This window comes from Metopolophium dirhodum, chromosome 1, assembly GCF_019925205.1.
Source record: "Metopolophium dirhodum isolate CAU chromosome 1, ASM1992520v1, whole genome shotgun sequence".
Taxonomy (NCBI): domain Eukaryota; kingdom Metazoa; phylum Arthropoda; class Insecta; order Hemiptera; family Aphididae; genus Metopolophium; species Metopolophium dirhodum.
In genome coordinates, this window is record NC_083560.1 from 129,321,215 (window position 1) to 129,444,444 (window position 123,230).

The 123,230-nt window shown below is 29.0% G+C and overlaps 6 protein-coding genes and 1 pseudogene across 10 annotated transcripts; 3 read left to right on the forward strand and 4 right to left on the reverse strand.

Moving 5' to 3' along the window:
* Window positions 1-5,692: 5,692 nt before the first annotated feature.
* On the reverse strand, window positions 5,693-7,552 carry LOC132953719 (uncharacterized; annotated as a pseudogene).
* Window positions 7,553-18,949: 11,397 nt separating this feature from the next.
* On the reverse strand, window positions 18,950-19,996 carry LOC132953721 (uncharacterized protein K02A2.6-like). Its single transcript, XM_061026082.1, has one exon. It carries the CDS (start codon window positions 19,994-19,996, stop codon window positions 18,950-18,952), a length of 1,047 nt encoding a protein of 348 aa, XP_060882065.1.
* An 889-nt stretch (window positions 19,997-20,885) lies between these two features.
* Window positions 20,886-22,907, reverse strand: LOC132953722 (uncharacterized). Its single transcript, XM_061026083.1, has 2 exons — window positions 21,740-22,907; window positions 20,886-21,586 (listed from the first exon to the last, which is right to left on the reverse strand). The coding sequence occupies exons 1-2, from the start codon at window positions 22,905-22,907 to the stop codon at window positions 20,886-20,888; spliced, it is 1,869 nt and encodes a 622-aa protein (XP_060882066.1).
* A 32,361-nt stretch (window positions 22,908-55,268) lies between these two features.
* Window positions 55,269-62,730, forward strand: LOC132935872 (protein Mo25). Of its 2 annotated transcripts, none has more exons than XM_061002509.1 (9): window positions 55,269-55,283; window positions 55,699-55,843; window positions 57,306-57,411; window positions 57,895-58,062; window positions 58,128-58,246; window positions 60,138-60,306; window positions 60,390-60,554; window positions 61,498-61,602; window positions 61,663-62,730. In XM_061002509.1, exons 2-9 carry the CDS (start codon window positions 55,833-55,835, stop codon window positions 61,846-61,848), a joined length of 1,029 nt encoding a protein of 342 aa, XP_060858492.1. In that variant the 5' UTR covers window positions 55,269-55,283; window positions 55,699-55,832; the 3' UTR covers window positions 61,849-62,730. The 2 variants fall into 2 exon arrangements, with proteins under 2 accessions (XP_060858492.1, XP_060858491.1); XM_061002508.1 differs by lacking the exon at window positions 55,269-55,283 and adding an exon at window positions 55,310-55,625.
* Window positions 62,731-65,763: 3,033 nt separating this feature from the next.
* On the forward strand, window positions 65,764-79,885 carry LOC132934503 (protein catecholamines up-like). 3 transcript variants are annotated; one of them, XM_061000813.1, is made up of 5 exons: window positions 65,764-65,779; window positions 70,062-70,776; window positions 74,422-74,630; window positions 75,352-75,427; window positions 78,459-79,885. In XM_061000813.1, exons 2-5 carry the CDS (start codon window positions 70,131-70,133, stop codon window positions 78,632-78,634), a joined length of 1,107 nt encoding a protein of 368 aa, XP_060856796.1. In that variant the 5' UTR covers window positions 65,764-65,779; window positions 70,062-70,130; the 3' UTR covers window positions 78,635-79,885. The 3 variants fall into 3 exon arrangements, with proteins under 3 accessions (XP_060856796.1, XP_060856795.1, XP_060856794.1); XM_061000812.1 differs by lacking the exon at window positions 65,764-65,779 and adding an exon at window positions 65,823-65,982; XM_061000811.1 differs by lacking the exon at window positions 65,764-65,779 and having other exon boundaries at window positions 69,817-70,776.
* Window positions 79,886-87,295: 7,410 nt separating this feature from the next.
* Window positions 87,296-105,198, forward strand: LOC132935488 (suppressor of tumorigenicity 7 protein homolog). Of its 2 annotated transcripts, none has more exons than XM_061002058.1 (11): window positions 87,296-87,683; window positions 92,727-92,809; window positions 93,888-94,002; window positions 97,338-97,508; window positions 97,589-97,822; window positions 98,534-98,631; window positions 102,588-102,778; window positions 103,618-103,738; window positions 104,140-104,383; window positions 104,457-104,596; window positions 104,697-105,198. In XM_061002058.1, exons 1-11 carry the CDS (start codon window positions 87,563-87,565, stop codon window positions 104,790-104,792), a joined length of 1,614 nt encoding a protein of 537 aa, XP_060858041.1. In that variant the 5' UTR covers window positions 87,296-87,562; the 3' UTR covers window positions 104,793-105,198. The 2 variants fall into 2 exon arrangements, with proteins under 2 accessions (XP_060858041.1, XP_060858042.1); XM_061002059.1 differs by having other exon boundaries at window positions 103,636-103,738.
* Window positions 105,199-106,372: 1,174 nt separating this feature from the next.
* LOC132936080 (cuticlin-4) lies at window positions 106,373-112,949 on the reverse strand. The gene is made up of 9 exons (XM_061002759.1): window positions 112,606-112,949; window positions 111,232-111,270; window positions 110,686-110,740; window positions 110,184-110,395; window positions 109,967-110,106; window positions 108,611-108,841; window positions 108,287-108,449; window positions 108,075-108,230; window positions 106,373-107,350 (listed from the first exon to the last, which is right to left on the reverse strand). The coding sequence occupies exons 2-9, from the start codon at window positions 111,259-111,261 to the stop codon at window positions 107,147-107,149; spliced, it is 1,191 nt and encodes a 396-aa protein (XP_060858742.1). The 5' UTR covers window positions 111,262-111,270; window positions 112,606-112,949; the 3' UTR covers window positions 106,373-107,146.
* Window positions 112,950-123,230: the final 10,281 nt, after the last annotated feature.

Consider the following 123,230-nt stretch of genomic DNA (forward strand, 5'->3'; position numbering starts at 1 on the left):
AAAATAATAAACCACGATAATCTCTAGCTAATTAGGTAATTATTGTTATTTACTAGAAAATAACGTTATTTGATGTTTAACATAATTTACTGTAACATAGTAACATATACATACATTGCATATGGAATAAATTCATCCCAATTTGCTAAATCTTTGTCGACATAATATCGCAAATAATTCCCTAATGTTGAATGGCTTTGCTCTTATGCTCCATTACTCTGTGGTCTATATGGTGTTGTGTTGAACTTGGAAATTTTTAATAGTTTACATACTTCTGAAAAAATATTACTTAAAAACTCTGTACCGTGATCAGATACTATTGATTCTGGAATTCCATGTATACGAACAAATGAGTTTACAAAACTATGCGCTACAGTATTAGCTTCATGGCATATCATAGGTGTCGCAATGCTAAATTTTGTTAAATCATCTTGCATTGTAAGTACATATTTATTACCTTTGTGTGTAGTAGGAAGTGGTCCTACTATGTCCATAAATATTTTTTGGAATGGTTATCTGCCGTGGAAGTGATAACCATCTGTTACTTTGTGTGCTTATTTGAAGTTTTATTCTTTTGACATGATTGACATTTTTGTACATAATCTGCTACTGCTCTTGACATTCCAGGCCAATTATACAGTTTTTTTTAATTTTTTTCATAGTATTTGAAATCCTTCTGTGTCCTGCCAAAGGATTCTCATGCATTTCTTTTATTATAATTCTTTTTTCCTGATCCGTAAGTTCCTTTGGTGTATATATTTTGATTTTTATACTAGTGCCTCTATACAAATATCTTATCATTATTTTTACTCTTGCCCAATTGAACTGAAAAATTTGATCGCCTGTTTTTGATACTGCTAAATCTGTAATTTGATTGTCTAAACAAAATGTTTTTAAATTCTGTAGACAATTATGCACATTTTCGTAAGTAATCTGACTTTTCTCTTTCTCTGATAAAATCATATATATTATGTAACGGTTTCCTTCTTTGTAATATACTAATTCTGTAACTTTTTTATTCTGATTACTTTCTAGATTCCCGAATCGTCGTCAAAATTCCAGTGCCAATCCTTCTTTTAACGTCAATTCCAGTGATACATAATATACGAGATGTGAATGTTCGTCTTCAAAAATATTACCAGCTACTTCTACAATATTCACGTTTTGGACTATGTTTGTCTTAATATAATCCATATACTCATAATATTTTTTACTGTCTACTACTTGTTCCCCTTCTATTTGCATAATTTGTGGTATTCTACTGAGAGCGTCAGCATTAGTATTTAATAAACCGGGTTTATAAATAATTTCGTACTCATATTCCTCCATTGCTAGTCTCCAATGCATCAGTCTTGATCCCGGATTCTTGTGATTAACCAACCATCTGAGAGGCTGATGATCCGTCACTATATAAAATTTCCTTCCTAGTAGATACGGTCTTAATTGTTATAAACTCCATACAATAGCTAATAACTCTTTTTCATAATTTTGTTCAGCCTTATTCAGTACCCTTGATGAATATACAATCGGTAAATCTTCCCCTATTGTACCTTGCGAAAGAACTGATCCAATTGCAACATTACTCGCATCACATGTTACATTAAATGGTTTATCGAAATCTGGGTAACTAAGAATAGGTTCACTTACTAACGCCTTTTGTAATGTTACAAATGCCTGTTGACACAGATCTGTCCAATCATATAGTGTATCATTTTTTAATAATGAGATTAATAGTTTTTCGATTGTACCATAATTTCTTATAAATCTACGGTAATATCCTGATAGTCCTAAAAAACTTTTTAACTGTTTTTGGTTTTTTGGTTCTGGAAAATTTTTTACACTCAAAATTTTAGATGGATCTGGTTTCAAACCTTGTTCAGTGATAATATGACCTAAATATATAACTTCGTGACGCAAAAATTCACATTTCATAGGTTGTACTTTCAAATTATAATCTCTGAACCTTTGGAAAATTTCCTTTAACTTTTCACTATGATCTTTTAAATCATGAGCATATACAATTACAACATCTATATATACAAACGCTTTTACTTCATTTATTCCTAATAACACTGTGTTCATTAATCTTTGGAAAGTACTCGGCGCTCCATTCAATCCGAAAGGCATTTTAAGGAGCTCATAATGTCCTTTGAAAATGATGTCTTAGCTCTATCATCTGCATGTACCGACACCTGGTGGTATCCGCTCGCTAAATCCAAGGTTGTATAGTATTTAGAGTTTCCTAATTGATCTAAAATATCATTTATATTAGGAATTGGAAACACATCTCCGATTGTGATATTATTAATTTCCTGAAATACACACAGATACGAAATTTTTGTTTCCCTGAACAATCCACCTTCTTTGGTATTACTATTAACGGGGCGTTCCAAGGTGAAGAACTTTTTGTAATGATTCCATCCTTTTCCATTTGATCTATCTGTGTTGATATCTCTTTTTTATGATTCTGTGGTAACCTATATGGTTTAATATAAATCGGTTGAATATCGGGTGTTGTTCTAATTCGATGCTGTATTGCTGATGTTCCATCTAATCTGTCACCTTCTAATAAAAAAAACATCGGAAAATTCAATAAATACATTTTTTAATGATTGGTATTCCTCCTTGTTGAAATGTTGCAATCTTAACGACTTCTCCAATAATTATACCTGATTTTCATTTTCTGGACCTTCTGTAAATCTAGTACATACTTGTATTTTTGCCTCTTCAAATTTTTCGTATAACAAATTATCCAAATCTACTGGCTGTAACTCAATAGAATTTTCATTTCGATTGACAATTTTCGTTAATACTTGTTGATTCCTTACTGTAGTTACTACATTACCACATTGAACTCGATTTTGCAATACTTGTGAATAAATAATCACTGTATCATTTTCTTTTATTCGTTTGTCTGTAATTTTTACTGAAATGATCATTTCCGATCTCGGCGGTACTATTGAAATATCCAAACTATCTATACGCGGACTGTCTTGATTTACTACTGTAAACTTGTCTTCCGTAAGTGTCGATGTTATCTCATTTTTTGCATAGTCAATTGCTATCTTATTATCTTCTAAAAATTCTTTGCCTAATATTCCATCATGAGGTATTGGAAAATTATTACTAACCACTTGAAACTTTACTTGTCTTTTTTCTTCCCCAAAATTTACCATTATATTTACTGACCCAATTATGTTCACAAAATATTCATTAATCCCATTCAATCGATATAAAATTCTTTCGTTAACTTTTACATTGTCTTTTAATGAAAGGGCGACCGAGGTGATGGAGGGCACCTTCCTTTTCCGCACGGAAACAAACTACCCGAGTGGGGGTACCATACCACCTGCGACAAACCAGTGGGCTTGAGCTAGGGGCGCCAGCTCGCGGCGGGCGAAGCATACGCGGACCTCTGCGGTTGCGCTGGCGCTTCTAGCACGAACCTGACTGAGAGCACACGGGCCCGACCAACTCGTGTGTGAATACGTGCAAGATGGAAGTCCGGCTGGGGGACACCCACCGACAAGCACTGAAACCCGAGAATTCGGTACGGACACAGCACCCGGCAAAAGAAAACCGTACCACTCAAAAAAGGTCGCACCGCGGCAGCGTAAGAACTGTTCCGGTGCCGATGCTAGTGGGAAAAGAGTCGTTGTGAGTACTCTGGATAATGGATCCTTCAATCTCATTCCGCGGGTCAATGAGGAGAGCCCCACTGAAAATCCGACAATTGCTAACGCCCGAACGGTATCAGTGCCCATCGAGCTTTGTGGCGTGCGTCCGGCCGTCGCGCGCGGGTTCCTCGCGTGCTCGCACTCGCCGGCCGCGCGCCCGCGACTTATGTGGATGGCCACGCGGAGACTGTGGGAGTAGCGCCTTAGTAGAAGGGGAGCTATTTGACTGGGTCGAATCCAGCGCTCGCTGACGCGGTTATACGAAACCCACCGATCTATCTCGAACGAGAGCAGCCGGCGGGGGACCTGACGAAACCCGTCGGAGGGATGTGACCGCGTCGTAAAAAGGCGTGAAGGAGCCGCCCTCGCGACATATGGCTAAAGGTGTAAAAACCCCCGAGGGAATGGTCTTATACTCCACGTCACACAGTGGTTATCAATGTCTTTTAACGATAATAACTTTACTATATTTACTTCACTGCCTGTATCAAGTAGAAATTTTGATTTCTGATTAATACATTCCGTAGCTTGACATATAACGTGATCTTTAAATAATTGAGCTATTAATTTTAATGTTCTAGAAATGTTACGGCTGTTGCTTTGATTTCCTGGGCCAATCGTTCGCCGTTCTGACGGCCTAACCGTTCGACCCTGTTTCGTTTCCCGAAGTTAATGGTTCTGCCATTGAACTTGAATTCGCCTAACTAGCTCTTTTCTCATTGTTATATTTTAATTTTCTGCACACACCAATTTCATGACCTGGTTTCTTACAATATTTACAAAAAATTGTTTTGTTATTTTATCCACTATTACTTTCTGCAGTTTGCCGATAAATATTTGCTGACACATTGTTTGGTTTTGGATATTGGCCAGTATTTGTGACCCAGTTTTTTTGATTCTCTTGAGACTGTTTTATAAATTGATGATTTGATCTTGACCTACATACCTTGGCCATGTGACCTACTTTGCCACAGTTGAAACACGTAATCCTTGCTGCTTCTTGTTTCGGCATTTTTGATTGTGTTTTCTTATCTGATTTGTATGACGTTTCCTCCTGTTGAGCCACAGCAAATGCTTCTTCAATTGTACTCAGATGACTTGCCTTTACTAACATTTTTATGGATTGTCTTAGTCCTTCAATAAAAATACTCAATGTTTGCATTTTTAAAATTCCCTCAATGACTTCTGCCACGGTTTTTTTTTATCTTTGGTTTGCACATTTAACGTTAAATTAAATAATTTTTCTAACCGATTGTAAAACGTACTAATTTCCTCATCATATTTCTGACGAGTTGTGGTTAATTCCAATAACAAATGTGTAGAAGTATGTTGTGGTTCAAAACAATTTTTTAATGTTGTTTTCAATTCTTCCCACGTATCTATCTTTTTAAATCGAATAACCTGAGCTGCTTTTGCTGTTAAATTTGCTAATATAGCTCCTAACATCTTGGGTTTTATGTCTTCACTAATGCACGAAAAAGCTAATTCTGACGACTTTAAAAATTATGTAAGCCTTCAGAGTGTTACAAGTCGGTTGACCGTAGCCTCGTACTTGTGGAGTTTGTATATAGATTTAGTAAATAAAGTAACAAACACACGTTCAAATATTCAATTAATAAAGTTTGTTGCGTTCTGAACATGCACAGTCAATGGCACTATCTCCATTCTCCACTGACTATCTTACAATCTTAACGTTCCTTATATCTAAACTTCTGTAGGACAATCCCTCCTATATAAAAAGTGCTTACTCGCAGTTTCGGGATTGTACCTGTTTACACTAATATACAATAATCATTTCATTTCATAATTCTAAATGTTTTATAAATACTACATTTCTAATTTGTTTACTAACTGCTACATCCTTACTTACTTCCTATGTTTAATAATACCAAATCATAACACTCCCCTTGTTGAATGAAAGCTCATGTCCTCATGAGTCAATTTTCTTATTACATTCTTTTTTCCTCATAAAAATAAATATTTTATACATTCATAAATCATTATATAATTACATCTTAAATCTTCTTAATTTCTACGCATTGTATGTCGTCTACTGATTTTGTATTGACCAATGCTTTTATATAACTCATTGACACTTTATTTTGTTTGTACAGTTTAAAACTTATCTTACTTATTACAATTATTAACACTAATATACCTATACCTATTCCTACTGTTACGTATGTTATATTAGATACAGTTACATATTCTATACTATCATCTATTTGTGACTGTAATAATAAATCTAATTGTTTTGCGTTATTTGCTAATGAATGAAAATCGGGATAATATGAATTATTTATTTTTGGAAAATCATCCTGTATCCTATTAGTTTGATATTGTTTCATATTAGCCGTTATGTTCTCTCTCGGAATGAAATCATACGATGTTTTCGTTACTATTGATCTGGTGGGGGTTAGCTCATACTCTTTTGTTATCGCACGACACGGATACGTGAGAGAGATTGTACCTGTGTTTTTCAAGGTTTGCCACACTGGCTCCCCATTTGCACAATCAATGTTGATTGTCATTGGTTTTTGTGTTGTGTACAACCAAACATTCTCGTTATCTAATTTGTGTACTACTAATTTTTGAATACGTGTAATCTTTATTTCACATGCTTTTGGAATCGTATCTTTATCCTGACTACTAAATAATTTCGCTTCACAATTGTCCGTTTCTTGAATATAGTGCGTCTGAGTGTTCCAACAAATATAATATTCTTGCATATGTATGCATTTGCTTAACTCTATGTCATCTATGTATATTGAATACACATTATCCTCTGACATGGCCAAGTATTTATTCGTTGGTTGAATTAACGCATATACTGACTTTTTCTGTTTTATAGGCAATGGTATTGACTTGTATAGGCGGTATTCCCTTGTATCGACTATCGGAATGGCTATTATGAATATCAATGTATCTGCTACTCTAATTACTTGTAAGTTACTCATTTTCATTAACTTATGTACATTCTGTATTGTGACTTGTTCAGCGAAGTTCTCTCTCGAATCTAATTGTATTCTCACTTGTTGTAACTCTGCTAAAAAATCTGTCGCCGAAATAATGCTAGAATGCATATGACCTACTTGTGCTGTATTTACTATTGCTACTAGATTGTGAGTTTGGAATGAATGTTGTGTTAACAAAACATTTAATTCCTCAGTTTGTTCATTCATTATTTGTCTAACTTCCATTTCATTAATCAATTTACCTACTTGGTTTGCTTTACTTTCCAACTTGTTTATATAACTTATTATCGCTGTTTCAGTTTGTTGTATCTTCACCATTGCTCGGTCTACATCATGTACTGTTGACTGTACTATTCGCGTTTGCTGTCGCATATCGTGAATAACCCTAATTTGTTTTTCGCTTATTTCACTTATTTTCTTATCAAAAAATTAATAATCTTCGTCCGAACATATTCCAAATAATGTTTTTGATAATCTACCAATTCCGTTTATCAATCCTCTTCTATAGCGTTCGTTTCTACTAACGGCATAGTTTATCTGTTGTCGCGTTTTCTCTATATCATGGATATATGATGTTGTTGTTGTATTAAATTGCTCGCATAAATACGACCAAATTACAAAGTGTTCTATTGGAACTATTTCTGTGTTTTTTGCAATTTTTAAACAATGTTTTACTGTTTCCTTTTGAAATTTCTTAATTCGTTCAAAATTACCATCATACGTGGTTAAATTCACATAGACTGATAATTTCCACTTTGAATTTGTTGTTTTTATTTTTGTCAAATGATTAAAAAAAATTCCTGATGGTGATTCAATTTCCTTTATTCGATAATTTTCTGTTAAATTTGTTGCCATGATAGGTTGTATGATTAATATCCTGTAATAATAAGATATCATTGGTTTACTACTTATTTTAATTTTATTGATTACATAGTTTTAATAGATTTCTATGTACTTTAACTAATTTTTTTCCTCTAATGATTGTTACATTTTCATTATTATTTATTTCTGCTATTACATACGGACCTAACCATTTTTGTGCTAATTTATTTTTTTGTTGTTTTTCCATAAGCCATACTTTGTCATTTATTTTTAACCTAAGTGGATTAACCTTATTATCATATCGACCTTTTGTATTTTCTTTTGTATTCACTATACGTTGTTTTGCAATTTCATAAGACTGTTGAAATTTTTGCTTAATCTCATAATTATAATCTTCATAATTGTATCTTGGTTCAGGTGTTTTCTTTAACGATGTAGGTATTTTCCCTGGAAATCCATACAGTAGTTCATACGGTTGGAATTTTGTTGTTTCATGCTCTGTTGTATTATATACATACATTGCATATGGAATAAATTCATCCCAATTCGCTAAATCTTTGTCGACATAATGTCGCAAATAATTCCCTAATGTTGAATGACTTCTCTCTAATGCTCCATTACTTTGTGGTCTATACGGTGTTGTGTTGAATTTAGAATTTTTTAATAGCTTACATACTTCTGAAAAAATTTTACTTAAAAACTCTGTTCCCTGATCAGATACTATTGATTCTGGAATTCCATGTATACAAACAAATGAGTTCACAAAACTATGCGCTACAGTATTAGCTTCATGGCATACCATAGGTGTCGCAATACTAAATTTTGTGAAATCATCTTGCATTGTAAGTACATATTTGTTTCCTTTGTGTGTAACAGGAAGTGGTCCTACTATGTCCATAAATACTTTTTGGAATGGTTTGTCTGCCGTGGAAGTGATAACCATCGGTTGCTTTGTATGCTTATTCGAAGTTTTATTCTTTTGACATGATTGACATTTTTGTACATAATCTGTTACTTCTCTTGCCATTCTTGGCCAATTATACTGTTTTTTAATCTTTTTTATAGTATTTGAAATCCCTCTGTGTCCTGCCAAAGGACTCTCGTGCATTTCCTTTATAATAATTCTTTTTTCCTGATCCGTAAGTTCATTCGGTGTAAATATTTTGATTTTTATACTAGTGCCTTTAAACAAATATCTTATCATTATTCTTACTGTTGCCAATCGAGCTGAAAAATTTGATCACCTGTTTTTGATACTGCTAAATCTGCAATTTGATTGTTTACACAAAATGTTTTTAAATTCTGTAGACAATTATACATATTTTCGTAAGTAATTGGACTTTTTCCTTTCTCCGATAAAATCATATATATTATATAACGGTTACTTTTTTTTAAATATACTAAATCTGTAACTTTTTTATTTTGATTACTTTCCAGATTCCCGAATCGTCTTCGGAATTCCAGTGCCAATCCTTCCTTTAACGTCAATTCCCGTGATACATAATGTACGAGATGCGAATGTTCGTCTTCAAAAATATCACCTGCTATTTCTATAATATTTAAGTTTTGGACTATATTTGTCTTAATATACTCCATATATTCATTATATGTTGTACTGCTTACTACTTGTTCCCCTTCTATTTGCATAATTTGTGGTATTCTACTGAGAGCGTCAGCATTAGTATTTAATAAACCTGGTTTATAAATAATTTCGTACTCGTATTCCTCCATTGCTAATCTCTAATGCATTAACCTTGATCCTGGATTCTTGTGATTAACCAACCATCTGAGAGGCTGATGATCTGTCAATATATAGAATTTTCTTCCCAGTAAATATGGTCTTAATTGTTTTAAGCTCCATACGATAGCTAACAACTCCTTTTCTGTCGTACCATAATTTTGCTCTGCTTTATTCAGTACCCTTGATGAGTATACGATTGGTAAATCTTCCCCTATTTTACCTTGTGAAAGAACTGATCCAATTGCAAAGTTACTTGCATCGCATGTTACATTAAATGGTTTATCGAAATCTGGATAACTAAGAATAGGTTCACTCACCAATGCATATTTTAATGTTATAAATGCCTGTTGACAAAGATCTGTCCAATCATATAGTGTATCGCTTTTCAACAATGTGGTTAACGGTTTTGCGATCTTACCATAATTTTTTATAAATCTACGGTAATATCCTGACAGACCTAAAAAACTTTTCAATTGTTTTTGGTTTTTTGGTTCTGGAAAATTCTTTACACTCAGAATTTTTGATGGATCTGGTTTCAATCCCTGTTCTGTGATAATATGACCTAAATATATAACTTCGTGACGCAAAAATTCACATTTCATAGGTTGTACTTTTAAATTATAATCTCTGAACCTTTGGAAAATTTCTTTTAACTTTTCACTATGATCTCTTAAATCATGAGCATATACAATAACATCGTCTATATATACAAACGCTTTTACTCCATTTATTCCTAATAACACTGTGTTCATTAATCTTTGGAAAGTACTCGGCGCTCCATTCAATCCGAAAGGCATTTTAAGGAGCTCATAATGTCCTTTATCTGTCGAAAATTATGTCTTAGCTCTATCATCTGCATGTACCGACACCTGATGGTATCCGCTCGCTAAATCCAAGGTCGTATAGTATCTAGAATTGCCTAGTTGATCCAAAATATCATTTATATTAGGAATTGGAAACACATCTCCGATCGTAACATTATTTAATTTCCTGAAATCTACACAAATACGAAATTTTTGCTTCCCTGAACAGTCAACCTTCTTTGGTATCACTATTAACGGGGCGTTCCAAGGTGAAGTACTCTTTGTAATGATTCCATCTTTTTCCATTAGATCTACCTGCGTTGATATCTCTTTTTTGTGATTCTGTGGTAACCTATATGGTTTAATATAAATTGGTTGAATATCAGGTGTTGTTCTAATTCTATGTTGTATTGCTGATGTCCCGTCCAACCTGTCACCTTCTAATAAAAAAACATCTGAATACTGATTAAATATATCTTTTAATGATTGGTACTCCTCCTTATTGAGATGCTGCAATCTTAACGACTGCTCCAATAACTGAAACCGATTTTCATTATTCCGACTTCCTATAGTTTTAGCACACACTTGTATGTTCGCTTCTTCAAATTTTTCATATAATAAATTATTCAAATCTACTGGCTGTAACTTAATAGAATTTTCATTTTGATTGACAATTTTTGTTAACACCTGCCGATTTTTCACTTTAGTAATTACATTACCAAATTGAACTCGATTTTGCAATACTTGTGAATATATAATCACTGTATCATTTTCCTTTATTTGATTATCTGTAATTTTTACTGGAATGATCATTTCCGATCTCGGTGGTACTACTGCAATGTCTAAATTATCTACGTGCGGAATGTCTTGATTTACCACTGTAAAATTGTCTTCAGTAAGTGTTGACGTTATCTCATTTTTTGAATAATCAATTGCTATCTTGTTATCCTCTAAAAACTCCTTACCTAAAATCCCATCATGAGGTATTGGAAAATTATTATTAACAACTTGAAACCTTACTTGTCTTTTTTCTTCTCCAAAATTTATCATTATATTTACTGACCCAATTGTGTTCACAAAATATTCATTAATCCCTTTTAATCGATATAAAATTCTTTCGTTAACTTTTACGTCATCTTTTAATGACAATAATTTTACTATATTTACTTCGCTCCATGTGTCAAGTAAAAATCTTGATTCCTGATTAACGAATTCCGTAGCCTGACATATAATGTGATCTTTAAAAAGTTGAGCCTTTAATTTAAATGCTCTTGAAATGTTACGGCTGTTGCTTTGATTTCCTGGACCGATCGTTCGCCGTTCTGATTCGACCCTGTCTCGTTTCCCGAAGTTGGTGGTTCTGACATTGAACTTGAATTTGCCTGACTAGCTCTTTTCTCATTGTTGTATTTTAATTTCCTGCATACTCCAATTTCATGACCTAGTTTCTTACAATATTTACAAACAATTGTCTTGTCATTAATCGCACTATTACTTTCTGCAGTTTGCCGATGAATATTTGCTGACCAATTGTTTGGTTTTGAATTTTGCCCAGTATTCGTAACCCCGTTCTTTTGATTCTCTTGTGGCTGTTTTATAAATTGATAATTTGATCTTGACCTACATACCTTGGCCATGTGACCTACTTTGCCACAGTTGAAACATGTAATTTTCGCTGTATTTTGCTTCGGCATTTTTGATTGTGTTTCCTTATCTGATTTGTATGACGTTTCCTCCTGTTGAGCCACCGCAAATGCTTCCTCTATTGTACTCGGACGACTTGCCTTTACTAACATTTTTATAGGTTGTCTTAGTCCTTCAATGAAAATACTTAATGTTTGAGTTTTTAAAATTCCCTCTATGACTTCTGCCACTGCTGCAGTTTTATCTTTGGTTTGAACATTCAACGTCAAATGAAATAGCTTTTCTAACCGGCTATAAAATGTACTAATTTCTTCATTATATTTCTGACGAGTTGTGGTCAATTCTAACATCAAATGTGTGGAAGTATGTTGTGGTTCAAAACAATTTTTTAACTGTGTTTTCAATTCTTCCCATGAATTAATTTTTTTAAATCGGACAACCTGAGCTGCTTTTGCTGTTAAATTTGCAACTATTGCCCCTAATATTATGGGTTTTAACTCCTCACTAATGCATGAAAAAGCAAATTCTGATGACTTTATGAAATTATGTAAGCCTTCAGAGTCTTGTTTGTCAAACTTTGGTAATATTCGAAATGCTGCCTCTAAAGAAGTAATTACACTCATATTTACTAATTCAGTACTTGATTGACTCAAATTTGGTACAAAACTGTATGATTCAGTACTACTATCAAAAGAAATATCTTCCTTAACAATGTTTGAACTTAATTCTGCTGGTACTCCTAACCGTCTACGCTGTATTGGCAAATGTAATGTGTTTCTACCGGTGTCAGGATTTTGAAGTCCTAATAAAGTACTCTGATTCTGCACTGTATTTTCTACTTGGTTACTAACGCTATCCCTACCTAATGTCGTTTGACTTGCCCTACTATCATCTGAATCAAATGACCTATCTGGGACAAATGTTTTGTCTTTACTATCGCTCTGTGTTACGCTACTAGTACTACCACTATCGTCGCTCATTAATTAAATATAAATAGAAAAATATAGATATGCTTACAATACAATATATAAAAATAACAAACTTACAATACCAATAAATTTAACATTATCGAAGTTGTTTCTCTGTTGCCTTGAAAAAGTTGAATGCTGAATTTGTTTGGAATGCTCTGTAATTGACTGGAATGCTTTGTAGTAGACTGGAATGCTCTGTAGTTGACTGGAATGCCTTGTAGTCGAATGAAAATGCTCTGTAGTTGAATGAAATGCTCTGTACTTGAGTGGAATGATCCGTAGTTGACTGGAATTATGCACCTTGACTGGTTCAATAACAATTTAACTCACCCTGATTGAATGAACGCGCCTCGTTTGAATTAATGGTTCTTTTGATCCGCTGCCACCAATGTTACAAGTCGGTTGACCGTAGCCTCGTACTTGTGGAGTTTGTATATAGATTTAGTAAATAAAGTAACAAACACACGTTCAAATATTCAATTAATAAAGTTTATTGCGTTCTGAACATGCACAGTCAATGGCACTATCTCCATTCTCCACTGACTGTCTTACAATCTTAACGTTCCTTATATCTAAACTTCTGTAGGACAATCCTTCCTATATAAAAAGTGCTTACTCGCAGTTTCGGGATTGTACCTGTTTACACTAATTTACAATAATCATTTCATTTCATAATTCTAAATGTTTTATAAATACTACATTTCTAATTTGTTTACTAACTGCTACATCCTTACTTACTTCCTATGTTTAATAATACCAAATCATAACAAGAGTCTTGTTTGTCAAATGTTGGTAAAATTCGAAATGCCGCTTCTAAAGTAGTTATTACACTCATATCTACTGATTCCGTACTTGGTTGCTCCAAATTCGGTACAAAACTGTATAATTGAGTACTACTATCAAAAGAAATATCTTCCTTAACGATGTTTGAACGTAATGCTGCTGGTAACCCTAACTGTCTACGTTGTATTGGCAAATATAATGTATTCCTACCAGTATCAGGATTTTGTAGTCCTAACAAAGTACTCTGATTTTGAACTGAATTTTCTAGTTCGTTACTAACGTTACTGCTACTAGATGTCGCTTGTCTTACCCTACTATAGTCCGAATCAAATGACCTATCTGGGATAAAAGTTTCGTCTTTACTACCGTCCCGTGTTGCGTTACTATTACTACCACTTTCGTCACTCATCAATTAAATATACACAGAAAAATATGGATAGAAAATTATAGATATGCTTAAAATATATATAAAAACAAACTTACAATACCAATAAGTTTAACATTATTGAAGTTGTCCCTCTAACCGTTGAATGCTGAATTTGTTAAGTTAATTTTTATATTTTTTCGCTGTTATTGTTTCCAACAATGTTGTCCTAGAAATGTTATCGTTAGAATTTTTTTGCTGGCACAGAGGGACAGAACCACTCTCTCTTGCCTTAATTGTTTTTTTGATTATTATGAAAATATGTTTTATTCAAATTACGTGTATCATTATCAGGCACCTGACCGATAGCGTGCTGATTCATCACATTATTTACGTCTACATTATTTTGACTGATACCATTTGTAGCATGCGATGGATTTTGATAATTTTGGCCTACGTTTTGTTCGTTAAAATTTGCACCTTGATTACTATTATACACATTATTTTTATAATATTGCTAACTTTTTTGGTTAGGCATATTATTATACCTATCATTCCACTTTGGTTGTGTATAGCAATTATTACTATTAAAATGTTTTGGAGGGTTATATGTATTTTTTCGATGGAAGTGTTTATTAGGATTTATATATTGATTCGGTCTAATTTCATTATTTGTGTTGTAATTATTATTTGGATAAAAAGTATTGTTTGGGTGATAATTTTGATTATTAACATAATTGTTTGGAATAAATGAATCATTTGCATTATACATTTGATTACTAAAATTGTTGTTTGGATTAAATGAATTATTTGAATTCTGTTTTTGATTACTATAACCGTTATTGTTATTATTGCATGGGTCGTAATTGCACATATTATTATTGAATGTATTGTTTGGATTATTTTGAAGATTGAGATATGGACTAGGACTATTTAAATGCATATTATTATTAAATTTCTTTTTCTGGTTAAAATTGCTTTTACCATTGTTAATATTATTTAATTTAGATTTTAAAAATTCATTTTCTTTCTTAAGAGTGTCAATATCTACAGAACTTATATTTTGAAAATCTGTGTGCATCAATTTCGAATTTTCTATTTTCTTTAAATTAATTTCCAAGTTGTCACAAGTGTCATTATTCATAATAGTTACGGTGTTATAATATTCTGGTGTTAGTGCCTCTAATATTATATCAATTTTCTCGGTCTCAGGAATGGTGCAATTTGTTTGACTAATTAAGTATAAAATATCTGCTAAGAACTCCGATATTGTTTCTGTCGATTTTAATTTTTTATTTCGTAATTTGTTTCTTAACATACAATTCCTAGCCGGCGATGCAAATTTTTCCTTAAAAATTTGTTCTATTTCATCAAAAGTCGGATTTAAGTTATTAATTGTTAATGTCTTGTATATTTTATAAGCGGAATTTTTTTAATATAATGGCAAGTAAGTTAATTTTATTTGCGGAGACCACCCATTAGCAGTAGCTACCACGTTAAAGTACTCGAAAAATTATAAAACGCATTCATCGCCCGAACCGTTGAAAATATTAGGAACAAATTGTTGAGGTCTTGCCATTTTATTTTTCGTATTTAATTTAATTATATTATCAATTTTTGAACTCGCGTCCAATTTATTATTTTGATTTACCTCTACAGATTCAAATTTTAAATTATTCGGTTGCTCAGTATTTTTAATTGGTGAAAGTGATTGGTCTATGTCTATTAAGATATTTTCTAACTGTTGGGCCACGTCTTTAGGTCCAACCGTATCGGTACCTTTATTTTCTAATTCTACCTGTGAGTCTGGTTCGCTAATATTTTTTTCACAATGATTTTTCTGGCTATTATTGAAATATAATGATAACTTATTTTCAGTAAAGGTAAGATCTGCAGTACTATCGTTATAATTATCTTTATCTTCGGTATCAAGAAGTCCAACTCTAAAAGTTTTTATTGCTGATTTCGCGAGATCCCTTAATTGTACAAGGGTTGACGATTCTTCACAATGTATGTTACAAAATTTTAAAAAACCGACTACTTCAGATTTACTACCACGATTCTGTTGTCTGAGATATTATGAATTCAATTTTTTTTTCTACTGGTGTTAGTGCATTAAATTCATCTTTACTTAAACATTCGACTTTGTATAATGTGCAAAGCGTAAATTTTTTAACTAACTTAGCCGATAAAGGTATCTTTTCAAATTTCGAATTTTCAAAAAAATCTCCTAAATTATTCTCATCGATTTGTCGTAACATGCCGATCAATCCTGTTGCATTTATTTCTGGACTTTTTAATGCTGATTTTGTAAGGTTCTTTAATTCGCTAATTGCTAATGAAATGTCACTATGTATATTACAAAAATCTAAGAAACCCACTATTTCTGGTTTATTTAATACATTTATCCACGCTACTGTTCGCTGGAAAATTATAAACTCAAATTTCTTTTGTGCTGGTAATTGATTAAAATCTTCTTTTTTAAAAGTCTCAACTACGTATAGAGTGCACAGTGTAAATGTTTGAACAATTTTTGCTGACAGAGGTATCTTTCCTAACCTGGAATTTGAAAAATAGTTACCTAAATCGACTTCTTCGATTTGCCGTAATAGATTTATTAGATTAATTTCGTTTATTTCGGAATTAAAATATTCATTGATATAATATATTTGTGCTATCCACTTTTGTTATTTGGTTATTTACGTTACGTTTTATGTAAAATTTGTTGTCCATTAAATATTTTTATTTATCGAAACATTGCTTATGTTCACTTACAATAAAATAATTCTCCTGTCCTACTCTTTAGATAACTACGCTCTTTTACCATTATGCTCTTCAAATTACTCTATATATGATTCTTAATATACATTTTTAGTATACCTATTAGCCACGTTACTTTTTTATTTAGTTATACTCTTATTCTATATCTAAAAAAATTCAATTCCTTAATTTTTATTTTTACTACATAATTTCTATAACCCCTACATGTAATTTACTCTTATTCTTAAAACCTAAAACCTCGTAAATCTCGTTAAAAAAATTCAAACGATTTTGTTCTTATATGTAATTTATCTAATCAAGTTATTCTTTTATTTCCTTTACGGCTATACTGTTATATCTAATACTTAAAATCTCGTAAAATAATTTTAATTAAAATTAAAATTGTTAGGTGCCTATACATAAATTTTCTCTGATAACATAACCCCTATATGTAATTTACTCCAATTCTTAAAACTTAATATCTCGTAAATCTCGTAAAGTAATTTTAATTAAAATTAAAATTATTAGGTGCCTATAGATATATTTTCTATTCTCGTACCTCATTCAATTCTTTAACTCTTATTCTTAAAATTTAATGTATCTCATTATGTATATCATAAATCTTAAATATAATGAAAAAAAACTTCAATTATTCTTAACCCAACTACACTTTAATTTTATTATTTTCCTACGCTTCAATTAACTAAACTTAACAACTAATAACAAAATAAAAATCTAAACTAATCGTAAATATCTGTAACTTCAACTACTTAAGAGCTTCGGCGCCTCCACCAATATGTAACGTGGTTGGGGATGACCCGTGAAATATAAGATATTCAGGGAAGAAATTAGTTCTTTTGAATATATTTTTACCGTAGCTCGGGAGCACGAAAGGTATTAGGATCTTAATATTACAAATAAATAACGATTGATCTAGATTATTATTATTACCAACGAATTTATTATTACTTACGATCTATACGAACAAAGTTACCAAAAATGTAGGATTTTACGGAGTTCTGGTGCGCGTGATGCAATTGCGGAGTACTGCATTTTTCTTACATAGCGATATTGGCCGGAGCCTTACAATCATAAAATTTATAAGTGGCACCTAATCCGGAGAAGCTTAATATATTTTAGTCAGCGCATAATATGCCTATTGTGCATATTATGATGCTTATAAAATAAACGTAATGATGTAACATATGTTACAATATTGGTTGTAATAAACCTGGTTTCTTTCCTATTGGTGTTTTTAAAAATTGACATGATATGCGGGAATTAATACATTTTTTAGTGTCCTTGATCATTGTTTCCCAATAATATGTTTGTTTTAATTTTGCAATCGTATTCGTTATACCAAAATGTCCACTAAAAATAGATTCATGGTATGATTTTAGTACAGTATTGACTAACTTTTTCGGAATAACTATCAGGTTAATTAATGTGTTTCTATCCCATTGTTTGTAAAAAATATGTTGTTTCTTTCACAATATCTCCGTGACTTCCTAATAAATTTTCTTTCACCTATCCCTTTAAGTGCCCTTAAAATATTTGAACAGAATTCAACTTTTGCTTGTTGTATTTCTAAAACCTCTATATTTATATCTTCATTTGTTTTTTTTTCCTCTATTTCAGTTAAATTTACAGGAAACCTAGATAGACTGTCTGCTGCTAGATTTGCTGAACCTGCTTTATGTTTTATTATAAAATCATATTCAATCAACTTAAATATACTCTTAGTTATTCTAGAAGAGGGATTTTTCATTGTTTTAAAATATTGCAAACTCGAGTGATCACTATACACTATAAACTCCCTTCCTAACAGATATTCTCTAAAATAATTTATTACAAAAATTACTGCAGCCATTTATAATTCTGTGGTTGAATATTTTTTCCCCTCCTTTCAGTTTCCTTGATGTGTAACCTATTGGATGTTTTTCACATTTTCGTTCTCTTGTTCTAATATTCCTCTTAGTCCTTCCAATGAAGCATCCGTTGTAATATAAATTGCTCTACCTTCCTTAAAATGTGCTAATACTGGGGCTGTACTTGTTGCATGTTTTAAAAATTCAAAAGCTACTTCTTGTTCCTTTTCCCATTTAAATCCGATATCCTTTTTTGTAATTTCCATCAGTGGGTTTGCTATTTTTGAAAATTTGTTTATGTATTTCCTATAATTTGGACTATGATTATTATTATTACTATAAACGTTTAGTATACAATATAAATTATAAATGCTGAATATGCAACATCTCTTTCCTTTAAAAAAAATTTAAAAAAAAATATAATGTATTTTGTATAGTGCTTAATTACTATGTTAGTAGTTTTTTTTTTTTTTTTTATATACGAGTATTTATTATTTATGATAATTGATATAATTAATAATTAATTATTGCAATTATTGCACTATGCATAATCACTTGGAGAGTATCGCTGAGGCGGTTTTTTAGATCTGATTGGTCTGGGTGTTTTATTTACTGTTACGGGATCGGCCGGATCGGGATTTTGATTTTCACCTACTGTTTCAGTATTTTTAGAATTTTCATTTGTTTGTCTAGCCGGTGTAAGTGAAATAGAATTATTTGAATGTGTTGACGATTTATCAATGAGTAGTTGATCATTATGTCTTTTCCATATAGTCCCGTCATCAAGTTCTACTTCATGCGTGTTGTAACTAATGGATTTGATAATTTTACCCTTTTGCCATTTATTGTTAATATTCCTATAATCTCTAGCTAATATATTATCACCTATATTAAAAGATACTGCCCTATTACCGCCATTGTTTATTTGTGATATTTGTCGCTCAATAACTACTTCGCTTGTATTCGGCATTAACGCGTCAAATTGTAAGCGTGTTGATCGACCTAACATTAGCTGAGCTGGCGTTTCTCGTGTTGTTGAATGAGGTGTATTACGGTACATCAAGAGAAATTTATTTAATTGGGATTGTGCAGTCGAGCATTTTTTAAAGAAATTTTTTACTGTTTTGACTGCCGATTCAGCACAGCCGTTCGATTCTGGGTGAAATGGTGCACCTGTCATATGCCTAATACCTAGATTTTTGCAATATGCTTGAAATTCAAAACCTGTGAAACATTTTGCGCCGTCTGATGTAATTGTTTTTGGAATGCCAAATCGTGCTATAGTTTCTGAACATTTTTGAATGACAATTTCTGCTGTCATGGAATTTACTTGAAATATTTCTAACCATTTTGTGGTTGCGTCAACTATGACAAAAAAATATTTATTTTGAAATGGTCCGAGAAAATCGCAATGCACTCTAGTCCACGGTTTTTCTGGCCACTTCCAAGGAGATATAATAGATTTTGGTGGATTTTGCCTAACGTTAAGACAATTGTCGCAATTTTGCGTAATGTTTTCGATTTCCTTATCCATTCCTGGCCACCAAAAATATGATCTCGCTAAACTTTTCATACTAGAAGAACCCATGTGGCATGAATGAAGTTCGCTTAGTATATTATTTCGAAATTTAGCTGGTATAATAACACGGTAACCCCATAATAGGCATCCTTGTTCCATTGAGATTTGAGTTATTCGTGAATTATAAGATTTAAGTTCTAATTTGTTGGAAAAATCACTGTTCCATTCTCCTGTTTTGACTGCGTTTAATACCTTGGCGAGAATTCTGTCTCTGCATGTTTCAATTTTTATTTTAGACCAGTCTAGAGTGAAAGGTTAGGTTATTCGTGGATGAAATTAAGACTAATACATTCTTCGTTTTGATTATCGATTTTCGATTTTGAAATTTTAATTCGTGATAAAAAATCGGCAGTATTATTTTCAGATTTTACATATTTTATTTCGAAATCAAACGATGATAGGACATAAGCCCATCGTTGTAAACGATTAGAAGCGTAGATTGGGATACCTTTTTTATCGCCAAAAATGCATATTAACGGTTTGTGGTCAGTTTCTAATAGGAAATGCCTACCGTATAAATAGTCGTACAATTTTGTAACGCCCTAAATAATTGCCAAAGCTTCTTTTTCAATTTGTGGAAATTTATACTCTGACTCAGACAGAACTCTTGATGCATAGGCTATAGGTTTTTCTGTACGATCTGGGTATACATGCGAAATTACTGCACCTAAAGCATAAGATGACGCGTCTACTACGAGTTCTATCGGAAAATTATGATCATAATGTGCTAATACGGGTTTCGAAATTAAAATTTGTTTAACTCTATTAAATGCTTTGTCACATTCTGGTGTCCAATTCCATTCACTTCCGTTGCGTAAAAGCATGTACAATGGTTTTAAAATATTTGCAGCGTTTGGTATAAATTTTATAAAATATGTAACTAAACCTAAAAATGATTTTAGCAATGTTTTATTTTCTGGGACAGTTGCACTTGCATAACATCTGTGTGTTTTGTTAGTGTGTGTAAACCATTTTCATCTAACCTGTGACCCAAATATTCAATTGATTTTTGCATAAATTTGCACTTATTCAACTTTACTCTTAAACCTGTATTTGACAATACATTTAGTAATTTTTCTAGACGGGCATTGTGCTCTGTGATAGTAGATCCTGCAACAATTATATCATCTTGGAATATACCTATGCCCTCAAGACCTGCTGCGCAAGTTTCCATAGCTTTTTGGAACTCCCCTGCCGATGATTTTATACCGAAAGGGTTACGGGTGTAGCTAAATAAACCTTTGTGTGTATTAATAGTGGTATATTTGCGATCAGATTCTTTAATAACCATTTGTTGGTATGCGTCTTTTAAATCTATTTTTGAAAAATATTTTGAACCACTAATATTTGCATACAAATGTTCTATTTTTGGAAGGGGATATTCGGTCCCTTCTAATACCGGATTTATTGTTATTTTAAAATCACCACAAATTCGAACTGTGCCGTCCGGTTTTAATATTGGTACTATTGGAGTTGCCCATTCACTATGGTCGACGGGAAATAAAATGTTACCTTTAACTAAACGCTCTATTTCGGTTTCAACTTTGCCTTTTAATGCTAAAAGAATAGACCTAGGTTTGTAAAATTTTGGTACCGCCCCTGCTTTGATATTTAATGAAATTTCGTATTTGTTAAAAATACCTACTTCATCTTTAAAAACATTGTTATAATTACTTATAATACTATCGACAGTTACGTCATTATCAATATTAAATAACGTAGAACATTTTATATTTTTTATATCATTTCGACCTATTAGTGGTGGACCACCATTGTCGATTACATAAAGACACATAGTAAATTTTTTGTTTTGGTACTCCGAATCGACAAATATTTTTCCCATCGGTTTAATGTCATTGCCGACGTAATCAGATAGTGAAATGTCGTTTTTTTTTAATTCGATGTGACTAAACAGTTGACGATATAATCTTTTTGAAATTACGCTGTGTTGTGAACCGGTGTCAATTTCGAAGTTAACATTGTTATTTTCTACGATTAAATTTACCATAAACGGTTTCACCGCGGTATTTTGAAAATGTTGATCGATTATAGAAAAAAAAGTATTAGAAAGATCATGATTAACTGTTTCGTCATCATCGTCGTTATTAGATAAAAATTTATTTTGTGTTTTATTATATTTCGTTTCTTTCTTACCCTTTTTACATACGGTAGACAAATGACCCTTTTCACCGCAATTGTTGCATTGGTAGTCCTTGTATCTGCAATCTTTTTGAAGATGGTTGGAACGGCCACAAATCCCGCATTTGGTTTTCTGTTCCTTGGGTGCGTTAAAACCCTGCTTGGCTTGAAAGTGTCCATTATTTTTCTTCTGGTACTTCAAATCTGCGCATTCTTCTTTTTTCCAACCATTTTTGTCATTCATTGCTGCTTCTTTGGCTGTTGCAATTTCCATTAAATACGTTACTCCAACTTTTGAAGCATCTCCTTCTAACAGACGATCTTGGATTGGTCCTGAACTCATACCCACAACGAATATGTCTCGGATGACCGTTATTAGTTCCGACGAAAAACCACATTTTGAAGCAAGGTTCTTAACACGTGCACCCCATTGGCACACCGATTCGTCCTGTCTTTGTTTAGCCTGATAAAACTTATACCTTGCCGCAAAGTAGGACTTTATTGGTTTGAAATACTTGTTTAAACTTTTCATAAGAGTATCATACTCAACATCGTTAGGCGTGTTAGGAACACATAAACTAAAAAGCACTTTATGAATTTCCTCACTGACCGATGACAGTAATATTGCTCTTTTTTGAATGTTGTTTTCGATTGAATTGGCCAAAAAAAAATTTGTTAATTTTGACTCGAAAATTGTAATATCCATACCTGTTTCAAATGTTCCTGGTGACCCAATAACTTGGTTTAAGTTCATTATAGGCTCAGTCTTTGTAGATGTCATTTTGTATTAGTATGAATACACTTAACACTTGAAACTTCTAAAGCAATAATGATTACGATTAAACTATTGTTATCTTCGTTGCCAATTTGTTGTGTATCATTAATAAGAATAATAACACAAACGTAAATTATAGTCTTTTATTGTCAAACATATAAATCGTAATGACGTACATTAAAATTGTCTACTTGCTAATGACCGATGGACAATCCCCACCGATCGTAATATGATACTTATGATTATTATTATTACTATAAACGTTTAGTATACAATATAAATTATAAATGCTGAATATGCAATATATTTCATAAGGTAAGTATTTGAATATTATCTTGCTTGTTTTCGTTTTGTCGAATTTGATTTGTAATTTTTATTCTTGTATCTATATTTCTGCTTTTCAAATTTCTGTTTGGACTGTGTCTTTTTCATGTCTTTGTATGTGTCGTGTATGCACTTTTCAGTGATACACCTCTACCGACACTTGAGTAACCAAAAGACCATAAATTAACCGGTTACAGTTTGGCTCTCTAGACGTCGATATCGCTACCTTACTGTTTGGCCTTTCAATCCTCAACGACCATAAATTAACCGGTTTCAGATCGGATTGAAAGGATACAATTAACGTAGGACTACCTTCACCGTTTGCACTTTAAATCGTCAACGACCATAAATTAACCGGTTTCAGATCAGATTTAAAGCGTACGTAGAATCGTGTGGCTACTCAAATAAAACATATAATTTTCGGGTCGGAAACACTTTTATTAAAATATAAAACAAACATAAATAATTCAATAATTATTTAAAATACTTAGTCTATACCACGACTGCCGAATTACTCGTACAATAGTAGTACCCACGTCCTCGCCGTAATACCAGCGACAACGGGACTCCCTGTGCCTTCGCGTACGGCGGTGTTATATAGTATATAATTATTGCTGCCTCAGCACATCTTGCTTCATTGGCCTGACCTATGTCAACAATTTATAATAAAATGTTCCCACCTATGTTATGTGTGCATTATAGTGACGACTGTTTACAATATACGACAGTCCCCGTTGTTTTTTTAAAAAAATGCCCTCATTTTTAAGACTATATAAGTATAAATTATTTTAAAGATTCTTACATGCTATATATTTTATACAATTCTAAAATTCCCTTTTATCCCCCTTTTTTTTTTTTTTTTTTTACAATAGGTGTGATTATAATTAAGCTTAAAGTGAAAAAAAAAATATAAATGATATGAGGTGACTTAAACCTAAACATTGTGTATTTATATAATATAATCTATACTTAATATTATGTTTTTTTTGTTATTTTACGTAGTTATATGAACGGAAAGGAAGTAGGATTATCTAAGAACAATTGATTTTTATTAGGAGTCTGTTTGGAATTGAGTTTGGATAAACGTTACAATTTTTTCAAACCCATCCCTGATTTTTTCGTTTATTATTTGATTCTTTTTTGCTGCTTCTGCTTCTTTTTTTTGTTTTCTGCGATGTTTATTTATGTTAAATGGTTTTTCATTATTTTTAATTTTGTGTAAGTTAAATTCCACCTTTTTAATTGATTTCTTTAGATTTTTTATTGTTTTTATTTGGTCGTCTGCCATCTGAAACGAGTGTCATGGTATTAGTCTTTGATTATATTGAGTATCTATTTTTGTGATGAAATAATTGTAGCACATCCTTGCATATGAATATTTTGACCTTAAGAGTGCATGTTTATAATTTCTATCTGGTTTGTTGTATAATTGTAAGGAAATGGAAATAATGATTGGGAAAAGGAAAAATATAAATATAAAATAATATAAATACAAGTTGGGTATCTGTTGATTGTAGGTGTTGTTGGTTTTTCTTTGTTTTTTTTTTTTTTTGGTGTGTGTTTGTTAGCGATGCGTTTTTCCATCTTTATGTGTTAGTATTACTTTTTTTTTTTTACATATTGTGTGTTAGTAATCTTACTACTTAATAGTTTGAAAGTAGTGTTTTATTTTCACCTATTAGTTATTTAAAGCCTGGCTGGGATTGGTGGGGGATTAAACAATAATTCTATTTTAATTAAGATTGGGAATATCTTATAACAAATAAACCCGACAATTATTGTAAGTATTGTAAGCCATGAAAAATAAATGATGTCTCCCCAAAAATCGTCTATGAATGACTGTGGTATTTTCTTTAAAATTATGTCATTAAAATATTTTTCAGGGTTTTTAATTTGCTTGGTAATGTGAAAATTTGGTATTTCAGATTTCCAATTTGTATTTAATATCTCAGTTATATTGGTAAAATACATTTCTTCTTTTTTTTCTTCATTGTCGATTTTTAGCGATTTTATGTTAGTCCAAGATATTGGTAAGATCCTTTTCATTTTGAATATGTTAAAATTGTTTGTTTCACAGGGGTACATTTTTGGGATAATAGTTTTTGTGTTATGCTTAAGTTCGTAATTACACGGGAGGTATATTTTTATAAGACCCGGGTGAGATTATAATTAATTTTTAATGTCTCCGTTCGTATCTTATTGTTTTTATTGTTGTATATTTTTAATAATAACGTGGGTTGCGGGTTTGTTATCGCGAATATATTTATCCCAATTTGCTTAATAATTATTGTATCATCTTTGCGTTGTTTCACACATTGGAAATAGCAATATTCATTAATTACATTTAGTGGTCCATTTTTGAATATAGATTCTACACATCTTGGGGAAAGTGTAATATCAGAAGAAAATCTAGGTATATAACACAAGTCTGTAACCGGTGGGTCGCAGTGTTGTAGCCCTACGGCCTACACCTGTTATCACTCTGTGATCATTGTTATTGGAGTTAATAGCGATATATGTTTTTTCGGAAAAAATTAAGCAAATAGATTCCTCAAATTTGAAATGAATTGGTATATATTGAAAAAGTTTCCATTTTGCCATATTTCCTGGATTGGAATTTTTATTTTAATTAAAATTTGATTTTTTGAAAATTGGCACTCTGTAATTGGCAAGTTGTAGTAAGCGGGTATGTTTTTAATAGGAATTACCAGTTCATAACTGTCTTTTAATAATACTTCACATAATTTGATTAAGTCATTTTGCAGTATATTTGGTTTTATTATTCTAGTTGGGATTTTATGTAGTTTACAGTGTAAATGATTGCTCGACTCTTTTTCATAATTAGTGAATTTTGACATTATAGTTATTAAGCTAAATATGATTTCCTGAACGCCCTGTATTGAATTTTGTTGGTTATTTTTTCCTTGCATATCTTTATCTTTTTCTTCTTTAACAAATTCCATAAATGAATTTTTTAAGGTTTCTAAATTGTTATTATTGTTTTTTGTATATTTATTTATTTCTGAGGTTATATTTATTAAGTCCCGGTGATCGGAAACAAAGGCATCTTTGAATCTTTTTATTTGTGTATTTAATAGTTGTCAGTGGCCACGTTACAACAAAAATGGTATAAATTGCCTAATAATTGTATTCCCCTTTTTGATCGTTTATTATCATTATTGAATTCTTTTATTAATCTATCTGACATGTCGAATGAGTTTTCTTCTATATTTTCATTTACATTTTTTAATAAGCTTAGTATTTGTTGAGTTATTTTACAGTAATTTGAATTTTTGTTTAAACAGTATTTTCCTATTTGCCAGACATCGTTATTTGTTTCTTCATCGTTTTTAATTTCTTGGGTGTATATTAAAGGTATGCTTTTGTCGTACATAACTGCTTCCTGTACTTCGTCGAAAAATGCACCTGATGACACTGTTATATCCATAACCTCCTCTGTCATCACATACGCCAATATTAGTGTTAAGAGAAATAGCTGAAACATGGTCATCTAAAACAGCATAAGGTTGTCGTGAAATCATTGTTAATTATTCTTATTATTATGATATTTTTATTCGATGCGTATATATTTTTTATATTAATTTTTCTTCGGACTATAACTTATTTGAGCAATATCAGCAATATTAGTTTTATTATTATTATTATATTATTTTTTATTTTTATTTCTATCTTTATTTTTTTTATATTTTAATGTATGTGTGAATATAACTAAAAATCACATAATATATTACGATGTTTAGACAAAATTATGATACTTATAATAATGTTACATTAAAATCGAGATTAAAATATATTAATTAGGTTTTATAGTCATCATAGTATAACTGTATACTTGTATAGTACTTAGGTATTTACTTATCTTATTCTAGTTGACATTTTATGTAATAATAGGTTGCTACCAGGGCCTTCTTTTTTATATTTGTCTATATGATTAATTTGGCCTTTCATGATAAGGTTTTATTCTATTCACATGAAAAGTGTCTATGGTTTTTTTTTCTTTTAAAATTAAATCTACTTTGTAGTTTACGTCAGATATTTTTTCAATAATAGTAAAAGGGCCTCTATATTTATATGCTAGTTTCTTTGTTTTATTCTTTTCGTTGAAATCAAATTTTATCAAGACTTTTTGTCCTGGTTCGAAATTAATATTTTTGTGACTCATGTCATAATGTTTTTTCTGAACAGCTTGTTCTTTTTCGACAATTTTGGGAATAGTATCTCTAATGTTTTGAAGCTGATTTAATGCTTTAGAAAAGTCAAACAATTCATCGTCTATAGTTAATTTGTTATCTATAGGCTGACTTGCTTCCATACCGTGGAGTAAATAAAATGGGCTTACTTTTAATCTCGAACTTGGGCTTGTATTATAAGCAAAAACGATCATTTTGTAATATAATGACCAGTCTTTTTGATTTTCGTTAACGTAATGTGATAAACTATTACAGATAATTTTGTTCATACGTTCGGTCATACCTTGGGTCTGTGGGTGATACGAGCTAGAGAAAATTTGCGTAATACCTAATTTTTTACACGCATAACCTACCTCCTTATTTTTGAAATGTGTGCCCCTATCGCTACAAAAATATTTAGGTACTCCGTAAGATGTTATTAAGTCCATTAGGAAATTTATTGTTGCTGCTCCGTCTGCATTTGTAACCGCCTTTGCGAAAGCCATTTTTGTGGCATTACAGGTAGCTACAATGAGGTATTTTTTCCCTCTAGAAGTGGGTAATGGTCCTAAATAATCAAATGTTAGTCTCTGCTGTGGCTTTCCAGATAGTAAGGGTATTGGTTGTAGCAAACCGTGGCCTTTGCCTGTTGGATTTTTAATCATTTGACAAGAAATGCATGTTTTTATAAAATTTGTTGTATCTTTTATTATGGTGGGCCAATAATATTTTTGTTTTAGTTTTGCTAGTGTTTTAGTGATACCGAAATGTGCTGATAGCACTGATTCGTAGGTTTTAATATCACATTAATTAATGTTTTTGGTACTACCAACAAATGTTTTATTCCGTTAGGCGACCAATCTTTAAAAAATAAAATATCATTTTTGATTAAAAACTGTCTCGACTTTCTTTTAAGTTTGGAGTTATTATTTCCGTTTATTGCAGAAATTATATCTATGCAAAATTCATCTTTTGATTGATTTTCTTTGAGTTTTTCCAAATTTAATGAATCAAAATTTGGGTCCTCTTTATTATTTACTTCTAAAATATCTTTAACTAGCAATGTGTTTACTGGGTAACGAGACAAACAATCAGCCGCTTGATTGCAGAGGCCAGGGCGGTGTTTTATTTCTATATCAGATTCTAAAAGTTTAAAGATAAATTTTGTTATGCGTGATGAAGGATTCTTCATTGTTTGGTAATATTGTAGACTTGAATGGTCGCTAAATACGATTACTTTTCTCCCTAATAGGTATTCCTTAAAATAGTTTACCGAGAACACAACTGCTGACATTTCCCGTTGTTGTCGCTTTGTTCTAGTATTCCTGATAGCCCTTCTAACGACGCATCTGTAGTTACGAAAACGGGATATCCGTCCTCAAAATGTGCGAGTACTGGTGCAGTGATAATAGCGTTTTTTAATGTATTAAAGGCGTTATCTTGAGATTGGTCCCAATGAAATTTATGGGCTGTTTTTGTCAGGTCAGTTAAGGGGCTAGCGATCTTTCCAAAATTTTTGATATATTTTCTATAGTAGCTTGTGAGTCCTACAAATGCTCGTACGTCTATTACTTTTCTGGGTATGGGGAAATTTGTTATCGCCCTAATATTTTTATCTAGTGGTTTTATTCCTTTATTGGATACTTTATGTCCTAGTAATTCTATTTCGGTGCCTAATATTGTGCATTTGTTCGTTTTTAATTTTAATCCTGCTTCGTCCAGTCTAATAAATATTTCCTCTAGTCTGCTCAGTGCTTCTTCGAAGTTATTACCGAAACAGCATATGTCATCCAGATAAGAAAAAAATAGTTCTATATAAAAAATCACTGAATAAGTTGTTAATGACTCTTTGAAAAATAGGGCCCGAGTTTTTAAAACCTTGTGGGATTCGTTTGAAATTGTATAGGCCAAAATCCGTGATAAAGGCTGTCTTATCTTGGTTCTCTTTTTTTAACTGGAATTTGAAAGTAACCTTGGCAAAAGTCGATAGAAGTATAATATTTTGCACCCTCTAAGCTTCTAAAAAGGTCTTGTGATCTAGGTATAGGGTGCTTGTCACTAATTGTTTCATTATTTAGTTTCCTATAATCTACTAAAAATCTGTATTCGCCTTTCTCCTTTTTGGGAATTAAAAATACTGGTGCTGCGTAATTGCTTCTACTAGATTCGATAATATTAGCTTCAATCATTTGATTTATTAGTGTTTTCAATTTTTCCCTTTGATTTGGGGGGGTTCTGTACGGAGGTTGAAATATAGGTTTGTCGGATTTTAATTTTATTTCACATGGTTCTACATTCACACATCCAATATTTAACGGATCTGAGGTGAATAAATGCTTAAATTTGTTTATTAGTGTTTGTGTTTTTATACGTTGCTCACAGCTAAGCTCGTTAGATATCTTTATTATTGTACCCTGTTTATCCGTTATTTCTGACATTTTTGTTACTATTGTCTTTTTATTGTTAATAATTTTACTGTCTGAATTAATATTTTTTATTTCGTATTTATCGTGTTCAATCGTATTTAATTCAATGGCAGTTGCTATGACCATGTTTCTTGGTATATTACTATAGGTATTAGAGAAATTGTATATTACGACTTCGTCATCACTATTTAATAATGTTGTTTCTAGAGTTATTTTTTTATTATTTCGTAATCGCTCAGTTGGTTTTATTATATATTGTATTTGCTTGTCTTGCATCTTTGTGGACACCTTTAATTTTGACCTAGTCTTAGGAGCTATGGTAATATTTTCGTTAGATATAATTGTTTTAAGTGTTTTTTTTATGTTTGAACAAGGTTCGTGATCAAGAGTTTATATTATATGTTCTATTATAATTATACCAAACTATATCCATAAGTATAGTGTCGCCGTTTAACTTTAAATATTTTTCTTCGAAATTTATAATTAAATTATTTTTAATGTGGAAATCATTTCCTAAAAGTATCTTACAGCTTAGCCCATTGATTACGAATGCGTCTACCAAATATGTTACGTTATTTATTTTAATTTTTAAATCGATTTTTCCTAATTGTTCAAGTTCAGAATTATCTGCCCCTGTAATTTTAATTTTTTCTTTTGATTTTATTTTATTTTTATTGTTTATTAGTGAGTAGTCTATACAAGAAAGATTTGATCCGGTATCTATGATTGCGTTTCTTTCGATATTGTCAAATCTTATTTTTATCGATAGAACTCTTTGTCTGCGTTCCATATCTGAATGTTGATTATAAATATTACCATTATTATTATTATTATGAATTGTAGTTGCAGTTATATTTTTATGCTGACTTAACGATTTCTCCGAATTATTGACTAAGGTCAGTTCATCGTCTTGTATACGTCTGTTACGGTATTGTCTAACGTAGTTTCCACATCTTTCGCAAAACATAATATCTCCGCCCTCGCACCAAAACGCTTCATTTTCATTATCCTTAGGTATGTCTAAATCATTCTGTGACGTAGGTAAAATTTCGCAATCTTGACAATATTGGGAGTACCAAACTGTAGTTTTGTCAGTTGGTTTGTTGTTATTCATATTATAATCGGTATTATTATTTAGTATTGGGTTTTGTTGTGAAATTTTTAGACGGTCAACACATTCATCTAGAAAATGATCTATGTGTTTTTCGACTGTGTGAAAATCTGGGAAAACTGTATTAATTGTTAAATTATTGAATCGACGTGGATGGTCGTTCTTTGTTACGATTCCTGGTGTCCAATGGACATTTTTATGAAATATTCCGATATTTTTCCTATTTGGTTTAAAATAGACTTTAAATGAACCGGCGATGTGTGTTATTTCTATTTTTAATTTGTCATCAATTTCACTATTAAAATTTTTACCTAACGTAATGTTTGTAATTTCTGAGTCATTATTTTTTAAGTCTATGCTTTGTTTATCTTTTCCTTTTTGTGGTGGTAAGCATATTATAATATTAATTAGAGAATTTTGAAAAATGAACTTTATCATGGTCGAAATAACGTCCCAATTCTTTTTATCTAAACCAGCGCAAATTTTGGGTAGAGCTAATATTTTTATTTTATTGTTTATGCAAAATTCCTTAGTACTTAATAACGTATTAAAAATGTTGGAATAAGTAGGTTCCTCGTAAAATTTGTTTTTTGTAATTAGATACAAAATCCATTGTTTTTTGTTTTTTAGATATGCTACTTCGGTGGTTTTTTTTTCTTGGTCAATTAACTTGTTTACATTGTTGAATTTATTTTTGAATTGTAACGTGATTCCTTTTGACATTGTTAGGCATTTACTAACGCAGTGGCCAATTGCAACATTATCCGGTAATAAAAAAATATTTGCTGCAATTTCAGTGTAATCGCATGAGAACTTTATTCTGTCATTATTGCAAAATAAAAATTTTTGAAATTCATTTAATTTATTTGAATAATTAAGCGTAACCATATTTTCTATTATTTCCTCGTTGTTATAATTTATTTCTATAATAGGTGGTTTTTTTTTATAAGTTGATTCGTACCAATTTTTTACAAAGCTTATATAATTATGTTTTTTACATTCCTTGTTTTTATTAAACTCAGTTATGCCAGTTTTGTAGTTAATATTATTTTGTCCCCGAGTTAGGTATTCCGAATTGTTTCTTTCTAACTCGGTACTTAATCGTTTTTTGGATTTGTACATTGATCTGCATAGTGTCCCCTTTCATTACATTTGTAACAAGTGACTCTATCAAATTCTTTCTCGTAACGGTATCCATTATAACGTTCTGGCGTTCTTTCTCGACTATTTTCTCTGTTACATTGTTTTTTGGACTCATTTTTTCTACCCTCGTCATCGTAGTCACCCCTCCTTGATCTATCGCTGGCTCCTTTCTGTTCATACCTCGTATGATCACTATTATAATATCTAGATCTGCTGTTATCTCTACTTCTATTAGAATTTCTGTCATATTTTATTTCCCTTTCATTGTAATTCCTATTCCTGGAGTAAGATCTGTCTCTGTTCTGAACTCTACTGAATCTGTCATTTTGTCTATTATGATTTCGGTCGTAACTATTATCTCTAGAGTAATTATGTTTATTAGGTTTTTCGTAGTTTCAGTCAGTGCTTCGTTCTCTGTTTTCATAATTCGATTTATTCGGATACGGGCTATTGTTCCTATAACAGTTTGATTCCTTTTCGTAATTTCGGTTTATCTCCTCTCTATTTTGTGAGTTATCTCTAAAGCCTCTATAAGTATTTCTGTCATTCCTATTTTCTCTGTTATATGAATTATCTTTAAAATTTACTTTTTTTATAGAATTGCTCAATTGATCGATTTTTGCACTTAGTTCTTCGACTCGGTCCCTCGAATATTTGCCTACTTGCATTATTTGTTTATTTAAAATATCTGTGTATTCATTAAAACCTGGTTGGCCTCTAGAATTTATTCTGAATTGCATGAGTTCGTATTTTTTTAAATTTGTTTTAATTTGAAATAAACTACTATTATCGTGAAGAGAAATAGCGTTTAAAATTGGTTCTTTTAGTCCTTTTAAAATATAAGTGCATATGTCTTCTTCTTTCATGTTTCTTTCCACTTGCCTACATAAGTTTTCGATATCAGTTACAAAGCTCATAATTGATTCAGTATCGTCCTGTTTTCTATTTTCTAGTTTGGTTTTTAATAAGATAGAATAACCGATCGGTTGGAATTCATTTAAAAATTCATTTTTTAATTCTACCCAATTCCAATGTGTTTTAATATTTTCCAAATTTTCTAAAAATGTACCTGCAGTATCTTTTAAAAATATGGATAAAAATTTTACTTTGTCATTGTCATCCCAATTGTTTATTAATCCCGCCTTTTCATACTGTTTAAAAAAATGTTTTATGTTTTCTTGACCGGAAAAATATTCGGGTTTGATTATCATTTTTTCCATTTTAGTTTTTGAGCTTATATTTGCTATAGGTGATTTCTCAGGAGTGCTTTGTGGTATAAATCTCGAGTTACTAAAAAAGGTAGTATTTAAGTTTGACTCTATTTTATTTGGACTATAGATTTCTTCGTATATGGGTTCTTTTTGGGTTGTCTCGTTAGGGTCTAGGTTTATTAGATAACTATAATTTTTGTCAGAGGTTTGCTCTAAAATATTTTGATATAATGTATTACTAGTGTCTAAAATTTTGTCTGCCTGGGTTATTAATTTATTTGCGTTATTTCCTAAATCGTTAGTTATATTTTTAAGGTCGTTAGTAATTGATCTATTTTTTGTGCTATTATTTGTTTCTGGACTTGAATCGCTTAAGTTACTTTGTATAAGTAAATCGTTAATGTCAATTTTATCTTTTATTGAATTTTTTTGAATTTCGGGTTTTTGTGGTTCGCTTAAGGTTTCTTCAATGTCATCTAATGCTATGATCTCTTTGTAATATTTTGATAACCTAGCTCTTAGATTATCTACGGTTCCTACGCTTTTTAATTGTTTAGATTTGCATAGATCAATAAGTTCTGATTTTTTATGTGAATAAATATCTGTTAATTTAGTAATTTTTGAACCTAAGGCAATAAGATCATTGTCGTTCATATCACATTAAGATTTAATTGAATTTATGAGTCTAAAGAAATTTATTTTTAATGAAAAAGGTTGATTTGTATTGATATATTTATACTTAGCACTAACTACTTAATTTTTGAATAATTTAAGAATTAAAGTTAAAATATATATTTTTTTGAAATAAACTAAATACGATTTTGAAAGACAAAAGAAAATTAAACTAGTAAAAACTATTTAAATTATTAAAAAAACTAAACTATAATCCTAATAATAATACGTAAGTATATCACTTAATTTAAAATATTTTTAAGGTTATTTAATATCGAATAAAAATTTTGAAAAAGAAAGATTGAAGAGAAAAAAAAATTTGACTAAAAAATCCTATTTAGATAGTTTCTTTAAAGAACCTAATCTCCTTGTTTAAAATTAAAAAAAATTTTTTTGTTATTAAAATTGAATAAAATTTTGAAAAACTTTGAACTAAAATTCTATTTGAATTATTTAAAAAAATCTAATCTATAATCCTATTAATATGTAAGTATATTACCAAACGTTGCTCACCTTGGCGTATATGCGTGGACGCACGGTTAGCAAAATTGTACTCACGCGGCACAAGAATGCTGTATGTCGGTTGGACAAAAAAAATCGAGCGCGTATGTGTTTTACTCACACGCAAAAACTAAACTCGCTTCGGGTTTTACCGAAACGTTCACAATTGTTGTACTTCACTTGTACAAAAACTTCAAAAAAATTAAAACGTGCCAAGGTTGAGGTACCAGGGCAGACGCACAAAAAATCAAAAAAAAATGTCTCCGGCCGTGGATAAGAACCGCGTTGGGCGCCACTGTCGTGTATGCACTTTTCAATGATACACCTCTACCGACACTTGAGTAACCAAAAGACCATAAATTAACCGGTTACAGTTTGGCTCTCTAGACGTCGATATCGCTACCTTACTGTTTGGCCTTTCAATACTCAACGACCATAAATTAACCGGTTTCAGATCGGATTGAAAGGATACAATTAACGTAGGACTACCTTCACCGTTTGCACTTTAAATCGTCAACGACCATAAATTAACCGGTTTCAGATCAGATTTAAAGCGTACGTAGAATCGTGTGGCTACTCAAATAAAACATATAATTTTCGGGTCGGAAACACTTTTATTAAAATATAAAACAAACATAAATAATTCAATAATTATTTAAAATACTTAGTCTATACCACGACTGCCGAATTACTCGTACAATAGTAGTACCCACGTCCTCGCCGTAATACCAGCGACAACGGGACTCCCTGTGCCTTCGCGTACGGCGGTGTTATATAGTAATATAATTATTGCTGCCTCAGCACATCTTGCTTCATTGGCCTGACCTATGTCAACAATTTATAATAAAATGTTCCCACCTATGTTATGTGTGCATTATAGTGACGACTGTTTACAATATACGACATATGGAACAATTTTATTTGCTATTGTTTCTATAATTTTTTGTTTAATACTTATTGTCTACTTTAAAAATATTATATTCGCCCTTTGTCTCAGAAGATTGTTGCTACTCGTTGACTCGTGAGTTTTTGATTATGCTGAAAATACATTCTATTCTTTTGTTTTTTACTTTTGTAACATGTTTTTAATATTTTATTATTTTTTCTTAAATGTAATTAGTTATATTATAATATTACAATTGTTTAGTTAGTATAAAAACTGCTAATGTCTTGCTATTGATTTTACTAATCTGGTGCTAAATTACATATTTGTTCCTAAAAGGGTATTACCTACATTTTATAAAATTCGGGAGAAATATTAAAGGTAGAAATATTAAATATTTAAGGTAGTTAAATTAAATTTGTTCGTTGATTTAAAATCATTATATAATGCATATATATAAACAATATATTATGTAACGATAACGTGGGTGACAGCCGGCTTGAGAAGTTGACTTAAAGTGGTAGTGTGTACAGTGGATTGGCCCTTCGGCCATCGGTGGCCCATGGCGGTGTCCTCATCATATAGTCGTACACAACAACCGAAAAGAAAATTCAGTGTCGTGAAAACGAATAAAAGATGATACTAAACATGAAGTTGGTGAGGTTGCGTGAAAAATTTTCGTCGTGGACAGTGTTGCAATTTGCAGGTCCGGGACGTAATGGAGAATGATGGTTGATGATGAATCCGTAGAAATCGAATGAAAGAACGTTGGCAGCCGAAGCGGTCTGCTGGTCTCCGACGGTGGCTTGTTGAGTGGTAGGTAAAAGGTATTACATGTTATAAAATCTTGAGGAAAGTTAAATTTGTACAGTTATATTAAATCTTGTGTTTTTTTAAAGTAATATTCAGAAAAATTATTCAAGGGACTTGATAAAATTTATAAGATTTTCGAAACCTTCCCGGATTTCTTTAATTAATTACGGTGGTTGAAATGTCGATTTGTCTGTTTTAAATTAAATTTCACACGGTTCTACTTGTGCGCATCCTAAGTCTAAAGGGTCTGAGGTGAATAAACGCTTGAATTTGTTTATTGGTGTTTGTGTCTTTATACGTTGTTCATAGCTAAGTTCGTTAGGTATTTGTATTATTGTACCTTGTTTATCCGTTACTTCTGTTATTTTTGTTACTATTATTTTTTCTTTATTAATAATTTTATTGATTTTTTATTTATCGCGTTTAATCGTATTTAATTCAGGGGCAATTGCTATAACCATGTTTCTTGGTATATTACTATAGGTATTGGAAAAATTGTATAATATGACTTTGTCATCACTATTTAATAATGTTGTTTCTAGAGTTATATTTTATTATTTTGTAGGCGCTCAGTTGGTTTTATTATATATTGTATTTGCTTGTCTTGCATTTTTGTGGACACTGTTATGAACGCCACCGTATATGCCCGTGATGTTCTGTTATTTTTTATATTGTGTCCTTGGTTGTATCCAAAGACGACAATTTGTTGAAACCGTTCTCTGTGTAGCGGGTGATAATCAAATGTTGATAGTTTATTATTAAAAAGAATACACGATTTGATTTAAATAAGAATACTTTACTTTATTAACTTTAACCATGTAATTTATATATTAGAAACACACTACTTAACTCGAATGAGTCGGGTTCTAGACTGAATTGCCGACAGGACCGATACAATAGTCTTGTCGTGCAAAAGCAAAATATCTAAGATAAGACGCCTACACACAGGTGTTATTATACTCTGATAAACAAGCGTCACTATAGTCTATATAATATATAGTGGTGGGCATATAACACCCCCCGGGTTAGACAGAAGATCATTATCCTACTTCTAAACAATTATTTTGGGTAATGATTTTCCTTTTCTTGTTTTAAGTTCTACTTGATTTTGTTCATTTTTTTCCGTCGAACTCGGTTGATTTACATTGATATTTTTAATTTTCTTAAAATTAAATATTTTTCTTATTGTGATAATTGACAGTATAATTATTAGTAAGCAACATAGTGTTATTAAACCAATTACATAATAATTTATATAAATTGAAGATTGCTTATAATCTAAATTATCTTTTGGGATAGTGACTTCACTATCATCTTTATACTTTGAAAATACCATTTCTGGTGATACAAATTCTTTTATTGTGTTAGCATCGTGTATATATTTAGTTAAATTTATAGTTGGTATGAAGTCTGATTTTAATTCTGAATAAATTGTTCTAAACGGAATCATGCGATAACCTCCTGAAATTGCGGAATATTGTTCGCTTAGTGATAATATTCCTGATCCAGTTAATACTTCTGTAATTGAATCTTTATTGGAACACGTTACAACTAAATTTTGCTTTGTTACCGTGAAAATCCACGAATTTGATGACATAAGCTTATGAAAAATCCCATGTTTAAATGAAGTGTATTTTATTTTACAAAAATCTGCTAATTCTGTTATATCTGAATAAGAAATTAAATTTATTTCACATTCGTTTGATGTCACTACTCTTTTGGCTAAAAGGTTTTTACAAATTTTAAAACGGTTTGTATCAGTACACAAACTAACATCGTTTTTGCTTAAGTTAATAAAATATTCCTGATCAATAGTTATGGCTATAAACTTAAACCTAGGTTGTATAAACATAAATCTCTTATTTTCTATATAATATACTGGGTTTGGTAGAACATTATATAGTTTATAAATGTTACTTAATACTAAAGGAATCGTATTGATGAATATAATTAAATCATTACTTTTAACGATTGTAGTTTGTATTATTCTATACAGTTCAGACATACCAGATACATCTAATTTTACAGGAATGTTTAAGTCAGGTGAAAGATTTAATTTAATTAATTTCATTTCATCTAATAATTGATTTGATGATATTACTAAAGGGTGTAATTTCCCATACATAGCAAATATTTTACCCATAAATTCTGTACCACAATCTGTTAAGATTGACTCCGGTATTCCATGTTGGCATACAAAACCTTCAACGAACGCCTTCGATACCGAATTTGCATCGTGAGATACTAACGGATATGCAGCCGAAAACTTCGTCAAATCGTCTTGTAGTGTCAATATATAATTATTTCTTTTTTTAGACGTGGTAATTGGTCCAACAATATCTAGGAATATACGTTCAAAGGGTTTGGAAGATGTAGTTGTTATAACCATAGGTTGTTTGACGGTTTTATTAAGAGTTTTATTTCGCTGGCATGATTGACATGACGATATAAAATTTTGTACATCTTTTTTCAATCCTTTCCATGTATGTTGTTGTTTTATTCTTTTGATTGTTCTGGAAATTCCTTGATGGCCTCCTAGTGGTGAATTGTGAAATTCTTCGATAATCTTATATTTATCTTCTTCTGTATATGTGTTATCAATGAACACTAGTACTTTGGTTTCAGAGCCTTTAAAATGGAATCGAATCATTGTGCGTATTTCAGACCAATCTAATTGATCTATTCCACAAGCTATAAAAATAGCTTTTGGTAATGCAAGTTTTTTTATTTTATTTGTATCGCAGAAAGTTCGCAAATTTTTTAAAGTTAAAAACATTTTTTTATTAGAAGGCTTCTGCCAATGTTTTTCTTTTGTAATTAGGTAAAGAATAGTTCTTCTATTTACTTGTAAAGAAGCTATTTCTGTTACCTGTTTATTTTGATTTTTTAGCTGTTTAATTTGACCATATTTTCTTCTGAATTCGAGACCTATCCCTTTTTTCATACAAAAATCTTGAGAAACACAATGTCCTAATGCATATTCGTCTGCAGCATCGAATAAATTCCCCGCTGTTTCAGTAACATTATTGTTTATAATGATACGCTGGGATATTTCTTCAAGAAATGTATGATATTCGTTAGTCGATTGAGGCGTAATTGCCGTAGTAGTAGAAACTGCTATTCTGCTAAGTGCGTCAGCATTTGTGTTCTGGACTCCTGGTTTATAAATGAATGAATAGTCGTATTCTTCTAGCAGAAGTCGCCACCTCGTAAGACGAGCTCCAGGATCTTTAACTCCAAACATCCATGATAGAGGTTTGTGGTCCGTTATAATGTTAAATTTTCGACCGTAGATGTTTGACCGGACGAAATTGTTTAACCGACCAAATTATTGCCAACAGTTCCTTTTCAGTAGTATTGTAATTTATTTCAGCTTTATTTAATGTGCGTGATCCATAGGAAATTGGCAAGTCTGACCCAATGTTTCCTTGCGATAATATTCCTCCTATTGCACAATTACTGGCACAATATCTGTTGTAATATTGAAAGGTCGAGAAAAGTCAGGAAATTGAAGTATTGGTTCCTTGGTCAATATGGTTCTGAATGTTTGAAATGCGTCTTCACAAGCATCCGTCCAAATAAATTGTTGATCCTTCTTTAGTAAAGATGTTCATGGTTTTGATATTTTACTGAAATCTTTGATGAATTTTCGATAATAACCTATTAATCCAAGAAATGATTTTAGCTCTTTAGCATTAGTTGGAGTGCAATAATTAGCTACACACGATATTTTTTTTTGGATCTGGTTTTATGCCTTCATCAGTTATCAAGTGACCAAGATAACTTACTTCTTTACTTAAGAATTGGCATTTCAGTGGTTGAAGTTGCAAATTATATTTACGAAATCTTTTAAATACATCTCGTAAGTTATTTTCGTGATCTTTAATAGTTGTTCCAATAACGATTAAATCATCCAGGTAAACAAAAGATTTCACACCGTTGAGACCAATAAGTACTTGATTCATAAGTCTTTGAAAAGTTTCCGAAGCTCCTTTTAGTCCAAAACACATCCTGTTGAACTCAAAATGGCTCTTTTCGGTGCTAAAACCGGTTTTTTGTCTGTCTTCCGATCGCATTGGAATTTGATGGTAACCACTCGCCATGTCCAAACATGAGAAATACTTTGCATTTCCCAATTGATCCAAGATTGTATTGACGTCTGGCATTGGAAAAGCATCTCCCACAGTAAGGTTGTATAATTTACGGAAATCAACTACAACCCTGTATTTTTGTTCACCTGAGTCATCGATCTTCTTTGGCACTACTAACAATGGAGCATTCCATGGGCTATCACTGGGCCCAATTATTCCATCTTTTTCCAATTTTTCAATTTGGTTATCTATTTCCTCTTTCTGCGCATATGGAAGTCTATAAGGTCGTTGATAGATGGGTTGTGTTGTTCCTGGTGTTCTTATTTCATGATATACAGCGTCTGTACATGTAATTTTATCTCCTTCGAGAAAAAATATATCAGAAAATTCACTGCATAACTCTTCAATAGATACTTTTTCTTCAAGATTCATATGATCTGTTTTTAGAAAGTTCTTTAGAAGTTGAATCCTATTTTGTTCATTTTTTGTTACTTTATTAGTATTTACAAAATGTTTTATCGATTCTTCATTTATTATTTCGTGTGGTAACTCTGTTAGTTTTGGTATAGGTACCACAATTTGAGTTTCTGTTGGGTTAATTATACTTATGAGAATCTGATGATTTTATACTTGATTTAATATTTCCCCATATTATATCACTATTTATATTTTGAGCGTAAACTAGTATGCTCTGATGTTCTTGAATTTGTAGATCTGACACATCTACTGGAATAATTGTTTCACATCTAGCTGGAATAGTTGTGACGTCATCTAATGTTGATGTAATTTCCCCTTTTCCTACGTCAATGACAATTTGATTCTCCGTTAAAAATGGTTTCCCCAAAATACCATCGCCTATAATTGGAAAATTTGTCGGAACTACATGAAATTCACTTTCGGAAGATTGATTTCCATTTATGACTGTCAACATTGTAAATCCCATGGTCTTAACTGTTTGATCATTTATCCCCTGTAACATGAATATTTTTGTGTCTGATACTTGAACATCATCGTGAAGCGCATCTAGTTTTATTAAATTAAGATCAGCCCCTGTGTCTACAAGTAGCTTTACGATCTTTTTTGTACATTGTGGAATTTTATAGAAAGCATGATTATCAATTAATTTGGTTCTGAATGACAAGGTTCTTGCAGGTTTAAGGCTATTGTTTTTAATGTTTTGACCGATTGGTTGCCCGAGCCACTCGGTCTTGGCCCAGTTCCCGAAAACTGTCCATTGGATTTATTTGTTTTTTTCTTTTTGTAACATACATCTTCGGAGTGCTCCGGTTTATTACAATAAGTACATGTTATCTTTTTTACATCTTTATTATTTGGATTTGAATGTAATTTTGATTGAACATTTTGTTGGCCAGTATCTTGACCGCGATTTCCATATCTACATTGATTTGTAAAATGATTATTACGATTGCAAACTTCGCAATATTTTTGATTGTTATTTCTGCCTTGGTTTCTTCCTTTAAGTATTCGTTAAGTCTCTTTTGATGATTGATAAATTTTTTGCTCTTCAAGACTTGCCTTCACCGCATCTTCTAGTGTTTCAAAGTTTCTTGATTTAATCACTGTTCTTAAATGAGGTAATAATCCTTCTACGTATGTCGTTAAAGTAATTTCTTTTATATATGTACGTATTGCTGTGGCATCTGTGGTTGATTTTCCCTTTGTGCTCACATTACATAATTCATTGAGTAGATTTTCAACCTTTGTAAAGTAGTCATGAACTGACTCTCCTTGAGACTGTCTTGTTGATGTAAGTTCAAGTTGTAGATACCCTGGTGTACGTTTAGCACAAAAATTTGATTCGAGTAAATGTTTAAGTCCTGCCCAATCTTCTACATCGCGATGTTGAGTTATCGCAAAAGCTTTTTTACTTAATTTTGTACGAATAGCTTGTAACTAAACTGGCTTTATGTTGTTATCGACATTAGACATTACAAAATCACATGCGCTAAGATAAGGATAGATATCGGCTGAATCTTCACCATTGAAAAAAGGAACCAATTTAATGGCTGTTTCTAAAGAAAGAACTGTATTGTTCATTTTGGAAATGGTACACGAATTATCCACCCCCAAAAATTTTAAACCTAGTATTCGGTATTTCTATTTAATTGTTTTGGTGTGTTATATTCACTTATTTGATCCGAAGGTACTGAAGTTGAAATATTACCCTTAGTATTAGAGAATAATGATTCTACACTTCTAGATTTCCTATGGTATCTTTTATTTTGGTGTGTTCGTGACCTAGTATTTGGGCCAGTATATTTTAAATTATCGTCAAAGTTATTTGGTATAGGAGTATTATAATCTTTATTTACTGTAGATGTATCTGGGCTCCTATCACTGCTACTACTATTACTACTTGATTGAGTAGACATACATTAAAAGTGTTAGTTTGTTATTATAATGTATAATAACAACAAAACAAAACGACAATAATAATAATAAAAAAAAATTACAATTATGTTAGTAGGTCAAAATAAAATACAGTAATTTTATTCTATTATTCAAGTTAGTGATAGTAATATTATTATTATATAAAAATATTTATGTTTTATATATTTTTATATCTTTGTTATTACTCCGAACTGCATAATGAATAATGATTGACTTCTTTGACAGACTATCTGGATCCCTTGTTGAACTCGTCGCGTCTCACGGTGTCGTTCCCGCGTAGTTTTCAAGTTATTTCGTTTGAAGTTCTACGCTCCGAAACCGGTATGCGCGGAGACCACACTGGTGGGTTTTGTTTAATTTGAACGATTAATTAATTTCTGTTTACTAATTAATCGATGTAGACGAGATGTAGTGTAGCTTATCCTATAAATATGCGTATTGGTATTGACAATATGCGTTGATTGTGTATTTATAATGACCGATAAAATATTATGGTGATCACGTTTTTTACGTAGGTGGTATAAAACAAGTAGCACCTCTTACGGTGTATTTGTAGATGCGTGTGACGTAAATATCGGGAACTATAGAATAGTTTCCTCACCAATATTTATGTAAAAGCGCCTCCATGTAAATAATAATTCACTCGTGTTCACTTTTTTTTTTTTACAATAATTATTTGAATATATCACTCACTAGACAGAATTTCTTTCAAAAGAAATGAAAAGAAAAACGGCTACCGCTGCCACCAATGTTATGAACGCCACCGTATAAGCCCGTGATGTTCTGTTATTTTTTATATTGTGTCCTTGGTTGTATCCAAAGACGACAATTTGTTGAAACCGTTCTCTGTGTAGCGGGTGATAATCAAATGTTGATAGTTTATTATTAAAAAGAATACACGATTTGATTTAAATAAGAATACTTTACTTTATTAATTTTAACCATGTAATTTATATATTAGAAGCACACTACTTAACTCGAATGAGTCGGGTTCTAGACTGAATTGCCGACAGGACCGATACAATAGTCTTGTCGTGCAAAAGCAAAATATCTTAGATAAGACGCCTACATACAGGCGTTAATATACTCTGATAAACAAGCGTCATTATAGTCTACATAATATATAGTGGTGGGCATATAACACACCTTTAATTTTGACCTAGTCTTAGGAGCTATGGTAATATTTTCGTTAGATATAATTTTAATTTTATTTTTATTAATGTTGGTTGCACTTGTGATGCTTTCAGTTGTATAAATGTTTAAGTTGTGATTTATATTATGTTCGTACCATATCTCGTCCATTTTTAAAGAATTATTATCGATTTGTATGTTTTTATTTTTAAAATCGACTATTAGGTTGTATCTAATATTAAAATCGTTTCCTAATAGTAATTTACAATTTAGTCCTTCAACGACGTATACTTTGATTTGATATTGGCGTGTGTTGATTGTAATTATTAATTCTGTTGTTCCTATTTGTATCAGTTCGTTGTTGCCAGCGCCTGTTATAGTTATTTGTTCTTTGGGTTTAGTGACTTGTTTATTTTTTATTAGGGAATAATCTATACATAATATATTTGAGCCTGTGTCTATAATTGCATTTTGTTCGTTGCCGTCTAATTTTATTTTTATGGATAACACTCTTTGTTTTCGTTCAGTATCTGAATCTACGCTTATATTTTGATTGTTGATTTTCATTTCATTTTTGTGTTGAATTAGCTGGTTTTTGGTTTCTGTGGCTTTCTCGTCTTCTTGTATAGTCCGGTTCCGATAATCCCTTATGTAGTTTCCGCATATTTTGCAAAACATAACGTTTCCCCCCTCGCTCCAATACTGTTCTTTGTCATCGTGGTCGTCTAATACGTCCTTGGATGTGGACAAATATTCGCAGTCTTGACAAAATGTTGAGTACCATATTGTGGATTTGTCTGTTTTAAAATTATTGTCGGTTTTATTTTTCTCTATAGGGTTTTGTTGGGATAATTTTAAGCGATCGAAACATTCGTGTAAGAAATGGTCTACATTTTCTTCTATAGTATTAAAGTCGGGAAAAACTGTGTTTATTGTTATGTTATTGAATTGACGAGGGTTTTATGTTTCTGTTATGATTCCTGGTGTCCAATGGCAATTTTTATTGAATATCCCTATGTTTTTCCTATTTAATTTCCAGTAAATTATGGCGTTTGTATATTCGGAATTTTCGTGTATTAAATATAAGTTGAAATTGAATTGGTCACAGATAAACGCTAGATCGTCATCTTTAAGATAGTAGCCAGATTTGCAATTAGGAATGCCGAGCATATTTAATAATTCTACTGTCTTTCTATATATACCATGTTGTTTAGGGCATATTCGTAATGCGTGGGCACCACAGTCACCGTCTCCGGGTACGTTTTCCGTTTTTACGAATGAACCCACGATTTGTGAGATTTCATTCTTTAATTTATCGTTAATTGTGTTATTGAAATTTTTTCCTAACGTGATTATATTACTAGTTTGTGAACCATTGTTTTTAAAATATTTATTTTGTTTTTCATCGTCATTGCTTGGTAGTAGGCATATTAAAATTTTTATTTGCGTGTCTTGAAAAATAAACTTAACCATAGTAGAAATAACGTTCCAATTCTTTTTATCTCGTCCAGTGCAAATATTTTGGGTAATGCTAAAGTAGTAATATTATTCTCAATACAAAATTTCCTAGTGTTAGCTAGTGTTCTAAAAATGTTAGTGTACGCTGGTTTGTCGTAATATTCATTTTTTGTTATTAGATATAGAACCCATTGTCTTCCGTTTTTCAAATAAGCAATTTCGGTTTTTTTTTTAATATTTACCGTCTGTTCACCGTAATCTTATAGGAAGTCGGTTCTATCGTTATTGCTGAGTAAGAATTTTTGAAATTCGTTTAGTGGGTTCAAACTACTTATTGTTACGATGTTTTCTATAGCTTTTTCATCATCGTCGTTTACTTCATTAGTTATTAGTTTATTTGAATTTTTTGATTTGTACCAATTTTCTACAAAATGAATATAATTATTTTTTTCAATTTTTTTATCTCTGTTAAATTTAGAGGTGTCGATTTTTAAATTAATATTATTTGTTCCCCGAGGTAGATATTCCGATTTTTCTCTTAACTCGGGTGCTATTCGTTTTTTGAAAAATTGCAATCGTTTGCATAATGTCCTTTTTCATTGCATTTGTAGCATATTATGTTTTCTCTTCCATTAAATTTTTCCGGTGTTGAGTATCTTTCTCTGCTGTTGTCCCGACTGTGCCGTTTTCTATTTGCGTCATCTCCACGATTTCTGTTGTTATATCTATTTCTGCTTGTATCTCTGGACCTGTCGTAGGAGTTTTTCCTATCCCTTGAATAAGACCTATCTCTATTATTGCTCATTTCTCTGCTGTTATCTCTGTATTTATGGTTATTATATCTATCTTTACTACTTTCTCTGAACTTATAGTCGTTGTACCTATCGGGATAAGGACTTTTTTCCCTATAATTGTTCCTGCCTTTGTAATCTGATTTGTGTGGATGTAAACTTTTGTCTCTGTTGCGTGATCTATCTTTAAAATTTACTGTCTAGTCGTATTTTTTTAAATTGTTCATTTCGGTACATAGTTGAACAATTTTGTTTTTGTAATAACTGTCTATTCCTTCTAATTTTGTATTTAAACGTTTAATTTCTTGGTTGCTGTCTTTTGCTTCGGTATTTAATTGCATTACTTGTTTGTTCAAAATGTCTGTGTATTCGCTAAGTCCTGAGCTTTTTGAATTAATTCTAAATTGCATAAGTTCATATTTTTTTAAATTTTCTTTTAACTTTTTTAAGTTACTGTTGTCGTGAAGTGAAATTGCGTGTAATATAGGTTCTCTTATACCTTTTATAATGTAAACACAAATATCTTCCTCTTTCATATCCTTGTCTACTTGACTACATAAATATTCTATTTCCGTAACAAAACTAGAAATTGACTCTAAGTCGTTTTGTTTCCAAATTTTCTAATTTGTCTTTCAGTATTATAGAGTATCCTATTGGTTGAACTCACTTTTTAGATTTTCCCATGACCAGTTTCTTCCTTTGTTTTCCAAGTTTTGTAAAAATTTTTTGGCAGTATCTTTCAGAAATATTGATAAGAATTTCATTTTTTCATTGTCGTCCCAATTGTTTATTTGTGCTGCTTTTTCGTACTGTCTAAGAAATGTTTTGATGTCTCCTTGTCCAGAAAAACTATCTGGTTTAATTATCATTTTTTTCCATTTTGTGTTTTGGATTTTTATTTTTTAAATTATTTTGTTTTTCAGGTGTGTTTTCTATTACAAATTGTGAGTTACTAAAGAAGGTGGTATTTAAGTTCGATTCAGTTTTAATTGGACTTTCGATATCTTCGTATATGTGTTCTTTTTTTGTTGGTTCGTTAGGATTTAAGTTTATTAAATTATTATAATTATTGTCAGAGGTTTGCTCTAAATTATTTTGATATAAAGTATTACTAGTGTCTAAAATTGTATCTGCCTGAGTTATTAATTTATTTGCGTTAATTTCTAAATCGTTAGTTATATTTTTAATGTCGTTAGTAATTGATTTATTTTTTGTACTATTACTTGTTTCCGGACTTGAATCACTTAAGTTACTTTGTATGAGTAAATCTTTAATGTCGATTTTATCTTTTATTGAATTTTCTTGAACTTCGTGTTTTTGTAATTCGCTTAAGGTTTCTTCAATGTCGTCTAATTCTGTGATCCCTTTATAATATTTTGATAATCTAGCCCTTAAATTATCTACGGTTCCTACGCTTTTTAATTGTTTAGATTTGCATAGTTCAATAAGTTCTGATTTTTTATGTGAATAAATATCTGTTAATTTAGTAATTTTCGAACCTAAGGCTATAAGCTCTTCGTCATTCATATCATATTAAAATTTAATTGAATTAAAGAAAAAAATTGTAATGAAAGAAGTTGATTTTTATTAATATATTTATACTTAACAATAGCTACTTAATTTTTGAATAATTTAAGAATTAAAATTAAAATATATTTTTTTTTTTTAAATAAACTAAATACAATTTTGAAGGGCGAACGAAAATTAAACTAATTAAAAATTATTTAAATTATTAAAAAACTAATCTACAACCCTAATATTAATATTTAAGTATATTACAAAACGTTGCTCACCTTGGCGTATATGTGTAGACGCACGGTTAGCAAAATTGTACTCACGCGGCACAAACGTTGTCTTGTCAGTAAGACAAAAATCGAACGCGTATTTGTTAGTTAATCGGTATACACGCACACAATTGCGTTCTGCGTTTCTACTGTACCCAAAACTCTTATAACTGTTATTTTAACTTGTAAAGCACTAACAATTTGCTCCCGGTTACACTACCAGAAATGTACAATTAGTCGCACTTCACTTGTACAAAAAAAAAACAAAAAATTATATATTGGTGTACTCACGAGGTACAAGCGTTGCTTTTTCCGTAAGAAAAATTTATCGAACGCGTATGTGTTACGCACTCGGTATACACACGCACAAAATTGCGTTCTGGGTTACTACTGCACCCCAAAACACACACAAAAAGTATATTTTACTTTAACAGGTAAAAACACTAAACTTGCTACGGGTTTTACTACCCAAAACGTACACAATTGTCGTACTTCACTTGTACAAAAAAATTGGTGTGCCAAGGGAATTTTTCCCAGACCACACGTAAAAACTGTTGTACTTCTCGTACATAAACACTTCGAAAAATTAAACGTGCCAAGGTTGAGGTACCAGGGCACATGCACAAAAAAAAATGTCTCCGCCCGTGAATAAGAACGCCGTTGGGCGCCACTCTGTGGTATCACCCGTATTAGACAATACGTGGTAAACCAACTATCGCCTTACCCTCGTATTCTCTAGTTAATGACACTCTCTAAAGTTAATTAGAATGGCACTGTTAACTCGTTGAGGTACGATGGTATGCGCTTGTCAATTCTTAGTTCGTTCCTATCTAGTTGAAATGACTCAAAGATTACATATACCTTGGCAGTTGGCACTATTCAGTTTAATAAAACTTCATCGACACATAGTACGTATATCCCGGCGCTGTTCCTATAAAAGGTAAGAACGTAAGAATGACTAAAATAATGTTTAACTCGGGTTTTCAGGTCGGAAACACTTTTATTGTATTAAAACAAACATAAATAAAACACTTAGCAAATTCAGATCGCCTAGCCCGTACTACGATCGGCGTTTCACACGCACGTCGTAGCTACGTCCTCGCCGAATCACTCAGCGACAACGGGGGATCGTGCCTGCGAGTACGGCGGTGTTATATAGAAAATATTATTGTCGCCTCAGCACATTATTGCTTCGCTGGCCTGACCTATGTCAATAATTTACAATTTAAAATATTCCCACCTATATTACATATATATTAAATAATATTATTTTGACGACTGTCTGCAATATACGACAAAACACTATTAATTAATACACTATAAATTCGTAGAATGATAATGATATTGTCATTATTTTAATAATTATTGAGAACTTTTCGAGAATGTAAACAGAATACGTTTCCTGATATGAAAAAAAAAATGTTTATTTCGTATTTCTATTTACTCTAAACTAATTATAATAATATTAATAGGTACAAAATCAGGGGGCCCCAATTACCATAATCAAGCAGGGGCCCCGTCCGCAATTGCAGACTAGCGTTCCAGGCCAGTCCTACTCTGCTATTATGACGTATTATTACTACATTGTCTTAAGTAAAAAAATACCAAGTATTGTTATTGTTTCCGTTTACTTTGATGATTTCTGCAATTTCCACATATACATATTTCATACATATACATACATCATACTCGTGATAGGTTTTTCAGTTACTGGTGGTGAAGTGACGGGAGGGTATTTACCTTAAAAATTAAACAGTTTTATTAAAATCGAAAACATCTCTTGACAGTTGATTTGTTATCATTATGTTGTGTTCCCTTTTCGGTTATGTCCGTTGTGGGTTTGTAGGTTCGTCTTCGATGTGGAAACAACTATATTATTTTTAGATTGATTCCCGGAGGATCTTATTAGGTAATAAATAAATAGTCTTTGATTCACTTAACTAAATACTTTTATTGAATACGAATTCATAATGAGTCCCGTGTGTAATATAAAATACGACTGCCGGCGACGCTCATTCGGTATTTCGTTATTGTGTCGACAGACATTTCCAAAAAGTGCTTATTGTGTTTATTGTGCTAATTACTAAGAAATTATAAACAGGGGTTCGTAACAATTATGTACTACCAGCTTGGGTAGGTCTCTGACTTTAAATATAGCTATAACTTATTTGCATCACGGTACTTACTTCTGACACAATAAACCCTGTCCGCTGTTGCAATCTCTGTAACATAAACCGTTTATTTAACCATAATATTGTCTTTTTAAGAGGACGTGATACCCGCATGTGTTGTCTCCGTCTTACAAGGCGGCAGACGCTTCGGACGATTAAATGACAGAACGAGAAGTCTAGGATGACTGGCTTGGCCGGTTCGAGAAGACACCGAAGTAAACACATAATCAAACAATTATGTAAATGGACGGTACGGGGCATACCTCGGCCGTCCTATGTGGCTACGCCAATGTAAACTATATGTAAGGCATCACGGAGCTTGTAGTATGCGTATACACACCAGCCTAGCAGAGGAAGGCATGCTACGGCCCATGCGAGCTGGAACCATATGCTGTGTGAATATAAATAAACTGCATTGGCTGCATGGGAGCCAAGTAATGTGATAAACGTGCGGCTCCTGTGTAGTGGCTCAAACACTCAAAAAAAAACAGTGCATAACATAGCAAATTTTACACTCAGCAGAACACCTGCGACTCCGTTAATTTAAAAATTAGAATGAATTGACCTCTTATAAAATTTAAAGGTAAGATTATTATCTATGCAAACTCGCGGGCTTTTTATTATATTTTAATTTTCAGGTGAGTTATGAGTACTTCAAGATGTACAAACAATTTACAGTTTTGAAATAATCATAACTCGCTTTAAAATTAAAATATAATAAAAAAAACCACGAGGTTGTCTGGACAATAATCTTACCTTTAGACTTTATTAGAGGTCAATTCACTCTAATTTTTAAACTAGCGGAGCTACACGTGTTCTGCCGAGTGTAGAATTTGCTATGTTACGCACTTGTTAGACGGAGACAACACATTTCACGTCCTTTTAATAGCTGTCTATATACAAATATGATATCATTGATTATAAATAGTGTAAAATTGTTGTGACAATCAAATAATATTGTATTATATTTATACGGGCGTATGCGTATGACTAGGTATTTACTGATTGTAACTGAATTATTATATTTTGGATAAGTAGGTATTGTAACCGTGCACGGGTGCACAGTCTGACACAATTTGAATCAGTGTTTTTCTTTATAATGTCTGATGTCACAAGTGGTGTAGCCAGTATATATTTATTTTATTTCTCTGGTCTAACAATATTCTTTTTTGTTTTATATTTGATTATTTAATTTGGGTAATAGGTCTTGTAACGTAAACTAATACGTAAAATATTTGTATATATATATATTTTTTTTAAGATCAAATAATTGAAGATTTATTATAATTTTCTGTAATATTTTCATTTAAAACTTATTAAAAGACTGTGAATAAAAATTACACAACATTATACTATTCCTAATACAAAAATATTGTAAAGGAAGTTCTCGAGTACCAACAAATATAAATATTGTTTGCGGTCACTTGCATTTTCAATGTATAAAAATAATGTTAGTATTATAAGTTGGAATACAGCCGTAAAACTAAATGATACTAAATTACAGGTTTCCATTAACTAGGTGAGAATATATAATTATTTTATAATAATTAGTATGAATCATAAAACTCTATTATATTATATACATTCAATTTTCATAGTTGTTTTTTGAAAAATAAATTACATTTTAAATAAAATATCACTAGGTATTACATTTTATGTATCTTAAATAATTACAATACCGTTATATTATTTTCTGTAAAAAATTATTTAAATTTTGTCTTTATCACTACTGTCAGCATCTCTTGTAGTACAAGTAAAGCGCTTTGACGTCATCGGACGTACAAAAATATTGTAAAGGAAGTTCTCAAGTACCAAAAAACATCAACATTGTTTTCAGTCCTCTGCGTTTTCGACGTATAAAAATATTACCCTGTTATTAATATAGATATTTTTGAAATATTTGCTATAGTTACTGCAATACTTTTTATTCAAGTTTACCCTATTGGCTATTGGTATTATAATATTTGTGTTAAGAATATTTATATGAAAACATTTTTTTTTAGGATCTGAATGTGAACAGTCCATTGGTTCTATCCGTGATGAAAAAGCTATATATGACCGAGAGAATTGTCTGATATGTGTTTTTAATTTACTTCATTTGCTTAATTTACATATGCCTAGTTATTCTCTAATTTATATGCCGCCATGGAATATGTACTAATCTTATCGGCAACTCAGGTTAATTGTGAACGAGTAACTTGCAAATTAAAAATTACCAAAAATCTTCTACGCGCTTCATTATATAATGACCGATAAGATGCTTTTAGATTCTGAGTGGAACGATAAATGTATTAATTTTACAATGATGTGTGTTTTTTTATAATTTTTATTTTTTTTTGTATTTGTCATCACCTTTTAGGACAGTAAAAGTGCTTGGATTTTTTTCAACAGTATCTTTTCTGATAGGAAAGTGAATCTAGTTGGTACTTTGGGGGGTCAAAAGTAAATTATTATTTTTATTATTTTTCCAGTAGTTTTCAAAAACGCCGTGAAAAACAAAAGAAAAATTAAGGAAAAATGGGAATTTTTACGCTAAATCGATTTTGGTTTTTGGTTTAACTCTAAAACAAATGACCGTAAATACATGAAATTTTGTCTGAATTTTTATATTAGCATTTTCTATACACCATAACATTTTCCAAATATCTTGACTCTTTTTGAGCTATTTACGGACATTTTCAGTTTCCATTTTTTTCAGCTTTTTTCTATATATATATCAATTCAATTTTATTTGTTAGTTAAAAAAAGCTTGAAAATTTAATATAAGACTCCTAGTTTATTGTTTCAAAGGCAAATAAAAATATTTAAAATCCATATTCACAACTTTTCTTTATAAGCATTTAAAGTTCAAATAATGACAAAATACGTAAAAATGACGAAAATTTGCAAATTATTTTGAGTTAGAAATTCATGAAAAATTTTCTTTTTAAATCTAAGATTTGAGAATGTAATAAAAGATTCCTCAAAAGTTTGTCCACATTTACCAAAAAAAAAATGTCTACAAGAAAGTCAAATTAAATTTTTATGAGCGTTTGAAATTTATATTTTTACAACATTTGATATTCACTCGATTTCTCATGTAACGATTTTTTTATTTTGTTGTAATTAAAAAACGAATGACTGTAGATACTGGGAAATTTCACTGAATATTTATATTAGCATTTTCTATACACGATAAAATTTTGGAAATAATAATACTTTTTTTGGGCTGTTTACGGACATTGTCCGTTTTTAATTTTTTTTGTTTTTTTTTCTATAAATATCAATAAAACTTTATTTGTTGGGTAAAAAAGCTTGAAAATTTAATACAAGGATCCTACTATATTGTTACAATGACAATTGAAAAATATTAAAAATCCTTAGTCCCAGTTTTTTTTTATAAGCATTTAATGTTTAGATCTTGACAAAATACGGAAAAACCACGAAAATTAGCAAATTATTTTGAGTTAAGAATTCATAAATATATTTTTTTTTAAATCTAAGATTGGAAAATGTAATACAAGATTATTCATATGTTTATCTCTACCTTTATCAAAAAAAAATGTCTACAAGCAAATCTAATTAAATTTTTATAAGCGTTTGAAGTTCATATTTTTACAAGATTAGATATTCACACGAATTCTCATGTAGCGGTTTTGTTATTTTATTGTCATTCAAAAACGAATAACTGTAGATACATGAACAATTTACTGAATGATTATATTTTAATTTTGTATTCTCCATTAAATTTTGAAAATATTTTGACACTTTTTGAGTTGTTTACTGACATTGTCAGTTTTCAATTTTTTTAGTTTTTTTTTCTATAAATATCAATAAAATTTTATTTGTTGGGTAAAAAAAGAGTGAAAATTTAATGCGGCTCCTGATATGTTGTTACAATAGCAGTTGAAATATATTAAAAATTCATAGGCACAGTTTTTTTATAAGCATTTAAAGTTCAAATGTTGACAAAATGTATAAAATTTAAAATTTAATAATTATTATGTAGTTAAAAATGTATAAAATGTTTAACTTTTATAGCTAAGGATTGAATATTCAAAACAAGGTTCCACGTAAATAATTAAATGTATAAATTACTTTATTCACTTTAATATCATCAAATATACTTTGTAATATCATAGGCTGACTGACCGTTTTCGTTCAGAATCGTTTTTCTTATACAATGATATTATATCATTGAATTCAAATTTAACACCATCCATTACAGTGACCCACTTGTAACCTACTGTACAGGCGTACAGCAGAGCAACATCCACTTATCCATCTTTTTTATTAATGTCTGTAGAAAAAGATATATTGAATGATTTGAAGGTTAAAGATATTTTGGACATTATTAAAAACTCATGTTATCATACTCTATCTAAATTATTATTATCGTACACATAATTACATAAGTCATAAATATATAATTTATAAAATTTAATTAGTACTGCGCTACAGTGCTATTTAGTTTAACTGATTTCTACCTTTATGTATTGATACATTTTCTTTGTAATCAACATAAAAAAGTTCCTAAATCTTAATTCTTAAACTACTATACTATTGAGAAAAATATAATTTTTTGTTAGTTGAAGTTGGGCCGATAAATGTAGAAAAATGGGCCGTTTGCTTACAGAGAATAGTGGGCCAAAACCCTTCTCGTCCGGTCCTGGTGGTAGTCGTGATAATAGCTGTAGTCTCGCCATAGAGTAATAATATGAGTCTCACATAACAGGAAAGTACCAATAAAAAATTCCGAATTAAAAAAGCCCGTAACTGTAAATCTTGTAAAACATTCTTCGCTCGCCGCTCGGCATCTTATAATTGGGTATTATTCGTTTGGTCCATGGTTAATCTCTTTTTTATGGTTTGGTCAGTTAGGTGAGTGTGGTGCGGAGGGATTGTAATTAGTTTTTAGTGATAAGTAATAACTAATAAATATTACCTAACTAATGAGTTAATAAGTGACAAATGCACGTCTCGTTCATCATAATATTATTATTTTCTTGACCCCTCCCCATTCTCTCAAACACGATAATAACAATTTGATAGTAATAATAATAATAATAATAATAATAATAATTAATATCGTATTTAATTTTACTAATGATAACAACTCGACGGCCGCAGCACTACTGCTACAGCTGCAGGCTGCGTGCTGTACTGCTGTGTGCACTGATTACTGAACACGCGCACGCACGCTCACATTTTACCACACGCATTTTTCATACACACGCGCAGGCACGTCGCGCGCCTCGACGAAAATATTTGGCATGTGTAAGCCGATAGCGGTACGTATCTCGAGATTAACCAATATAATAATAATAATAATAATAATAATAATATTGTACTGTACAATAGTGTGAGTGTCTACTACGGTTAATCATAATAATAAATAATAATAATATTTCATATGCACACGTAGTATTATAATAATATTGTACACATTTGAATGTTATCGCCGTCGACCGTCGACTGCAGGACGTGATTAGTAAACACAACAACAGATTACGGAAGGACGCTCGCTCTCTCTCCTAATAATACACCTACATAATAATAATATTGGCGATAGTATTGTTTTACAGTTCGGTTAAGTGCATTAAAAACATCATCTACGGTATCGTTTACGGATGGTGCGATATTGCCTACGGTCCTCTTCGACAAGCTGATTGCAATAATAATATTATATTGTTGTTGTTGTTCAAGTTGTGTCATCCGTACCGCCGTAACGTACACTCGCGAGCTTCATCCAACGGACTCGACGACCGTCGGAAACGCACGTCGTCGTTATTCCATTCAAGGCTTCACCAAACGCATACCACCTGTATACCGCACGTCTTATGTTAGCCGGGTGAGTGTAATGTACTTAGATCGGGTAGGCCACCGTTCCCAAACAGCCAGTAGGTATCTAGTTGTAAACAAAGATGACAAGTCTGCAGTGGCATGACCACACATTTCTCATCAATCTGTTGCCGTCCCAGTGATGAGTACCAATGTGCTTTATATTTTTTGCCCGTACCTACCTAGATTGATAATTTTATGTGTAAACAATGTAGTCCTAACCACAGTCAAGGATCTATAACATCTTCGACTACTGTTGTGTGACCAGCGGTCCTTTCATTAGTGATTACAACTTTAAAAATATCATGTCTGATATCCTCTATTATCTCAACTTAATATGTTGTATACCTACTTACTTACTGTGGCATTTTGTGTCATTGCGTACAATATACCAAGGTACAACATTTTAGAATTAACCTCAACAATAGCAAAATAACTAGTTCAAGTTTAAATTATGTTATCATCTATAGTGCGTTATTTATTACATATTTCCAGCTACTACCTTAGTTATCATAATAGTAAGTAACGCCCTTTGTCTATTATAGGTCCTAATTGATTACCTTAATGCTAAAATCTAAGAGCTAATTATTTTACAACAATATACTAAATCAGAAATGGTTGATGTTTATAAACAAATATTCTTTATTGTGAAGTTATCAATGCAAATAATAATGAAAATAGCTTGTTTTGGAACCTTACTCATTTGCATATTCATAAAATTTACTTATTCATTTTTTGGTTCTTAGTAAATTATTTCTTTGTAATAAGTTTTTTGTTAAGCAACTTAACTTGTAGTAATTTTTCTGTTTATAAGTAAATTTGGATCTCTTCCAACTGATAAACATACCCTCTATTTACTATAATATAACTATTAAAAAGCTTTTTATTTATTATAAATTTAAAATAAATAAATTTTGTACGCTTTTATAATTCACCATTTTAAAGTGATAAATATTATACAATACTGTCATTTATTATTATTACAATATTTTATTAAATACAATTAACCTATCATTCCTTGTTTTACATTAATAATTGTATTATTTTTTGAATGTAGGTACCTAACAAAACCAAAACCATTATCAATGAGTCCATTACTTTTAATGATTATTTTTTACTATTAATACTTTTAAATTAATAATATTTACATAGAGATAACAGGTACCTAATATTATAATAATATGTTTCACAAAAAGATAACATCAATAATGTTTAAAACTCTTATCTTAATTATACATCATTTTGTTTTTGCTGTAATGCTATATTATGATAATATACCTTTACATGTTGTATGCATTGTTTTTTAGAGACTATGGTCTTATTTATTAGCATGGTTCCTAATGCGATAAAAATATTTAGTGTGGTCCATTTATTTATTATAATTTATTATTTCCATCAAATGCGTATAAATAATAATAGTGTTATAATATTTAGTTAATTTTCATTAATATGAATCGTATTATTTATTTTAGAAACATGCCGTTATTTGGAAAATCACAGAAAAACCCAGTGGAGGTAGTAAAACAAATAAAAGAAGCTGTAGTTGCATTAGAAAAAGGAGATAAAAAGTTAGAAAAAGTAAGTATATTTTTAAATTGTAATTTAACTAATTAATTTTTTTTTTTATTCAGTCAACATTTCTAACAAATTTTCTTTTCTATCATATTCTTATGTGCTTTTAATTAATGTTATGCATTTAATTTGTTGGTTTCATACTTACTTTATACTTGATTTGATTATTCATTTATTTTTATTATGTGCAGTAGTGTCTCATAAAATAAAGCATGTATGGTTCATCATATTTCTTTATTGTAATTTATATTATGTTTCAAGTAACACCCGATACGTTTAATTGAACATTATCAAATAGCTAAATATTAACATAGAGATCAAAGTGTCGATCAATTTGTGTAAATTAAATATTAATAAGAAATAATTTAGTTTACTGTTATGTTTTCTCAGTATAATTTTATTTAATGTTATTGAACTATTAATAAATATACATTTTTTTATTAGGTACATGATTATATTACTTTTTTGTTAATAATTATGCTATTTCAGGCACAGGAAGATGTTAGCAAGAACCTTTTAGTCATAAAAAATTTATTATATGGAACTGCAGATACTGAGCCCTTGTCTGATATTGTTGTTGCTCAGTTAGCACAAGAAATGTACAACAACAATTTATTGCTAATGTTGGTACAAAATTTGACAAAAATAGACTTTGAAGTATGTAATTCAAACAGAATTTAATTCAAATATATTTGTTTACATTATATTATTTAACATTACAGGGCAAAAAGGACGTTGCTCAAGTTTTTAACAATGTTCTTCGTCGGCAATTGGGTAGCCGATCACCTACTGTTGAACATATATGTGCAAAATCGGAAATTCTGTTTACTCTTATTGCCGGGTAAGTTAGTATTTGTTGATATTAGATGTATTTATTGCTAAAACGTAATTCAAATGCATATCTTGAGATCTATCATACCAATGTGCATAGATTTTAAGTACACAGTCAAGTCTTGATAACTTGAACGTTGAAAGGGTTAAAAATTAATTCAACTTGTGTTTCTCGAATTAATATAACCTATAAACACTTGAAGGGCAAGAAAATACTGAGTGATTGAGGTTTGAGTTATTGTGACTCGACTGTATTATATAAAATGAAATTAATATTATTATGTGTAATTAATGTTAAAATTGATTTGCTAAATTGTTTATTCTATTGTTATTTTTTGGATATCTCAGCTAAAATTAAACAAATTATACTATAATGTGCTTGTTTTAATTTTAAAATATTTTTTTCTCCGTTAAAATTAAAATTTTTCTGAAGTCTTTATTTTAGAAGTTCTTTAAGTAGATACATTTATTTTTAATATTAATTTAATGTTACTTTGATATTTTTAAATGTAAATATAACTAGTTCATTGTACATCATATTAAACTGTAAAAAAAATTTAAATCACAATTATGAATTGGATCCAATTTTTTAGCGTAAGCAGGTTAAACCTGAGATGAACATGATGTTGAAAATAAAAAGACTTTAAATTGAATATATTCGTCGCTTAGCACAGAACCTAAAACACAGTTTATATCTAATACAAGTAAACCAATTTAATTAACTACTATAAAAGGGTAGGTTTTTTTTTTCTATTATCATAATTCATAATTTAACTGTAAATATTGAACTTTATATCAACACCATTATCCAATATTATTTTGAAATATAAATGTTAAGAAAATGTAAACGCAATATTTGTTTTCTCTCTTTGATCCATGAGCAATATAGATAAAATGCTTTGACTTAAAATAATTTTTATGATTTTTGAGTGATATTAGAGTATAATCGTGTATAATAACAATTATAAAGGACAATATTATTTTTGAGGATTTGACCTATCGGATTTATATTTTATTATTATTTGACTTTCAAAATAATTATTTAAATGGTTTTGAGACAATATTTAGGCAAATTAATAATATGTCTTATATATTATTCTCTATACATTTTGTAATGAGTGATTTTACTCAAGGATTATTCAAAGACATAAAAAAAAATGATTCTGCGTAAATGTGTTTTATCAATGTTGCCCGTGGATTAGAGAGAGAAAACAAACATTGCGCTGATATCTCTTAAAGTTTCAAGCAAATAAGATAAAGTAAAAAAGTTACCCACAAATAATATTATTTTCAATTGAATGTCTTTCACCCTTATTTACAATACACATATTATATAACCTATATTAATTAATTCAATAAGCAGATGTAAAAGGTGTAACATTGTATGCAATATTTGAGTAAGAAATAAATAGCCCTATACTGAAAATACTGGTTATGACAGCTTGAGTTTTTCTTATAATAGATTATAATTTAAATATTTTACTATTTTTAGTTATTTAAATGATCTTTACACCAAGTATGGTATGGTCATCTGAAAGTTCCTCCAAATATTATGTTTATACATTTATCTATGGAAATAATTAATTATTTCCTGGTTTGTTGGCTGGTTGCAATCACTAAACATTTATTGTATCAATATTGAGCTAATGGACGGACTCCTTAAACATAATTTAGTGACCAGTAATTGTTAAATTGTATTGAACAATTAAATTAGTTAATTTTTCATGCAACATAATTTAATACAAGAGTACCTACAACCAATATTTAAAATAAATGTTTTGCTTGGATTTAAAAATTTTAATATATTTATATTTATTAGGAGTAAATAATTATGATTTCTATTTTAAGACATTAAAGCCTACTAATAATAATTGTATGAATAATAGAAATATCACTTAAAGGTATGAACATCAAGAAATAGCTCTTAATTGTGGAACAATGTTACGTGAATGTGCTAGATATGAAGCATTAGCAAAAATAATGCTGTACTCAAAAGAATTTTTCAATTTTTTTCGTTATGTAGAAGTTTCAACTTTTGATATTGCTTCAGATGCATTTTCCACATTTAAGGTTGTATACTAATTTATTAAGAGCATTCACCACATTTTTTTTTATACTTTATTTACTGTTGTTGTTGTTAATTTTTGTAACAGGAATTGCTGACTAGACACAAACCACTCTGTGCTGAATTCCTTGAAATCAACTATGATAAAGTGTTTACACATTATCAACAACTACTGAACTCTGAAAATTATGTAACTCGTCGTCAAAGTCTCAAATTACTTGGTGAACTGTTGTTAGATCGTCATAATTTTACGGTACTTATTTAATAATATAAAGTAAGAGTAGTAAGCCACGAGTAAGATATATAATTTGTATAAAAATTACAAACTAAGATAGTATGAACTGGAGACTGTGGATTAAAATATTGTTTGTTTGTAGATCCCTTGTTAAATCAATAAACCTAATAGTTGTGAATTTAAATATACATTTAATATAACCAGGGCTCGGATTTGATAGCATATTTTGCTCATTATTAAAGACAAAGATAAAAATAGCAGAGTGAGCTATACGTTTTCTTATACATCAGGGATTCCAAATATGAAATTTTGTATTGCTATTTGTCACATATTTGATGTGTTTTAGATTTTTAGTGGTATTTTGCAAGTTTTGATGCTATTTTTAGCTAAAGTTTTTATAATTTATTAATATTTTGTTTTGTATTTTTGTAAATCTCGTTTATATTGAATGAAAAATATTAGAAACAATTTTCTATTTATGTGAATCCATTAGAAAATTTCCGACATTAATTTTATATTATTAGCTGTTATCACTCCTTATTAGTTGTATTTATATATTTTTGTCCAGTTATTATTTAATAAATATAAATCGTTAAAATTTTTAAAAAAAACTATTCTTTGCTATTTTTTATGTTTTTATGGTATATTATAGCACTTATTTTAAGATTTTTAGCTCATATTATAGCGCATATTCCATTTCTTTTTTTAATATAACTTTGTATAATAATTTATATTTATTTTTGCCCCTTGACATCAAAAAGGTTTCCGACCCTGATATAAACTATTTTATTTTTTGACATAAATATGTCTACCTTAAATTTATAAGTTGCTTTTTTGTTAGACTTCTTGTTATAGTGACATAATTTGTTCCTGCTATAGTGACATTATTTATTACTCTTATGAACACTTTCCAAATGAGGGACAATAATTGTACATAGTTGTTTTTTATCATTTGTTATAGGTAATGACTCGTTACATATCAAATCCTGACAATTTGAAATTGATGATGAATATGTTAAAAGAAAAATCTAGAAATATCCAATTTGAAGCTTTTCATGTTTTTAAGGTATAATTTTTAATTTGTAAATATTTACAAGATAATATTATAATTTTTTTTTTTCTTTAGGTATTTGTTGCTAATCCCAATAAACCTAAGCCTATTCTTGACATTTTGCTTCGTAACCAAGACAAGCTAGTTGAATTCTTGACAAGATTTCATACTGAACGATCTGAAGATGAACAGTTCAATGATGAAAAGGCGTATCTGATCAAACAAATTAAAGAGCTCAAACCCACTACAAGTGATCAATGATTTAGGGTGTATGCAACTCGAAACTATGACTATTCGGGTTGTTGATAATTATTTTACTTGTCATCAATTTATTTTAAGTTAGATTATATTTAGGGGTAATAACACATTTATATAATTTGGTTTTCGAAGGGGCATTTCAAATTTTTACGCGTAACAAATATACTTTATTTATTTATTTATTTTTTTTAAAAATGCCTCTATGTTAAAGAAATTTAATTATACTTGTTTGCATGATAGGAATTATAACATCTGAATGTGGAATGTAGGTGCAATCTTATTGTATTCATTTGTTAAGTTGTATAATTTCTATTAGTAAACACACATACATACTATGTAAAATATACATATATGTGTGTATGAGTATAATTTTGTCAAGTGTTTATATGGATAATCAATGTAATCATTAAGAAGAAAAATAAGTTTTTATATTAGAGTACTGTTGTATTAAACATTTCAAAATGGTTTATACATTGTATTCGTTAAAAAAAAATCCTTATATTTTAATTATAAACAATCTGTTTATAATTAAATATTTAACTAATTATATTTATATACTGTATGAAAGGACTTTTTAGAAATATTAATGTTTGTTACCTATGCATTCAAAAAAAGTACATAAAACGAGGTTCACTATTAAATTTTATTTTTTAAACTAAAATCTATTCAGGAATTTTATACAACAAATTCTTTAAATGTTTGTCTTTATAATATTGTTGGTTTATTAATTAATATTGCTACAAATGTATCATGAAAGCATAAATGTTTTTCAAAATATTTTTGGTAATAATAATTATGTGGTATTTTTGTATTGCAATAGTCAGTTTAGTGGAAATTATAATAATTAGATTATAAAGTCTTTTATACATCAATAAAATAAATAGTTCAAAATATGATAGAATCTTATTATTCCTAAAATTGTTGGTCACAAAATGGTAATGAAACAACTGCAGTGATAATATTGTAATATTTTCTATTCCTCATATTATAAATAAAATATCAATAGACGTATTATCTTAAAAAAAATTGTGGATCATCCAATTTTAACAATACCTTACTATAAGTACATGTAATTAAAAATTAAAAAAAAACATTTTTAGAAACAGTTCTTTATTGGGTTTTTTGTAGATTGTCATTATTTAAGCCTATATCAATTATGCAATTATAAAACTATTTTATTGTTCAATCCAAGAAATTACATCACTCTTTATTAATTCCCGGTTATTTGTATGAAGCACTAAATGGATTAACTAGATTCAGCAAATAAACAGTAAAACTGAAGTAACTGCCTATACTAAGCACTAAACACGTTTTTTTGTTCATGAAAATATTTTTAAAAGAATCCATACCTTAAAAAAAAAAATTAACCAATGCCCAAAATTTCTAAAACAGTTACTCTCAATAAAATTTTTGAGATAGCATACTTACCTATAAAGAATATATAATTAAATTTACTTATGAATCATAAATTTGTTAATAGGTTTTTAACTTAATTTAAAAAATATCGAGTAGCGTGCTACTAATATCTAATGGAATTATAAATTATGAATTGAAATAATTTAAGAAATATACTCATGTCAGTAAATTCCCAAAAAATGTATTTCAAAAATAAACTACTTGACTTAGATAAATATTTTTAATACAAAATTGTTTTAATAATCATATTTACAAATTGGCTGTCTTGAATTTTACCAAAAAAATTTAAATCAAATTATTTTTTATTTTCAGTATTAAATACTAAAAATTAAATTGTATACTATTTGTGTAACGTAAGTGACTTTAAAATATGAGTTAAATAAAAAATTTAAAAATATTGCTTAGAACAAAAGTTATTTCGTCTGTCAGGTCTTCCTGTTACACCCTGTATACTTTATTTTATTTCTAATTACATTTTTAAAATTTGTTAATTTGGTCAAAACCTTTTTCTAATAAACTAATTTAAAACTTAATACATTGAATTAACTTTAGAATTTTTAAGTTCATAAGTGATTGCATATCTAGTGTTTTTTTAGAGTTCTCTGCCTTAGTAATAAGTAATAACCAGGTGGCAAATTTTTATCAGGGATAATGCCTAATCTTAAATTGAGAAATACAATAATAATAATTATATGTAAGTACTACCACATGTTACTATCAACGCCGTAAAGAAATTAGAAACTGGTCTCCAGAGTGCTCACAGTTTTACCCCAAAAATCAGATGTTTGCCATAGGAAGAAATACATCTAGCGCTCTCAGTGTACAAAATTATGTATATAGAAATTAAAATAATATATCTACCTCTTACGAAAATATACATTGTTTATCTACATTAAATTTCGCTTATTCGCTAGTTGCGCTTCTCACAGGCCATAATCTTCAATCAAGAATATTCACTGGGCAATAAAAATAATGCTACGTTGAGTAACCTGTATAGTGTATATCTTAAACCGTGACATATATATTTGTCAAATGTCCACTGTGTGGGGGGAGGGGGGTATTTATAATACAATACATACAATATAAGTATATTATGAGATATATTAAAATATTTAAATTAAAATGTTGACAAAAAAATAATCTTTATTTTCTATGGACAGTTTGTGGGAACGCAAATCATGATTCATGTCCACTTGCTACAGCATGCTATAAACATAAATTAATATACGTAGGAAGTCTCACCACTAATTACCATGGGAGTGGCAGTCGTAACTCTACAATACCTATCGGCTATCTATCGGAGTGTTTGAACTACTTTTTATATCCAAAGTAGAAATTGGTTATAGGTATTATTTAAACATAAATGACTTAAAGGTTTTTAAATTTATTATTTTGTGCATTTTTACTAACTTTAAAATAATTTAAATATTTTCGTAATTTTAAAATATATGTACCAAAAAAAAAAAAACAAAGAATCTTCTTTAAATTAATTTTATAATATTATTTATTATGAAATGTTTATATTTCTTCGATCGAAACCAAGAACAATTTTTATTTTATATTTTAAGTGTTAGCCCCTCGCTTCCCTCCCACCATTTTAGTTTTACCTGATCTCCTACTACAGAAGTGCCTAGCTATATTATATTAGTATATACTATACAAGTAGTGTTTAAAAAAATTTATAGGTAGGTAATTTTAAAATACCTAATTAATTACATATTTATTCATTAGGTCCTTCCCCGAACTCCGAAGTGCACGTCATTGGGTAGTATACCCAATATTCAATAGGTACCTAGTTGGAAGATACCTACCACCTACTGGTTACTGGCTATTACCCATATGTATACAGGAATGGTGGGCACATATTAAAAAACACCAACGCATTTAATTTTTAATATATGATTTATTATAGGTACCTACCTACCTATAATGTTTTATACAGCGCCAACTTTTAAACCTAATTTACTTAAAATATAAAATTTTAAAAAAACACCAAGACATATTTAATTTTTTGAGATAGTCCTAATAGTCTGTAGTGACTAGTGTAAAGGAATTTGTGTTGTCAAAAACGGGAACCGTTTGGGAATTTACCTTTAGTAAAAAGGGAGACGAATGGGCTATAGACGTTATTATTCATGTAAACATGTCACAAAAATATATGCTTACCATACGCATTTTGTAAATAATCAAAAACCTATATAATAATAATAATAATAAGTGTTGGAGGGGACAAGTACTTCCACCATATAATGGTCTACCTATATCCCATTCAAATCGAAACACGTACTTATGCTTGTTAGGCTGTAACTAATTAACGAATATTAATACGTGTACATTCGCTGTATTTATACATAAGTAGGATGTAGCTTTGATTAAATGTACTGTTTATTTAAACAATGGTAGTACGTATTAAGTAGGTACCTACACAACACATGCATGTGGTGCTGATATCAGTACCTTATTCTCGTGTTTAGGTCATCAAATTAATCGTTAACAACCAATGACGTAGATGATATAGGTACGTATACGGCTACATCATGACTTATTGTACATTTGTATATAATATTGGGTATAGTCTACGACACATGCAAATACAAACGCAACAATAATAGGTAACGGTACCTATATGCCTACCTCTAATAATTTATAATAATAATTATAATACGTAATTAATTATTATACATCGGTCTGGCGAAGAATTTTACGTATTAGTACATTAAGGTACGTTTCACTATTTTTATTATTATTATTATTATTTCTAAGCATGGGCATTAAGTTAAATTAATTTTTATTAAGTTAAACTCGTTACTTTTTTTTATCAAATTAACTTTTAACTTATAATAAATTACTTTTTTCAGGATTAACGCGTTAACTTCAAGTTAATTTAATTTCAAAAGTATCTAAATTAAGCTCATTTTCGTCCGAAGAATAATGCCAATTTTTAATGAGGTTTTTACTTGATATATCATTTTAAATTTACCCAGTAGTTTTCTTGAGCTTAAAGAAAAACTATCTAATAAACCATATTATGTGTCTGAAAATTTTTAGTTTTGCAAGTCAACAAATTTTAACTTTACACTAAGTTAGGAAAGTTACTTTTTTTTCAAACTTAACTTTAACTTAACTTTAACGAGTTAACAAAAAAATACGAGTGTGTAACTTTTAACTTAAATTATTATTTTAAATTAACTTAATTTCACGAGTTAAAAAAAATCGTTAACTTGCCCAGCCTTGATTATTACTGTTATTTATATTATACACATATATATGGGAGTGGGTTACCAAGTACCTATTTATAGTGGTGCATTTAGGGGGGGCAAATGCCCCAAGTGACAAATTTTTAACAGTGGCAAAAAATTATATGTTTTGCTTATGATGTGTTCATGATTTTTTTAATTTGTAATGTTTGTACCTTTTTCGGTACCTAATTATATTGTTATGTAATTAAAACAACTATACCTACCTACGAATTTTGCATTTGAAGAAATATTGTTGAGCACCTAATTAGAAGTTAAAAAATTATAAGATACTGTTAGGACGTTAGGTGATTGGAATATTATATTATACAAATACATAAAGATATATATTATATAAGGTATACATTAAGATATTAAAATATAACATTTTCGTTCGATGTTCATAATAATTATTAACTTTTGACTGTAGGACTTCGAATATTTCGATCGGAGATGGTAGGCGTACCGAGCGCCTACTGCGTCTACTTGTCATAGGTACTTCACTATTATACCTATAGTCTATAGATACTATATTATTATATGATGTTCTTAACTCGTTAAAATAGTAAATACGTATGAATTTAAAATCTTGTACAGTTGTACGCAAACGTAAAAACGGTAAAAAAGCAAAGTTCGGGAGGATACCGCTATAACTTCCAAAATAATGATTTTTGCAAATTAAATTTTTTTGCACCATCGTTATAACTCGTTGAAATGCATGTTTAAGAAAAACGTGTGGTAAATAACTAATGATTTGTTACTATATTTAAAATACAAGTATAAGTTTTATTTTTAACACTGCACATTCACCTCGCCCCACTCACAATATGCCACAAAAAGAGGTGCGGAATTTTATAAATGCATAAAGCCTTGCTTACCTACGTACATGGGCTCAACTAGAGCTAAATTGGGTTGCTAAAATTATGTATACCTACTTATCTCACTAACCCATGTGGGTCTTTGCCCCCTCACCCTCAAACATATATTTCAAAATCATTAGTAACAAAGTTATGTTATACCCTAAGTCTTCCACATTATTTTACTTATTTTATTGTTCATAATTAATATTACAATTATAAAGTAAATAATTGTCTTATTATTACAATATACTATTTTACAAATTACAACCAATATAACAAATACAAATTACATAGATAGGGTATAGGTACGTTTGATATTGGTTAATAAGAATATAATGTAAAATTTTAAATCTATTTTCATTGTTTTCTGTGTTGTAGGTACATGGTAGAAGGTACTTATCCAACACTAGTTCTGTTTTTATATTATTTACAATATCCCTCTTAATATTTAAAATGGACAAGTCAGTAAACCATTGCTGTAACATACTTGTCCTCTAACAATTTTTTAATTCGTTGCATACTTGGGAAACTTTGTTTACTTATTACAGAACTTTTTGAAATTACTATTGTTTATATAAGGAAAGACTTTTTTTTTAATTGTTTTTTATTAATGAACACGTAAAATAAATACAAATTTGACACAATTAAAGAATATAAAGTGCTCTTTTCTCAGATTTTGGTATTTTTTGCGCCTATGTCTAGACCAAGATATTTGTTTATGACGATGTTTTTCCCTACGTTGTCAAAAGTGTAAGTAAAAACAAAAAACAATTAAGAAAAAAATACGTTTTACTCAAAACAAGGTTTTAAAAAAATTAATTTTGTTTTTTTTTTCGGTAACTCAAAAACAATTCAGTAAATACTTTTAATTTTGAATAAATGTGTGTATGGCAATTTTCCATACATAGAAATTTTTTTAAAATATTTTGATTCTCGAGCTATTTATAGGTATGAAACATTTAATTATTTTTAGTTTTTTTTCAATTATTATCGATATACCTATTATATTTCACTTAGTCAAAAAAATTGAAAATGTAATACTAGGTTCCTCATAAGTTGTCGTTATTGTAATTAAAAAAAAAAAAAATTGACCGTAAATTCACATAAATTTTTTATGAGCGTATATTAAGTTAGAACTTTGACAAAAATCATAAACATTTTTCTTTTTATATCTAAGATTTGTAAATTTGATACAAGATTCCTAAAGAGTTTTTCTACCTTTGGCAAAGAAAAAAAGTTTACCGGAAAGTCACATTAATTTTTTATAAGCGTTTGATACTCAATATTTATCGACATTGGATTATCAACCTTAAATTAACAATTTCTCATGGAACAATTTTCTCTTTGGATAGATTATACCACCTACTGCCAACTTTGGAGGGTAAACAGAAAAATATTACCAGTAATTTTAAAAACGAAGAAAAAAATTAAGAAAAACCTAGTTTTTGATAAAAATCTTTTCGTGGTTTTTTTATGTAGCTCAATTTAATTTTTCCTCGATTTAATTTGGTTTTTTGTATTATACCTATTATGTTTATTTAAATAGGTATGTAACTACCTAAACCTATAGGCTATAATTTATATTATTACCTACCGATTATTTATCTTAGTAGGTATATTAGAGCCATTTATATAGTATTAAAATTATTAAATAATGCATAATATATAATAACAATAAGACTACGTTTTTTATACGAACGCATATATTTTATCTTAATGTATTAACTATTAATAAGCAATTGTGCATTATCTAAAATTAATTTTTAATTTATCATAATATAAGTAGGTTCCTAAATATTTTGATTAAATCATACGCGATTGACAGCTGACGCACTATAATCACAGTTAAAGTACCACTAGGTACTCATAATTACTCATAATTATTAATTATAATTTAAACCTGCTCAGTCCTCTATGTTCATATTAATGTAATACCTAAACGGTTAGGAATGGTTTAAAATGCTTGAATGCCAAGGGCGTCCACAGGAATTTGTCAAGGGGAGGGCAAAATATTTTCCTTTTTACATTTTTTGTCTCACTATCCTATTAGTTACAAAGTATATTTGTGACATGTTTTCTTTCACATAGACAAGGAATGTAAAAATATTTATGAAATATATGTAGATATAGTTAGTTAAAACTTAATTTCACAGCATTAATTTTAATTAATTGTTATATAATTTTAAATAATCAAATACATTTTTTTTATAAATGAAATGTTACCTACCGTCGATCTTATAATTTTAGGTAAATCGATTTTCCAAAACATACTTTAAAATTACCTGTTACGAATTTTCAATAAGTAATAATCAGAGACATATAAATAAATATTTATTAATATGTCTATGGTTATAATCGAAATCGTTTTTATTTTTTTTCCTTGTTTCGCTTATCAATTATCACTTAAAAAACAGTTGACACGACGCCGCGTTCCGGTTCCGTTATCAACTATCACTTTTCTCCCTTCTTGCTTTCTCAATCAGCTATCTCACTCATTAGTCTCTTTCTATCGCCCGGTTAGTTCATCGTCCGTCCGTGTCTCGCACTCGTTTTTAATATTGTCGACGATCGTCGTTATCTTCCCCTCGAAACTAACGACATACCATCTCATCGGTCGGCCGCTTACACGCATGAAATGACAACTCGACGTGACTGTTGTCGTTGTTGTTCTTCTCATTATCTTTGTTACTTATAATAATAATAGGGTCCCTGTTTGTCGCCGGTCCGTGTCCAACAAATCAAAATCGCCCGGCGAGTCGTCTCACAAATAGCCATGCTGTCAAAGAAATGTATCAAGTACGTTTGCTGGACGCTGCTGTTCGCGTTTGTGTTCCTTGGACTGCCAAAATTCTGTTCGAGCCACGGACACCACCACCACCATGATCACGACCATGACCACCATACAGCCAAGCCAGTGTCTGCACCAACCGTCGATTCAATGCTGTGGATCAAAGCGTTGTCATCTACCGTGGCTATTAGTGTGCTGCCGTTTTTTGTGTTGTTCTTCATACCTATCAATAACAAGGACGAACACAAGTCGTGCCTGAAGGTGCTCTTGAGTTTTGCGTCTGGTGGATTATTAGGCGATGCATTCCTACATTTAATCCCACATTCATTGTCCACACACCACCACCACGATCATGGTGATAATCACCACAGTAATGATGACCACCACCATGATCATGATCAACACTGCAGTGCTGATTCACATAGTTCGGAAGGTGGCCATGACCACGGCAACGAGATTAGAGTGGGATTGTGGATCCTAGCCGGCATATTGGTGTTTTTGTTTGTCGAGAAAATGGTTAGAGTGATAAAAGGTGGGCATAGCCATTCACATTCGTCTGTACGCCCCAAGGAAAAGTTAAGTGATGATGAAGATGAAGATGTAGATAGTGACAAAAAGGAGCTACTTCCAAGTAAGCTTAAAATTTCTATATTAGCCTAATGTTTAAGAAAGTAAAGTTTATTCACTACCTACTTTATTAAACTGTTAAAGTTTTAATTCATTAATACCCGTTAATACTTAGGTATGTTTTTATAAAAATGTTGTTTTATTGCCAAAAAATCAGACACTATGTTTTGAATATAATAGACTAAGTAGAGCATTATTTTAACAGTTTTAGTTGTATATACGGTGTATTAGGAATTATTTTTACTTTAGGCCAATTACATTTTTTAAGGGGCCTTGAGTTATTATTACCTATGACAAATTCAGTGTCGCAACTACACATTACAGTGCTGGTGTGCAAATCTTAATTTGGTGCCTAAATATTTTTTTATAGTCTAGCAGATCTTTCCTTTTAAGTAGCTTTAAGTTATAACTGTTTTAAATTTTTTCATAGACTTCATTGTAATATTTTTTCACATTACTATAAAGCGTGAAATGTGATCCAAAACTATGGTAAGGAAGTATGGACGCAACTTTTTTTTATACATTTCCAGACCATCTGCAGTTTTACTTGAACAGCTTTTTTTTAATCTACTTTTCCAATATAACAATTTGAAAAATAGTAAAATGCAATTAATATTTTGGACAATAAGCATTAAGCACTCGCACAATATGTATAGACAAAATAATTCTGTCATTGCCTTGTATATTAAACTACAAAATATGAATGAATTATTAGGTATATTAATATACCTAGCTATATAATATTAATTCAAAACAAAAATTAGGGAAATTGTTAAATTATTTAAATAACACCTTTGCCATCAAGTCAACAGTTAGGGTATGTTATATGATTATAATATTATACCTACCTATGTAATATTATACTTCAATACAAATATGATTTATGATAAAGCTTAATTATTATTTCCTTTATTTTACTTATATAAGGAACCTTGCTACTACCGTAAACTTAAGTTCAAAATGCCTAAAGTTTAGACAAAAGTCCATGTTGTTTGATTTGAATTCTGCAGAAAAATGTCTATAGATTATATGGAACACTTTGAATAAATTTTTTTATTTTATTTAATCTTGAAACGTAATAGAAAACTTGAAAATGTAAATTCTATCAAATCATAGGTGATTTTATTGTAATTAAAACTAAAAATTAAAAATGTAAAGTGCTTCATATAATCTATAGACATTTTTCTGCTGATTTCAAATCTTTTTCAGAATTAAAATCAAAAACAACTTTAATCTTGTCAAAACAATATGTAAGTTACCTTAAAATGTGTACTTATAGTGAATTATATATTGTTATCAAATTATTGATATGCATGTGCGTATACTAGAGTAGAATTCTCATATAATAATAATAATTTACTACTAAGAACTAACACATAGATCCTCAGAGTGATGATGATGAGATTAAAAATTGCATAATTGTTGTCTCTTAAATAAAATTCATTGCAAGGCTCCTTAAATTAAAATGTCCACTGCCACGACTATATAAAATTTGCATCAAACAAATTGCGTCCTAAGATTATTTAAGAACTACACTAATTGTGTTCCTAAGAAATTTAAATGACCATACTAATAGTGTCCGATAAAAATAAAATATTTTTCTTCCCATTTAATACAGACTTAGGACTGTCAATAAAAACATTGAGTATTATACTGTTAAAGGTACGTTAAAAATATTGTTTTTGGTCATTTCATTATTACATATATACATCAAGAATGTTTTCTTTTCGTTATTGGGTAGGTACGTATACTATATTATATTATATTCTACATTGAATTTAAATATTTTTTACCTACGTCGTTTACTATAAAAATATTAAAATTGAATTTAAAAAATATATATATAGCCATATATGTAAGGTTAGGTTGTTATATTACATTATTATTTATGGACTGGCAAAATTTAAATGAAATAGTTTTGTTGTTATGATTACATAAATTGTGTTTTGTTGATTATTTTTATATTTAAACATTTGTCTTCTTAAAAATTATTCTTTTTCACATATTTTACGTTTTTATCTTTATTGACTACCTACTAATAGAAATTTTGATGCAAGTATCTTTTTTTATGTTTTTTAGTACTTAATAAGTTTTTATTTCATGAGTTTCAAAGTCATGTTTGATAGATGATAGTTATACAGGGGTCTCCCAACCTTTTCTAACAATTAGTGAGCCTTAAAAAATTTTAAAAATCTATTGATTGGCTACTATTTGTTTAGATATATTATTTATATTATTACATGCAACATAATAATAATCTTCTTTCATTATTTCTCCAACAGAATTCAGAATATTGTGTGTTTAAGTCTTAAACTTTAAGATTGTGTACATGATCAACAGATATTGATATAATTAATTTTAATGAGATCGACCAATATTCCTCTAAAAGCAACCAATCAATTGTGATCGACTGGTTAGTGACCCCTGGTCTAATAGGTACTTGTATCGATTACGTATTGATGAAAATGTAATTTTATAATCAAATAAACGAGACGCAATTATACAATTTGTATATCTGGTACTCAATTGGTATGCAGCCATGAAATTAATCTTAACGCACCGATTGGGGGAGCCGATATACAATGCACACCTTGCACACCCGGTAGTTGCGGCACTGCATATGCTTTAATTGAACATTTAAACCTGAAATTTCATTATGGGCCATGGCCCCATATATTTGCCACTGATTTATCTACTTAACTAAACATTTAACAAACAAATTAACATTTGAACTTTTATACCTAAAATTACACCTAATACATTTCAAACAAAAATAAAATTATTAAATAATTCTCAAAGCAGTTACAAAAATATTCCATTAAAATATAATAATAATTACACTTATTATTAAATAATGATTTTTATTTTAACGGACTAATATTGATAGTTACCTAATTAATAATTCTATACATTTTAAGTACCTATCTAGTAAGGTAGAAGTACTAAGTACTACTAAGAACTAATAAGTATGTACCTAAACGTTATCATGTGGTTCCTATTCATTGATTTTTTTATGCTACTAAACACACATATTATTATATATTATGTTATCTAATCTAATTTAAGTTTAAATTAACTTGAAAACTAGGTTGTACATATTTTTTTTTATAATTTTAACGCCTGACGGCAATTTTACAAAGATACTAGTAAACAGTAAACAGACTGTACATAACGATATTTTGGTACAATAACAATACTTAAGTTATGTAGTAATATAAAGCATATTATTATGTTAACAAAATAAACAGAAACCTACTAAGATTTCCCCTTTATGTCGATTACTAAGACTAGATCTGGTGTCTAAATTCATTTAGCATTGCTCTTTCAATCATATATTATAATGATAATAATTAAAATAAATAAGTTTAATAGGAGTTTATACAAATAGGTATTTAAAAGCAATTTTAGTTGTTTAGGTTAATGTATGTATAAATAAAATATTACATTTCTTTTAAATTCTATATAGAATACCTTTAAAAATTATATCTTAATAATATACTTTTTATTTTTTTAGGCACTTAGGTTAATTTTTTTTTATGATACTTAGGTTTTTTAAAATAAAAATATTTAACTAATATAGTACAATTATATTAAATATTGTAAATACATAATATGTTTAATTTAAATTAAATAATTATTTTTTTTATAGTACCAGAACAAAGTTTATCAGTAGCTGGATGGTTAAATGTTGTTGCTGATTTTACTCACAACTTTACCGACGGACTTGCCATTGGTGCTGCATATTTAGCCGGTCAAAATATTGGTATAGTCACAACAATAACCGTATTAGTTCATGAAGTCCCACACGAAATTGGAGATTATGCAATTTTAATTCAAGAAGGTAGTTCTAAGGCAAATGTGAGTACATTTATTCTAATATAGGTTAACAGTTTGTGATCAAAAATAAATTTTACTTGTATGTTTACTTACAAAGTTCTTGCTAAGCCTAAAGTGTATTAGATATTAATTTGTTTTGTGCATTAAAATATTCACATCAAATATTATGATTGTTTTTCATAAATTACCCTATCAAGCTTTTATTGATATTTTAATTTTAAAGCGTGTTATTACTTTGTAAAATATTACAATTTTAAAATACTTATATCTCACATCAAAATGTAAATATCAATAAATGCCTATAAGATACCCAGATATTCTTACCTATAAGTTTGATAATAGATCAATTCACTTTAACTTAAATATCAAATGTGGCTACTATTTTTTTGACCAAGAGGGATTCACACTGCTTAAATTCATAAATAAAACATACTCCTACAGAAAATTAAAATGTATTCTAATATGATAATACTTCCAAATTCCAGCAGTTAGGTGAAAAAGACTTTAAGGGATTGTCTTTTGGGCTAATTTTTTGGTGGCTTCCTAATAAAAAATTCATCTGTAGCCATAATAGCTGAGTTACTAATTTAATTAGTAATTTATTACTTTACAAAAGTAATTTACCCAACACTGATAACTAGCTACTATTATTAATTTTTATATGATTATTTGATTGGTTTATTTACTTGTATTTTATTTTAAAATTTATAATCTAACCAAACAACTTTATTCTCTTTTACAGGCTATGAAATGTCAGTTATTAACTGCAGTAGGTGCTATTTGCGGAACATTAGTGTCATTGACGTTTGGAAAAGATAGTAAGTTTGTTGGACTTCTTATTACTTGAATTTTTTTTTAAATTCACTTGATAAAGCTCATGTAGAACGCTTTATAATAATTTGCTTTTATTAAATTTAAAAATAATTATTATATTTTATTAACTATTTTTAATTAATATTTTTCAATTATAAATACAACTATAATATTACGGTTGTGTAAATTTTATGGAAACCATCGGTAATAAATAATAATTAAAAATATGGACAAGTGGGTACCGCTCTGCTATACAGTAGTTGTCGATCATGTCATTGTCAGGGATGTGTTATATTTGAATTCAATGATAAATTATTGCATACAAAAAACAATTCTGAATGGAGATGTGTTGACGTTTTACTTTTATACATATTTAATTAACTTATATTTATTTGCTTGAACATTAACACGTTCACTGCGGATCATATTTCAATACACATTCAAATGTGCGGGAGTAATTCAAGGTTTTTTTTTCGTTGACGCCAATTGGCGTCATCCGCATCACATACACTTTGCTTTTATCTGACGCTGATTGACGCCAATTGGCGTCATAGCAAATTTGTTATGCTAGGTATACCAAACAGTTACTCACAAATATCATACCAAATTGTTACTTTATTACTTATTATTTTACAATGCAATTAAATTAATAAATAACTAATGTACTTCTAATTTAATAAAATAAAAACATCTTTATTCCTTATTATTTTAAAATTAAATTAATTAGATAAATAACTAAAAGTGAACACGTTATTATAATTTAAAAAAATGGAAACTGACTATTTAATATTTATTATTTACTATTTTATTTTAAACTATTTATGGAAATTTTTGAAACATGGTTGATGACAAAGACTGGGCTTTTCCGGACAGCTTGGACAGAAGTATGTTGTATCTTTTCTTATCCCTTTAGAATAACACAGATGACATCTTTTTCTGTTAGGTCTTCCAGATTTTCCAACATCGTGAGTTTTTGGGAAATGATTAGTATGTGATACTGAAAAAGATCGAGGTTTTGGATGTTTGGGCAAAAGTTCACTGAGTATGGATAATCGAAAATCATACAATGATATTTTATGTCCGGCGTGATATTGATTATATAAATAAAATGAGTTCATCAATAACATTTGTATTATATGTATACCAATTTTTTTATACCAACGGATTGTTTTTCTAGTAAATGGATAATAGCTATGCATTTGGTCTTGCCGATCAATTCCACTCATAAAACGGTTATAATTTGAGATAGGTTCAGGTTTAAATTGTTCTTTACCGTTTCGGTTTTTGGTAAGAATTAAATTATTTTTAAATTCGGTGGAAATATAACCAACATCTCTCTTATCTTTCCACTTTCCAATCATAACACCTTGAGAGTACCTGGCAACGGTTTCACCTTTTTTTAATTTTGACTCTACAACATCCTGTGGTGTATTTTTTCTGTTCAATCTTAACGTTCCAGTACAAAACGTTTTTTTTTCAATTAATTTGGAGGCTAAATCAAAACTATTGTAGAAATTGTCCATGTATAATGCATGGCCGTTATTTAGCTTTTCGGACATTAAATGCAAAACCACATTAGCTGCATGGCCTTTTCCTCCCAAGTCATCGAGTACTCCTACATAAACGGCAAATTTTAATACCAATCCATGAGGTTCCGTAAGCATGTATAATTTAATTCCATATTTATGTCGTTTATTTTGAATGTATTGACGAAACTGGAGACGGCCTCTCTGTAACACCATGGACTCATCAAGTGAGAGTTCTTTTTTGGGATAATATATGGTATTCATTTTGTTATTGAAATATGTAATTAAAGGTCTAATTTTATATAAGCGATCCTCAGGTAGGTTTTGATTATTAGTTTCAATATTTGGTGCAAAATGAAAACATCTTAATAAATTTAAAAATCTATCACGACTCATATAATTTGAAAAGCAAGAAAAGTTGAAAAGGTGATGTGTTTTCCAATAGTCATTCAATCTGTTGAGTTTTATGGTACCAGTGTGAATTATCAATGCAATAAATGTTAACATTTCGTCTTTATCTGTTGGTTTCCAATCGGAGATACGAGAACGTGGTGCACTACCAACACGTAAAAACTCGGTTTCAGCATAATTATTCGTTTCATCAACCAATAGTTTTATAAAATGTTCATCGAAAAGCATAAAAAAATAATCTATAGGATTTATTTTGCCTTCTATCGAAACAAGCATTTCGTTTCGTTTTATAAAAGGAAAATTAGATAATTCAATTTCTTCCTCTTGCCAGTCACCGTCATTATTAGTATTTGTTGATGGTTGATTTACACTTGGTACATTATTCGCGATCTCAGTATCACTCTCAAAATCGTCAGACACTTGTTCAGTATTTTCAAATTCATATTCACTACCAGAATCGGAAAAATCATAATTTTCGTCACTATCAGAGTTAAAAAGCATCTGCTCAATTTGTTGTTCATAATTTCGATTCATACTGCATAACCGTTTTGGTCGAGATGGACCGGATTCATTCAATGTATTATCCATGTTCATAATATAAGTAATACGAAAGTAAACGAAATAAAAAAAAATCGTTCAAAAGAAATAAAATGTATATAATTTAACTATAAAATGTATAAAAACAATACAATGTGAATACGTACGTGTTTCATCAACGACCGACGATGGAAAAATAATTGCAACGATAGTGAATTTCTTGAAAATACCGATAATTAACATGATAAAGGAATAGTAAACATCCCAAAATAAAATAAAAATATTATAGACTAAAAATAGAAATATCGATGTGCGATTGCGCACACGTATTAAATAATATCTATAGATAACGCTGACCGAAAATGAGGTTTTTGATTGTAACGTGGACTAAATTATAGTGTATTGAAAAATAGTGTGCGGATGACGCCATTTGGCGTCATCCGCATATGTGAACCATGCTAAATGACGCCAATTGGCGTCATCCGCAGTGAACGTGTTAAAAAAAAAACAATGGGAATACAATTTTACTAAATCATACTATAATAATATTAATTTTTTTCAGGTGAAGTTGCAAATTCGTGGGTACTACCATTTACAGCTGGTGGTTTCATTTATATTGCAACTGTTAACGTAATACCAAGTCTTTTGGAAGACTCGAGTTTCATACAGTCTATTAAAGAAATTGTTGCTTTATTAGTGGGAGTTTACTTAATGGTTCTTGTTGCTAAATATGAATAAATATAACAGTTTTATATAGTTTATTTGACTGAAGTCACATCCATACGTCATGTTGGCACATATTTATTTAATTTAACAAGAATACAATTCTTATTGTTTTAAATTTAATTTTTGCAATTTGTTTAAAACTACATTTAATAAAAGAAATCAATACCTATAAAATTGTATAATGCATATTGGTTTCTTAATCAGTTGATTTCTGTTTAGATTGTGTAATACTCATGAATTTATATGTGATAATGTTTTATATTTATATTCCATCATTTTATTGTGATTTCAAAATAATGATGAATTTAATTTAATAATAAAAATATATATTTTATTGGGCTTAAGATCAGTTACAGATTATTTATCTAGATAGTTATTTTTAAAAAATAAAACAGAAATCAAATTGGTTTTTCTTAATTCTATATTTTTAAAAGTCCCTTTTAGATATTTGTTACAGTATTAAATAATATCACATCTATTAAAAAGAAACTGGTCATCTACTTTATACGGAGAAATTGCATAATAACAATGTCCAGCAAATAAATTAAATGTATTAATAATATACTTAATTTAAAGAAATAAATAAGTTTAAGATGGCTAGTATTCATTTTTAAGATGTTTACATATGAGCCATTTTTATAATAATGTATCTATACTGTGCCTTTTTTATCGATTACTATTTTCATATGTCATAAATAAAATATAAAAACTACCAATGTTTTCTAAATTATTGATGCAGGTATTGTTACAAATGAGAGTTCTAATATGTTTGAAAATAAAATATCAAAATTGTATGACCATTTATTGTATTACGTTATTGAAACGCTGATGTATTATTTGAATAATTATTGTAATTTTGTTACGGAATTAAAACACATATTTTATGAATTTTGTTTTAAATTACAGATTATGTCTCAGTAGTGGCGTCCTTTGCGTCCTATTTTTTTTGTAATTTTTCTTATTACACAGATTTTAGTAGAGCATTCAAGCACGCGATCAGCTCCACACTTTTTACCACGTTTTTTTGCTGTTTATAGACTTGTTTTTTTTTAATAATTTAAATACCTGTACATATTTGTTAAAAAATATTGGATATTGTGGTCTGTGGTTATTTTTGGAACAATAATAACACTAATAAAATAACACAGGTACCAAATAGTATTTTAATCTGATGTTGTGATGCTTATTATGCCGAAACAACTAGTTATATTGTATATTTATTTGTATTAAGTCATTTGCAGCAATAAAATTACTGGATTCATATTATTATCTTAAGAAATTGTTAAATTTTTAAATCATCAACATCATAATATGTGAGTACAACATTCATGAAAAAGATTATCATATAATGACCATCTTGGATTATCCTGAATCTAGAAAGAGGTACTCACATAGTTCTTTATTATTAAAATATATTGACGAATAAATATTAAATATCTTCAGAATCAGATAGATAAGTTGATATAGTTATGAACTATCATTTTATTAACATATTTCAAAAATTGTAAATCTTATGTTTAGTTTTTTGATTTCAAAAATAATTATGATGTTATTGTACCATGTGTTGATTTTTAGATTTTTAGTAATTTAAAGAATTTTCCCAGTGTGCAGTAACAATATAGAGGACGCCACACTCGCATGTGTTGTCTCCGTCTTACAAACACGTAACATACAAAATTTACGCTCAGAAATTCAAGTTCTATGCCGTTAGCTTCAAAATTAGAGTAAATCGACCTATTATGAAACTTGATCGTAAGAATATTATCTGTGTTTTGTTGGAAGTATTTTTACGATGATTCAGTTTTTAAGTAAGTTATAGCTTGTATAATAAATGTGAATTAAAATGCTCATAACTCACTTAAAAACTGAATTATCGTAAAAATACAGATAATGTTCTTACGATCAAGTTTCATAATAGGTCGATTCACTCTAATCTTGAAGCTAACGGCATAAAACTTGAATTTCTGAGCGTAAATTTAGTATGTTACGCGTTTGTAAGACAGAGACAACACATGCGGGTGTGGCGTCCTCTTAACAACTAACAACTAACAAGTGTATAATATACAATGTACATACATAGGTACACTGTGGTGTGTGTCTTTAGGTATAGTATACACTTAACATATAGGAACCTACTTAATACTGTTTATAAGAAATAAAAATGATTTGTAAACTTTAGATATAGGTAAATCCATTAATCAATGTGGATGACTCGGTAAATGATGTGTTATTGTCCAACTAATAAACACATTTTAATTGTTACCGTTTTCCATATAGTTCTGAGTTTCTAAAGAATAAATCTTTTTAGAATTTATGTTATGTACCAGGAACATAATAGGCTATAGCCCCCCTGTATATAAATTCAACACGCTACGCCTATATAATATAATATAAATACCGTAAAACCTCATTAATCTGGACCATCAAAAGTCCGGACTTGGCTTAATCCGGACAGTCGTTTAATAACACGTAAACGTGTAGTTTGATACGCAGACTTAAATAACACGAAAAGGAAATCAACGGTTTTCCCATATTATATGCTTGTGATCGCGATTATTTCTACAAAATAGTTGAAAATACAAATAAAAAATTTCAATTACGTTATCCAATTGTTACAATTAATACATAGGTATTATTAATTCTATCATACATACACGTATTTTGGTTATTTTGTTTAATTCGGACAAACTAGAGCCCCAATATAGAGCCGGATAATGAGGTTCTACTGTACTAGGTATGGTCCTAATAACTAGCTTATTTTGTAATAATTAAAATAGGTAATAGAAGCATATTATGAATAACTAAGTGGTCTGGTGGTACCATGCAGGCCCCGATAAGCCGTTAAAGCATTGGCATTCAAAAGTATCTCGAAAGATTTGTATTGTCTGACTTATTTGAAAAATACAAATTTAGTTTTAAATTAAATATTTTGTTGATTTATTTGTTCAAATCAAAATATGTTGCATCTGCGTTCAATTGAAACAATTTTGTGTTATTAGCTTAGTATGAGAGTGAACTGACCTATTGTAAAACTTAAAGGCAAGAATATAAGTTAGGGTACCCCTCATAAGCATTTATTGTTATTTTAATTTTAAAGCGTGTTATAACTTTGTAAAATATTACAATTTTAAAATGCTTATACCTCACATCAAAATCTAAATATCAATAAATGCCAATAAGGTATATAGATTATATTATATTTCATAGATATTCTTACCTTTAAGTTTGATAATAGATCAATTCACTTTAACTTAAATATAAAATATGGCTACTATTTTTTTGACCAAGGGGGACTTCACACATAATTAAAATAGGTTGTAGAAGCATATGAATAACTAAGTGGTCTGGTGTACCATTCCGGTTAAAGCATTAGCATTCCAAAATATCTCGAAGGCCATTTAACCTCCCAACCATCGTAATTTCCGTCAATAAAACTCAATCTAATTCCAACATATCGTAGCAAATCGTGCACCGATTTTCATTTTGAAAAAATATTCTAACTATCCGTATAATATGTACGAGGGAATGCATACGGCATACCTTCCTAAAATAATAATATTTATAATTAAAAAAAGGTGGGTAAGTGGTTGTTGCCCTGCTGTTCAGTAGGTTACAAGTGGGTCACTGTAATGGATGGTGTTAAATTTGAATTCAATGATATAATATCATTGCATAAGGAAAACGATTCTGAGCGAAAACGGTCAGCCTATATTGTTACGGAGTATATTTGATGATATAATTGTGAATAAAGTAATTTATGTATAACCTATTTACGTGGAACCTTGTTTTAAATTTTCAATCCTTAGCTATAAAAGTTGAACATTTTATAAATTTGTAACTACAAAATAATTATTAAATTTTAAATTTGATAAATTTTGTCAAAATTTGAACTTTAAATGCTTATAAAAAAAAATTGTTTTTAATATTTTTCAAGTGCTATTGTTATAATATATCAGGAGCCTTGCATTAAATTAATAGAAAAAATACTAAAAAAATTGAAAACTGACAATGTCAGTAAACAACTCAAAAAGTGTCAAAATATTTTCAAAATTTTATGGTGTATAAAAAATGATAATATAAACATTCAGTGAAATTTTCAAGTATCTACAGTCGTTCGTTTTTTAATTACAATAAAATAAGAAAATTGTTACATGAGAAATCGAGTGAATATCAAATGTTGTAAAAATATAAATTTCAGACGCTCATAAAATTTAATTTAAGTTTCTTGTAGACATTTTTTTTTTTGATAAAGGTAGACAAACTTATGAGTAATCTTATATTACATTTTCAAATCTTAGATTTAAAAAGAAAAATTTTTATGAATTTTCAACTCAAAATAATTTGCTAATTTTCGTGATTTTTCCGTATTTTGTCAAAATTTGAACTTTAAATGCTTATAAATAAAAACTGTGACTAAGGATTTTTAATTTTTTTCATCTGCCTTTGAAACAATAACTTAGGAGCCTTTTATTAAATTTTCAAGCTTTTTTACTCAACAGATTAAATTTTATTGATATTTATAGAAAAAAAAAACTAAAAAAATTGAAAACTGACAATGTCCGTAAACAGCTCAAAAAGAGTCAAAATATTTTCAAAATTTTATGGTGTATAGAAAATGCTAATATAAACATTCAGTCAAAATTTCATGTCCTTACGGTAATTTGTTTTAGAGTTACACCAAAAACCAAAATCGATTTTCTCGAAAACAGATTTTGCGTAAAAATTCCTGTTTTTCCTTAATTTTTCTTTTGTTTTTCACGTCGCTTTTGAAAACTACTGGGAAATAACACTCATACCTAAATGTTATTAATTATTAAACCTATATACTCATACTAATGATTATTTACAACCACGATTAAAGATAATATATCTTTAGGTACATAACTAACACAAAGACATGGACGACCAAATGCATATGAAGTTGCCTATAAAATGTTCCTTAAAATCTAATAGTCACGAGTCCCCTTAAAAGTAGGCAAGTGGTGACCCCATGGGATATTACGTAAACATCGTGAATTATACAAACATATACCTAGGTATGTAAATAATTAGATATTTTACTGTGAATATTATAACTCATCAATCTTAATATAATAATAACAATAATCATAGTAATATATAAAATATGTTGTATCTAATGGCCAATATAGGTATATTACACCAAATTTTATGGAAATTTGAAGTTAAATTAAGCAAAATTAACAAATTAAAATTTTAAAATTGACATTTTAAAAATGGTTGGTTGGTGATTGCTTGGGGCTGCATTCATACTGTCATACTGTACCCTAGTCCCTAAGAACACAAGGAGATTATGGACGTATTTCATTTAAAAATACGAAAAGATCCTATGATTGTATAGAAAATGAAGAATTTTTTAGTTAAAATATATACCTATCACTTTTGCTAGTACCTACTATCTACTTTTCTTTGGACAATATTCTTAAAGGTAAATATAAAAATATTTTGTCAATCATTGGTTTTAGGAAGGCCTGCAATCGTTTTGGTGGATCTAAGACGCTTGATTCCCACCGATATGCTTCGTTGCTTCCAACATGTAGGAACTTATAATATTGTCAATAATAAATAAACTCATGTGTTTTTTACGACATATATAGTTGTAAACTAGGACTTAGGTTGAATTGGTTGATGAGGTGTGCACAATATTTTATAAGCAAGGTTTGAATAGGTATCTAAATGGGCTCATATTATAATTTATAGATAGGTACCTTTTATATAAGTTATAACTGGATTAATTATGAGAACATTATCAAAATGTATACTTTTGTACTTCACAGAACGATGGCTAGACATTACACATTTGTTTAATAGTGTCTATTGTCCATAATGTATAAACCAGTGGTTTCCAACGTAGGCGGTACCGCCCCCTTGTGGGATTTTTATAATTTTATTAGATTTAAGAATTTAGTATATAAAAATCCGGAGGAGGCGGTGTAAGATTGTTGAAAATCTAAAAAGGGTGTAAAAAAAGGTGATTAATAAAAGATTGGAAATCACTGGTCTAAACAGGCTAGGTAAAAAAATATAGAGTCTATAGTAATCTACTCTCTAACAAGTAGGAACCTAACAGTGGCAACATATACATATAGATACAGTGATATATTTAGGATTTCATTGGTTTATGAAAAACAATTTTCGAAATACGGTACAACACGCTAATAGTTATGTTAAAATAAAATTATCAAGAGTACTACAATTTATAAAAATAAAAATCTGAGTAAGTGTATAGCACATTTGCACACTATAATCATAGTAGGTATAAGGAATAATAAATATGCTCAATGATAAGACTGCGCAAATTTTTTTAAGGGGCAAATATATAGTTTATATAGATAGGCAATTTTATTCTTATACAGTGCAGTATGCACAAAAACACAAGGTAATGCATATATGCTCGAACTAGGACAAAAACACGGTCCGTACCTAACTAATTTTTTTTAAATTATTTTTCTATAAATGTCAATAAAATTGTACTTGTTGGGTCAAAAAGCATGAAAATGTATTACAAGGCTCCTGTTTTATTGTTACAATAGCAGTTAAAAAATATTAAAATTACATTTGCACAAATTTTTTTATAAGTATTTTAAGTTTGAAATTTGACAATAAAATTTATCAATTTTAAAATTAAAAAATGCTTTTGTAGTTAAAAATTTATAAGATATTCAACTTTTATAGCTAAGGACTGAACATTTAAAATAAGGTTCCACGTAAATAGTTAAATAAATTACTTTATTCATAATAATATCATTAAATATACTTAGAAGTATATCATAGACTGACTGACCGTTTTCGCTTAGAATCGTTTTTCGTAAACAAATTGCTCGACTTGAGGGGGGTACGCAGTGGAATGGACTACCACAGCTAATTTTTCAAAAATGTTAGAGTACCCCTCCTATTATTTTTAAGGGCACGGGACGCTTCATCATTCTGAAATTTTATCAAAATGCGCGAGATAGGTAACCTAGCCAAACCTTTTTTTATTGGTAGGTACCATCATAATTTGTCTCATGGATTATTTCATAACCGCGGGTCTATAAATTAGTAAACCATTAATTAATTTACTTTTATTATTATCCTTTTGAGTTAGTTATTATTATTTTAGTTAGTTATTATTTATAAATATAATATATTTTATTGTTATTTTATTTTGTTAGAATAAATGCCAAACAGCTTTTTGAACAATATAAATAAAGTCCCCCAAGCCCCCAAGCTGTATTTCTAAACAATTTTATACTGTTAAAAACAAAATTACAAAAAAAAAATCATCGAAATTGCCAGAAAATTATGACTTGATCCCCCCCCCCCCCTAACATGTCTCTGGAGCCGTCCTGCTTGTAACTTACTGTACACCCGATCGCATCAGCGTAACTAGGGGGGCTGGGGGGCTTAGCTCCCCTAATAGATTTTACTTTTCAGCCCCTCCGTACAGACACGTAGTTAAAACCCAAATCTTTACGAAGAAAAAAAAATATTTTAAATAATTAATAGGCAATGTTTATTATATTATAATAATATAAAATATAATATAATATACGTGGATGTACCAAGTACGAATCTATCGTAATATTGGTCATAGTTTTCGCGGAAGAAATGTGCGTGTTGTGGTATAGCTTATCTGCTTATTGCATATTAGCTTCAAGCTTATAAAACGCCCCTATGGGCTATGGCCCATCATAATATTATAAGTATATTATTTTATTATATTTAAATATGTACCCTTATTGGCGTACCTACCTATTCTTATAATAAAGCTATAATAGTTGCATCGTACTATTATATGTGATCAAAAGTACAAATTCTCAGTAGTTTTCAACAGCACCGGGAAAAACTAAAATAAATGAAGGAAAAACGGAAATTTTTACACAAAATCGATAATGGCTGTAGAATGAAGTACATGCAATTTTCACTGAATGTTTATACCTTAGCATTGTATTAGCATTTCCTTACACGATACAATTTTCAAAATGTTTAACTTGTTTTAAGCTGTTTACGGACATTTTTAGTTTTCAATTTTTTCTCTAAATATCAATAAAATGTTGTTAGTTAAAAACTTAATACAAGGCTCCTATTTACAATAGCAGTTGAAAAATATTAAAAATACATAAGTCACAATTTTCTTTTTTATAAGCATTTAAAGTTCGTATTTTGACACAATACGTAATAATGACAAAAATGTAAAAATTGTTTTAAGTTAAAAATTCGTAAAAATTGTTCTTTTTAAATCTAAGATTTGAAAATTTAATAGAAGATTCCTCATAAGTTTGTCTTCCTTTATCACAAAATTTGTGAGTGTTTGAAGTATAGATACTTGATTTTAGCAAAGTTTTTGTGACTATTAAATTTCAGTGACGCTGATTAGGGTGGTGTGGGGGGCTTTGCCCCCCACGGTGTATTTTACACTTTGGTTTTCTAGGACTCTAGTCCCTGTTACTATTCAATCCTAGTTACGCCCATGCCCGAGCGACAAATTAACAAGTAATGCAGTAAAAATTGACCTGTGGGGCTGTAGCAGTCGGTCAATGGCGGTCGCTAATGGTCAATCTGTTTTCACTATTATTTAGTGCGGTGCGAGTCAGCTGCGAAACGTTTCACTAATCACGACGCGTCGAATACTGTCCCACCGGCCACTGATAAGCCCTGTATCGATCGGTCGAGCGGCATAAACAGCGTCTGCTCCGCTGTCTTTTATACGTGCGCCGTTTTTACTATTTAGTTTTTACTATCTGTTTTTTGCTCACCGTTCCTTCTTCGCCACCCGACTCCATCGTCGTACACTCATGTCAATGCCGATGTTGTTGGTTGAAGTTTAAACCATACATTTCCGTTGCAGTGGTCGGTTTTTCAAGCGCGCCGGTTATGTCCGTCAAACCGCCGTCGCAGTCGTAAGTTTCCTGAGCCACATCTCCGCGGGTCCGTACGAAAATGGTCAAGACGTTCATCGGTTGGATCTGGAGGAAATTGTGGTGGGCGTGGTATCTAGCCATTATTTTGGTCGTGTGCTACACCAGGGAATGTTTGCGGAAAAAGGCCATTTGGGACGTAGGTGGGTAATAACTAACGATCTTACATTATGGGTATACTGGCTGTTAAGGAGGCTACTGTTTAGGCTCTTTTCGGTTCTGTGTAGTAGGTGTAGATGACGACCGATGGCAGATGTCAGCTCTGACGTCAGTATTTTAATCATAGGCATTGGTACTGCTGCGGTTGCAATTCAATAATACCTACCTTTTAATGGTAAAATATCTAACACAGATTTGGAAGCCAATTCAGTTGCTCCAAATGATAATTATGATTAGCTGTTAAATAAGTCCCGGTTTTGTTTATTATAAATAACTTACTGTATCATTATTTTTATATAGGACTATTAACAGTTACATCATAATGACTTTTAATTGTAGTTTTATATTTTTTACTGTAGTAAATAAAGTAGATTTCTTAAAAAAAGAAACAATTTGATTGTCTATTACCTACTTAATTTGTATGATATCCAGTTTACTTCTATTTTACGCGTGACATTATAAGAACATACCATTGGATGGTAGGTATCTATCTAATATATTCTACCTAGTGGTATTTACTTCAGATAATGAAAACATCTATTTGTTTGATAAATTTGAATAATATATTTTTTATGGCTACATACTATGGGTACTGTTTATTTTCCTACATTCTTTAAATATTCTCGTATAGTTATAAAATTATTTTAGGCATTTTAAAAAAAGGGTTAACAGTTAAAATGTATAAAATTGCATAGGTTGTAAATTTATTATATTGAATATTTTTGTTAAAAAATAAAAAATAATAATTAATTGTTGGTGAACTTACAGTTTTACTCGCTTGAAAGGCTGAAACATTTTATTATTTTTCTTTTTTTAAGTATGTACTAAAACAGTATATTTATTTGTGGGTACATTATTCATTTATTCTTCTTGATAATTGCTTTAAATTAATAAAAATGATGTTCTTGTACAAAATGCAAATGATTACTTCAAAGTAGTTCAAACTAAATAAAAGGTAAATGGGAATATCAATATTAGATTGTTTATCTATACAGTATTTTCCTAGTGTCATATCACTTCTTGAAATGTTCAACTTTAATGTTGCAATGGTATCATGATTCTAATTACCTACCTTTAAAAATCAAAGCAAGTTACACTGTTCACAGTTTTACAGCCTTTGTAAGGTATAATATAATTCATAAAATAATTGTTAAAATAATGTATTTTACGGAAATTGATAAAAGATATTATGAAATACATCAGAAAGAACAAAATATAACCTAAACCAGATCCATGGTGGATGTCGCTCTGCTGTACAGTCGGTTACAAGTGGGTCACTGTATAATGGATGGCAGTGCCACTCTAACCACCAATAACGCCCTAGGGCAACAATATTTGACGCCCCTCTCCCACAAAAAAATATTGACTTCACATTTTTAGCTTATAATTAACCACATACCTTAAATGTGTTTAATACTTATTAATTAAAGGTTCCTACTTGTTTTATTATTATTATTGGAATCATATTTATTTAATTAATATATTTATTTTATTTCTATGATTTTTTCGAAGTTGACACCGATTTCATAATTCTGGGTACATTACAGAAAGAAATATATAACTATTTTCACAAATTAGTAGATTTTATTATAAATCATATGTTTTGCGTTTCTGCGTGTGACGCGTACAACAGTCAACATTGTAAATTATACAAGTGAATTATACTTATAAGGTTAATGCCTTTATAGTTATAACATAATATACATATATCTTTGGGTATAATAATTACAGTAGCACAACTAATCGGGGGTAGGCAGCACTTGCCTCATTTGCCCCCCCCCCCCCTTGGGACGGCTATGATGGATGGTATTAAATTTGAATTCAATGGTATACTATCATTGTATACAAACAATTATGGTTTGTCAGTGTAGATATTTTATATTATATGTATATTGTTATTACTTATTATTAATATGGTAGCCGGTAAGTTGAATTAATATTATAAAATTACAACAAAATAACATCAATCATGGTTATTTATTATGTAATTTCCTCCAAATTTTAACAAAAAATTACTATAAAAAAACTATGTTTTTATATTTTTGTGATGTTTTGGTGGTTTGTAAGTTTGTAAGCTTCCAATCCTTAGCTATTAATGTTGAACATTTAATACATTTTTGACTAAAAAATTATTTTTAAATTTTAAATTTGATAAATGTCAAAAATCAAACTTTAAATGTTTATAAAAATAATTAGAAAATGTTCGTGCTTTTTGTTTAAATTTGAACTTTAAATGCTTGTAAAAAAAATGTGATTATCGATTTTTAATATTTTTCAAGTCATTGTAACAATTTTTTAAAAGCCTTGTATTCAATTTTCAAGCTTTTTTACCAAACAAATAAAATTTTTTGACATTCGTAGAATAATAAACTAAAACAATTGGAAACTGAAAATATCCGTAAACAATTCAATCTAAATATTTTGAAAATGTATTGTATTGTGCATAGAATATGCTAATAGAAATAAACGGTAAAAATTGCATGTATCTATGGTCATTTGTTTTACAGTTACACCGAAAACTGAAATAGATTTTGCGTAAAAATTGCCGGTTTTCCTTAATTTTCCTGGCGCTTTTGAAAATTACTGGAAATTTTAAATTTTGACCTCTAAAATCGAAGCATTATTTTGTCTACTTATCGTGTACACAGACACACAAAAAAAAAATAAAAACACATCATTGTAAAATCAATACATTCATCGCTCCCCTCAGAATCTAATATGATTTATTACATAATCCAAACTATGTTATGAATCACAAAAAAACAAAAAAATAAATTATTTATTGCATATTATTATTTAATAATCATTATCATCTATCTATACTATAAAAGCAAATCCAGATTTTATGTCAAGGGTTGGCTCCGAAACGGTTTGACCGATTTGGCTGATTCTTTTTTTGTTATGTTCATAATTATCAGGACAAGGTTTTTATGAAAGAAAATTTTAAGAAAATTTACCGGAAAAGTAGGAAATATGGATATCAAAAATACAACAGTAGCGCCATCTGTACAGGAAAAAAATAAACTAAATAATAATATATATTTGTTTATTGTAAGGTTGCTATTGGTTATGATTGTTGTAGTTTTAGTTATTAATTTTGAAGAATTTTATTAAAATAATAAGAGGAAAATCAAACTTTGGCCGCTCCACAAATGTTGTTGAGAGAAAAAATTGTCAATAAATATAATAGAAATTAATAAATTATAATTTTAATAAATCGGTTGATTTTTTCGAGCTTATAAAAAATAATCAATAATAAATTGTTAAAATATAATATATAGTTCTAAATGTCATATCTATTAAGTGTGGCACACAAGTATCTAGGATTTTTGCACTTTCGTACGATACTGACTCATTTTGGTGCTAATGTCTTCCACCGGTACAAACAGCACGGTGTCCGCGATCTATCGTAGGTAGATTGCTTACCTCATAATATACTGCTGTGAATCTCGAGGGATAATGCCGATCGAGATGGCTATACATTAAAATATAATATAATTTACACTTGAAAATATATTGCTTCCACAGTATATTACTCCCGAAAGAAGTTGAATCAGAAGATCAGAATTTTTTTTCCGGGTAACGGAAAAGTTAAGATAATTTTCTAACAGTTTAACACTACTCTGCATACAGTTATTATTATTGCTGTTCATATAAAAAACAAACGTTGAAATTTGCAAAAAAACTATCCACGGGGGCGGAGCACACGGATGACAGCTAGTAATATTATAATTTTGTAACCTAACCTCAAAAAGCACTCTTATGGTCTATCTCTCTCGTAGTTATTGAACTTTCTCTCTTCCTCAAAAAGGACCGCAACCTCTTACGAAGCCGGTATAGGCGTGTCCTATCCAGTCTTATATTATCTATGTTCGATACAGAGTCGATAAACTGTTATCTGCAAAAGAAATTTCATTAAACATTTATTTCTTAAAGTTGTGTAAAAATGTAGCATTAATTAATTGACTACACGGCAAATTTGAAAAAAATGTTTAACTGATATTAATGTGTTTTTTTAGTTTAAATCACGGACTAAGGTTTAAGATATACGACATACTATAGTCTCTTGCACTGTCTTAAGCTGGGTTCACACCGCACCGTGTCGTGTCGTGAAATGTTGCCGTGCTCTGATTGGTACAACCACTATGTGGTATCGTTTGGTAACTGTGGTAACCGTGATTATTTTACACGACACGATGTAGTGTGAACCCGGCTTTAGGGCCCGTTTTACAATCATAGTTTAAACCTCGGTTACGCCTAACCTACTGATTTTACCAGCCGAATTCGGTGGTTTAACCTTAGTTTAACGATTGTAAAACGGGTCCTTTAGAAGATAAGGTCGGACAACTTCCCACCCTCCCGCCTATTACAATATTTCCGCTTAATTAGGTTAAAACATTTCCCAAGTTGCCGGTTACACTTATTTTGAGGTCAAGAACAATATTTATATGGCATTCGGGGTTATTTTTATGGAATATATTATTATATTATTTTCTCCACGGACTAAGATATAATGGACATAACCTCAAAAAAAATCTACAGGGCAGCGCTCAATAGTACAGCGGCCAAATTTTGAAATGGATTTGCCTCACTAAGCGGAATGCTGATAATGTATAGTTGTCCGACCTTTTCTTCTAAGACCGTAGTCCATTGTTTAAATATTTTGTTTATTCAGTGTAGATGTTGAAAGGTCCAACACTTTTATAATAATTGTTATGTTTTATTTCTTTAAATTGTTTTAAAAAATATATTATGATGTTTTTTTAACATTTAAAAATGTTGTTGATTATATATATGTATAAAGTGATATAAATTTATGATGCATATTTGAGCATATTTTGCAATCATTTGTGCATTAATGCATATATTGACCCTTTTGCTTTGCATATTTGGATCATATTTGCCACATTTTTAGTGCATACAATTCCGGTCTTTAGTTATAACTTTTACATTAATATCTAGGTGTTTTAAATTTTAAAATAATTTTACTTTATGTTTTTTTTTTAAATGTATTTATTTCTTTACAGTGGCAGTTTTTATGGATTCATTGACACCAAAATTTTACATTGCTCTTACAGCAACTTCATCATTCATCTCAGCTTTAATAATGGTATGATTTTACTTTTTAGTACCTATATATATTATTCTACATAAGTATCTTACATTTGAAATATTTTAAAATTATATTAAATTACATATATAAAGTAAAATTGTGGATTAACTATAGTAGTTAAAATTTGTGTAATAATATTTTGTTCATTTAATATTGTAAGAGCTCCTATATTGTTTATAAATGATGTTATGTTTCTTCCATCAGTAATAATTTGTAAAAAATGAAGTTAAAATAGTTACTTTTAATCAATTAAGGTTTCAATATTGATGCATTTATTAAATTAAAAATGATTATTAAAAGCGATATTAAAAGTAAGATAAATATTATTCCTTTCTTTTTAATGGTTAGGTTATTTTGGAATCTGTTTTTGTTTTTCCATTTAAAATTTTTTATAACCTGATAAACAGCATTTTATATTAATAATGAAAAAGCAATTAAAATTTATTTTAATGTTCAATGAAAATATTATTTGAAAAAGCTGTGTGTAAAATTAATCAAGTAAAAACGTTACAAGAAATTGATCGTTTTTTGTTGAAATAACACACTATCCTTAAAAAACGTTTATGGTTCGAAGATAAAGTATTCTTATATAACTTGTATAAATACTTATACCAAAATTACCTTTTACCACCTACCAATGATTAGTATTTCATACTTAAATAATTATCCTCGCCAGTAGTCATTAGTTTTCATATTGTTGTATACTCTTCAAACTCTTATCAATTTATACCATGAATAATAATTGTAATCTGTTTTGATTAAAAATCAAATTATGTTACACAAAATGTTGATTAATTTACTCAATTAAGTATTTTGTGTGCTGGAGCAAATGTATTACAAATATAATGAACAAATAATTAAAAATTGTTAACCATTATTTTATGTGAGAATATCGAATGTCGTAAAACTTTGAGTTTCAAATACTCATAAAAAATGAATTTATATCCATATACTCAACTGTTTGGTCCTGTAGAAATTTTTTTAGTAATGAGTAATGACAATGAATAGTAATATGCTTTTATTTAATGTAAAATGTTTTGCTTAGAGAATTTCTATAAAAATTTTTGTTTTTCAGATACTAGAGTGGATATATTTCCAAAAATATGGAGTATCATTTATTGAACAGTTTTCACTCAATTATATTAGTCCGTGGATTGGTGGAGGTAACGATAATAATCAACAAGTACCAGGTATATAATATTATAAAATATCAAATAAGTAGTTTAAAAAAAAAACGGTATACAAGAATTAATGGAATGAGTGTAATAACTAGGGCTTGGATTTTATAGCATATTATGCTTATATTTTTCAATATGAGATAGAAATATAACTTTTATAAATACATTTTGTTTCGTGTCATTCTAATAATTCTAAATAAATAAGTTTTATTTTTTACTATAGATGCTTTTTTATTGCTTTTTCTGCAATTATTCCAGTTGTAGCATTTTAATATGTTTATTGTGTGATAATAATTTAAAAAATGTAATTTAATTACTAAGAAATGAAAGAATATGATTCCTAGTTGAGTATGACAGTAGGTACAGCTCTCATCTATGTCAAATACAGAATACAGAGTACAGACTACAGTTATCATTGTTTCCGTATATCAGTTTAAAAACCTAACAGATTAACTATGATCATTATAAAATATTCAACATACATATAATTTAAATAAGGAACATACCTAAATTAAATTAGTTGGTACACTAAAATATGCTAGCCATGTTCCAAATATGTCTACTAATATTTTTGTTATTTATTTATTTTATAATAAATAAAATAATAATACTATATAATACCTTTATAATAAATTTACCAATACTATATAATTAATTAATATATTATTATATGACAATGGTTACGATAAGTTGTAATTTTTAATTATAGATAAGCAGCGTGTTTATATATACTCCACAAATCAATATTACCAAAAAAAAATGTGGATGATTATCAATAATTGTTTAATTGAAGATAGATTTATGTTAATCAAAATCCATATAAGTTATTCATTATTTAAATTTAATTGATATCTTATATTCGTATGGCTTTGCAAGCATTGTGTTTCGTATTTTAATATATAAATATGAACATTATGACCCTCATTGGGTACTATGGGTAGTCAGCGCTCCTGGTTGCAATCACAACTGCTGTACATTTTTCAATCAATTTACAATCAAAGTGTTTACACCTCTATACATCCATCTTAATAGTGGGGTACTGTTGCAATAACCTAATATAGCCTACTGTAGTGTTATAATTTATGAACCTACATAACATACAACAATATCTAGTGCCTACGGTCAGTACACCTAGTTCTAACACACCATTGCAACACATAAAAATAATTTTAAACTTAAGACAACAGACAATCTGATATGTATGGTGGTTAATTCTTTTATTCATTTAATATATTTTTTAAATTTTTTATTTATATTATTTAAGATTCTGAACGGATGAAAGTATTGATGTTGCAATGTGTATTTTTTTATTTTTTTATTTGTTTGTATAAACGATAAGTAGTTGAAGTAATGCTTTGATTTTCAACTTCAGTATAAAAAAATTACCGTATGTACATGCAATGTTCACTGAATGTTTATATTAGCATTTTCTATAGACCATAACATTTTCAAAATATTTTGACTTATGTTCAGCTATTTATAGACATATGAAATTTTCTATTATTATTAGTTTTTTTTTTAAATTTAAGACTATAAAAAAATGTTTGCTCGGTCAAAAAACTTACAAGGTTCCTTGTAAGTAAAAATTTTAAAGTTGAGCTTAAATCCAAAATAGTTTTTATGAGATTCTAATGTTTTAACAAAATTTGTAATAATCTTAATTATTTGATAATTATTTTGAGTTGTAAATTCATAAGCAATTTTCTTTTTATATCTAAGATTTTAAAATTGAATACAAGAGTCCTCATAACTTTGTCTATCTTTATCAAAAAAAAAAGTTTGCCGAGAAGTCAAATTAAATTTTTATGAGCATTTGAAGTTTAATTTTTTACATTGGATATTTACTCAATTTCTTATGGAGTGATTTTTTTATTTTTTTGTAATTCAAAAATGAATAATCGTATATACTTAAAATTTACACCATATGTTTATTTTATAATTTTCTATACTTGATAACATTTATAAAATATTTATAAACATTATCAATTTTCAATTTTTTTAGTTTTTGTTCTTTAAATATCAATAAAATTTTATTCGTTGGTCAAAAAACTTGAACATTTTACATTACAAGGCTTCTTCAATGTTGTTACAATATCAGTTTTAAAATATTAAAAAGACCTAGGCAAGATATTTTTATAAGCATTTAAAGTTAAAATTTCGACAGTATTTATCATATTGAAATTTACAAATTATTTTGCAGTTAATATGTACAAAATGTTCAATTTTTATAGCTAAGAATTAAAAACTCAAGAGTTGTACACTAATGAATCGAAAATACACATTTTATATATTACCTACTTAGTACATATTAGTTATTACTTATTAAAATAAATATTAATATTGAATTAATATAAATATAATATAAAATATCCTTGGCTGACAATCTATCCCCCCTCAGAATGGTTTTTCGTATACATTGATATTTTATCATTGAATGAAAATTTAACATCATCTACAGTGTCCCACTTATTAGCCGAGTAACACCCACTTACCTGCTTTTTTGTTTGTGCCCTTTTTTATAAATAAATATACTTTGTTTTATTTCTTCTAACAGTCTTATGGTGTCTTTTGTTACTTATTGTGCTACTAAAAATAAATATTACAAAATAACTACTAAGAATATATTATCATATAAACCCTTTTCAACTATCATTTGTGTTCATAACCAACCAACATAAGTGTATAGTGATGCTTGAACATATTTCAGGTTTATTTTATTTACTGTGAGCTTTTATCTTCATGAATTATCTTTAAACTAACAGGTCTGTTAAGAATTTAAAATGTCTTACTAATACAAAATTAAGTCCCTTTTGAACGTTTTGATAAATTGTCATCTTCAAGGAAACAGTAAACATAATTTTGTTGTTCAGTTTTCTTCTCGTATCTGGACTACTTAGATGCTTGTCATATCCCTTTTCTACTCCATTGTTTGCTACCACATTCACATTCTGTAGAACCTGTATTGTACCCCCACTTTATTGTTTATTATAAATATAAAACTTGATATGGTGTTAGTTTAAAATCATCGTATTCATTTTAATTATAGGTGATAATCTCCTAGTTAATCCATTTAGTTATAAGTATTAGTTATTTCTATACTCTGTCCAGTAAGAGAACGCGCTACCGCAAATTCCCATACTGAAACTGTTTAATGTTTGGCCATGTTTATCTTGTTTTACAGAGTATAGGTAGTTTAGGAGATTAATAGTAACTATTTTGTAATATATCAATGTCGACATTTATAAAGTTATTCAAACCACTTTCTTTAGTGCGTAATGTTTGCTACTCTATTTTACTTTATTTATAATTAAACAATTTCATTTTAATTAAAATTATTAATTTTTTAGAATGCAAAGTATGGAGAAATCCATTAGGACTTTTTCGCGGTGCAGAATATTCAAGATACCACAATTTTACCAAACGAGAACCTTTGACATTTTACGATATGAATTTATCAGCTCAAGACCATCAGGCATTTTTCATTTGTGATGCAGATAATGGAAAACCAGATTACGAAAGTGAAAAAATCTAAATATGCCATTATATGTATTATTGCATGAATTATCATAACTTATGTATACTTTTTTTTTTAACTAAGTAATGCAAGCTGCATGGAGAGAAAGAGTACCAGCTGCAAGAGTGAAAGCTGCACATTTGGCTTTAGAAAAAAATGCAGACTGTGTCACAGCTCTTATCATGTTAGCTGAAGAGGAAGCACCAACTATGTTAAAAGTTGAAAAAATTTTACGTAAAGCATTAAAGCTAGCTGAAGCAAACTACAAAAAAACACAAAAATCTCATCATCTGGATTCCAATATTGAAATGCAACACAGTAATTCATTTTATAATTATAATTTATAACAACCATTTACCTATATATCATATTATTATATTTGATTGATAGATTGATTGATATATTTGATATTATATTTACCTATATATCATAATTAAAAATAATTTTAAAATCTATCAAATAAATAAATAAATTGATAGGTCTTTAAATAAAAGCATTGTAGGTATCAATATAATTTAAATTATGTTGTGCAATGCTTATAAAAAAATATGTCATCACAAATTTAATACTAAAGAATAAGTACGAAATATAATAGTATGCTATATTATGTTTAGTAGGCAGACATTTTAACTAATAGAAATGTATTCATAATTTCAAGTCTATTACTCCATTAGTATCTTGATTTTTAAATCAACACTGCGCATTACCTCACAAGATATGTTGGAACTAAGTAGTAAAAAGAGTTCTTAATATTCATTGAATAAAAAATATATTTACCTACCTGTAGGACTGTAGGAGACTATATTGGAAGTTTTCAAAGGAGAAAACATTTATATTATTTAATATTTAACAAGTTGATAAATACATAAATGTGATAATATTAAATTACTAGATACCTCTGATGACATGGTGTTAATATCATAATTGCATTTATTTACTTTTGTAATATTTTTGCAAAATAATATCCAAAATTATTATACTTTCATAATTTATTGATATAACATAGCGTATTGTTTTTATTTATTTCAGGACGAGATTTAAATGTTTTGATATATATCAAAAGGCGGATAGCTATGTGTTGTAGGAAACTAAGAAAGTTAAAAGAAGCTGTGAAAATGTTTAGAGACGTAAGTTAATGATATCGTATAAAATATTCTATTAACAATTAACTTTTTAATTTATTATTAGAATGCTTAGCAATAATAATTCTTCAAATAATATTTAATTAAAAATAACCTAATTTGGTTGGTGCTGTAGCTGTCATAAATATTATTTCAAATGTTTGATTCTGGGTATTATTGAACGTACAAGATCTTTAAATAATATTTTTTAAGTTGATCATATTTAATCTTCTAATTGATTTAAAATTATGATAAGTGAAGGTTCCTGATTCAATTTAAATACCTAAAGTTGAAATTATTTTCTTTGTTTCAGTCATTTTTTAAATATTTTTTGTAAAGAAAATGTTATAATTTGGATATAGTGAGAAATGTTAATTAATGTGTATTACTTAATCATATTTCTATCAAATTAATCAATAAAAATATTAATATTAATCATATTTATGAAAAATAATATGAGATTTCTTTATTTTAAATTGTTTATCAGAAATTATATTAATTAATATTTTTTTAAATCTTTCAAACTTTATAAATCTACACATGTTCGAATAACAATTTAACTAATACTAGTTTACTATTTTTTCATAAGAAGCATTACTACATTCCTCATTCCATGCGCTCTGTTAATTATTGAAATAGTAAAGTGATAACCTGGTGCATGAAAAAGGCTAATTTGGATAACTGTTGTGAATTGTTAACTTATTTTGTAATTAAGTAATTTGGACAATGTATCTAAAATATATCGCATTTTATTATTTTGGGTTCATGTCCATTGTCCACTTTAATTTATAATAAATTCAATATACATTATACATAATGCATTATGGATTTTAAAATCTCTATTAAATTGGTATTCATTAAGTTTGTAACTTAAATCAATTGAATTATATTAGTTTAATAGCTTAATCATATGATATATCAATTTTGCATACAACTGTACAAGTTGATCATACTTAAGATATCTAGTCAAAACTCATGTTATGATCCAAGTCGTTATTGGGATATAACTAATATAAACAGCTTTTTTAATTATTGCATTTTATTAATTCATTTGAAATACTTAAGCTATTTAAACTGAGTATAAGACGAATGACACAAAAAGCATTTACTATTATTTAACTATGTATTATTTTATAATAAATACAGTTGTACAATCATACATATGTTAATATAATGTAATACAGTTTGTGTTATTGTATTTTTTAATCTCGTACAATGTCAACATTACCTGATGATTAGGATTATGTTATATTATAAAACAATAATATAAATTAAATGCATAAAAAAATTAACTATATAAAAAAAAAAATATTTAAACATCTTAAAGCCCACAATTTTTTTGAAATTTAAAATGTTTAAACATTTACCTTTCTGGATGATTTTTAATATTTGATACAAAACAAAATAAATGTAAACTAATAAAATATATAAGTGTAAATCTATCATAGCTTAATTGATAGGTATGATTTATATGTATTAATAATATGCCAATAGTTATTTTTTTTTTTCTAGTAATTTAAGTTTCATTTTATATTGCATTTTATATAATAAAACAATAACAATGAATTGTGTACAAATATATTTATATAATGTATAATTAAATTAATGGTATTATCACCCTGATAATATGTATATTACTCACATACAGTATCACTATAACTGTGCATCACCTTTGACTATAAGATATGTTAAAATTACACATACATTTGATATAACCATAACATAAACTATACAAATTTACTATACAAACTATTTAGGTATAGGTAAACTTTTCACATAATTTTGAAATAAATATTCTTTTGCATCAAACCTATTACTTAATTTGGCACGTCACTATAGTATCATAACATAATTGTAACATTGTAGTTAATGCTCGACTGGTTGATACTTTCATAATCATAAAATAGAATTGGAATTATTTAGATGAAACTAAATAACTAAATTTATACTTGTCGTTCAGCGAACGTAGTTTTTACTCTAGTTGTAGACAATAGACAATTCCTTTACCATAAATAATGTTGATAATAAAAATAAATGAGTTAACCTAGTAAGATTATTTATACAAGAATAGTGCTTTGAAAATTAACTATAAAGTAAATATATTATAAAGTTTAAATGTTCAACCTTTAAATAACCAACATAAAAAAATAAAGAAAAAAAGACTTAAGTGGTCTGGTGCAGATTTTTCAAATTTTCGAAATTCTGTGAATTTTATTAACAAAAATTACTTCACAGGAAATACTTCCAGGCCTTTTAGAATTGTCAGATTTTGATAACTATTTTTTATCTAAAAGGAAAAGACTCAACAGGCCGCAATGAACTCGTATTTTTATTTTATTTCAAATAATAGTACAAAATAAAAAAAAAATATTAAGTTGCCTAATTTTTAAAGACATATAATAAAGTTTGAGAATAAAACATTTAAAAATGAAGTTCAATGCGGAATAAAATATGATTTGTCTAAAAAATACCTCTTGAAGAAATAACCATATAATAAAAATGATGTGCATAAGGTACCTAACACATATTCACAAAATTTCAAGTCTATGTATATTTTAAAAACAAACTGTTATTTTTGTCATAATAAATTTGTAATTCAATTTCAATAATATATAACCATCTTCATAGGTAAAACTATATAAACAATTTCACTAGGACAGGCCAAATGATAACTATGAAAAATAATTTTAATTACAAAATAAGTTTTTAATTTAAATTTTAAATTTTATTAAGTCAGTATTTGGTCAGTCCCGATAGTGCTCATCAATCAGAGCCTGGTGGGGGGGAGGGTGTGAGTAATAATATAAGAAATAACTAAGAACCAACAAAATTGCTTTAATTAAATAACAGAAAATAGATAAACGATGCACCTATGTAATATGTCATGTATTATAATATAATCAGTAAAAATAGTTTATTATTTACAATTAACAAAATTACCATCATTTCATATTTGTCTAGGAGGGGTGACATGTTACCACCTAATGGGCGCTCATTGGCCACTCTGAATCGTTTTTATCGTATACAATAACTTATCATTGAATTCAAATTGAACATTATTTGTGGGGAGATAACAATTGTACGAATGTTATAAATTTTACAATGACATACAAGCGTTAAGATTTATTTTAATACATGAATCCATTCTCACTGGTTTACGGTAAGGTGGTATTGACTTAAAAGTTAATAAAAATAATCAATAATATAATATGATAGAAATATACACTTTTATAACAATTAAATATTAATCATTGTCCCCACATTCCCATGTCCACTTTTTTTAAAATTTTGCAAAATCATATAATATGGGGGTTTTTTTGGAGAACCCTTTATTAGTTAAAAAAAAAATGATCACATTTGGTTGATTCTACAGAACTATTACTAATTACTATTCTCATTGAGTGTATTTTTGTAATAAAAATTACATTGGCACCACCGGGCACCTTAAACAATTTAATTGTATGATATTTACTCGAGTTACTCCTTTATTTATTATTCAATTTAATTAAATGTGTTTACTTTTAAATCAGCGTAATGTGTTAGTATCTTTTGATATTTATATTATAAAGTGATGTACTTAATTTTTGTTTAAATGGATTTCAATTTTTTATCTAATTAAATATTCAATTGAAACTTGTCATGGGTTAATAAAGTTATTAATAATAATATTATTAATGTTTTGCGTTGTACCTATTACAGCCTAATTGTTTTATTAATTTTTGTGTACTTCTAAATTTTACATTTAAAATTCAAGTATAGTTTTGTATTAATGGCTGAAGGAAAGTTAAATGATTTATTTAAAGCTGACAAAGTATTTATTATTAATTTGTTAATTAATACGGAACTTTCTCTTCGTAATATCCTAAAGAATTCATATAAATAATGAATCTTGTATGTATGTAGTATGTGTGTGGGGTGTTTGTGTGTGTACCTATATTTATGAAAGGATTTATTATTAACAGTTAAGCAAGGAAATGCCTCCGATAATGAACATACTTAATGTTCACGAAAACTTAATAGAAGTTCTATTAGAAACGCAGTCATATGCCGATGTACAATCGGTACTAGCCAAATACGATGATATAAATCTACCCAAATCGGCGGTCATCTGTTATACTTCTGCATTGTTAAAAATCCGTGTTATCGCTGACAAGTAAATTTATTATTGATACGATTATATTAATTATGTTCTTTGCATAGAAAATTTCAGGTTTATTAAAGTCCGTGCATGTATATTTGTCATTTGTTTTATATTGATAATTAGTTAAATAAGCTTGTATTGCTGTAAATATACTTAAGTTATTCATAACTTAAAATTTGAATATCTAATTGTAATAATTGTATTATCTTAGTAGTGCTCAGTAGATATGACTTAGTTCATAATATTTAACAAAAATAATATGTTTCTAGTATTTAAACATTAATGTTCCAATCATATTAATTGTTAGTTGTTAATATTGATAACTATAAGATATGAACTATGTTGTATTTTTTATAATTGATAAATTTAGAATCATAATTCATATTATTTAAAAATCATATTGTTAATTTTTCAAAAGTCAGAATGATTAATGATAACTAGTAGGTAACATTTATTACATTGTTAGTAACAAACTTCTTAGTGTTATGTTAATCAAATATAGTATTTAGGTCCACATGAGGAATGTTGATATTTTCCTAAATTAACTTCTTTGTTGAATGTCTAGTATTCTATTTATTTATAAACCAAATAAATATTTACAAATGAACCTCACACACATCATCAGATTTTCAATTAAAATTGTGCCAATCGGTAAAAATAAAAATGTTGAAAAAAAATAATGGATGTTAAATAGTTGCTAAAACATTTAATCTAAATAAGTAATCATTTCCATCATCATAAATATACAATTTTAACTACGCATGCACATTATTTTTTGTATATAGTATTGTATTGTATTTAATTTGCCTATATAATATAAATTTTTTTTTTAATTACTTATAAAATAATAGTTATTTGATTACTTGCAGATATAATGTAGGAAATACATTGAAAAAAGGGCTTACCCAAGCTGAAGAAGTGGCGCTTGAAGCTATTCATCGAGCCGTGGAATTTAATCCGCATGTTCCAAAAGTATATTAAAAGAAATTAAATAATCTCAATGTATACAATTTAAATGTGGTTACCCTATTTTCCAAATACACAACAGACTTATTAGTTATTATAAATTATTATATTTAAATTTTAAATATTCATGCATTATCAGAATATTTTTGTACCTTAATTTTTTAAATATTAATGTAATTAAAAATAATACCATTCAAATTAGTATAATAGTTATCTAATACAGACATTTCAGAGTTTAGACTTGAACATTTTTTAGTGATAAAAAAACTTTTTCAATAAGTTGATAGTTTTAAATGTCAACGTTTTTATAAAAATTAAAAACCCATTAGTTTATATTGGTTTCTTATAAACCAATTTAACCTAATTATATTTTCTCTATGATAGTATAGTATTTATTTATTTTTTAGTATTTACTGGAAATGAAATCTTATATTTTCCCTCCTGAACACATACTAAAAAGAGGAGATTCGGAAGCTGTGGCGTACGCATTTTTTCACTTGGCACACTGGAAACGAATAAAAGGAGCATTGGCTGTGCTTAATGTAACGTGGGAAAGTGCATTCAACCAAATTCCATACCCTTTAGAAAAAGGATATTTATTCCATCCCTATCCCACATGTACTGAGTTGGCCGACAGAGAACTATTGCCAAGTAATTCATTCAATATAATGTTTGTAGTTTCCTTTATGTTTTTATTATTAATTATGTATTTTTGTTTATTTAGCTTATCATAAAGTAAGCGTTTTTCCAAAAAAGGATTTGCCATTCTTTATTCATTTTACGGCTGGTTTAAGTTCCTTTTCAGCATTACTCGCTCTGCTGATATATCTCCATCCACAGTTCACAGGAAATCTTGTTTATATTGTAAGTTAATATTGCAATATTCAATACAAATTAAAGTTGAAAAATATCAATAATTTAAAGTCTGTAAAATTTTAATTAAAAATGTCTTTAATTTTTGTAGATATGCATGTGGATTATTGTGCCAGTAAACTATTGTCTTGATCGTTTAGAGACAATGCTTCCAAATAATGTTATGGATATTCTTTCTAACATTTGATCTGATTTATACTTAGTAAATTATTCTTTATATCTTTGTAAATATAATTTGTATAATGTATAAATATATATACATGCATAACAAAGGAGAGCACAACGATCTGACATTGTAATTTATGATCATATTATTTTATTTGTATAATACCAGTTTTAAATTAACATTGGATCGGAACTAGTCAAATTGAAGCCAAGTTTAAAATAAATATTGGTCAGTCTGGGTCCAATCGATCCGTGAGACAAGTACAAGTGATGAATAATAATACCGGACCAACAGCTGTTAAGTATTAATATATGAAATGTAAACTTAAATTTAGCTATTATGTTTATTTTTATTAGAGGTGAAATTGCTTTTAAGTATTTGTAAAAAAAAAAAACTTCTTTAATACACGATCATGTTATGAAAGTTATTTTTGTTTTATTTTATCCAAATAAAAAATTGGTTTTAATACCCAAACCAATAAATAAATAACTAAAATATCTTAAATAACAGGATTACAACTGTTAGCATATTTATTTCAAAAATGCATCGTAGTTAAATCTAGGGCCCCGTTAGCCAAATGCAGCAAATGATGTGGAGGAAAGTTGCGTAGAGAAAGGTATAACTTAAAGGTATACTTAAAGGGAGTGAAATTTCTCATACTTTTGGAATTGGGATAAAATTACTGTCCCATCTACTTCTTAACACGTTAAGTGCCATGCGGCTGCCGGCGGCCTTACTTAATGGTATTTTTAAAACGTTATCGGGTTTTTAATGTTGACATTCGTGAAATGCTATCAGCATTATCTCGGGAAGTATTTGGTCTAAAAATATGATTCCAACATTAGATTTAGAAGCATAACTACAGCGCCAATCATATAAAACAGGTAGGAATATACATTGGTTTTGAGGCAGCCCGCGGCCGTATGGCCTCCTAGGAATAATATGGTGGGGCAGCCGGCGGCCTAAAAATCACACAAACATCCATACGATTTTGCGGCAGCCGGCGGCCTCATGACACTTAACGTGTTAAGTTTAAAGTAAGCTATAGTGATACAGTAAAACTTATCTAGCAAATGTTATTTCTAAAACAGACATTATGAAGAAAACCTGTAACAATAATTTAATTTAAACTTGCATATTCAGCTGCATTTATGTTGACTGGACCAAAGCCTGCAAAATAATTTGCAAGACGATTCTAGGTAAATAAATACATATAAGTAGATACTCATATTAATGGTTATCAAAGAAAGCGACACTTTGATACAGTGTAAAGTTAGCTGTAGCAACATTGTCATAACTATGGTCTATGCATCTTGTCAATTGTATGGAAAATAAAAAATTTAGATTTTTCATTATTCTTAGAAAAATACAACTATACGAAGTGTTACTGAGAAAATATTGTTAAGCAACTAATTAAAACTTAAATGTCTTGATTATAAAACATCAATTACTACAAAAACAATTTCATTTTTATAACATTAAATTTATTAGTTAAATTTTAAACACGCTAATATTATGTTTTCTTTTGATGTTGATATTGCTACCAAATTTGGTATTAAAACTTGTTTTTTTTTACACTCGTTGTCTTAGTATCTATCCAATTATTAAAATAACAACACAATATTAAATACATCAAGATATAATTTAATTTAATACAAATAATATTATCACACTACATTGATCATAGCATTTTGTAATGTAATATAATTCTAAAATATTTTAATTATATAATATAGAGTAATATAAATATTAATAAAATATTTAAATCAGGGACATATATTAATACAATAGACTCCAAACCATTTACATAACAGATAATATAGCTATATCAATATAAAACACAATTTATACATTTTTACTATTTCATGATTTAAAAACTAAATTTAGATTTGACAAAATATAAATAAGGAACTCAAAACAAATTATATTTATCTAAAAAATATATATAAATAGTTAATATCATAAGAGTATACAATATTTTGCATGTAACATGGCTAGATGATCTACAAAAACAATTTAAAAATATTAATAACATCATATTTCTACAATTGTATACTTTCTTAAATGTTGTTAATGGATAAGTGTAATAATTAGACCATGTGAGCAGCTTATAGCTAAATAATATGCTACCTATTACTGAAAACACATTTTTCAGGAGAGTGAAGTTCTTCTTAATATATGTCCGCGATTCAAATTAAATTTCATTTAATAAAAATACTAAATTACTAAAAATAATTTTATGCTTTATAACGTTATAAAATTATTTTAATAAATCTCATAACCTTTGACATTTCTTACATACTATGAATATAAAATAAAAATAAATTTTGTTACATGTTAATAAAAGAGCACCGCAGAATCTTAATCGTTGATATTTAACTAGTGTGACTAAATGCTGTATTTGTGTAAGGGCCGCTGTATACAGAACTTCCACTTGAAGAAACAGACTTTTTGTGTCTTCTCATCAACAATATTAAAGCTGTTATTACTGTTAAAAGCATGAGGATAAGTCCGGCTATAGCAATACTTATAGCAAAATTACGCTGAGAAATGCAAATATTGTAAGGATCATCCAAAATCTGTAACAAATAATTATAATTATTGTTATTAAAATAGCTTTACAGACAATTGTAAAAAGGCAACTTTTTGTCAAAAAAGATAATTCGTAAAAAAGTTTATTGCTAAAATCCATAATTCACCAAAGTTACAATAGGTCAAATACAGTTGTTACTCAATAATTCGAAAAACTCCTAAGTTAAACTAAACACTTGGTCCCCTGAGAAACCCTCTATAATTAGAAGAAAATATACTATGTATTATCGTATAATTTTACCAAAATAAACCTCTGAAATAGGTAAACAGTTATTGAAATTGAATAAGACATAGTCAGTCTGAATATGGGTCCCATAAAGTACAATTGTTTGTCACTCGCCGATAAAAAAAAGTGATTGCGGCAGTTGAAGTTGGTGAATAAATCTTACTACATTGACTTATTTATTTTAATAACATATAATAATATATATTAATAAATATCAAAATAAATGTATAATAAATACAATGTATGTATGTACTATAATTTTCATTACCGAACACTCAGTAAATCGAAAACCTCTATAAATCAAATTTATAACACGGTCCCTTGAATTTTGAATTATTGAGTAACGACTGTAATACTTATTTTTTGTTAATTTTGATATTCTATGTTTAGTAGATAATAATATAAAACTTTCTTTATCTTCCAATTACATAAATACATTAACTTTAAATAACTTTAAATTAGACAAATAATACAATAAAACATACTTTTTCTCGTGCTACTTGATCCATCTGTTCAGGATTACCTGAATCTACTCCTTCATTTACATAAAGGCCGCTATATACTTCTATTGTAGCTGGACTTTCATCCTCAATTGTTTGGTCTTCACGCCGAAAACGTTTTCTATTACTACAATTTGGTGGCTGAAATGTAAATTAATTAAAAACATGTAATCACGATTTTATTTTAAAAAAGTTACCGTATTTGCACAGCCTCCATTTGCTTTCAAACATAAATGAACATGACATTGATAATATACAGAGGTAGTATAAGGAAACTTATGAGCTTGAAAATTCACCACTGCTGTGGTTTTGTTAGCACTGTATTGGAATTGTCCCATTATATCATCTTCAATTGAACATCTAACAAATTATTAAAATTTATTAATTTAAATCTCATAACAAGTTTTACAAATTGTATACCTAATGGGAATGGCTAATTTTAATTTTATCAATTTTAGGTTTTAAGTTGTATTTAACATGTTAATTTTTTTTTTAATTTCATATGGATAAATTGTACATACCCAGATTGATCAATAAGACGCTGATCACCCCAACCCAAACCATCACGAACTAAACAGTCAGTAATAAATAATCCAAAAATGTCTTCACTGTTTATTGATATGACCATCGTTAAGGGATCTCCAATTTTCACGTTTTCCGCTACATCGTGCTTTACAGTTTTTCCAGAAAAAATTTTCATTGTACATGTTGGCATCTTGGCAGTTTCAATCATTGCTGCTTCATCAGTCGTGCTATAAAATTATAAAAATTATAAAAGTATAACGTATGTACGTAGATTATAATTTATTTATTACAAATTAAAATACTATGATACTAACTATTTTAACATTTTTTAAAAACAACCACTAAAAAACTAATCACACACATTAGGTATATTAAATTTACTTTATATGATTGGATTATAATATTAATTAATTTGGCATAAATTCTTATGAGTAGGGCTCGGAAATTGTTGCTTTTGCATTTTTTTATTGGGCTATACTATTTATTGCTCAGTAAACTTGAAATTATTTTTACGACACTACGAAAAACATATTTAAAGTGTATAGTGCATATTTTTACATATTTAGTGATTTTATAATTTTTAGAGCATATCATTTAATTTTATCATTTTTTTTTGCATAGATTATAATTATTGGTAAATTGATAATAAAATTTGAAAATGTTACGATAAAAAAAATAAATGTATTTATTTTCAAAATATTCACTAAGTATCATGATTCTAAATTCCCAAGTTTTTTCTAATTTTTATTTATGCTCTAGAGATATATAATTTAATGGGAACATTTTAAAAGAAAATTAATTTTATTTGTCAAACTATTTATTTATTTTATTTTATTATATATTTATATCTGGCAATTATGTTTAGTTTAGTAAAATATTTGTACTGTTGTTATGTATATTTTATTAAAATGTTGCATTTAAAATAAAATAATAAGTGCATATTTTTAAAGCATATTTGTACTTTTGAAGCGCACAAATGCATGCATATTTACTACTTAATAAGTGCATTAAGTTCCGAGCCCTACTTATGAGTATCTATGTATTATAATAATATATATTCGATATGACCAGTTATTTTTATAAATCATTTAAGATATAATATACAATATAATGGGCTACCAGAAGTGTATTTATTATTTTTTCTAATACTTTAATACTTGAGTTGCAAAAAGATATTTTTAAAAACAAAAGCCTAGTTTTTTCGAATTTATCTTAGCAATAATAGTTTTAAATATTATACAATATATTATAAACAATCGTAATGTATAATATTAATTTCACAAAGTATAAACTGCATACTACTAATATAATTAAAATTATTTTCTAAAATAATACAAAGCAGTAAAACTTACCTCATATTTAACACATTAGTTAATAGCTGATCATTTGTTTGATATTTACACCGAATATGAAAGCCTTTACCCTGATTTGTTACCAATTTTCTATGAGGTTGTAAAACTATTGTATTGAAGTATTCTACTAAACCATCATTCTAAAAATATTGTTGTTATTTTTATACATTTAATATTGTATAGTATTTACTATTTTATATTATTCACATTTACTTACTAGGTATGTACTCATTGTGTTACATGATCTTAACGGAAGTTTATAAACTACAGGACTTTTTTCATAATCGAATTCGGCCATACAACTTGAATTTTTTGATAAACCCTTTGGGTAAATTATTCCAGTGAATGATTTTGACTTTGTATCAATGGTCACACTTATTTCTTTATTATTACATTCTATGGTAATATCTTTAGACATATCATTCAGATCTGTGTTGATGAAAAAACAAAACAGTTTAATAGTTTTCTAAATTATTAATACCTATATGTGGTATGTACAATGTTTTAAAAATAATTATTGTTTTAGTACATGCTTAGGTTTAAAAGTTAATCATAAAAAAAATATCTTTTTTTATAATACTAATAGAAGTGTTCATAAAAAGTGTTTTTATAAATTTACTTAAAAAGTAACTAATATTAATACCTAATAAACATTAAATAAATACAATTTTGTTAGTAATAAATAAGCATATTTAAAATATATTTTTTTGAGTGTATACCTGATAAAGCATCATTAGACATCAGATGGTCAGCACGAACACAGCATAATGCCAACTAAAGTAAATAAAATTTATTAATTTACGTTAATTAAAATACAATTAGCAAAAGAATCTTCATAAACTAAACTTATTCTTCCAATGAAAATACATTCAAATTAAATAATTGTATGGAACATAAAAGTGATTACTCGATAATGAAGTTTTTCTATAATTATAGCATTTATAAATATACCTACTAAATTGTATTGTTAATCGTATAGGTATAGTATATATTTCAACTAAGCAACCATAAATAAAAATGATTTAAAAATAAAATGTAAAGGTACAAGGAATTTAACTTTTAAATTTAATAATTATGTACCTACATATTATTTAATATGTTGATACCTATTATATCCATAAAAAAAAATATTTTTACTTTAAATAAAATTAAAATATGATTGTTATAATAGGTCAGCATAAGATTATCCATACAATATACAGCTATACTATTTTATAGGTATTCACCTTAAACATAAATGTCTATTTATAGTTATAAATACTTACTGCACATAAAATAATGCATTTATTGGCCATGGTATTTCCCTGGAAAAATAAATTAATATATCCAATTAGTCTAATATAGATAATGGTCAAAAAAAGCGATAACCTAGTGTCTACAAGACAATTGAGCCTCAACATAAAACACAATACTTTTTACTGCTACAGGTACTGTGTGTACATTCAACTACATATTAGAATTTACTTCAGTGACAAGGGTGTGCTAGCTTCCCTAACGCCTATATCTTATAATATTTGGTTTCTTTGCTGGTATACTTAGTGGAATACTGCTGACTGGTATTCATACTAAAAATACCTAGTCCATTACTTGTTAGGCCCTATGACAAAAATGATAAAAGTATCAATCATTGTACCTGTTTAGACCTAAAAAGGGAAGCTAATCATTTTCGTCTTACTAGGTACTTTGAACTACAATGACTTTTTATTGTTATAATTCTGTAATGATTGACTAATGAGATATTTTCAGCATGCCCCTATTTAAGTTTAATTTCAAGAATATGGATGGTACATTGACCTAACCTAGGCTCAACTTTTGGTGTAGAGAGGACCAGAAGGGTTTGACTATCCCAAAATGTTAAATATTATTCCTATTCCATAGGCCTTTTTTTATATTTATACTTATTTATTTTTAATTAGGTAAGTACATTTTTCCATTGTATCCACTACAAACACTAAGCATACATTCTTCAATGTCATTAAATCATGAAAATGTAATAATATGTTGGCCTGGTAGCGGGTCACAAAATCTATAGCTCACACATTCCTTCGTGCAGAGCAACGTACCTATATTAGCAACATCGGTGGCAGTTATAAACATATAGGTACCTTAATAGTTAAATTAATATGCCTTGAGAGGATATCTCATCCGCTTGTGTTGTATCCGTCTAAGATTTGTACATTATAGCCAATTTGCATTCAGCAGAAACTATTTTGCACAAGTATCATAGTACATAAAGTTAAAAACATTATCTGTGTCTGTAAGTATGTTAACAATATTTTAATTTGTAAGTGAATTATGAGCATTTTTGAACTGTAATATTTTACCATGTCCTTTATGCATTTTATATAAATAAATAAATGTATTTGATACCTAGGTATCTATACTAGGTAAAGTCACTCTAATATAAAAGCCAACAGGTAACAATACAAATTGGTTCAGCTGAACAGAAATTTGATACCTATCTAGCTAATACGTTGTAAGTTTGTAAGACGGGGAACTTACAGGGTGGGGCGGGGGTGACATCCTCTCAACTACCTGTGGCTGTAGCCGCGGATATCCGTTTTTGGGGTGATACTAGGATGACGATAAAAATGTGAAGGGCGGGCACTAAAGTATAATATAGGGCAGGTGGTACTCACGGGGTTGGCAGTGACCGTCAACGGTGTCCGCCAAACGGGAAAATGGCGGAATCCGACGAGCGACGCTGTTACGACGCAACGACAACAACGGCGACGATGACGAACGGCGACAACTGCAGCGGACAAAGCGCGTCCGCGACGTGAGACGGAATTTTTTTGCTTTTCGTGCGGCGGCGGAACGTCGTCGTCGTCGTCAGTGAAAGGTTCCGGCGTTGCGCAATGAGACTGGTTCTGACCCGGACGAACAAGGCACAAGGTGGGTGGGTGGGTGGATGGGTGTTACACACGAATGACGACACGTAGACGTAGGCAGTATAATAAAAAAATATACATATAATATAGTCACGACTTGCAACGTTGTCCCACTCTTCCGTTTTTGCCACCACCGCAGCCGAAGACGACCGGATAGGTCGACAGGTGTTGCTGTGGCGGTGGGTGGCGGTAGCGCCGCCGACGGGTTTCGCCCCCGCGACATGTCCATAATATTATTATTATTATTATTACGTATAGTACAATAATAACGATTACGACCGTCGACCCGTTACCGCGTAGGTAGGTATAAGTACCTTGTACAGTTGTACCTAGGTATTACCTGTGTGGCTGTGTAGTCTCAGTGCTGTAAAAAATATACCAATAACCGTCCAACCAATATGTAGGTACCTACTTTGGAAAATAATCTGTTGGTAGTTTGGTACGTACCTACAACAGTAAAACACACACCGAAATACTGAACTCTATAATATACTATGATCAATGTATAAATTATATACGTACATTTCAATTTCAAATCTTTCGATGAATGCAGAAAACCCAAAATTTTATTTGAAAAAATATAATATTATAGGAAATACATAATACGACATATTATGCTATGACACATTAGGCATGATTAATATAATGTATACAGGCGCCTACTGGGTCCATTTCCCCTACCGGGAAACTGAATATAATTAGGGCCTACTTACTATACTTACTAATAGCAAATTAGCAATGGGCCCCATGTATGTACCTATAAAAAAAGCCAGGTGGCTAGATAACCCTTACACTAAGAAAAAACAATTCAATTAACATGAACCTAACTAGTTGAATAAAATGTTGAAAAACGAAACTTTCAACATTCTTAACATTTCTGTACTTTTTTCCACACAACAAGTCAATTACTTGATCCGAGTTTAATATCAGCCGCACGCCCTCAATTCTGGCTTAAAAAATAACAACGCCATAAACGCCAAATATTGTGCATACAATCAGTATATTATCTACTAAAAACATTTATTATTCTAGAAATTAAAAAAAAATCAGAAACTTACCTGTTTGGGCTGTATGGCAATCAGTATAAACTGTTAAAATTGTAGAACAACTAAACCCGTCGACGAAATTCAAATTAATGAAATAAAATACGTATAATACTAGGTTAATAATATTATCTTTGATAACTAATAATCCATGCAATTTATAAATAACTTTATTATAAACAGAGACATTTGGAGCCTAACTTTAACCTAACTTAACCGTGTATCCGCATACCGCTTTTTATTGTCTAGTGTTCACTAGAATTCTAAATACAAATTATTTGTTTTTCAACGAATATACGATTTGTTTAATATGATCAAACCTAGTACAATAAAAGTACCTATTTGGTAGGGGGGCCAAGGTTTTATAATTTTTAAAAGGGCCTACCGGGATTTTCCCGGTATCGCGGTTGGCCAATACGCGCCTGAATGTATACATAATAGGTATATTTTATTTTAAATATAAGTCATTGTTACACTTACTGGCTATATTACTGTTTCACATCATGTTTATTATATTATTAACATTAGTTCAAAAATATGCTCATCTGTCAATGGGGAATCGGTCATCCGTATAGTTGGGTAGCTGCACCTATAATACCAATCTATAATATTTGTATGTACGACTAGAGGCTTAGACACTTCTAGCATTTTCTCATTTTTTTTTACAGTTAACTGTTAAATAATTAGTATTTAGTAGGGACAAATATAAATCCCATTTGGGAATTAAAATATTAGGAATTCTGAATTTGCTAAAATAAATTTTGCATATTTTAAGGTTTTTGTTTATTAGACCATATTTACGCATAGTTATCTACTTCCCCCTTTTTTTGAGGGAAAGACTAAGCATGCGGTTTTGTGGGAGTGAAAAATGTTGACGACTTTTTTAGCAGAAAATGTATAACATAAAAAAAAGTGTGTTACATATTATAATTGTATTTATTTTAGAGATAACAATATTCCATCATATTTTGATGAATTTTGCATACTTCATAGAGTCTTAAGTGTATTTCAAAGAAAAATAATTTTCGTTTAATGCCTAGATTTATTTTTTACATAAAATATAATTTTCCAAATCAAATAATTAAATATTGATTATTGTAAACCAATATATTTATGATAGAAAATTGTTTTGAAAATATGTTTATTTTAATCTATATAAATGTATTTTAGATTCTGAGCGAAGCGATGAATGTATTGATTTTACAATGATGTGTGTTTTTTTTAAATTTTTTTTTGTGTCTGTCATCACCTTTTAGAACAGTAAAAGTGCTTGGATTTTCTTTAACAGTAACTTTTCTGATAGAAAAAATGAATCTAGTTGGTACTTTGGGAGGTTGAAAGTAAAAATTTCTCAGTCGTTTTCAAACGTGACGTGAAAAACAAAAGAAAAATTAAGGAAAAACGGTAATTATTACGCAAAACCTGTTTTCGAGAAAATCGATTTTCGTTTTTGGTGTAACTCTAAAACAAATGACCGTAAATACATGCAATTTTGACTGAACGTTTATATTAGCATTTTCTATACACCATAACATTTTCCAAATATTTTGACTTATTTTGAGCTCTTTACAAACATTTTTAGTTTCCATTTTTTTTAGTTTTTAGATTCTGAGTGAAACGATGAATGTATTGATTTTACAATGATGTGTGTTTTTTTTTTTATTTTTTTATTTTTGTGTCTGTGTACACGATAAGTAGTCGAAATAATGCTTCGATTTTCGACTTCAGTATCTTGTTCGATGGGAAAGTGAATATCGTTGGTGCATTGGGGAGGTCAAAATTTTAATTTCCCAGTAGTTTTCAAAAGCTATGTGAAAAACAAAAGAAAAATTAAGGAAAAACGGGAATTTTTACGCAAAATCGATTTTTAACAAAATCGATTTTGGTTATTGGTGTAACTCTAAAACAAATGACCGTAGATGCATGAAATTTTCACTGGTTGTTTATATTTGCATTTTCTATACACAATACAATTTTGAAAATAATTTGACTTTTTTTGAACTGTTTACGGACATTGTCAGTTTTCAGTTTTTTTAAATTTTTTTTCTATAAATATCAATAAAATTTTATTTGTTGGGTAAAAAAGCTTGAAAATTTAATAGAAGGCTCCTAGGTTATTGTTTCAAAGGCAGATGAAAAAAATTAAAAATCCTTAGTCACAGTTTTTTTTTATACACGTTTAAAGTTCAAATCTTGAAAAAATACGGAAAAATCACGAAAATTTGCAAATTATTTTGAGTTAGAAATTCATAAAAAATTTTCTTTTTAAATCTAAGATTTTAAAATCTAACACAAGATTCCTCATAAGTTTGTCTAACTTTATCAAAAAAAAAATTTCTACAAGAAAGTCAAATTAAATTTTTATGAGCGTTTTAAATTCATATTTTTACAACATTAGATATTCACTCGATTTCTCATGTACCGATTTCCTTATTTTCTTGTAATTCAAAAACGAATAACTGTAGATACATGAAAATTTCACTGAATGTTTATATTAGCATTTCCTATACACCATACAATTTTGAAAATATTTTGACACTTTTTGAACTGTTTACGGGCATTTTCAGTTTTCAATTTTTTTAGTTTTTTTTTCTATAAATATCAATAAAGTTTTATCTGTTGGGCCAAAAAGTGTAAAAATTTAATACAAGACTCCTGATATATTTTTACAATAGCAGTTGAAAAATATTGAAAATACATAGGCACAGTTTTTTTTTATAAGCATTTAAAGATCAAATTTGGACAGAATTTATCAAAATCTCGAAAATTATCAACCATTGTAATTAATAAATTATAAAATGTTCAGTTTTTATAGCTAAGGATTGAAAATTTAAAACAAGATTCCATGTAAATAGATAATTCGGTTACCAAAAAATCTAAAAAATACACAAGCACAGTTTATTTGTATAGTCATTTTAAGTTCAAATTAGGACGAAATTACATAAAAACCTAGAATAACTATTTTAGTTATTTTGTTGTGATTGTATAATATTATTCGTGGGCACTTGAAACTTCTAATTTGTAATATTTTCATCGATATATTATGATGATAGTATCACGGTTTGTTGTTGATGTATAACGCGTTATATGTACCTAATGGATATTGTGATATGATTAATTTGGAATTTATTATAGGTCAATTTTTTTTTTAATACCATAGATAAGTGTATAATATGTCTTATACCTAGACTGACATATCGTCTCCACTCAGAATCGTTTTTCTTATACAATGATATATCATTGAATTCAAATTTAATACCATCCATTATACAGTGACCCACTTGTAACCTACAGTACAGCAGCGCGACATCCACTTGCCCACCTTTTTTTTTTCTATAAATATCAATAAAATTTTTTTTGTTGGTTAAAAAAGCTTGTAAATTTAATGGATGGCTCCTGATATAATGTTACAATAGCAGTTGAAAAATATTAAAAATCCTTATTCACAGTTTTTATTTATACGCATTTTATGTTCAAATCTTGACAAAATACGGAAAAATCACGAAAATTAGCAAATTATTTTGAGTTGAGAATTCATAAAAATTTTTCTTTTTAAATCTAAGATTTGAAAATATGATACTAGATTTTCCATAAATTTGTCTACCTTTATCAAAAAAAAAAAAATGTCTACAAGAAAGTCAAATTAAATTTTTATGAGCGTTTGAAATTCATATTTTTACAACATTTGTTATTCACTCGATATCTCATGTAACGATTTTCTTATTTTGTTGTAATTAAAAAACGTATGACTGTAGATACTTGAAAATTTCACAGAATATTTGTATTAGCATTTTCTATACACGATAAAATTTTGAAAATAATTTGACTCTTTTTGAGCTGTTTACGGACATTGTCAGTTTTCAATTTTTTTAGTTTTTTTTCCTATGAATATCAATACAATTTTATTTGTTGGGTAAAAAGCGTGAAAATTTAATATAGGGCTCCTGATATATCGTTCTAATAGCAATTGAAAAATATTAAAAATACATAGGCACAATTTTTTTTTGTAATCATTTAAAGTTAGAATTTTGACAAAATTTATCAAATTTATAATTTATTAATTATTTTGTAGTTAAAAATTTATAAAATGTTCAACTTTTATAGCTAATGATTGAAATTGAAAATAAGGCTCCACGTAAATAGGTTATTTATAAATTAATTTATTCACAATAATATCATTAAATATACTTGGTAATATCATAGGCTGACTGACTGTTTTCGCTCAGAATCGTTTTTCTTTTACAATGATATTATTTCATTGAATTCAAATTTAACACCGTCCATTACAGTGACCCACTTGTAACCTACTGTACAGCAGAGCGACATCCACTTACCCACCTTTTTTTAACTGTACTTTAACTTTCAAGTTATATATTACTATGATCAAAAATGTAATTTATCCTTTTACATTTTTTATCTATTTATGACAATTATGTGTTTAGTTTTAAAAATATTTTTGTATATTTTTCGTAAAATGTTAAGGTGATATTTCAAGTTTTTGTATGTATAAATTCATATTTTTTTAAACTTTTTCATAGTGCACACTATTCTGCACTTTATGAACAACTAAAAACATATCTATTAAAATACTGTTGTACTCGCGCACGGTACCTATATATACCGGCTATACCTATATCTATAATATCGTAAAAAGTATAGGCAACTGCATCTATGTATAATATATAATGGTATCGACTATATTGGTACCTATGTACCTATATAAAATAATAACATATAATAATAGCATTATAGCTGTTACAATATATAGGTAGGTAGTAAACACGGTGTAGTACAAACAATTTATAATAAAGGCGCACGACATGCGCACATACGCGACATCAGTGGATTCGCCTACCTACTCCTTATTTGGAAGCGGTTCAACGCGACAGCCGCCAGTCACACACTCACACAACGACATTGCATAATAATATTATTATACTCAAACCTATTATATTACGGAGGACGACAGTAAATATATTACGAAAATCGGCTATACCCGCTGGCGCGACGACCTCGGATATTATTATGCGTTGGTAGGTGTAACCATAATATGTTATGACATATGTATAGGTATATCGTATTATTTATATACATACTCCAGGTTCCAATACAATATATTACTGCAGTAAACAGTGGTGCCCAAAATATTTAATACTGACATGTTCCACACAAGGAGCAAGCAATAGATACATTATACCTAGCCATAGAGCATTATAGCCATATAGGTAGTCAAATCTGTCTCTTACTGCAAGCATGCACCTATATTTCTCTCATTACTCATTATTATATGGTGTGATTGTGTGACTACCCAAACGTTATAATTATATAGGCTATAAACAGCCACATAGTTAATATTAATAATATTAAGGTATATAATAATAAACTATGGTACATTATATTATCTACCTATATTATAAATTATAAAAACATAAATATTGGAAACAATAATACTGTCTGGGGTCTGCAATATTGTAAGTTTTAAAAAAAATATATATTTTTTATTTTATAATATAAGTAGGTACTTACTTTAACTGTATCTATACATTTTTGGTTGTAAACTTTTACTATACATACGTTTATTGAAAAACAAATTACAAATTTTTATTTATTTTTATTCATGAGTTTTAAGCTATCGAAATAAAATGACAATAATCGAATATGATGATAGTAATGTGTTGACTGCTAATTACTTGAACAAGATTTCATCCATTATAGTGAACATTTTAACAGGGAAAGAACCACAACGTATTTTAAAGCCAAGGTATGGATTTTCGGGCATGGTACCTGCAACTATATTTTTTTTTAATAAATTAGATATTAGAGGATTGGAATGGTTTTGGAGTGAAATACGGTAGGTAGTGACAATTAACGATATAATATATAGGTAAGAGATAGTAGGCTGTCTGCCTGTCTCAGCTCTCTTAGTCCATCTTCTACAGTACATGAATGTATAAATCAGAGTGAAGTGATTGACTTGTTATAATAGTAGCCAGTAACTAGTAAGGAACATTGATAATAAGACTGAAAGTTTTAGATTGAAAAGTTTGAATTTTTTATTGTTAGTACACTACTTCTTACTAACCTGTCCATAACCTATTGTTTATACAAGCAGAATGGTTTAAGAAGAAGTTTGTAAATATTTAGTTTGGTGCAAATACTAAGTTTTGATTGTTTTGAAGACTTGGTCAATATATTGTAAAGTAAACATTTTCCATTATATAAATCATTATAAAATTTCAAACTAATATTTACTTATTACCTAATATATATGTTTATTAAAAATAGATTTTTGTTTTTTATGCTTTCTATATGGCCATTTTATGTATTTCTTCTTATTTTTTCAAAATCAATTATTATTATGATCAAAATGTAAGCCTATCTACCGACCTATAGCCTATACTGTAAGTCTTAAAGAAGAGTAAAAAATAAAAAAAGAGATTTTAACGCTGGTGCACAAATAATATAATAAAATAAAATATTTCGATATTATATACGAAATAATAAAACATTATATTATATTATACCTACTATATATGTTGAATGTGATAGAGTTCTGGTTTTAACATATCAGGCATACATATGAAATGTATATCAAAAATAAAATTTACAGTTGCAACTTATTGCTTGGGTGGTTAAATATGAAAGATATCACCTCGGATAAAATAATAATCCAAATAATAATCTTCGTTTAATATATAATGTTTAATGTTTATAGAAACAGCTGAATAATAAAAACAAATATATTTTTTGTTCTGTAATAAATCATAATTAAATAATAATAAAAAATAAACCAACACAATACTCACGCGTCCTTCATATCGTACCTTATTATAGTAACTAGATATAGTCTGTATACATATATATATATCGTTACATATGTAAGATATATATCACCATAATGGTTTTAATATTTTGGCATACCTAATACCTATAAGGTAATAAAGATAATAATATGATTATGGCTTTACGCCTATAAGGATATATCTTCAGTTATGAGAAAATAGATATCATAAATCAAGTTTTTATGAGTCAAGTTAACCGTTATTTATTCTTAATATTATTTTCCATCCCCTACAAAAATCTGTAACTTTTTCTGAATGAAAAAATTATTTTACCTGTAAATTAAAAAAATAAAAACTGAAGAAGTCGGTCTTTATAGTCTATTGAATTGTAGGTTGTAGTGTACCTATACCTCGTTATTGCTGAGCGTAAAATAAATGGTGGTCACTGTATGCCGGCATCCGGCAGGTACATAATAGATGTATTGGGTACGTTATGCAAAAAAAATCTAGTCCCTACAAACAATATTAATGAAAAAACTATACTTTAAAATTATTGAAAAATAGTTTTATTAGAAGTCGTGAAATAAACTGTACTATCTGAGCACGCGGTAGTGCCCCCGGCCAAGTTTCAGCAATACCAGTTTATACCTAAATTACACCAACGGCTTCCTAACCCTCAATTCTGCTTCCTCTTAAGATGGACTATTGAAATTTAAAATATAGATTAAAGAGGAGTTTAGGACACTGTACAAATTTGAGCCCTTAATAATAAGCTTTTTCAAAAGGGGAGCACTATAAAGTTTGAATTTTTGTTACTGATTGACTCAAACTTAACTCCGTTTTTGTGAGGGTATAATTCTAAATGCATGAAGAGTACCACGTACAAGGTGATTCATTAAGCGTAAAACACTCAACATCTCAAAAAGTATTAATGTTTTTGAAAATATTTTTTTACACAGTTTCAAGTTGTTCAAAAATCATATTTTTAAATATTTTTTATCCTTAAATTTTTTTAAGTTTTTTACTTTTTTGAATGACAACAGAGTTTTAATTTCATTTTCCAAAGCAGAATATTTTTCTAAGTATTTTGATACTTATAAATCGAATTTAGGACGAGTAGTTTATGAGTTATAAGTATTTAAAGTTTAGCACTGCGTATTGGAGTGGAGTGGTATGGGGTTACCTCGCAAAATGTTTGTCCACTACTCTGCTTGTCAAAACTTTAAATACTTATCTCATAAACTACTCGTCCTAAATTCGATTTAAAAAAAATATGATTTTTGAACAACTTGAAACTGTGTAAAAAAATATTTTCAAAAACATAAATACTTTTTGAGATAATGAATGTTTTACGCTTAATGAATCGGCCTGTATAGCAAAAACTGCTTGTCGGATAATGTATATTATTATGATTATACCCAAGAAAACTTCACCCATTATGCAGAATCCAGAAAAATGAAATAATATCTAACAAAAACCTAACCATGAAAAATAGGCCAAGCCAGATCCAAAAAAGTCTGCTATTAAAGTATGAGACCTATATTGCTGCCAAGTACCTATATGCTCTTTCTTTAGCCAATACCCTGAATACACAAATATACGTTCATATGCAACAAATCTCTTTTAATTAAAAAATTCCTGATCACTTGGCCAGTTTAAAAGAAAAATAACCAGTGGGCAAATGAAATCTATTTCAGTTGTTGACAATGAAATTTTCAATCTATCTGTTACGCATGGATGTATTTGATGTATCTAAGTTATTGACTAAAGAAAGAGCATACATGGCCGCTTGGCCAATAACTTCTTTGACAGGGAAACTTTTTTGGGTTTAGGACTAAGCCCTTTTTGCACGGTTAGATTTTTGCTGGATTATAATATACAAATTATTATGACTATATGTATTTTATGTTGCCTATCTATGTCCCTTAAAAGATAATGTTCGGTGCAGACTCGCATGCAATTCAGATATGCGAGGTCCACTTTTTAAATTCCAGGATTGTACTGTCCAGATTTATAAGTTCAGTTCTTAATTTCAGATTTATACTGGCCAGGTTTGTATACCATCCAGGTCAAAGGTTTGTACGAGTTCCCTCATAAAATCCAAGGAAACTTTTGTAATTTTACTTTTACGATAATCTTTTTTTAAGTTCTAATAGAAAAACTTATGAGGAATTTTGTAATAAATGTCCAAAACTTAAGTACCTATTAAATACTTATCTACATATTATACATTTCGTTGAAATTTGAACTTATAATATCTGTAAAAAAAACTGTGTTTCATGTATTTTAGATTTTTCGCTTACAGTACCTATGAACAATTTATAAAAAACATTGTTCAAAATGCTCAATTCTTAAATAAAAAAATTGAACAATTTATACATTTTTACAAACCTGGGCAAGTTAATGATAATTTTTAATTGAGTTAAATTGATAGAAATAATTTAAAAAAATTGTAAGTTATTTATAGTTATTTAAATTTTTTTTTTACTCAGTTGAGTTAAAATTTATATGGAAACTTACAATTAACTTATAAACTTAAGTTCAGTTA

Excerpts from the sequence above, each read along its gene's own strand:
- LOC132935488 (XM_061002058.1), top strand. The coding sequence starts at position 87,563 with ATGGTCAAGACGTTCATCGGTTGGATCTGGAGGAAATTGTGGTGGGCG. Across the intron at positions 103,739-104,139 it reads TTAATCCGCATGTTCCAAAA|TATTTACTGGAAATGAAATC; the intron begins GTATATTAAAAG and ends TTTATTTTTTAG. Across the intron at positions 104,597-104,696 it reads CAGGAAATCTTGTTTATATT|ATATGCATGTGGATTATTGT; the intron begins GTAAGTTAATAT and ends TAATTTTTGTAG.
- LOC132936080 (XM_061002759.1), bottom strand. The coding sequence starts at position 111,261 with ATGGCCAATAAATGCATTATTTTATGTGCA. Across the intron at positions 110,396-110,685 it reads GTCTAATGATGCTTTATCAG|ATCTGAATGATATGTCTAAA; the intron begins GTATACACTCAA and ends TCATCAACACAG. Across the intron at positions 108,450-108,610 it reads CGTCTTATTGATCAATCTGG|ATGTTCAATTGAAGATGATA; the intron begins GTATGTACAATT and ends ATAATTTGTTAG.
- LOC132934503 (XM_061000813.1), top strand. The coding sequence starts at position 70,131 with ATGCTGTCAAAGAAATGTATCAAGTACGTTTGCTGGACGCTGCTGTTC. Across the intron at positions 70,777-74,421 it reads CAAAAAGGAGCTACTTCCAA|TACCAGAACAAAGTTTATCA; the intron begins GTAAGCTTAAAA and ends TTTTTTTTATAG. Across the intron at positions 74,631-75,351 it reads AAGGTAGTTCTAAGGCAAAT|GCTATGAAATGTCAGTTATT; the intron begins GTGAGTACATTT and ends TCTCTTTTACAG.
- LOC132953721 (XM_061026082.1), bottom strand. The coding sequence starts at position 19,996 with ATGGGTTCTTCTAGTATGAAAAGTTTAGCGAGATCATATTTTTGGTGG.
- LOC132953722 (XM_061026083.1), bottom strand. The coding sequence starts at position 22,907 with ATGACATCTACAAAGACTGAGCCTATAATGAACTTAAACCAAGTTATT. Across the intron at positions 21,587-21,739 it reads TGGTGGTCCACCACTAATAG|GGGCGGTACCAAAATTTTAC; the intron begins GTCGAAATGATA and ends ATATCAAAGCAG.
- LOC132935872 (XM_061002509.1), top strand. Across the intron at positions 58,247-60,137 it reads CTGTTTACTCTTATTGCCGG|GTATGAACATCAAGAAATAG; the intron begins GTAAGTTAGTAT and ends TATCACTTAAAG. Across the intron at positions 61,603-61,662 it reads AAGCTTTTCATGTTTTTAAG|GTATTTGTTGCTAATCCCAA; the intron begins GTATAATTTTTA and ends TTTTTTCTTTAG.